Below are 121,896 nucleotides of genomic sequence, written 5' to 3'. Positions count from 1 at the left end.
CCTGGCCGTGGGTCTGCGCCCTGCCCTCCCCATTTCTTAGCGGGAACACTAACATTCATCAATTAAGTGTCTGGCTACAATTCTGAAATACAAATATACATTTATGTTCTAAAGCTGCACTACAGAAATGTTTTTACTGAGTTGCCCTTCCTAGCCACAGCCCCAGCTACTGCTTAATGTAGTCTGTTCACCAACTTTTAAAGGCAGTGGAGGGGGTGTGTGAGTAGACGGACCAATCACAAGCTCCAATCTCTTGATTTTGGGCAGGTGCACCTTAGTGTAATCATTTACTGAGTTTTTTTCTTTCATAGGGCACAAACTATACAATATAATGAATTTGGTACTTTTAGATGGAGTAGACAGGTATGAAAATTGGTGTTTGGCAACCTGTGCAGAAAAGATGCTGTTTCCATAGCAACCAAACAAACACAAGGGGAATATTTACTAAAGTGAAAGTTTTTCGAATTGGAGATGTTGCCCATATCAACCAATCAGATTCTACTTAACATTTAACTAGCACCTTCTAGAAGATAATAGCTAGAGTCTGATTGGTTGCTATGGGCAACATCTCCACTGTAAAAACTCTCAATTTAGTACATTTACCCCTAACTGTCAATGGGGGGAATTCAATTCAGTGCGATGTAGAATAGCTGAGGGAGGGACTCCCGCAGCTATTCAATACAACGCGCTGTTTGGACGGGCAAAGGATTTCTTCTCACACCCCCCTGGGGATGCGAGGAGAAATCCGACAAAAGTGCCGGCCGCGCAGTTGTTTGCCGCATTAGCACGGCGCTAACAGCCGCACGCCCGGCACCTTAGTCAGAGAATGCCGGTTACCGCGCCTTAACACCCAGGTTAAGTCGCGAGAACCGACATTCTCTGACTTGCCTGCTTCCCGACAAGGCACACAGCGTATTGAATTGAATAGCTGCGGGGCCTCCCTCTCACGGCTATTCACCATCGCGCTGAATTGAATTCCCCCCAGTGTGAACCAGTTTTCATAAACACACTCAGAATATTTGGAATTATAAGACAAAAAAGTTACCTGCTCTAGGCATACATATATCACACTAACCATTCAGAATGTTGTTTCATATATTCCAGAGAATGATTTTGACAAGTTTAGTGATGATAATTATTTGATAAAGTCATTACATTAGGGTTATCACCCGGTCGGTTATTTTCCTAAAAATATTGCTGAAAAAAGGGACTCTGCCTATGTAACTAATACAGTAGAAACATAACAGAAATTATTTCTTACAAAGAAGGTGGCAAATCTACTTTTCATGGCTTAATGGTATAGAGCTTAATATCAGCCTTGACTAATTCTACACATTAGCAGTAATGCATACTACACATTGCAGATATTTAGTACAGTTTATATAGCAGTACACATACTAAACAGTATACTACTTACAAGGAACAGGAATTCAAGAAAAAATTATGTGCAAGGTGTTCTGAATAATAAGCTACAGCTGACCAAATGTTTGGGGAAGAGTAAACAGTAGTCAATAAATTCCGTATACAGGACAAAGATGGCCACTTTAAGCCATCTGTATAGAACTGACATTCACAATTTCCAAGCGTAAAACAATCTTGAAACTGCACACATTTGCAGTGATGGGCAATTTCTACAGCTCACAGGCAAATTAAGTTATGCAATTGTGGAGAATTAACCCCTCACTAAAATACATTCTGATAAATGTTCACAGCTTGTCTGCTGTGGAAAGTAAACATTAAGTTCCTTTCCGACTACAGCAGTTATACAAAGATGCATAAGTTATGTTGTAGACCTGTACCATCTGCTGTGGTACAAAGATGCCTTCAAGCAGCATAAATTTACATATGCAAATAAATCCTGATCTGGATACATCTGGCGAGACTGCTAGCAGTACAACGACATCCGGCTCCTGCGCATAGCTTCACTAATTAAGTAGGCAGGGCTTAATTCAGGCTCCTCTGTCATTATCTCTATATTCTGCCATTCACCAGTCTGGTTAGATTTTTTAATTGTGTCCACTACACATAGAGCATATAAACAGTCATCAAAGGTGGCTGCCATTGTAAGTGGCCTGCCATCCCATGTTCTCCTGTCATCCTGGTCTTCAAATGCTTGTCGCACAGCCTGTACCATTTTGATGGTCCCTCTCAGATATGGGGAAGGAATGTCACTAAAGGCCTTTTCAGGCAATAGGGAGTTGCTAACAGGTGTAGAGTCTTTTAGAAGTAATTCTCTCTCAGAAGAGATGTTTCTTTGTCCATAGAGGTCTGTTCCCATTACAATCAGTCTACCAACTGATCCAACCACTATAACATCTTGCTTAAATTCCCCAGGGACATTAAAGTTGAGAGTAACTGTACAACACACTCCACCTTCAAGGACCATCTGAAATGTACAAAAATCATCGCTGGTTATCTGGCGTATTCCTTTTATGTGGTCTGTCTGCTTCACAAAGGTTTTCAGGAGACCATGGACCTTCACTGCTTTCTGGCTGGTCAGGAAAGTCAAAAGGTCAATGATATAGCTGCCTACAGAATGCAGTCCTCCTCCACCCATGAGGTCATCACAGCTCCAGTTGTACTTCTTTCCCAGTAGACTTCCGCTGTGGACCTGCACCTCGCACACTTGAAGTTCCCCCACATATCCTTCTTGAATCAGCTGTTTCATCTTCACAAAGGCAGGCAGAAAACGTAACACATTCCCCATGATGCTCATGAGCTTAGGGTAATAGTGAGCTGCTGACATCATTCGGAATGCATCAAGGGGCGTCGCTGTCCGGTCACAGATGACATTCTTACCAATCCCTGCAGGACATAATGGAGATAAGGGTGAGATGCTTCATATTACCACATAAGCAAGCAAAGTTTCTTATGCATGTACAGCCATTCATGTGAGCAGCTAAAGGGCTATGAACCCAACACATAGGGGGCAGAACATGACAACACAAATGCCACTTTATAGTTAACTTGAATGCTATATTTTCTCACTGGCTTTCCAAAAATATCCAAACAAGACATTTTATAAAGTAGCAAAGCGAGGCCAGATGGATAGCTGGAGATATTATTAGCAGCAAGAGAGGTGGTGATGTCACTATATATCTATTTCTGGAGGAAAGCTAATAGGATATATGGTCACCGGAATACACTTCGGGGCACACAAGATGGGCCACGTGATTCTTATCTGCCGTCAAATTCTAGGCAAAACAGTCTGATAAACCTCTGGTGTTAACATAGATAGGATTACTATGTTCTACTAGATAACATTCACTTTGGGCTTATGCTATGAGCGCTAGCGTGCTTTATAGCAAAGACATGCAGCGTTCATTCTTATTTGTTCTGTCTCATATTTATCAAAGGAATTTCAGGATTCCTGTAATATAATAACACATGCACTCTACAAACACTGACTCATTTGCTGAGAACGCACTGGTGCTTGAATCATTGTTCTGACAAGAGCCTTACACTCAATCGTACACAAATGAAAACTTTGATGCACCATTCGAAATAAGGGCGGACAGTACAGTAAACTTACTATGGTAACCCATCTCCCTCTAACTCTGGGAATCCAAGTGCATCACAAATTCAATTAATCAGGAGAATAAACACTGTTGGGGCCTATCCATTACACAACTTTTAGGTTGCATTGGTCACAAAGTCGTGTAATGGATAGCCGACAAGGGCCAGCGATGCGCGTGCACGCTGGGTCCTTGCCGACCCCGACTATCTACTGAGTATGCACGTCAACCTGACGACGCTCATCAGGTTCGGCATGTTCAGAGATAGGAGGTCTGACTCCTGCACTGAATGACGTTCAGTGAACGGCCGTGCAGTGCGGGCACCGCACCTCGGCGGCCTAAAGGTCTGAACGCTAGACGTTCAGTCTTTCAGGTCGCTTAATGGATAGGTACCTTTACTCAACATTTGCAGAATCTCAGCAGGCATAAGATTTAGCTGTAAGCTACTACAGAACTACCGACTTCCCAAATGTCCTGAATGACAGAGCCTGTGGGGAATAGTGGAAGCCATTTAAGTATTTATCAATTTTATACATGCGCAGTTGTATAAAAAAAACGCAATTGCGCATACATTAGCATTGTGTATGGATAGTGTGCAGCTCTAAATCAGGCTCATACTGCATGACAGGGGCTGAAAGGCAGAGCACTTCCACATGGTCTTATACCAATCCATAAAAGCAAAGTTACTGCAAGTGGTACATATCCTTTACACATTATTATTCTATACATTCTATTGTTGCAGGTCCCATCTGGCAGCTCAGGGAACACTGGACAAAGCGTTTTTACAAGTAGACATATTAACTTAAAATAGGTTACCTGTAACCCATTAAACTAATGATGAGATGTAATTACTGGATATGTGTCAATAGGCCTGTGGGCCATTAGGCTAATGATGTGACCTTAATTATATTTACACTGACATTAAACTCATTTGTCATTAACTTTAATATTTATTTTCCATACAGATCTTTCTCCAGCTCCCCTTGTACTGCATCCCAGCAAAGAGAACATATAAATCACTATTTGTATTCAGTCTTCTACTGAATTTAAAATGAATATGTCTGACATAAAAGGCAAATAACCAATAAGCATAATGCTTGCGAATAGTTAAGGTATCATTGTTATTCAACATAGGAAGCTGTTCTCTAACAAATTACTGCCTGTGCTACATCTCCAATAATATATAAAGGAAAATAAAGCCCATAAGGAATGTGATGTTTGCCTCCTTAGCAACAAGACATTATGGATGAGAAGGTGCAGTGAGACCTGAGACTGTATAAATCAGCGTTACTGTGAGTCAGTGAAGAGACTGCACAATAAAAAGCCACTCTCCAAGGAGCTACAACTGCACCGAAGTGTAATATAGTAATTAGAGATGCTTCATGTTTTGTTAGTCCTCTGTGAGCATGTTATTGCAAATGCTGCAATAAATAATCATCTACTTACTGAACATGTACAGTGACATACAGGTACTCTCATCTAATCTGATAGTATAAATGTACAATAGATTTGCATATCCGTTCTGTCTGTTCCAGTCATCACCCCTGCCATCAGATAGGATACGTTATGTCATCAATGCGTTATCTCAGGTAAGATTACTACAAATATGTGATCACATCTTATGTAGCAGACACAACGTGCCATCGACAAGCTGTGACTTTTCATACATACAGATAACTGACCATAGAGGCATTGACAAGATATACATGACTATCAGGGACGTAACAAGATATTGGGTAGGACGGCACTCGCCAGGGTTGCTGGCCGATGGGGAGGTGCCATCTTTGCCATAGGCAAAACTACAACAGTCCTCCTGGCCTCACAATCAATACGGCTCGTCTCAGAGGAATCACAATGCCAGGTCAGCCGTGCCAAAATGATAAATGATGCAGGTGATGCTCCAATCTCTTGACCCTTCTCCTTTGCTGGCCGGCATGGAGACAACGATACGTCACTTGGAAAAAGTGACAGGACAGGAGTCAGGACTAGGCCTACTGCAGCATTCACAGAAACTAAAATCAGCACCGTAGTAAACAATAATATGGGGAGGGCAGTGTGGCATATAATTTGAATTAGGGACACTGTGTGTTATAATGGGATTTGGAGGAATACACAGTGTGTAATTGGGGCATGCACATTGTGGCATATAACGTGAAATGGCGGCATACATAGTGTGCATATAACGTGAAATGGCGGCATACATAGTGTGCATATAAAGTGACCGTCATCTCAGGTGGAGACAGGAGTGTTAAAAAAACAATCTAAAATTTATTTCACAATATCAAAATCACTAATTGTTTAGGTGGCCTTCGTGTCCCACAGGCGGCCCCCAGCCATTTATTTTGAATTTCCATCCCACTTTGACAATCATATATATGAGGCCGATTCAATTAGCCATGAGCTGGGCGAAAATTGCTTAATGCAGCTAAAAAAACTACGGCTGTGACTTTTGCTATTCAAATAGAGAGTCCGTGTTAAGTTATCATGTGTCTCAGTGGGAGTTTACACAGAATCGTTTGCAGCCCCTGAGTATGTGAACAGTAAGGAAAAACATTTTAAGGTAAAAATGTTGTGACCTCTGGTATATTACTCCCAATGAATAATCATGCAATTGGAGCATTTAATTAGCAAACTTTGGCCCTGATTCAGAGCCGGATGCTCTGACAGAGCGCTCGCTCTGAATCAGGGCCGTCCCTCCTAATTTTTGGAGCGGCCTCCTGGCCGCTCGCATAGACCATCGCGACCATCGGGCTTGCGACGAGACCCTTGTAGTAGGGTCCCGCTGCCGCAAGCCCTGGGGTGCTTTTGGCTCTATCAGAGCCAAAAGCACTACCACTGACATCACTAGTGATGTCAGTGGGGCCATGGGAACACCTCCGTCTGGGCAGGCACGCCCACCAATCAATCACCATCGACAGCACGCCCCCTTTGGTGCGAGACCCATAACGACGGCTTGGCCGTCATTATTCGGGTCTCGCGCATGCGCACGACGGAGCCGCCTCTGTCGTTCGCATGCGCACTTGGGCAACATCGACCCGCTCGCGAGCGGGTCTAAATCAGGCCCTTTGTCCAATAAAGACATATAATTTTTCATGCGATTTTATGTAAAAAGCTCAAAAATTTGTTTAATTATGCAGGACATGTTGTATTTTGGGCATGGTTGCCAACTTTTGAAAAAGCATTTCAGGGAGATTGTGAAAGCAACACCTGAGGGCGGTATAGTGGACGTGTACTGCTACATCTGAGAGGGGTACCATAAAATTGCCTTACATCCAAATATAAATGAGCTCCAAAGCAGTTAGTAAGATCTACTTCAGTGTTCTCCCCAGGCTGTTTTTTGCGGGTGCACCACCTGGCAAGAAACAGCCTACAACCCGCCACTTTGGGAGCCTGTAAGTGGGGACAGTATCTGGGAGCTGTATGAAAAGGAACAGATCCTACAGACTTTGCAGCTTTTTCATAATCAGACGACTGGGCCTCTAATAAGAGTAGGATAATTAATATATAAAATGTTATTTCAAGTTTAAATCATTATAAGGTCAGGTTTTAAAATATTTTATTACTGCGAAGGACCCCACCTGGCTACTTCTTGATGCCACCCGGCTGGAAACATTTTCTGGGGAGAACACTGTACTTGTTGATGAAATCACACAGATACTTTTCAAAAAATGCATGTAGCCATAGGGATCATTGTGCCTTATAATAACCAATGCAGGGAAATGATGCTAATAATCCAATTTGGATGTACAGTCAGGTGCATAAATATTGGGACATTGACAGAATTTTCATATTTTGTCCTCTATTCACCACCACAATGGCTTTGAAATGAAACATTCAAGATGTGCTTTAACTGCAGACTTTCAGATTTAATTTGAGGGTAATTACATCCAAATCAGGTGAACGGTGTAGGAATTACAATGGTTTCTATATGTGCCTCCCACTTTTTAAGGGGCCAAAAGTAATGGGACAAACTAAACAATCCTAAATCTAACTTTCACTTTTTAATACCTTGTTGCAAATCCTTTGCAGGCAATTACAGCCTGAAGTCTGGAACGCATAGACATCACCAGACGCGCCAGGCCTCTACTGCAAATGTCTTCAGTTCCTGCTTGTTCTTGGGGCATTTTCCCTTCAGTTTTGTCTTCATCAAGTGAAATGCATGCTCAATCAGATTCAGGTCAGGGGATTGACTTGGCCATTGCATAACATTCCACTTCTTAGCCTTAAAAAACTCTTTGGTTGCTTTTGCAGTATGCTTCGGGTCATTGTCCATCTGCACTGTGAAGCGCCGTCCAATGAGTTCTGAAGCATTTGACTGAATAGGAGCATATAATATTGCCCGAAACACTTCAGAATTCATTCTGCTGCTTTTGTCAGCAGTCACATCATCAATAAATACAAGGGAACCAGTTCCATTGGCAGCTATACATGCCCACGCCATGACACTACCACTACCATGCTTCACTGATGAGGTGGTATGTTTTGGATCATGAGCAGTTCCTTTCCTTCTCCATACTCTTCTCTTCCCATCACTCTGGTAAGAGTTGATCTTTGTCTCATCTATCCATAGGATGTTGTTCCAGAACTGTAATGGCTTTTTTAGATGTTGTTTGGCAAACTCTAACCTGGTCTTCCTGTTTTTGTGGCTCACCAATGGTTTACATCTTGTGGTGAACCCTCTATATTCACTGTTGTGAAGTCTTCTCTTGATTGTTGACTTTGACACATATACACCTACCTCCTGGAGAGTGTTCTTGATTTGGCCAACTGTTGTGAAGGGGTTTTTCTTCACCAGGGAAATAATTCTTCTGTCATCCACCACAGTTGTTTTCCGTGGTCTTCCGGGTCTTTTGGTGTTGCTGAGCTCTCCGGTGCGTTCTTTCTTTTTAAGAATGTTCCAAACAGTTGATTTGGCCACACCTAATGTTTTTGCTATCTCTCTGATGGGTTTGTTTTGATTTTTCAGCCTAATGATGGCTTGCTTCACTGATAGTGACAGCTCTTTGGATCTCATATTGAGAGTCGACAGCAACTGATTCCAAATGCAAATGTCACACCTAGAATCAACTCCAGACCTTTTACCTGTTTAATTGATAATGAAATAATGAGTGAATAGCCCACACCTGTCCATGAAATAGCTTTTGAGTTGATAGTCCCATTACTTTTGGCCCCTTAAAAAGTGGGAGGCACATATAGAAACCGTTGTAATTCCTACACCGTTCACCTGATTTGGATGTAATTACCCTCAAATTAAATCTGAAAGTCTGCAGTTAAAGCACATCTTGTTTGTTTCATTTCAAAGCCATTGTGGTGGTGAATAGAGGCCAAAATATGAAAATTCTGTCAATGTCCCAATATTTACGCACCTGACTGTATATATGTTGTTTTTTTATAAAACAGCTACATAATTGGGGTAAGGTGTAATCATGGAGATTGGTAGGCTCTTCAGGGAGTCTGGGAGATTGCTACTATTTCAGGGAGTCTCCCTGACATTCAGGGAGAGTTGGTAAGTATGATTTTGTGGTGTTGTATAGAAGGGAAATAAGTTTTTCAACTTGCAAATGGGAGCTACAAGTGTTTCATGAATATGGATTTGGAGAACATAATCAGAGACTTTGCCTCAATTAAAGTTGGAAATTTATTTTTTCTATTTTTTTGGGCTAGTGGCAAGTCATTTACTCTGCCAGGGGCACCCATGCTTCTAGTTACAGCACTGATGAGTACATCTTTCCAGGCACACTAAAGAATTGTTAGTAGAATTTAATATGAAAAGAAATTGTGAATTTGGACAATTTTGTAGCCGTGGAATAAACAAAGCACGTTTTTGTAGTGCGACACCAATAAGGTTTTATGTTGGGAGGGTCCAATTTAACCGTCTTCATATATGGATGCTATCAGCTGTACAGGCATTTCATGTTTTTGTATTAGTAACAGGCAGTCTCAGTTTGGATTGTGTCTCATATTCATATCAAACAGTTCTATTTTTACACTGATTAGTACAGATAATCCCAGTCACCAACTTCCTGCAAACATCTGCAGGAAACTAAGTGCAAGTACAGCTGCGTTGATGCCCAGTTCATAGGAGCGTTTTATGCACTGCTCAGTTACATGCAGGCAGCAAGAAACAGGCAGCACATTGCTCTCTGTCAGGAGGGTGTATAGTATGAGCTGCAATGCAAATTACCTTGTGGGTATTAACTTCACTCTTAACTTTGTACATTTCCTGCCTTCCTTATTCACTTTATTGAACACACATCTAGTGGTGGAATTACTCTGGTCAAATGGACACAGTTTTTTATTACATGATTAATAAATTGAAAGAACAAACCAAGGCCCTGATTCAGAGCCGGACGCTCTGACCAGAGCGCTCGCTCTGAATCAGGGCCCACCTCCATTAATATGGAGCGTCCTCCTGGACGCTCGTATAGCTGTGGGTCACCACCCACAGCATATACGAGCGTGCAGAATGATGGTCGCGATGGTCTTGACCATCGCGACCATCGAAACTGCGAGCAAAAGCCTGCGGTTGAGTTTTTCAACCGCAAGGCCAGGAGTGATTTTGGCTCTAACAGAGCCAAAATCACTCCCACTGACATCACTAGTGATGTCAGTGGGGCCGGCTTTAGACGGTAGGCGTTCCTTTGGGAACGCCTCTGTCTGGCAGGCACGCCCCCGGCACGCCCACCAAAGGGGGCGTGCTGTCAGTCAACATCGACAGCACGCCCCCTTTGATGAGACACTCCGAGCGAAGGAAAGTCCTTCGCTTGTCGCGTCTCGCGCATGCGCACGACGGAGCTCCCTCCGTCGTGCGCATGCGCAGTGCAGACCATCGACCCACTTGCGAGTGGACAGCCGCTCGCGAGTGGGTCTGAATGAGGGCCCAAATTCGGTGTTATGCCTGGGAATCTCTAAGGATTTGTGTATATCCCTTGGGTGATGCCATATGCAATACCTATTCCAACAATTGTGTTCTATCATTTATTTAATATCATTCAGTGGGAAGCAGAACTCCGGAGTAGTGACAGAATACAGATCCCTCGCAGAGCCACATAGTGACAGTCAGGGACGTTACCAAGTGACCTTTGTAAGAAAGTATCCAGAGGTGCAGCTCTCACTGTATATATATATATATATATATATATATATATATATATATATATATGTATATATAGGGCTATCTCCAGGGTGTGTTGTACATAAAATACTTACACTACACAAAAATGGAAAAAACGGCAAATGGTCACTTTAAGAGTCTTTCTGGTGCAGATTCATAAACTGATATGAAATGGTGCTTACCTGGAGGTTAACACTTAACGTTCTACATGGGATGTAGTTATGAGACCGATGGCCATACCGGCAACCTGATCCTAATAAGGGCACACCCCCCCCGGAGGGTTTAGGTTGCGGTAAGGGGGGGTTAGGGTTAGGCACCCCCGGGGGGAGGTTAGGGATAAGCACTACTAAGGGAGGGTTATGGGGGGGGGGATAGGCTACTTACCATTCATCCTTGGGTGCAAGTACCAGATCTTTATACACTTGTTGGGGTGCATGTACAAAAGATACCTTTATGTGTATGTTCCATACACCACTCCAAGTGAGTATGGTATGCGGCTTTTCTAGACACACCTCGTCATCTTAATCCACAAAATTAGGAGACTTTACTGTAATAGAACGATTGTATTAGAATCACTACAAATTGTTCCTTTTATTTGTGTTTCATTTCATGTACACACGAGAATTCAAAGAAGAATACAAAACATCGGAACATTATAATATTTAATGTTGTTGTCTCTGGCTGACCTTCATCATTTTGTTAATTCTATATATATTCCATCTAAAATATTTCTTTGCTATTTACGTTGTATTTCTTTTATTGACTTTTGAACGGAGGAGGGAATGTAGCGTTACATGTGAGATTAATTAAAAGACTATACAAGCTTTTAGTACAGATCTGGAAGCTGCTCGCAGGAAAGCTGATCATGTGAATATAGTTTACTCTGTGCAAAAGGTCGCAAAGTTCTTTTCTATTGCAGGCATTAGCTGAAATCCCATGTATAAACCTTCCAGAGCTCACCATTATTTTATTTGTATATATATTATTATTATTATGCTTTATTTATATGGCGCCACAAGTGTTCTGCAGCACCTTACATAGTACATAAACAAATAATTTGACAAGTGACTTACAGTACAATATAGGACAAGGACATGTACAATATACATTAGTGACCATAACACCTAGATATGCAACAGAGCGTAAGCAACCAAGTGTTAGGTGCCCTGGTGGGGGGTAAGAAGTAGATTAAAGTAAAGAAAGGAGAAGCACAAGAGGGTAGAGGCCCTGCTAGTAAGAGCTTACATATACAGGTATATCCTATAGAAGAGAAGAGGCTGCAATCCATTGGCTTTGAGTCAGCATAAAACTGTATTAAAAGGTTACCAACATTTCAGGACCACTAGGGTATTTTCCTCAGGTGTATATATCATATACGCCCAGATGAAAGAAAAGACCATAATCTACTAAAACTTAATACAGATTTAATACAGTTTATGCTGATTCAAAGCCCGTGGAGTGCAGGATTTCCCTCTTTATAGAATACCTACATGCTGCTTAATAGTTAATAGGGCATCCCGGCACATGTTTCTGCTAACCAGAGTGCCAAATTCATGGGCACAGAGAGGGAAGGGGAGAGCGGGCTCTTTTTACCCAGGCCTGTTGGAGGGTCCTGCAGCCCGCCCCCATAACAGAATGCGGTACTTTGAGCAGGGAGCGAGAGAACTGACTGCTGCGCTGGGAAACAGTCAGTCCTCTCTCCCTGCTTCACGCAAAGGCTATCGCAGCTATTATCATGGTAACAACTGCGATAGCTGTAATATGGTAATGCAGCAGGAGGCGTCACATCTCCTGCATGCATTACTGAACCGAGCTGCAGCCTTAAGCTGGCCATACACCTGCACGACCAGCATACGTTCCGGTTCAGCATCCGACTCCCCGGAGCTCCCTGGCAGTCCCGGCAGCATGTTTGTTGTTTTTCTTAGCCCAGGATCTGTCATATGATCGATCCTGTGTCTCACAGGCTCATAAGGGAAACAGTCATTGAAATGACTTGAATTGCTGCACCAAAATAAACGGCATGAACAAAATAAACGGCACGATCTGCACACGACAGCATGGAACATATGGGCTACACATCTGATCATAAGATCCGATTTTAAGAGCTGCGGGAGCGTGCATCGGACCGTATCTTGCTAAAAAAATACAAGATTTTCACAAAATCCATCATATGACTCATTGAAAATCGGGTAATCGGCCCGAAATTGTGCAGGTGTATGGCCAGCATTAGATGCATCGGATAATCTGCGCTACCATTGTCCGGCTGGGCGCGAGGCCAGAAAATAACCGTCAGTTGACAGAGATCCTGGCCACTTCCACTTCCCCCCCAATGGCGATGCCACGCCTCCGTTTTGAGAAATGGAGGCTGTCGCCACCTCCTCCCTGCCCAGAAACATCAGTAGAGTGTCAATCACTAACAGTCTGCTGCTGGACTGTGTGTGTGATCGCAGAGTTGATCTCAGGGGCGTATCTATAGGTGAGCAGTGCACATGGGCCCCTGGATCCAGGGGGGCCCACACCACGCACCTATTTATTCTATACTTACCTCTCCAGAGTTCCACGTCGGCTGTACAAATAGTCTGAATAGTGGCCGCCACAGGCCACGCAGTAGGAAGGGTACCCCCCACTTCTATTGATACGCCCCTTCCCTTTCTGCACATCTGGAAACTGAAATCACCAGTGCACTAGCGTGCACTGCTGAATCAGGCCCTTAGGGCCTGATTCAGAGATGCTCGCTAGCAAGCGGCCACTCATTGCAGATGATGTTTGCTAATGTGCGCATGCATGTAGTTCGCAGTGCGCGTGCGCAAACTAGTACGAGCAATCGGAATGTGCTCGCTCGCTCTGCCAAGACAACCCAGTGGAATGAGTAACAGGAGAGGCAGTTTGTGGGTGGTAACGGGCAGGGCAGTAGTAACGGGGGAGTGGAGTTGCGGACACAGGCATGCCCGAGTGTTTCAACACTGTTTCAGAGGCGTGCTTAATTAACATGCAGTGTCATAGTACACCTGGTTAATTTTTACACTGAACTGCTCGCAGTGCTTGCGGTAGGGTAAAGTCAACCGCAAGCGCTGCGGTCAGATCCAATGGTTCCCGATGTTCCGATGCTTGTATATACTTCCTGGAGTAGGTGGGCAGCTAAAGACAGGCTGGTGGGCGTCTATAAACACAAAGTGATCGCTCACCAAGACATAGTGGGCGTGCTTATGTCTTGCTGAGCGAGCGGCCGCATCTAGCGAGCGGGTCTGAATCAGGTCACTTAGTACACTGTAATCTTCAGTATCGCAGAAGATTGTGGACTAAGCTAGTACAGTACAAATTATTCTCTGCTGTGTAGTGTGACATGGAAATTCTGATTGCTGCGGTCATAACACACTTCACATAACACATTCTGATTAATGCAACAAACATTCCTTACATTTGTACAGAGCCCAGGAGACACTTGTGGTAAAATAATAACTAGCAAGCCAATACAAATGCTATGTCAGACATATACTATATACTATGTAAGAAATACTATGTTCCATTTATTGCGGGACCTGCAAATGATTTAAGAGAGCTGAAAAAACTGTTGCAAACTCCAAAACTGCAGTACAGCCAAATATAGTCATATAGTCACTATGTTTATGATTGTGTGGTTTATGTAACAAATCTTTTTATGTCCTATACTGGCATGCTGCCAGTAACCCATACTAAGTAGATATCCATCCTCTTGCATATTATCCATTGACAACCTTTATCTTAGTGAGGTTATCAGTGAATCAGAAACACAGAAAGTAATAATATAAGGGGGAAACTGACAACAGTGACTGGCTAATGATTAAGGGCCTGACTCAAAGGTGGACGAAGTATAGATTGGGTCGCAAATGGCCGATGTTTTGTGGTCTCTGCATGCGTCAGAGCCGCAGCGCGCATGTACCATTATGACACTGGCTGCAGTGTATTGTTAGCCACAGTTTGATTGACTGACTGCAGCCATTTGGTGGTGGTGACCATTTTTTGGGGGGGGCGGCAAAGCCAACATCTGTGCCTTCGGTCTTCGGATTCACTGACCCCAGCAGCTTAGTTGTGGTAGACATTCGGAGCAATCTCAGGGTTGCTCAGATGACTGATGGTCTGTGTCTCTGGACGCATGCAGCGGTCTCAGAAGCCGCCAATTGGCGTCTCATTACAAAAGATGGCACCTGCAGCATTTGCATAACTTCTCAGATCTGCTGAGACTGAAGACACAGCACCGACCCGACTTGCGTCCACCTCTGATTCAGACAATGAATCGCCATGTATGTGTGACCAACAGCTGTATTATGATTTACATATACAGTATATGTCGGATGTGTGTAAAAATGTAACTCTTTACAGTATAAGAAGTGCCCTAAAGCCATAAAATATCAATCTGGTGTAGCTATGGGGTTATATAACATAGCAGTTGTAGCCTTATCTTGACTCCAGCCTGTTTTACATGCAGAGAGCTGTACAATTGGATAATACATGGTCCACGATACAGAATGGAAAAATGTTAAGCAGATGCAAATATGACAAAAGTGTGCAACCTCCACAGAAGTACTGCACTGTTTTACAGGTCTAGGAGGATCTCTCTATAGAGACATTGTTAGCATGGCTCTAACAAGTGATTTATGCATTAGGCTAAAAGTATTCTCTTAAAATAGCTGTTTTGCAAATAGAGCGCCTTCCTTATTCACACTTACATTTATGAGAGGTCTGTTTTACATATGCTTTAGTCTGTCTATTGTAAGCTTTGAAAGGTTTGTATTCATTATAACATCTCATTATTTTAAGATATTTTTAAGGTGGTTAAATAAAAACAAATATAAATATATAATATACACTGTGTACTGTATGACCACCATGCGATTTTATGCTAAGTAGCTATTTCACCGATAATACTGACATAGGATGTATGAATCTGTATAAGAACGCACAGGTGAAGGTATGCACAGACTAATGAAGTCTATCACTCATAAAATAATGGGTAAACGACATGATCTCACTACTTTAAGCGTGAATGGTTGTTAGTGCTCTCAGCAGCAGTGCGAGCATTAGCAAAGTGGCTGCACTGGTGAAATGTTTTAGGGCGGCAGTTGTTAAAGTGTACACAGAGTGGACAAGCAGACAAAAAAACTGTATCTGAGTGCAAGGCCTGTGGTTATAAACTGCTACTGGATGATTGAGTGGAACGGAGAGTGGGCAGAATCAGTCAGATGGCTCAGGAACACAGGAACTGGTCAGTAGATTGGAAATGGGATGCTAGGGTGAGGGCAGCACAGATGGTGTAGTGCCTCACAGCATTACTGCCTCACAGCACTGAGGTTGTGAGTTTGATTCCCTGTGCACAATTTGTATATTTTCACTGTGCTTGCTTGGGTTTCCCCCCACACTCCAAAAATATACTGGTAGGTAATAAGCTTCCATCAAAATTAACCCTAGTGTGTATGTGTATGTTTGTGTTAATGTGGTAGGGAATATAGATTGTAAGCTCCACTGGGGCAGGGACTGATGTTTATGGTCAAATATTCTCTGTAAAGCGCTGTGGAATATGTGTGCGCTATATAAATAAATAGTAATAAATAAATATATAAATAAATATGGAGAAAGCACAAAAAAATTGATCCTTTTTGCATTGTCACTCTTCAAGCTGGGCAACGTTATGGTATAGGGCCCTGGGCCCTTTGATTTCATTTGTGTGGACAGTAGAGTCCATGCCTATGAGAATTAAATGCCGCTGGTCTATATCCCACCAAGTGAAGCCCGATGGGGGACTTCAGATAGGCCTCAAAATACCAACGCCTATCTAAATCTCGACGTTGGAACGCCGGAGGACGACAGCCCGAATTAGGTTAAGTCAGGGGCATCCTTAGCGTTAGCTGCAGGGGGGGGGAGGGTTAGATTTAGGGAGTGTAGCGGGGTTAGGTTTTGAGGGGGAAGGTTACGGTTAGGTGCCCAAAGGGGGGAGGGTTACGGTTAGGCACGCCCGGGGGTAGGTTAGGGTTAGGCACCCCCCAAAGAGGGTAAGGTTTAGGGTGCAGGAAGGGGGGGTTAGGTTTAGGCGCCCCCGGGGGCGATTTATGGTAAGGCACCACCCTGGTAGTTTTAGGCAGCCCTAAGGGAGGGTTTAGGTAAGGGGGGGAGAATGGAGGGTTAGGGTACTTACCAGCTGGCGTCGGGATCTCCTGCTGTCGGGCGTCTAGTGTCGGGATTTAAACAGCCGCCGGTATTACATACTGATTCCGTATTAAGAGCAAACGGTGGCCTAACAAGGTCTTAACCTGGTAGTCGCAAATAATTTGGCCACTCAGTGCATGTTATTGTGAAAACAATGTTTTATAATAAATGTGGAAAATGATTTACTAATATGTGTGAAGTTGCTAAGGTGACTTTGAGGTCCTGGCTGACAAACATGAATTACCATTATCAGTTGGTCCTAGATTATAGTCAGCTCTCTGTTACACTATATACTGCTTCAGCAACACAGGTTAGACCGCATTTGTATTCAAAACCCATATTCTCCAGGGACAGTACCATGTATTGATAGACTGCCAAGGGGAATATCAGCCACTCCTGTATAATCCAGTGACAATTTATTTCACAAGTTATCCCTAGAAGTTTCGCAAAGCTTTTGGTATTTTACAGTGACAATTTTACAGTACTACCTGATTTGGTTGGAATTTACAGTAACAATTATTATCCAGCAAAGAAATACAATGACATATTCAGTGACAGCCAAGCTTTTGGAAACTATTTTCCAATGTTGCCATTTATACAGATTTTTAAAACCAGTGATGAGCAATTTAATCTTTCATATTGTATCACTGCCTAAATCACCACAGCAGGGAGAAAATATAGAAAATACATACTGTATGTACAACTGGGCACACAATGGAGCATGTGTACAGTAACATGTTTACATGCATAGTTTAGAAGAGGACACATCTCTGCTGATACTGAGCTGTATAAGTGGGTGCCAGGAAAAAAAATGCTGCTTAGGAACCTACAGGAACAGCAAAAGCATCCAGCAACAGCAGTAAATTCTTCTGCATTCAATTAGTATCATCGTTTAGCAAAATTTGATGAATGGGATTCTGTGTATCTTTGTGTTCCAAGAGAAATGCAGTATCATAATCCCTCCAAACTGCCTATTGACACTACTGCATTTTTAATATGATGACTTCTATTTCCATCCTGTCTCTCAATTCATCTGAGTATTTATGGAGACAAGCATTCACAATAATGGCCGTGTGTATTTTTGGCTGAATGCACTCGCTTTACTGGATAATGTACACAGGTAGCCAAGATCAATATAAAGTGATTGCTGCAGCCCATGGATATGTACTAAGATAGTAACTCCCACTTTACTGGTACAGCTACTTAGTCCACCTCAATCAATCACTTGCTGATTCATCGTGTACCTTTACTTATTTTGGTGAAAAAAGGTATATCAATGTATGCTATACAAATAGTGGAGAAAATGTTAGATTTTCAGAATAATGTATTGAATTATGTTTTAGTAAAAGAAAACATCCCTCAGCCACTAAAAATAAATAAAAATAAAGCTGGCTCCTATCTCATACAGGCTGAGTCTCCCATATCCAAATATTCCGAAATACGGAATATTTTTAGCATGACTGAAATAGTGAAACCTTTGATTTTTGATGGTTCAATGTACACAAACTTTGTTTAAGGCGCAACATTATTAAAAATAAAGTATAAAATGACCTATAGGCTGTGTGTATAAGGTGTATATGACATATAAATGAATTTCATGTATCTACACAAACTTTCTTTGAGCCACAAAATTATTGAAAATATTGTATAAAATAACCTTCAGGCTGTGTCTATAAGGTGGATATGAATCATAAATGCATTCTGTGTTTAGATTTGGGCCATATCCCTAAGACATTTCATTATGGTATGCAATTATTCCAAAATACGGAATATTCCGATATCCAAATTACCCTTGGTCCCAAGCATTTTGGATATGGGAGACTCAACCTGTATATAAAATTCATTGTTTTTTTTTGTTTTTTTGGATAACCCCTCCGATTCGAGCGCTATGCTATATTTTTGTCCTCCTAGTATAAGATCGAATGAAGCAACCTTCCAGGAAAGAATGGTGCACCTAGAGGAGGATTGACCAAAATGTTTTGATCATTGTTCTAAGTATGACATGCTCAATCTCAGGTAGATGGGAAACATGTTTCTATGCTGCCTGTTGTTTCGGGCTGGGTACGGGATGCCGGCACTCGGGACCCCAGCGGTCAGAATCCCGACGCCGGCATCCAAACAGGGTTAGAATACCGCCACCTGTCGGTATTTATCCTAACCTCACCCTCCCTCCCTGCTGCCTAAACCTAACCCTCCCACCCTAGTGCCTAACCTTAACTCTTCCCTCCTAGTGCCTAACCCTAACCCCTAACCCTCTCCTTAACCCCACTATTTACCGTCGGGATGCCGGCAGCGGCATTCTGACTGTTGTTGGGAATCGGGATTCTGGCGCTGGTATGCTGAGCGCCGGCATCCAGACAGCTGGGATTATAACTAGATCCCGTTGTTTCTACTTTAGCTGTACTCTGATATAAAAGTGGAGGACTGCAGATCTCTCTCTATATGTAGAACCAGGAAAGACATGTACGTGCAAACATTTTTAAAAGTTATCAATTTTTTGACAACTTCTCCCCCTTAAATGTACCGCTCTCTCGCACGCAGCAGTTTTTCCCGTTATATATAGACATCAGCAAGCTGCCTACCTGTCTATGAGAGGGCACTTTCAGCATAGAGAGCTCAATCATTCCAGCATAATTTAATACACTGTTCTATTTTCCCCTATAAAATTGGAATAACAAAGGCAGTCTTCCTATACTGGGAGTCGCAGCAACATCCTCAGATTTACAGCAGTAAGGCTCTTGGCTGCCAGTTTTGTGGGTGGGATTTGCCAATCCATAAAGATAGGTAGTATTCATTCTAGCACCCTGTACCTGTTATAACATGTGCAGTTCCTCTTTCCTGTCTGGGATGTCACTCTCTGCTCTGGTGCTTCTAGCACACTCAGGTAATGTAACAAACTGCATAAATACAGATCAGAGTGTGCTAGAAGTACCAGAGCAGAGCGCAACACCCCAGGCAAGAAAGAGGAACTACACATGGTGTAACAGGTACAGGGTGCTAGAATGTACACTAGATGGGGGATAACTAAAAGAGCTAAACAACAAATTCTGTCATAACTGTGGACATTTTTCAATACGTTTTTAAATGTTAGAAAATGCCCCTCATAAAGTAAACACCGGTGTTTATATATCATTCTCCTTTCATGTCTTACAGTGACTAGTAGGATGTAGTACATGCATGTCCATTCCTTAAGATAAAAATACTGTTCTGGGCATGACACTCTGAAAGTATAGATAGTAGGCATCAAAGCTTTAGGATAAAATGTAGAATGAGCGGTGGAAGGGTGAGCAGTATGAGAACAATAACTGAGAGATATGTTAAGGTTATCAGTGTTTATGAAACCATAGTGATTTTCCTAATTGAGAAAAGAACCCTCTCATAAACAGTACTGAATAAAATCTAAAACTGTCATATTAGCTGCTGCCAATATGCTCCACATATTTTCCCAGATTAGCCTAGTATGCCACATACCACTGACGAACATAACTGCATCGCAATACCACTTCACTGCAGCTCTCCTGTGCTCCAAAGCCAGCCACTTAAGCATCAAAATTAGAATAACATTGCACATGCACAAAACTAAAAGACCTTCCACATCAAATGGTCTGCGGACTGGTTAGGGCACATCACAAAATCTGCTCCGGACAATGGGCTAGATTCAGAGTTTACGCTATGCCATAGTTGCCTACCCTCCCGAATCCTGCAAGAGACTCCCGCTTCACTGCAGAGTCTCCCGCTACCCCGGAAAGTTTAACAAAACCCCGGATTCCCCACTGACTCGTAAGGAATCAGGTTTGAATATTAGCTTCCCCACCTCCTGAGAGAAGTCCTCTTAGATCTAAGAGGACTTCTCTCCGCTCCTGTCTCCGGACCTCCCACTGGCACCGAGGGGTATGCAGTGAAGGCTTATCCGCCCCCACACCCGCCTCCAGACTGCCTGCTTCCAGCTTGTGTTGAAGGAATGGGCGGCGCTGGTCTCCCCTGGTCCGTCCTGGCTTCTCCTTCACGGGCGGCTGCCTGTCATTTAAACACCGGAGGACCCTCACACTGCAAAGCTGCAGCGCTGCTGCCTGAGCCTGCCTCCAAAAACACAGCGCTGATGGCAGCGCAGCTACTTTGTGTATAATTCGGGATGTACTATATAGTACTGTCATGTGCCACTTGGCATCTGCAGTAATCATGTGGGAAGCCATATGATCTGCATAGTCATCCGTCCAATTTTATTTAATTGTTTTATTTAATGTAAAGGTACAAATACCACCATAAACAGCTTCATAATGCCATCACATAGTGTATTTAAGCCCTCTTAATGACACCACATAGTCCTTTCATGGGAATCGGTATGAATAGGCGGCTGCCACATGGCCGGGAGTTCGAATCCGGGCAGCGGCAGCCCGACAAAACAGCAGAGCCCGGCAGCGGAAGCCTCACAGCGCTGGAAATCCCAATCGTGGTAAGGTGAGTATCAACTAATCTAACTTAACCCCCCTAACCCTCCTTAGGGGTGCCTGACCCTAACCTCCCCCCTGTGCCTAACCCTAATCCCCCCTCTAAGTGCCTAACCCTAACCCCCTCTTCCCCGCAGCCTAAACCTAAGTCCTCTGGGGGGTGTTTAACCCTAACCTCCCCCGCGGGGGTGCCTAACCCTAACCCTCCCTCCCCCTAGCCTAACCCTCCCGGGAGGGTGCCTAACCCTAAGTCCCCCCCGGGTGCCCTAAACATAACCCTCCTCCCCCCGCGGCTGTCCGCTCGCGGCGCCCGGCATCCCTTCGATCGGGATGCCGGGCGCCGGTCTCCCGGCGTCGGGGAAATGACAGGCGTCTAGATATAGACGCCGGTCATTTATGCCATGTCGGGATAAAGCAGTCGGGAATCCGGCTGTCGGGAATCCGGCAGCCGGCTTCCCGATTGTATACCCTTTCATGCCCAGCATACTCACATGACACAGTGGACCACTATTGGTGAGCTAAGCCTAAAGTTACATTACCTAATAAACTCCATCTGACATAAGTGTCATCCGTGTATCTTAGTCAGAAACCCAAGGCAAATGGAGAGGATGAATGCCAGCACTGTTACTCTGCAACCAATTGCAGTGGAGCTACTTTCCTACCGCGGTGGTAAATGTTAATATGTATTTTACATTCCCAGTGAGATAGTTAAATGGATGATGACCTCCGCTCATTAAATGCCAATAAAGTGAGCTCCCAATGACCAACCACAAGAGTACTAATCTAAACAAGGTCATATGGGAACAAGAAAGGGTCTGGCTTCTTTTCATATCAGCATATATTCCCACAGCATTGAATGTAACATTGTTATATTGTCCATAAAATGTAATTCATTATAAATTATAGCTATTATATAGACCATCTGCTTTGCAAGAGTTAAGGTTTTTATTACTCCACACTTGATTGAATCATAATAATTGCAATGAGAAACGGTGTGGATAAGTCTGGGTTCTGCCTAGCCGGTATTCTTTAGAAACAAAGCAAAAATGCACATTCTTCCGGCCTTGATTACTTGCAGGATGTTGCTTTGTTCAGCACCAAACAAACCATTTCCACTTTGTGCGAGTTACTTTCCATCAGTTTGTTCTCCTGTCATGTATAATGTACTGCTGATCAGTCTATACCGCATTCTAGATTAATTCAGTTAACACCTGTCAGGATAACAAAACTGTCATTGATTCCAGTAAATAATGTAATTCTCCAGTGCTTCCTACCACTGCCCTGCTTCTGCTACATAGGTCACTGGTCAAAATGAGAGGCAAGTACTCAAAATTCCCAAGGCAGGAAGAAACAGCATAATTAAACAGTAGAAAATGGCAGTAGCTCATTAAAAAAGAAATATACATGAATGCACTCTACAAAACAGTTACTTACTATTTACACCATAAACACAAAACAAGTGCATGCATTTAAAGGACAATACGGTAATCTGTAGTTGAATGTCTAACTGCAGAATACATCCACTTTATTGTCATGCATTTAATAGTACCCAAAATAATTTTATATATTGATCCTTAAAGGCCCCTACACAGTACACAATATTTTTAACGATTTGTCTGATTTTGACACATCAGAACGACAAATCACTAAAAATGTGTATTGTGTATGCACTACATTGTGTAGTGCACGCTCCTGTGGGATTGTCAGCCTCATCGCCTGATCTTCTGTACATGCAGTAAGTTCCAGCGATGCGGCTGACGATCCCATGCAGCGCTATTCGAGGGGGCCGGCATATTGGGCACTGGATCGCCCAGTGTGTGCCCGATATGTTGGCCTGTCGGAGCTGGGATCGTGAGCGACATCGCTGGGTACACAATCATTTACTGCAGGAGTGGGGAACCTTTTTTCTGCCGAGGGACATTTTGATACATATAACATTATTTGTGGGCCCGGTGCATGCCACGCCCACTCCATGTGATATCACACGGGGGTGGAGCCTCAATCAGCGTGATTACAGCAATGGATGCTCCGGGGAGCTGTAAAGGCAGCGGTGTGACCGTCTGAAGCATCCTAAGACCGAATGATTCTGAGGGCCTTATATGGCCCCCGGGCCTGATGTAGATACACTGTCTTGGGTATCATCTATTATCTATAAGGTAAAAACTGCTTCTCTTCAGAGATTAGAACATATGCGATATGCATACATCAGTTTGAATTTTATAGATCAGAGATCTATTTCGTTTTGTATGGGCAGTTTTTTGTAGGCTCCAAGCTAATGGCAGGATCTGCTATTGTTTGTCCTTGGTTATCAGTGTAAAACAAGTACCAGTTTGAACACAGCTCCGTGAACCTCACCTACATCATACCATTATGTCATGTGTCATATTATAGATATTCCCAGCAATACTGAAGATGGCATGCTGCTGATTCAAGCATGTCATTGGAAAAATCCAACAATAGTATGGGCTGATTAAATGTCTAAATGCAGTGTACAGTTACATACCATTCTTAAGGAAAATCAGCGCAGAACTGTCCCCTGTCTTCCAGTGTAATACTGTACATGCCTCAGGCATTATTTCAGAGTAGCTGTTGGTGTTGGCAGACGTTCCTGTGAATTAATCTCGTGAAAATTCAGGGCCAATGTACTCCATACCAGCAGTTTATCAGCAGCACAGTGAGTTGGTTCCTGGCAGTTAATAAACAAGAGCATTTACTGCTGCCTGAAATATAGCTAATTAACTCCTGATGTGTATATGAAAGGAGAATACAAAGGAAATCTTAAAACTTTAAAATAAAGTGAAATAAAATATAACACATTTAGTTAAACATTATCTGTTAAAATAGCTGTTTAATCTGCTGTTGCATGCAGGCGCCAGCTACTCAATTAAGTGCAACGTTCTGATGCGATGTGCAGCTGCGCACATTGCGGGGAATTAAAGATAGGAGAACCTTGCTCGTTTTTGCTCACTTCCCAAACACATTCGACCAGGTCATCTTGCTTTGCTATTACAGTTAAAATGTATTTATGTGTGTGTATTTTATATATATATATATATATATATATATATATATATATATATATATATATATTTATATATATACACACACACACACAAGGAAAAAGACAGTGGCACTCCAAGTCCTCTTTTACCCAGAGTGCACCCAGGCAGTGTTACTTTGTTATAGTGCACCTCATTGAACACCATCATACCTGCTTTATAAGTAGCAATTCCTTTTTGAAGTTAAAATAAAATCATATTGTAATGTAGTACCAAAATAAATCCAGGTGAACTTGGTAAAAAGTCTACAAAAGGAACACCTTTAAAATAGTAATAATAGTAGTAATAATAATAAAAGAGATATACTATAATCTCTTACAAATATTGAAAACTAAATAGAATTTGCTTTTTAAAATATAAATGGGAATGTAGTCAGGATGCCGGCGGTCGAAATGCCAATCGCCAGAACACCGACACTGAAAGCTCGGCATGGGACTAAAGATAGGCGCCTAAATACCAACGCCTATCTGTAGCCCCATGCCGAAATCACGACACCTGGCATACCGAACGCCAGGGGCCTCGCGAGTTGTTAGACACGGGGTGGAGGGTTAGGTTTAGGCACTCCCGGGGGGACTTAGTGTTAGGCACCCCCTTGGGAGGCTTAGGTTCAGGCTAGAGGAAGGGGGGGTTAGGGTTAGGCACCACCCCGGGTGGGTTAGGTTTAGGGTGCGGGGAGGGGGGTTAGGCACCCCCAAAGGAGGGTTAGGATTAGGGGGGGTGGAGAGGGGAGGGTTAAATATACTTACGAGGCGGTGCTGCATGATATGTGCAGCTGCGCACATTGCAGGGAATTAAAGATAGGAGAACCTTGCTCGTTTTTGCTCACTTCCCAAACAAATTCGACCAGGTCATCTTGCTTCGCTATTACAGTTAAAATGTATTTATGTGTGTGTGTTTTACTGTGTATATATATATATATATATATATATATGTATATATATGTATATATATATATATATATATATACATACAGTCAGGGCCATAAATATTGCAAATGTCACACCTAGAATCAACTCCAGACCTTTTACCTGCTTAATTGATAATGAAATAACGAGGGAATAGCCCACACCTGTCCATGAAATAGCTTTTGAGTTGATAGTCCCATTACTTTTGGCCCCTTAAAAAGTTGGAGGCACATATAGAAACCGTTGTAATTCCTACACCGTTCACCTGATTTCGATGTAATTACCCTCAAATTAAATCTGAAAGTCTGCAGTTAAATCACATCTTATTTGTTTCATTTAAAGCCATTGTGGTGGTGAATAGAGGACAAAATATGAAAATTCTGTCAATGTCCCAATATTTATGGACCTGACTGTATATATAGACACACAAGGAAAAAGACAGTGGCACTCCAACTCCTCTTTTACCCAGAGTGCACCCAGGCACCCCCCCTTGTGGGTTAGGTTTAGGGTGCGGGGAGGGGGGGTTAGGCACCACGGGGGGGGGGACTTAGGGTTAGGCACCCCCAAGGGAGGGTTAGGATTAGGGGGGGTGGAGAGGAGAGGGTTAAATATACTTACGAGTCGGCATCAGGATTTTGATGTGTCAGGCTTCCAGTGTCGGGATTTGAACCGGCCCAACCCTATAAATGTACATCCTGTGAAAGTGAGGTAATGCAGAGACAGACAGAATGGGCTGCTTGATGAAAGTTACTGAGCCAATTCCAGCTAGAAAATTACAGACCGTGACCATGCGGCTACTGACACTTGCCACGGACATTGCTACCATAGATTGTACTACATCTACATTACAGGTTGTTTTATCATTCTGACACACCACTATGTTATATTGTTCCATAAATAGTAAATAATCTTAATAATGTATGACTACAGCCTAACCCTCGTTCAGATTCACTCATGTGGCTTAAATATTTTCATATGATAAATAGCAAGCTTTGGTAAAATGGAACATTTTAAACACAAGAAAAATGTTAATTTGCAAAGAATGCTTTTAGGGGTGTATGCAAGTGACACTAGAGATGCAAATGATACTGACAAAAAGCTGGTGTGCAGGACGGGTCTGGCTTTTCCAGATATTCCTGTTGTTGAATGCTGTGGGGTTTTCACACCCTGATGAGTTAGAATTGTGAAACATATAATGGTAAGACTATATATCTCTATATGAGCAGATCAATTGCTTGTTTAATATGCTAAATGTGCACTTAAAAAAAAAGGAAATATTCCTTGATACAGCTGTTTGTACAATTAGCACAGGGCTTGACAAATTTTTCTAAAACCTAGGAGCCAGGATGAAAGTGTAGGAGCCAGAACCCCCTTCCCCCAGGGCAGCATTACTGAGCACCTACGCCCCTGACAACCAACCCCCATGGCCACACCACTAACGGGGTACCCTAGGTAAACCACCCTACCACAGCCACATTACTGAGCAGCAAATCCCGCTTTCCAGGCAACCAACCCCCAGAAAGACCACCCCTCCGCAGCCAAAAAACCCGGGTAAGCAAAGCCACCGCCGGCAGTGGCCGAACCAGAGAGTGGTGGGCCCAAATGCAAGAATATGCTTTGGGCACCCCTATGCAGTGCCCCCAGTATTGGTCCCCCTATGTAATGCCCCCAGTAGTAGTCCTCCCTATGCAGTGCCCCCAGTAGGAATTCCCCCTCTGCAGCGCCCCCAGTAGTAATTCCCCTATGCAGTGCCCCCAGTAGTAGTCCCCCTTATGCATTGCCCCCAGTGGTAGTCCCCCTATGCAGTGCCCCCAGTAGTAGTCCCCCCTATGCAGTGCCCCCAGTAGTAATCCCCCCTCTGCAGTGCCCCCAGTAGTAGTCCCCCTATGCAGTGCCCCAGTAGTAATCCCCCCTCTGCAGTGCCCCCAGTAGTAGTCCCCCTATGCAGTGCCCCCATCCCCTATGCAGTGTCCCCAGTAGTAGTCCCCACTATGCATTGCTCTTAGTTGCGTCCCCCTATACAGTGCCCTAGTAACGGCCAGTAGTGGTCCCCCTATGTAGTGCCCCTTTAATCAGTGCCCCTAGAAGTGGTCCCCCCTATGCAGTGACCCCAGTAGTAGTCCCCACTATGCATTTCCCCTAGTTGCGGCCCCACCCTGTACAGTGCCCCAGTAGTGGCCCCCCATACAGTGTCCCCAGTAGTGGCCACCCCCACCTATGCAGTGCCCCCAGTGTCCCAAGTAATGGCCATCCCCCCCATTGCAGTGCCCCTTGAAAGAAAAAAAAAGAACGCAACTTACCTGATCCACGCTCCTGCCGCTGTCCGCTCCTCCAGGCTCGCTATGCACTATCGGAGAGACGTCATGACGTCTCTCCCATCACCTGCTGCGGGGTGAGCCGGCTCACTCTGTGAACGACGCAGCAGCCACTGAGAGTCTGTCGGACTCTCATCGGCTGCTATAACAAACATACAGCCAGCGGTGGCGGCTGTGTGTTTGCTACTCTGTAGTGTGGACCGCGCTCGTGGTCTGCACTACAGGGCCCGGGGGTTGCTGAAAATCTGGTCGCCAGGCAGCCAAATCTGGTCGCCATGGCGACCTGGCCCCCGGGTTTTGTCGAGCCCTGAATTAGCACTATAAATGGTCCACTCTTATGTTATAGACAGGCTGATATAGAGAACTATGGACCTCATTCAGACCCGCTCGCTAGATGCGTTCGCTCGCTCAATGCATATGTAAATTCGCGAAGGCAGACGATACACGGCAAGGCATTAGCACGCCCACTATGTCTTGGTGTGCGTTCGCTTTGTGTATGCAGACGTCCACCAGCCAGTCTAAAGACGCCCACTTGCGCATGTCATCTCCAGGAAGTGTATGCAACCATCGGTAGCGAACGCAGCGCTTGTGGTTGACCATAGCCTACTGCAAGCACTTCAATGTGAAATACAACCAAGTGATGTGTACTATGACGCTGCCTGTTAATTATGCATGCTGATGAAACAGCGTTAATATGCTCAGGCACGCCTGCGTTCACACCTCCGCTAACCCGTTTCTAGTGGCCTGCCCCTGCCACCACCCACTCATTCAGCCGGGCTGTCTATGCGCAGCAAGCGTACGCTTTCCGATCGCTCACACTGGTTCGTGCACGCGCATTGCAATGCGTATGCATGCGCAGAATGCAAACATCGGCTGCCTGTTTGCAAACGCTTCCTAGCGACCGGGTCTGAATCAGGTCCAATGCGCGTACCTTTTTCAATGCAAATATTGGACCTGTTGGTTACTTTAGCCCAATAATTACATTCTTTTTAGGATAATAAACCTTTAATGTAACAGAACAAACAATGCCATGTGGTACAGAATATTCAGATATACTAACAACACTTCCTACTATTAACGCATCCGTTATAGATACACGCTGTGAAGGGCTTCACTGAAGCTGGGTACACATCAGTCGATGTGTACCCAGCCTGACGCCGTGGACGATGGGACCCAGCATGCGACAAGTGCATACACACTTGCCGATGCCAGGTCCGACAGGGGAAGGGATGCATCATGCTGCATTCTGCAGCATGGCATTGTCAGAGACATCTCCCGTCGGCCCTGCAGTAGGGCCGACGGGGGATGTTGCTAATGACCCGATATGTCGCTCCGATCTGCGGGTAGTGTGTACCCAGCTTTAGGATCTGTTTCTCCACAAACAGGCTGCTATTATTATCTTTGGTTTTACAGCCATGCATATGCAACATATAGCTTGGAAGATGGATTTGTAGTTCACATTGTGAAGCATGTAACCTTGGTTTGCATAGCTAGCAACTGAAGTTAAAGCAGCCTGTTTGTGGGAAGACTGTGGAGCTGATTCAGACCTGCTCGCTGGGATGCGTTCACTCGTAGCTGGCCGATATTTGCAATCTGTGCATGCGTATGCATCGCAATGCGTGTTCGCGAACCACAGTGTAGGATCGGAAAGCGTTCGCTTGCCCAGCATAGACAGCCTAGCTGAATGAGTGACAGGAGAGCCGTTTGTGGGTTGTATAAGGGGCAGGCCACTATATATGGGGGAGTGGAGGTGGGAACGCAGGCGTGCCTGATCGTCTCAATGCCGATTCAGAGGCGTGCATAATTAACAGGCAGCGTCATTGTACACGTCACCTAGTTGAATTTCACACTGAAGTGATCGCAGTGCTTACAGCAGTGTATGGTCAACCTCAAGTGCTGCGATTGCATCCGATGGTCCTCGATGTACCGATGATTTCAAGCACATCCAGGAGATGACATGCGCAAGTGGGCATCTTATGAATGGCTGGTGGGCATCTGCATACACAAAGTGATCGCATGTCAAGACATAATGGACGTGCTAATGCCTTGCCGTGCGACTGTCTGCCTTGCTGGGCGTGCGCAGGATTTGCATACGCTGGGTGCGAGCAAACGCATCTAGCGAGCAGGTCTGAATGAGCTCCTGTGTTTCTCCAGCAGGCTTTTAAATTAAGCCCTACAATAATTATCTAGTGAGCTTACAATGTAAGTAGTGTAAGGAACACTTCATAGACAATGTAGTGGAATAAATCATTGCTATATTGACTGACACTTCTTTGTTGTACTGGCTGTGCCAAGGAGACATATAGTTACTCATGTATATATTCTGGCAATGGTTCACATAATAATTAAAATTATACAAATCAATATGGCTTCTCCAAATATTGTCCTTTGATAACCCAAATATGTACATTGTATTTCTATGTACCAGCAAAATAATGCACGTCAATCTCATATGAACGCCACCAAAAGCTAAAATCAATACTTTGTAACTAAGGCCCTCATTCAGAGCCGCTCGCTATTTGCGGTCGTTCGTTCTAAAACAAGGGGTGGCTATTCAAATGAACCGTTCGCTAATTGCGGTCTGTTCACGCCTCTAAGTCTGAACGAGCGAGCAAAACTTGCGGTTGTAATTTTGAAAAATACGCCCCCTGGCCGCTCGCACCATACGTCATGTCCGCTATTTATTAGATTAATCGAGTACATCGAACAGCGTATGAACTGCTCGCTATTCTTGTGGCTGGTTTTTTCAACCGCTATTTTGCAAGCAGTTCTGAGTAAAGAAAAACCAAGTGACGTGGTCAATGACGCTGCTGTATTAATTATGCACTCCCTTAAAACGCCCGTTTTGACCTTTAAACACGCCTGCGTTCGAATTCCACACCCCCGTTTTCAAGCACCTTCCCCTGTTACCACCCACATACGCCTCCTTCTGTCACTCAAAATAGCAGGCATTCGCTATATAGCGAACAAACGATTTTCAGCCGCACTGACTGGTTTGCGCATGCGTATTAAAATCCGTACGCATGCGCAGATGTGCGAACATCGGTCAGAACGAACGAGCGGCCGCTTACGAGCGGCTCTGAATCAGGGCCTAAGTGCAAGCTACTGCTGTATGTTATCAGCTCTTTTCTGCAGAAGTAGAAAAAAAAAGGTCAACTTCAATGACATTATAGGAAGGAAACCTGCTGTGATCAGATAATCTGACAGTTTTACATATTTATTTGTGAACGTTATCATTAGGTATTTTATATGTGCTGGCTTTTATTTTAAGTTTAGTGGTTCCTTACTGAAAAGCTGACAAATACCTAGAATCCAAGAATTTAGTCAAAATCTGGAAACAGATTAAAGTATTTAACAACTGTCTTTACAAATGTCATCTATTAGACTTGTCTTTTTCTTAGGACAATGGAGCTTATTCAGACCCGGTCGTTAGCTCTACAAGCTCGCAACCGGGTCGATGTTGCTCCGTCGATGTTGAGTGACAGCTCGCTCCGTTTGCTGGGCGGGCCGGGGGCATGCCCGGCCAAACGGAGGCGTTCCTGTCGGAACGCTTGCCGTTTGGGGGCGGCCCCACTGACATCATCAGTGATGTCAGTGGGGAGCTTCCTGCTCAAACAGAGCAGGAAGCTCCCTGGGGCTTAAGGTTGACGAGACCCTACCTTAGGGTCTCGTCGTAAGCCCCGATGGTCGCGATGGTCTTGACCATCGCGACCATCACCCCTAGCGGTCGTTAGAGCTGTGGGTGTTAACCCACAGCCTAACGACCGACATGGAGGCGGCCGTTCAGGATGCAAGCCTGTTTCAGAACGACCGCTTGCATCCTACGACCGCCTCTGAATGAGGCCCAATGTGCTTCGAAATAGCAGACTTCCTCTATATTCCCTTAATCATCTGTTCACTCCATCTTTCTCTTATGATTGTGTTTCGGTTTGCAGTTCTTATAACAGGATGCAGTCACCATGTCAACATTCAAAATGTTGACAATCATGTCAACACCACAATGTCGACAGTTATGTTAGCATTGTTGAAATGTCAAACTGGAACATGTTGACATATGCAAAATGTCGACATGTTCACAATGTCGACATTATGCAGAGAGTGGAGGGTTAGGGTTAGGCTGCAGGAGCGGTGGGTTAGGGTAAGGCTGCTGGAGTGGAGGGTCAGGGTTAGGCTGCAGGTGCGAAGGGTTAGAGTTAAGGGGCAGGAGTGGAGGGTTAGGGTTAGGCTGCAGGAGCGGAGGATTAGGGCTAGGCTGCAGGAGCGCAGGGTTAGGGTTAGGTTGCAGGAGCAGAGGGTTAAGATGCAGGAGTGGAGGGTTAGGATTAGGCTACAGGAGCAGAGTCTTAGGGTTAGGCTGCAGTAGCGGAGGGTTAGTGATAGGCTGAGGGAGCAGCCTAAGCCTAACCGTCTACTCCCTCAGCCTATCACTAACCCTCCGCTACTGCAGCCTAACCCTAAGACTCTGCTCCTGCAGCCTAATCCTAACCCTCCACTCCTGCATTTTAACCCTCTGCTCCTGCAACCTAACCCTAACCCTGCGCTCCTGCAGCCTAGCCCTAATCCCCCGCTCCTGCAGCCTAACCCTAACCCTCCACTCCTGCCCCTTAACTCTAACCCTTCGGACCTGCAGCAGAGGGATGGACTGCAGGAGCACATAGTTAGGGATAGGCTGCAGAAGAGGAGGGTTAGGATGCAGGAGCGGAGGGTTAGGGTGACGCTGCAGGAGCAGAGGGTTAGGGTTAGGCTGCAGGAATAGAGGGTTATGATGCAGGAGAGGAGGATTAGTGATAGGCTGAGGGAGCACAGGGTTAGGATTAGGCTGCAAGGGTAGAGGGTTAGGCTGCAGCAGCAGAGGGATAGACTGCAGGAGCAAAGGGTTAAGGATAGGCTGCAGGAGTGGAGGGTTAGGGATAGGCTACAGGAGGGTTAGGGTTAGGCTGCAGGTGCAGAGGGTTAGGCTGCAGCAGCAGAGGGACAGACTGCAGGAGCAAAGGGCTAGGGATAGGCTACAGGAGTGGAGGGTTAGAGATAGGCAGCAGGAGTGGAGGGTTAGAGACAGGCTGCAGGAGTGAAGGGCTAGGGATAGGCTGCAGGAGTTGAGGGTTAGGTATAGGCTGCAGGAGTGAAGGGTTATGGTTAGACTGTAAAAGTGGAGGTTAGGGTAAGGCTGCAGTAGAGGAGGGTTAGGGTTAGGCTGCAGGAGCAGAGGGATAGGGTCAGACACTATGGGGAGGGATATGGTTAGGCTGCGAGAGGAGAGGGTTAGACATTGGGGGGAGGGTTAGGGTTTAGGGTGTTTCTCCCTGCCGAAACCACTGCAGGATGAGCCCAGAAGTCATAATGACATCACCACTGGACCTGGATGACACTGCTAGAGCCGCCGGACCCGCCAAACAAGTCACAGCTGGACCACCTGGAACTGTTTTGTCAACATACTAATCCTGTGGCCATGTCATCACATTCAACATAATGCATATCTACATGGTAAATGTCGACATTACAACCACGTCGACATTATGAATGTCGACAAAATATACCACAACCCTTATAGTTTAGTGTACAACAAAGTACTGTTACTAGTAAAATGAGAAACAGTTCATATTAACGCTTTGTACTATAAAGTAGTACTAGAGTATAACATTGTAATGTAATCTTGTAATAACAAGTGATGACTTCCAAAGGACACATAATTAGAGAGCTATCAATTTAGGAATACTCTCAGGATAGTATTATGTGTCACAGAACCATTTAATCCACTTTCTATATTTACCTCGGCAAATGCCTGGCTGTTTCATGTGCCATTAACCTGACCCATGACGCTTTTAAAGGTTTGGGTCAAATCTCAGAGATATAAATAGAGGTAGATAAATGACAAATGGCAAGAAGGAAATGTATAATTGTGTTTATTAATCCTGGGTGTGCGTGGTACAGTTGTTGAAAGGATAAAGCTGAAACTTGTATCTATTAATCCCTCACTGTTTATGTGAGTGCCCATGTAGAATGAATATCATAGACATACTTTGTGTCACAGACATTAACAAACATTAAGACTTGTATCAGTTGTGTATTGTACATTTATCAAACCCCCTAAAGACGCCAAGTGGCGATGTTGTCCATAGTAATAAATCAGATCGTAACTATCATTTTATAGGATCTATGAGGTGAATGGTAGCTAAAATGTAATTGGTTGTCACCAATAGAAGGATTAAGAAATACCCCAACAACAAGCAGAATGGGATAATGGAAAGGCACAAATCCCGGTATAATGTGTCCCAGAGACCTTTATCTTTCTGCTAATTTGTACTGTTTCTTAAAGTAAGGATTTGATTGACCTTGGCTAGGATAGAGAGGACATTATTCTGATCACACAATTGGAGTACATTGATGGGTCTATGCTGTAAAACACTATATAAATTCCAAATATTAGCTCTGATAAACGATGGACATGTAATGTCTGAATGTATTACAAAAACGCAGAAAAAGACGATAGGACATTTAGTACTTGCTATTCCACCAACAAATCAGTGAGACCTAGCACAATGTTCTTTTGTGTTCTTCACACACTGGCTATCGATATTACATTTGCTTCAAACAAATACTTGGTAGCTAGTACCATGCAAACCGCACTCTTATTATATTACGTTACACAGTTAGATCGAACAAGTACCTGGGTCCTTCAAGTTCAACAGTTACTAAATTCTGGTCACTTATCTAGAGGAAGGCAGATCTAAACCTCCATTCCTTAATTCTTTATTTATAACAAACATGTAAATGAGAATGTGACATAACATGTTGGGCACACTCCCTCATAGTGAACACTAAAGTCAGGTGTACAGAAGGCACAATAGTATTGCCTACCCATGTCACCCAAATAAACTGCTCAGTGTTTACCCAGAGCTAATGATCAGAGTGTAATATCCAATCAATTACCCTTGTAAGGCAATTGCCAATATAACCTCAGCATGGAAAGCCAAATACCCAATAATGGCTATGTGATTAATTACCTGAGTCAATCACATTTGCTGTACAGTGTATAGTCATCTATTAATAATACCTACAGATATCATACAATAGATATAGATTGAAGTGAATTATTAGACTATGTAGTAACAATTAAAACTGCACTTACATATAGATGGTGTGTAAAGAACAAGGAAAGCATTGTCCATCATTCAATTATTATGTAACCACTATCTTACAGGCACAGAATTTCATGGCCTCCCTGTGATGGACCCTTTTTATGCTGATGGAGAAAACGCCTTTCCTCTAGATATAGAGGACATTCCCTTGTCATGTACATTTAAAGAGTCTTTGTACTGATCTTGAACAAGTTACATATGTTAATTAGGACATCTCTAACTTGTCTTTTTTTATTATTTTTTTTAAGCAAACAACCCTAATAGGGCTGACACAGAGTTGTTGGCAAAACAAATGTAAATGATTCTAAAAAATAGTAATATGCAAACCTGCACACCTCAAAATACATACGCCCGCTTCATCAAGGAATACGCACCAGATTTAGTACACGTCATTATCATCAGTGTGTATGTGCACCTGTCCTATAGTAGCTGCAAAACATACACATGCTAACAGGCACTTGCATAAACAACATGCCTTTACTGAACATCCCTTCCCTCCCTGTCTCAGCTCTCTAGGCACAGGCAGGCATATGTGGCAGAATAGTACAAGTTCTGCATACGTGTATCTATTAGTGATGAGCGGTTCGGATTCTGAGGAATCCGAACCGCTCCGAACAGGTGGAATCCGAGTCCACCCGAACGCAAGTTCGGGTGTTCCCGCCTGACTCGGATTCCACCTCGAGGCCGAACGTCCGGCCTCTATAAAAAGGCGCGGCGCCCGGCAGTCGGCGCCATTTCGCGTGTGACGCGTAGTTAGGTAGTGCGCTGTCTGTGCTAGTGTTAGATAGATTAGAGTAGGCAGTGTTCTTGCCGCTCTGTGACTTTGCTGGGCATAAGCCCTTTGTGTATGCTCCGTGACTGGGCATAATAAGCCCACTGTGTGTATGTGTACTCACTGTATTATACAAGCTCCGTGACTGACAACTGACAGGGCATAGCCCACTGAGTGTATTATACAAGCTCCGTGACTGGGCTTAGCCCACTGAGTGTATACAAGCTCCGTGACAGGGCATAGCCCACTGAGTGTATTATACAAGCTCCGTGACTGGGCTTAGCCCACTGAGTGTATACAAGCTCCGTGACAGGGCATAGCCCACTGAGTGTATTATACAAGCTCCGCGACAGGGCATAAGCCCACTGAGTGTATACAAGCTCCGTGACAGAGCATAAGCCCACTGTGTCTATTATACAAGCTCTGTGACAGGGCATAAGCCCACTGAGTATTATACAAGGTCCGTGACAGGGCATAGCCCACTGTGTCTATTATACAAGCTCCGTGACAGGGCATAGCCCACTGAGTGTATACAAGCTCCGTGACAGGGCATAGCCCACTGTGTCTATTATACAAGCTCCGTGACAGGGCATAAGCCCACTGAGTATTATACAAGCTCCATGACAGGGCATAGCCCACTGTGTCTATTATACAAGCTCCGTGACAGGGCATAAGTCCACTGAGTATTATACAAGCTCCGTGACAGGGCATAGCCCACTGTGTCTATTATACAAGCTCCGTGACAGGGCATAGCCCACTGTGTCTATTATACAAGCTCCGTGACAGGGCATAAGCCCACTGTGTCTATTATACAAGCTCCGTGACAGGGTATAAGCCCACTGTGTCTATTATACAAGCTCCGTGACAGGGCATAAGCCCACTGAGTGTATTATACAAGCTCCGTGACAGGGCATAAGCCCACTGTGTGTATTATACAAGCTCCGTGACAGGGCTTAGCCCACTGAGTGTATTATACAAGCTCCGTGACTGACAGGGCATAGCCCACTGAGTGTATTATACAAGCTCCGTGACAGGGCAAAGCCCACTGAGTCTATTATACAAGCTCCGTGACAGGGCATAAGCCCACTGAGTATTATACACGGTCCGTGACAGGGCATAAGCCCACTGTGTCTATTATACAAGCTCCGTGAAAGGGCATAGCCCACTGTGTGTATACAAGCTCCGTGACTCCAGTTCATAGTGATAAAGTAATATGGATCACGAGAATGTACCGAGAGGAGAGCAGAAACAACATGTAAATGCTAGCATTGCAGCGGCTGGAAGTCCGTCACTTTCATCTAAAGCTGATGCTCAAGGGCGTAGAGGCTTTAAAAACTTAGGGAACCTGAAATCAAAAAAATTTAGATTTCACAGGGGTAAAGACAAAAAAAACACCTCTAAAGACTACTACTATTGCAGAGAAACAGAAAATTGGCAACATACCATTCACCACACGTAGCGGCAAGGAAAGCCTCAGGCTTTGCCCTTTATTTCTGAGTGGTGGTTCTGCAACTGTCAGTGAGGCATCTTGTGCCCCTCGTGATGATAAAAGACCTTTTCAATCAGACTATAGAAGTGTGAAAAAATTTAAAACCAATAAGGCAGTAGAACAAACTGTGTTTTTTGAAACACAAATGTCAGAAATCCCTGAGGAGAGTCTAAGTGGGTCCACGAGTGGCATTTCTATGTGTAAGCCTGACCTTTCAGAGGAGCCGCCCTCCACAGTTTCTTTTCCATCTGTAGTTATGGGGATGAGCAGTATTGCAGAGGACATAGAAATTGAGGATGCCACTGTGGAATTGCAAGAGGATGAGAGGAATATATGTGCAGCTGACGCTGGCACTAATGAGGATGTTGAGGATGAGGATATCATTTGTATAAGTCAGGCACCAGTGGAAGCAGCTCTTGGCCAAGATAAGAAGGCCATTGCCATGCCTGGGCATAGAACCAACAAATCCACATCTTTTGTGTGGAATTACTTTTACCCAAACCCTGACAACGTTTGTCAAGCCATTTGTAGCCTCTGTGAGACCACAGTTAGTAGAGGTAGGGACGTTAAGCATCTAGGAACCTCTACGCTATTACGTCATCTGCAGCAAGCTCATGACAGGTGTTTGATAACAGAAACTACTGCAAAAAAAATAACAACAAGCAGTCCAGCATTAGCTAATGCCTTCTCTCTACTAAATCCCAGCACCTGCAATCTCCGCCGACAACACCTTCCTCCTCAATATCCTCAGGAATGATCAGTGGTAGTACAACATCCAATTTGTTAGTGCTAAGTCCCGGTGACTCCTCCAATTTCCAGGACACCTAAGAAGAAACTGAATCTTTGAGTGCTAGGCCTGCTGCTGCTGCTGCTGGTGGATTTTCATCCCAGAAGTGGACCAAGAAGACTACTAGTAGTATACCAAAAAAACAATTGACTGTTAAAGAATCTCTTGCAAGGGGAAGCAAGTATGACAGCTCTCACCCTGTCGCACAGCGGATCACTGACGCCATGACAGCTATGCTAATATTAGATCTGCGTCCAATATCCTCAATTAATGCAGTGGGATTTACACAGCTAATTGAGGTCATGTGTCCCCGGTACCAAATTCCATCTCGGTTTCATTTTACCCGAAAAGCCATTCCTCGGCTGTACCAGGACGTTAAACAGAACCTAATTATTGGTCTGCAAAATGCTATTGTACCCACTGTCCACTTAACCACAGATATGTGGACAAGCGGTAGTGGACAAACTAAAGATTACATGACTGTGACGGCCCACTGGGTGGGTGAATCACCTTCAGCAGCAGCAGTATCTAACAAACAACACCAGCTCATTCAGAGGCAGGCAACTCTGTGCATCACCGGATTCAATAAGAGGCATACCGCTGACAACCTCTTAGAAAAACTAAGAGATGTCATAGAAACATGGCTTACCCCACTTGGACTCTCCTCAGGATTTGTGATTTCTGACAATGCTACAAATATAGTGAAAGCATTACAGCTGGGTGAATTCCAACACATCCCCTGTTTTGCTCACACAATAAACTTAGTGGTGCAGGGTTTTTTAAAAAACGACAGGGGCGTGCAGGAGATGCTGTCTGTGGCCCGAAATTTTCGGGACATTTTCGGCATTCAGCAACAGCGTGCAGGAGATTGCAGCACCTGCAAGAGCAGTTTAATTTGCCCTGCCATCAACTGAAGCAAGAAGTGGTAACGAGGTGGAACTCAACCCTGTATATGCTTCAGCGGATGGAGGAGCAGCAAAAAGCCATCCATAGCTATACGACAAGCCATGACATTGGGAGAGGAGGGGGAATGTACCTTACCCCAGCACAGTGGAGAGTACTTTCTGCTCAAACCATTTGAAGTTGCCACTTGTGAAGTGAGTGCTGACACTGCTAGCTTGAGTAAGGTGATTTCCCTGATTTCGCTTTTGGAAAAGCAGCTGGAGAAATTGAAGGATGATATTAAACAAAGTGATTCCGCAAAGTATGCTGGACTGATAGATCAAGTCCTTTGTTCGCTTCGCCAGGATCCACGGGTGGCCAAGATCTTGAAATCTGATCATTATATTTTAGCAACCATTCTTGATCCTAGGTTCAAGTCATATGCTGTGTCTTTCTTTACAACTGACCCAGATCTTAAAAGAACCAAAGCGCTCCTGGTGAGCAATTTGGCAGCTGAAGTGACACATGGCACTACGATGACGTCTCCTCCTTCGGTTTCTCCAGCAGCAGCCAGAAAAAAATGCACCTTTTCCAAAAGACCCAGTGGTGATGCAGATAAGTCAAGTCAACATTTTGACATCTGGTCGGGTCTAAAAGATTTGCCCAACACCAGTGACACCTCTACCGCAACTCCATCTAATACGATTACCATCCAAAGAATGGTGGAGGATAATTTTCAGGACACCGTACACGTAGACATGTCACAGAGTCCCTTCGAATATTGGAAGAAAAAAAAGGCAATTTGGAGACCCTTGTATAAACTGGCTTTGCATTATTTAAGCTGCCCACCCTCCAGTGTGTACTCGGAGAGAGTTTTCAGTACAGCCGGGAACCTTGTGAGCGAACAACGACGGAGGCTACTTCCACAAAATGTAGAAAAAATGATGTTCATTAAAATGAACTGGAAATTTCACGAGGAAAACCTTTCCCACCAATCACGTCACAGTACAGATACTTCTGTAATGGTGGATTCCAGTGGGAATGAACTGATATTGTGTGAGGAATCGGATGATGTACACACTGATGAGGGTGAGGATGGCAATGATGGTGACATCATGCCACTGTAGACCTGTTGCCTTTAGTAGATTGGAAGATTTTTTTGTGGGGGCCCAAACAAACCAAGCACTTCAGCCACAAAGTGGCAGTACCTGTCGCTGAAATGCTTCGTTTGTTAAAGTGTGCATGTCCTTTTTAAGATCCAACATAAAGGGTGGGTGGGAGGGCCCAAGGACAATTCCATCTAGCACTACCTTTCATTTCTGCCACTGCTGTGTGGCATAGTTTCATAGATGTGCTTTAAACTGTGGTGTCTGTGCCACTGCGCCGCTGCTCTGACGCTTGGTCACCAGTCAGCTCACTGCAACCTTTGGCCAATAATGGTGAAAACAATAATTTAAGCTGTGAGGTGGTCTAAATTGACTGTAAATGACTGGAAATTAATGTTATTGAGGTAAATAACACTCTAGGAAGAAAAAAAAGCCCAATTTATGTAATTTTAGCTTTTTTTGCCAATTTTGGCAAAAAATCCAAATCCAAATCCAAAGCCAGTCACCGCAGTTTGGCAAATCCAAATCCAAAGCCGGACGACGAATTAGAACCAAATCCAAATCTGGCAAAAATGGTCCGGCGCACATCCCTAGTATCTATGTGCTTACAGAGTGTACACAGAAATGCAAGATTCACTAGGCAGACTAACATAGTAGTCACTCTGCATCAGCCCCAATATGTCTAGCTTAGCAGACAATGGGGTATCAAGCAGTGAGAAGAGTGGAGAAGTGGACCAGTTGCCCATCACAACCAATCAGCATTGACATAGCCTCTATCAAGTACATTCTACTTCTCCACAGGTCCACTTCTCCACTCTACATCAGCCCCATATCACTAAATACTGTAACTGATCTGTAAACAACTGTTAATCCAAATAAAAATATATCACCAATCGCTACAGTGCTCAACTTTGTATCAAGGAAAGATACAGCGCAATCACTCAATATCTGTATACATTTTAGTTCTGAGGCTGGCTACACACTCCTGACATCATAATACAACAAAACAGTTGTGGACTATCAGTCTAGGTGGAAGAGGTGCAGTGGTGTGGCACTGCCCCTTACATATGCAGCTGACCACTTCAGAGACGGGGCCTGACACTTCACGCTATTAGGCCCGGCCCCCGTCACGACTAAATGGCGCAAACAGGTCCATGGAGAAGGGGCGGGTTAAACAACGCGATTTGCATCATTTTAGCCCGACAACCATCCAAACAGACACGTGATTTGATATATATAACTTTCAAGGTTGCTTCGGGGGGGAGCCGTAAGGGCAGCGGTGTGACCGTCTGTAGCGTCCTATGGACACACCAGGTGGCACTGCTGCATAGATTCTGGCTGCAGGGCGCAATTCTAGGCATCCTTCTAGCCAGATGAGGCTATCAGAAAAAAGCTCAGAGGGCCAGACTAAACGATTCCGTGGGCCTTATACGGCCCCCGGGACTGAGGTTCCCCATCCCTGCTTTAAAACATGGAATGGCCAGTATAGTCTCCAGACCTCATGCAGCTGGTTTGTGATGAAATGGGCATAAGGGTGAAAGCAAAGCTACCTGCAAGTGCAATACATTGTGGTAACTTCTGCATCAGCATTGGGAAGAAATTCCTAAACAATATTTGATTTCCATTGCAGAAAGAATGCCACAAGTATGTTCAGCAGTTATATGTGCAAAAGATGGCTACTTTGAGTCAAAAATGTAGATAACATTTTGTTAAACAAAATTAGTCTATGATTTTATCTTCAATTGTTTATTTGCTCTATGCTTTAATTTTACATTGAGACATTAAACAGGCTTGCGAATGTTATATATATCAAAATGGCCCTCGGCAGAAAAAAGGTTCCCCACCACTGTTTTAAAGGCTACCATCTTGCAATTCTGGCATATAGGTGTGTTTTGGACCATGGTCTTGCTGTAGGCTAAACCTTTGTCAAACTAGTGTTTCAAAATACTGTGGTAGCCCTATTGGTTCATGGTGCCCCTCAGTTTGTGCAAGTTGCAGACTTTGGATCCAGCAAACAACCCCAGACCATCACACTTCCTCCTCCACGTCTGACAGTTGGTGTCACAAGGGTTAATTTACTATGCAGAAGAGTGTTAAAGTTATGTTTATATTTAAAAGGGCAATGCATTGGGTGTTTTCCCATTAAAAGCATTGCCATTTTACATTTTGGACTTAAACACGCTGGGGAGTGATGGCTGCTTAGTAAATAAACCCCATACACACTGAGGAACCATCTTTCGTCTACTCGACGACATACAAAAAGCCTGCGTGATAGACCAATGTCACATTTTTATTCATCTGCCCTTTAGACCTTCTTCTAGACTTCAGTAGCCCACTTCATGGCCCAGGCAAGTACCTTTTCTTCCTACAAAATAGCTGTAAGTTCTTAACCCCATTACTTGCTCCCTGAAAAATGGTTAACTCTTTTTTTAACCTGCAGCAGCTTACCTTATATTCAATGGACTTGAATTGCTTCAATTTCAACTAAAACTGGAAAAATATGGGTGTTTTAAAACTTTTGACCAGTAGTTTCTGTATATGCAGCCACTGCAATTACTTAGCAAGCATAATCTATCAGCCTCTATTTTAGATTCAGAAAGCAGGAGTGCATATGTGACAGCTTGCCATGAATATTCATATGAGACGGTGGCTTTGCTCTTCTACACAGTGTGAGGGCTGATGGCGCAAATACTGATGTGTGATTTGGATGGATTTTCCTTTCATTGGGGCATTTTGAAGCAGTTTTTAGCTGTTTTATTTGTAATCTGAACTGAAAAAACTGGGTCTATTAAGAAAATAACGTCCTGGTATGTTATCGGAGACAAAAGTATGATATGCGCAATGCGCAGACACCTCTGTGTTATCAACTTGGTGGTGAAATGCGTGAACATAAATGCCCATTTACTGGTAACATATAACTAATACGCTAAAAGCATTATTTAATCCAATTTAACATGCAAATCACTTGCTTAACATTGTTTTCATAGCAGTTTGATTCTGCACTGTACCAGAGTAATGACAAGATGATAATAGACGGAAGTAAGCAGGATAATACCTGACTTACTCGCCAAGCTGACCACAAATGTGTGAGAAATGTGAAACTAGGAAGTGTGGTAAGTAGTTCTGCTTATGATGTATCTGTTGATGAGCATTAAGAAAGGTTGTTGTAACCACAGTCCCTCATTGTGTAAAATAAACATAATCTAGAAACATTACTAACTTTACACACCCTTTAACAATAAAATAAATGTTTTTTATATATAAAACTGGGCACTACATACATTCCTGTTTCGGAAAGATGATTTTTAGAGATGATTGTCTGTTGTCACGTTAAAACGAGTCACTAGAGGAACTGATACTCAATGCGTGATATAAGAACAGACCCTCCAACATGACCCCTTTTACTAGGTACAAACTGCTTTGCTCCTGGACTTCCTACTTAATTTATGATTGTAGAAACCTGTGTTGAAACACCTTTCCCCGCGCCTGCATACACTACGGTACGCAACGGCGCGCACTGCGATCGCACCATGCATTCCTATAGAGGCGCATACGCAGTTCGCATATCCGCTCTCGGGAGCGCATCTCGCACTATGCGTGGCGCGATTTCCAGTGCCAGCGGCAAGGATATAGCTGAGCATATCGGTAGTTCAGCACTGGTCACACATGGTCGTGCATAGTGGTCGCAGGTACCATGATTGCACGACAAATTTTATAGGGTGTACCCAGCTTTAGAGCCTGGTTCAGAGTTATTCTGGGAACACACTTGTTGATATATTGTTTGCTCATTCGGCGAACGATATATTGCGAGAGCATCGTCGGGTGTGTACACCCGATATGTCTGTGAACGATGTCGTTCACAGACATATCAGGGCGGCCCTGCAGCACAGACTATGCCAATATTTCTGTGTGTGCAGACCACCCGTACACTTGCTGCAGGGACTGCCGACACTTACATCTCAACTGGGCGGACAAATTTAAATGCCCGCCCAGTTGTGATATCAGCTCAAACATATCGAGCGGCCGATTGGTAAGTGTGTATAGCTTACCGATTGGCAGCTCTGACAGCGAATCAGTCTACTGACTGATCCGTTGTCTCAGTGTGTACCCAGCATTAGGAGCAAACAATTTGATCCTGGAAAAAATTATGTTGCAAATGGAAGGGGTGCAAATGCATTTATTTTTTGTATGCAGGGAAAAAACGAATAAATATGAGCAGCTAAGGTTTTATACTGAAGTTTAGAATAAATCTAGGACATGTCCTTCCCAAGTCTAAATCTCTGCACAGTTTAAATATCTGCCCCACTTGCAGTGCAATATGAAAGGGTTTCCCAAACTCCACCATTACAGCCCAGGTCTTAAGGATATATATATGCTTGTATCCAGATGGGTAAGTCAAATTGACTGAGGTACTAATTAAGTCACCTGTGTTCAAGCATGTATAGCCTTAAAACCTGGACTGTAATAGCGGATTTTGGGGACCTCTGCAATATGGTTTGGCCAAGTGGCACAGTGTTCCTTTTTTATGTGCTCCTAACTCTGAATAAGGCCCTAAATGTATATTGTGTTTGTGAATCAGTCCAATATATATATATACATATATATATATATTTTTTTTTAACATTTCTTTTATTCATCAGATCAATAACACATTACTCATCATATGAATCATTATGAAACAAAATAAATAATAAATAGAACAAAGACCCATTAAGGGTATCAATATATAAATAATATAATATAGTAACAGAAAAATATTTTCATCAAAAAGCAAAAAAATAAAAAATGGCACATAATATCCAAAGCAGTCTAAACATGGCAAGCACACCCCCCCCTAAAAATATACCAATGAAATAAAACAGGGGAAAGGAGACCCAAAAAGAAACAGATCCCAAAGAAATGGGCGGATCAGTAAAATCCGGGTTGCATACCAAGAAGTACTACGGAAGCACAAATATATTTGGCGTCTTAAGGCCAATGTAAACATTCCAATATAATTACACTTTGAACTGTGTTTGGCGGAACTGTAAAATTTAATCTTTGATGTAGCTTTTATGATGCTCCTTTTCGTAAGTACATTGTATATAAATTACTATAACAGTGTAAAGACTATAGTGTCACTTCTGTTATTGCCAGAGATATGCTCCTGGATTAGCTTCGTATATTGCTGTAACTGACTTGCAAGTCATGTTGAAATAGGGAGGAAGCGCTTAAACCTTACATTTAAAGAAGTATAGGGTCAGCTTCCTTTCATTATTTGTTACAGGAGACTTTTTAGCATGTAGATTCTTGCCATAAATGAAGAAATGCATGACACACCCTTCTGAGGTTCTGTGGTTATGATGCTATCACAAAAATGAAAGAGACCAGATGACATCTAAAATGTGTGTACATTATACTAATATAGAAGAATGTTATTTTGAGCTACAATATACACTGGAGGACGTGTAAACGAATATGTCATCCCTCCTTCCTGTCTGACATATATAGTAAGGCTTGCAGGCTTATAATGAAGATAAAATCAGTAAAAATCCCTAGTTATCATAACTTAACCTTTAGTAAAATAGAAATATGACAAATATGTGCTGCTAAAATCCTGTGATTATTTAGTGACCAAGGACTATTTTTTATTACATTCCTGCTATTCTCTAAATATCTGCTGTCACTAGATTGCAATAGTTTTCCAATTATAATATTCCCAGCAGCCAGTTACTGTGCTATGTGTTGTAGGATGATGTATTTAAAATAAGTAGGAAGCATATTTATCTTGCAGGCATCGTTTGCTGGCCGAGGAATATAAGCTCTTAAGGGATCCAGTCACATGATCGACAGTTACCATATCGACATTAATGACGCTGACATCACAATGTCGACGTTAGAATGTCAACATGGTTCAGCGTGTCGACAGACAATGTCAACGTTCTTAGAATGCCGACAAGTTCACAATGTCGATATCTGAAATGTCACGATTTAAAATTCTCAGAATGTCGACGATTAGGTATAGGCGTCGTCGGGAAAGTTAGGGTTAGTCTGCGGGGGGAGATTAGGGTTAGGCAGTGAAGGGGGGGGGATGATAGAGTTAAGCACTAGGGGGAGGTGTAGGGATTAGGGTTAAATTACCCAAGCCATCGCTCCCTCAGAGGTCTGCACCAGAAGTGAGTGTGCAGTGGCCGGGACCACTACAGCCTATAACGCTACTCTAGGCAACCTAATACATATAAGGGACGGCATGTCCCCCAAATATGGCCCTAAATATGCTTAATCTCATTAATAAATTAATACTACATTTAGTCTGGTTGTCAGGATGTTTGAATAGTTATAAAGGTTAGGTGTAAGGGTGCAACACACAACACAATTCTGCCTATTGCACTTCTTGTTTTTTATGTACCCCATGATAGAAAATGTCTATTCATGTGCATGCACACTTCTGCATAACAGGGCCCGTCTAATCTTAAGCAGCAATCACAAGTCTCTTTCCCATGGAGGAAGGAAGGTTCCCATGTGCTCTGGAAGCAGACAATCCTTTAGGACAGGGATGGGGAGCCTCAGGCCGTATATATGGCCCTCGGAATCATTTGGTCTGGCCCTTGGAGCTTTTTTCTGCTAGCCCCATCTGCATAGAATGGCACCCTGCAGCCAGAATCTATGCAGCAGTGCCACCTAGGAAGCTTCAGATGGTCACACCGCTGCCCTTACAGCTCCCAGAGCATCCTCAGGATGCTCCAGGCATTGCTATAAATTACCATGATTGTGACCCCCGTCCCAGTGTGACATCACGTGGAGGGGCGTGGCCTGCACCGGGCCCGCGAATAATGTTTTCATATATATATATATATATATATATATATATATATCTCAAAATGGCCCTCGGCAGAAAAAACTTTCCCCACCCCTGCTTTAGGAGAAGGGGATATTTAAGGAAGAGTTGTAGGTATTAATGTCCATTAAAGTACAAAGATAAATTTCACAGTGTAAAACACGTAAAGTCATAAAAATGAAGGTATGCATCTGAGAGCGTCTCCTTTTATGGTAAAGCTTAGTTACATTTTTCTTAAGACATAGAAATGAAGTTATATGTATGCAAATGTATGGTACTAAAAGTATGAGCATTAAACATGTAGATAAAGATACAAGGGTCAGCAACACTTTGCAATCAGTGTGCAGGCTAAAATCTAGCTAAACTGAGTATGCCAGTTCCACATTATATTATTTATTATTATTATTATTAATAATAATAATAATAATAATAATAATAATAATGATAATAGGACCAACACATAAACGTAACGCATATTTTAAATTAAAGAAAATATGTAATACATTTTAAACAAAACAAATAAAAAATGGGGAAAGTAGTAAGAGCAGTTGGTGACAGTTGGCATGACCAATACACCAAACAAGCTTATAGGTAAATCGGTGGGTTTAGGCTTATTGGTGAGCGGCGTTGTGTTGCGTTGCAATGACACAGAAACACAAGACATGACACATCAACTATTCCCCTTCACACCGAAGGGACTGCAAACAAAAATTTACAAGGTCACCCCATTGGCTTAAAAAACATTTGTACAGGGAATTGCTGGGACACGTTAGCCATTTACACAAAGAAATTCATGTTTTAAATAGTGTAAATATTTAATCCGACATGAAGTTAATACAAAAATTACATGTAGTGTACTGCACATGGAACATGGCAAAAGTAATCTATGTAGTAGTATCATTTTTATTTGCATGTTATAACAGTAAAAATGTATATAATAATGAAATATATACCTTACTTTGCAAGGCTTTGTGAAATAACATACTGGATGCAGCAAATAAGGGAATACTTTACATGCAGAGTAAGGTACATATGATATGCTGTGAAAATGTAAATAATGTGCAGTATGAAAAAGTAACATCATTTACATCAACACACAACATCAACAGAAGAAATACCACACTCAGTTTTAGCCATATTGTACATGGTACCAGCTGATTGGCAATATTAATGCAATATAGGTATGTATACAAAACAGAAAGACTTTTGCTACCAGTGCTAACAATAATATACTACAAATCTGGGTGTACAGCGGCTTGCAAAAGTATTCACACCCATTTGCATTTTTCATGTTTTGTTGCCTCACAACCTGGAATTAAAATGGATTGTTTGAAGGTGTGCATCATTTCATTCACAGAACATGCGTACAACTGTGAAGTTGTGTTTTTTTTTATATTGTGAATCAAACAACATTTAGGACAACATAACAGAAAACCTCAGCGTGCATAACTATTCACCCCCCTAAAGTCAGTACTTTGTCGAGCCACCTTTTGCGGCAATTACAGCTGCAAATCGCTTTGGATAAGTCTCTATGAGCTTGCCACATCTTGCCCCTGGGATTTTTGCCCATTCCTCAAGGCAGAACTGCTCCAGCTCCTTCATGTTGGATGGTGTCTGCTTGTGAACAGCAATCTTAAAGTCTGACCACAGATTCTCATTTCGATTGAGATCTGGGCTTTGACTAGGCCATTCCAACACATTTAAATGTTTCCCCTTAAACCACTCGAGTGTTGCTTTAGCAGTATGCTTCGGGTCATTGTCCTGCTGGAAGGTGAACCTCCGTCCCACTCTCAAATCACAGGCAGACTGAAACAGGTTTTGATCAAGAATATCCCTGTATTTAGCACTCAAATCGTGTCTTCTTATTTTTATCACTAAGTAATGGCTTTTTTCTGGCCACTGTTCCATAAAGCCCAGCTCTATGGAGTGTACGGCTTATTGTGGTCACATGCACGGATACACCAGTCTCTGCTGTGGAACTCTGCAGCTCCTTCAGGGTTACCTTTGGTCTCTGTGCTGCCTCTCTAATTAATGCCCTCCTTGCCCGGTCTGTGAGTTTTGGTGGACGGCCCTCTCTTGGCAGGTTTGTTGTGGTACCATGTTCTTTCCATTTGATGATGATGGATTTGATGGTGCCCTGGGGGATCAGCAAAGATTTGGATATTTTTTTATAACCCAACCCAGAATTGTACTTCTCAACAACTTTGTCCCTGACTTGTTTGGATAGCTCCTTGGTCTTCATGGTGTGATGCCTCTTGCTTATACCCCTTTTACACCAAACAAATAACCCGGGTTATTGCCAGGACGATCCGGGTTGAGGCTCTGTGTGAATGTCTCCCAAAAAAATAACCCGGGTCGATTCACCAGGCAATCTTACTCGGGTTGAGAGCAGGGTTGAAAACGGGTTGTTCCTGGGTCATGAGGCAGTGTAAACGGGTGCTACCCTGCTTATTTGACCCGGCTAGCTCTGAATGATGCTGATTGGAGCTTCTGGGGCACTGGCAGATGATGTAATTTGTCAGTGCCCTGCAGAGAGATGCACATGAAGCCATCGCTTGCCTGCCTAACCTCCTGCACCACAGCAGCCTGACCAGCAGCCACAAAAGCAGGCAGCCACACAGCCTGCCATAGCCAGAACTGCAGCCTGCACCACAGCCTGACCAGCAGCCACAAATGCAGGCTGATACACAGCCTGCCACAGCCAGAACTGCAGCCTGCACCACAGCCTGACCAGCAGCCACAAAAGCAGGCAGCCACACAGCCTGCCATAGCCAGAACTGCAGCCTGCACCACAGCCTGACCAGCAGCCACAAATGCAGGCTGATACACAGCCTGCCACAGCCAGAACTGCAGCCTGCACCACAGCCTGACCAGCAGCCACAAACGCAGGCTGATACACAGCCTGCCACAGCCAGAACTGCAGCCTGCACCACACCCTGAACAGCAGCCACAAACGCAGGCTGATACACAGCCTGCCACAGCCAGAACAGCAGCCTGTAGCAATGCTGGAAACAGTCCCCACCCCTCTCTTTTGCTGCCTTTTGTGACCATCTTTGTCAGACCTTTATGGAGCGTACACACGGTCAGACTTGTCAGATTTGTCAGATGAACGATTGAACGATTAAACGATCTGAACGATTTGGACGATTTGACCAAAGTTTTGAACGATTTGAACGATTTGAACGATTGAACGATTTTTGACTGCATTAAAATGAATGGAATCGTCCAAGTCTGACTGCAAACCCATCAGATGTCAGATATCGTTATCTGACAAACGGGAACGCGCATCGTTGATCGTCCATCGTTCAGGCATGCCAGATATGAACGATTTTCCTTCAGATATGAACGACTGAACGATTTTTAAATCGTTATCGTCCATATCTGAAGAAAAAATCTGATCGTGTGTATGCACCATAAAGCAGACCATTTTTAATGACTTCTATAGAGAAAAGCAGGGTTAACCAGGGTTCAGTGTAAACGGGGCAAACCCGGGAATAACCCGGGTCGAGTTGCAGTGTAAACGGGGTCTGAAGCAGAGTTCAACCCGGGATTGACCAGTGTTCAAATTCCAGGGTCGGACCCGAGATTTTGGTTTAAAAGGGGTATTAGTGGTGTTGCAGCCTATGGGGCCTTTCAGAAAAGGTGTGTTTATACTGACAGATCATATGACACTTCATTTCACTAATTATGTGACTTCTGAAGGTAATTGGTTGCACCAGAACTTTTGAGAGGCTTCATAGCAAAGGGGGTGATTACATAGGCACATGCCAATTTTCAGAATTTTATTTATAAAGATTCTTTTTTATATATATTTTTCTCATTTCACTTCACCAAATTAGACTATTTTGTGCAGATCCATCACATAAAATTCAAATTAAAAAAATAAATAATTTACAGGTTGTAATGTAACAAAATAGGTAAAAAGCCAAATACTTTTGCAAGACACTGTATATCGCAAATAACAACATGCCTTGTACTTACCTACTCTCCTGGAAAGCCCACTAGAGTTACTGATTTTGCTTACACTTCTTGTGAAGGAAGAAGAGCCTTCATGATAAATTTTAAGTCATCAGACACGCCAGGCAGGATCTTTTGATATAAATCGGTTAATTATAGCACCATTCCCCACTATGTGGTGGTGCAAATCGCAGCAGTAGCCAGGGCCGCGCTGACGCAAACTACGTTTTCATGCCCCACTTAATGAGTCCCAATGTACTGTACATAATATGCAGTATTACTGGGTGAATATATCCTTTAATAATTAGGCAAATGTACGTTAAGTTTAATAGCATAATGGACAGATTATTTACCAAATACCATCATTCAAGTTTATTTTATATATAGACTAGAATGCTTCATATCTATTATAACATTGATGTCAAACAATGAAAGACCAGAGAAGTCAGGAAAAAACAGAAGACTCACATCCTGAACACCTGGATCAGGAGAACCATACTGAAATCACTGTGGAATATGCTTGGAATATGCTTATGACCCTAAACAATATATGCTAGTTAGAGCCATCACAATCAGGTTTATTAACCAATTATTTCTACATTTTCTCTAGGAAATTCAGTTACCCATAAAACTGATTTATGGTATTTTGTAATTTTAAAAACAAAATACTGCCCCCCATGCTAAAATATAAATATTGTAAATACTGAACTTCAGTTGCTTTGTAATGCTGGGTACACACTGGCCGATATATATCGGCCATTCAATTGGATGGGGGATATATTATGGGTGCGATCAGTGTGTACAGACAATATGTCTGTGAACTACACCGTTCACAGACATATCGCCTCGGCTGTGCTGCACAGACAATGGCAGATATATCTGCACAGGGAGGGGGGCGCGACGCGTCCCCCGGCCAGCGTGATCTGCAGCCAGATAGAAGATGATGGTTGTTCAGTGTGTACGATCTGCAGATATATATTTTAGGTGTGTATCCACCTTAAGGCTTATTTACTAACATTGTTACCAATGAGAAACAAGATTTGTCCTTTGCCCTTAGACGGTAGGTTTTACTTATGCATTGCATAACACTAAGGGGTCTATTTACTAAGCAGTGTTAGGAGACAGACTGAAAAGTGATAAGGTTCCAGCCAATCAGCTCCCAATTGTCATTTTTCAAACACAGTCTGTGAGATGGCAGTTAGGAGCTGATTGGCTGGCACCTTATCACTTTTCACTATGTCTCCTAGCACTGCTTAGTAAATAGACCCCTAAATGTCTTGGTTTAGCACTGGAGCGCCTAGTTCACTTCAAAATCCTACTCCTCACTCTCCAGAGACGCCTTCGCAAACTAGAAACACTTCAGTCTGCAGGGAGGTGGGAAACTGGGGAGAAATTGGGCGGCAACAATGTGATCACATGTAACCACCCTGACTTGTGGGAGTATCATGGGAGTGTTGTGGGCGTGTATCAAAAGCTCTGTACAATTCTCTTGCACCTGGCATGGGGCCGGTGAAAGCGATGATACTAATGATGACGGTTGCCGAGGTTAGTGTAAAAACAATGGGCGTCGCGGCTTCCCTCTTGCAGGCGTATGAGCCTCCGCGTTAGTTTTATGGAATATCGCACTACCATAAGGTAGTAAATCTTGCTTCCATGTCTGCTCACAACTACAGCCACATTATGTGTGACTTCATCCCCAGAGGGTGCAAAATGCCACCGATAAAAGTACAGAAGAAAACAGATCAGATCAGAGGTGGTGAAATAGTCAAGTGATTTTGTACAGTAATAATGGCTCTGAGACCTTCTGAAATACAAGAAACTCCCATAAAAATGCCCCTTTCTAAAATGACATGGAATCTACCATACAAAATTAGGTGTGCTGAATGGTAGTAGGAAAGAGTTTGTTCAGCTTTAAATTACTGTAGGTAACATGAAAAGAGTGCTGAGAGCTTAAAATAATGTTGAGCTCTCTACTACATGTCTGCTGTTACCAAGGCAAGTGGTCTAAGGGCAGATAAGGTACACAATAGTCAGCTCAAGAGGGTTATGCTGGGTACACACTGGCTGATATATTGGCCGATCGGCCACTGTGTACAGACGATGTGTCTGTGAATGACGTCGTTCACAGACATATCGCGTCGGCTGTGCTGCACATCCGAAGGACAGATACAGATATACCTGTCCATCGGCAAGTGTGTACGGGCGATCAGCCAATCTCCTGTACACATGCAGCGGCAGCCGCGGGGATGGGGGAGGATCCCGCCCCCCGGCCAGCGGGACCACAGCTGCCGGACAGATGATGGTCGTTCAGTGTGTATCACTCAATCTGCAGATATATCTGTTAGGTGTGTACCCATCTTTTGAAGTTTGGTTTGCAGGTTCATGAGTCAATTATTTTGACTTGAGATTAGAACTGTGTGAGTATATTGTTTCAATTGTGCATTTGCCTACAAACATAAGTATGAATCTAAACAACAAACATATCCAAAAGCTTCCCTATTTTTTGCAAGATAAAAAGAAAAAGAAAATGAATTGCATGCAGGAAAACATGGGTCTGGCACAGCCAGTGATATGGGTCAGGAAACCACATAAGCCAAACATAATGGACATGTCAGGAAGCAGCATACAAAGGGTAGAAATAAATGCTACATAATATAAATGTAACATGTTAAGGATTATCACCAGTGAAATTGTAAATATGTGGAGTAGATGGTGATGTACAAGGGTGGTTTAACAAGTAATATAATAAGACCTCTCATGTGTGTTATATTCTCTATTTCATTCTAATTTCCTGCCAGGCCAGATCAGGTAGACCACTGCTTCCCCTCATCTGCAATTTTATTTCGCATTAACCCTTTATATCCTTTTTTCTGTTCCCAACGCAATCTCAGTAAACTGTATATCCTGAAAATTACTATTCTTTTCTCCCACATCTGTATATTTAATACATATATCTGTAAACTTGCCCTTTCCCAATCTGTGTTCACTACATATCTAGTGTTCATTCTAGCACCCTGCACCTGTCACAACCGTGCAGTTCCTATCTCCTGCCTGGTGGTTCTAGCACACTTTGGTCTGTATCTCAGCGGTTTGTTGCATCAGCTGTGTGTGCTAGAAACACCAAAGCAGAGAGCGACACCCCAGGCAGGAGAGAGGAACTGCACGGGTTGTGACAGGTGCAGGGTGCTAGAATGAAGACTAATAACTTGCGCTTGCATTTTACATATCCCAATATTTTTGAGCCCATTAACTTGCTTACTTTTTTTTGTCTCCACTAAACAACATTACTGCTTGATCTCTGCATATCACTGTTACTCAATGTACTTTTTGCCTGCATGTGTGTATTATTGTTTTGCTTAACTCTCCTCTTTTACTTCCAAACTATCCTTATTACTCCCCTTGAGCCCAACCTAAACAAAAGAAATAAGAACACAGTAAACAATTCTATTTATTCAAGACTATTGGGTGTGGTATGAACGATCGACAGTAAAAAGGTCAACATTTAGGGTTAAATGGTCGATACTTTTAAAAGGTTGACATTTAACATGTCAACACTAAACTGTCAATACTTTTTTTTTTGTTATTTTAACCTAACCCTATCACTAAAAATCATGGGAAAAAACATGCGTCGACATATGTCGACATGTTAAATGGCAACCTTTTGAATGTGTCGACCATTTAATCATGTTAATCTAAATACATGTCTAAATGATGGTCAACCTAATGATCATGTTGACCTTCAGAATGTGTTGACCTTCTAGAACAGACATTCTGAGTGTTGACATTTTTAGTGTCGACCAATCAGCCAGATACCAGACTATCGTTGTCAAACATTTACCATTATACCTACGAAAACTCCAACAAAAGGTAGGAACAGTATCCCTAATATTCCTATTATATTCCCCCTTGACAGGAACCCTACACTTGCGTGTGTCCCGGTATAACAACAAGTTACTTTACCGGTGCCACAAGAAAAATAATATATTGTATTATACTTTTAATGTAATAAATATAATGCTGAAATTTTTTTAACTTTTTATTTTTAAATCGGTGATGCTGCACTAAAGTTCACAAATGCTGCAGAATGCTAATTGAAGAGATCTGTATTAGCAATAATTTTCAGAATAGCAATACGTCAATTCTTTCACAAAATGTCTCTAATACAATGAGATCAAATTTATCCTGTTTGGTGACCAAATCCCCAAACCATGGAGACTACAATGCTGGCGGTAGTACTTAGAATAGAGCACCCCTATTCCTAAGTACACCCCCCAATGACTATATTGTGGTGACAAGTAGCCATTACACACCAGCTGGACTGTAAAATAAACAGAGCCTTATAATTAAGCTATACAGGGTTACATGGAGAAGTTAGTTTTGTCAATCCCCCAAGCAGCACAGTCAAAATACATCTTTAAGAGGACAACGCCCACAATGTAGATGGAGCAGACAATGACAAATGATGTTACAATGATCTTCCAAACACACAAACCTTACACATGAGCACAAACATCAATATGATACTGGAGTGTAACATGCTACATTATATGCACACATACTAATAACAGAATAATATGGTATTTACTGTAGATCACTAGCTATTCTCACAACTAATAGCATTTTAATTGAAACATTTATGATACCTAAGTTATAAATAATATCATATGTATGGATTATGAGTATAATTGTCAAAACAAACCAATGACTGCATTGCTACTTACTGCAACATAGGCACTGTCATAGCCTGTTAAACAACTGGTGAAGAAATAGATGGCGGACTGAGGGGGACACAGTCTTAATTCCTCCATATTGTCCCCAAAGACTTATTTGCAAAGCAATAAAAATGTGGATCCACAGCATAAATGCCAAAGACTTCATTGGCCTATATTTTTTGCAAATGCACCTATCTATAGGTGCGGGCATGAGGGTGCCAAGATGGCGTTCTGTATATCAGGTCGACAATGGCCTTGTCGACATTCATAATGTTGACATAGTAACGTCAACATAGTTAACCCGTCAACATGTCGAAAAAAAACAGTTGTAGCAAAGATGATAAAATGTGCATAATTGACACATAACAAATATACACCAGATGCACAACCCCTCCCCACCGTCATTACTTATTTAAAACTAGTGATGCCTTACTGGGCAATATTGTAGTGCAAATGATTACATTGTATTAGTCTAAGGTGGTGGTCCTAAAAACGACAGCAGTATAAGCAGGACTTTGAAGAAGCAATTTCACTTATCCACCATTCACATTGCATTCCTGACCCATGATCTCGCAGAGAGATTGCCCAGGGACATTTTCCAATCCGGTATTCTCTAGGTGCAAAAATAGGAGTACTTGCAAATACCTAAGAGCTTGATTCAGCAGAGGACAGAGTTGCTATCGCAGCAGCTAACATGTTAGCAGCGACGAAAGCACTAATATGGTAATGCAACAGGTGTCACGTCTCTTGCATGCATTACTGATCTGAGCTGCTTCCAAGGACGCAGCATCGGATCTCTCTGTGTGTCCACTGGCCGGCTAAGTGACCCATGGGGTCACGCAAGCCAGCTGCTACAGATGCATAAAAGAGGCCAGGAGATTCTGCACTTTTCCCTCCCTCCCAATGGCGGCGACACGCCTCTGTTTTAGGAAACGAAGGTCGTTGCTGCCCCCTGCCCGTCCAGAAACGGCAGCTCACTGTCAATCACTGACAGTCTTCTGCTGGACCGCATGCGGGATTGCAGACCCGTTCTGCACATTCGCTGTACTGGTCATGCGCATTGTGCAGACTGCTGATTACCAGTGCACGCTGAATTAGGCCCTAAATGTGCCGTGTGCTCTCCTACACTTGGTTCTTAAATGAGCTTTTGTATCTTTAATAAGATTTAGCAATTTGCCCAGTAGACAATATACTGTACAAGTAAATGGAGGTATGATTGCGTTAATGTAGATTTTCAGGTCAGCTTTTAACTTCTTTGTCTACCCATAGCGAAACAGCATTATTGACTGTACATCTAAATGGGTTCTGATTGATCACACAATATTGAGAGTGGCACTGAGCAGTAAAGGGCCACTTACTGAAAACCTCCTCCTTATGCAATATCCTGGCTCATGTCATTTAGAGTGATGTAAAACAAGACTTTTGTGCAGACAGATGCGGCTACAATTAGATTTTCATTGCAGCAGCATACACATATTAATGGAACAAATGCTAGTATTGACAGCAAAGCAAGAAGGTATAAAAACTCCTTAGTATTTGACAGCTATCCTGAGAAACAAAAATTACTAGTATAATTATATAATATTGTAAATCTAAAACTCAAAATATATGTCATTTATATAGTAGTGTATTATATTCTAGTTGAACTTAAAAATAGGAAACTAGGATGTGATTTTTCAGATCAATAGTATAAGTGACCCTATGAGCTCCAGCAAAGTATAGGTTTATATGTAAGGTGGAGAAAAGTGATGAGAGCCAGTCACAGGCCAGAAAACATGCAGCCACTTCACCCAGCAATTTGCAGGATTACAGCCCAAGAGAAAATGCACATACCGGCAAATGTAATAACGTCACTGTCCTGCCTGTTCCTCCTTACCATCCACTTACTGCATCTCACCTTTTCCACTAAAACACTGCTCCTTAGAGCACTGAGATTTCGCACCCATGAATTCCATTCCTGCATACCATACGCATTTAGATGTTCATCTGAAAGTATTGTGTGACACCCTTCTCTATCACTGTAATGTGTTAAAGTCTATAAAGGTTTTGTATCAACTTGTAATCCGCGAATATGCTGAATCTATACCCTTTGAAGCCCATTTAAATATCTTCTCCTGCAAGATAAAATGTCGTCATTGCACCTAGTCTGTATATAGCCCAGAAGACACAACTCCTCCAATTACAGGAACACACAATATATGTTTCCACTGACTCTTAATTCATGTGCCTCCCCATATGACTGATCACATGATACCAAAACTGGGAAGAAGCGCCACTTGGCTGCATTATGCAGTTTTACAGATATCCCTCAAGGTGTTTTTATTAATATGAATGTATGGAGCACAACCAGCAGGGTTTCTGGTTAGTAACACAAAATGATCTAGTTCTAGTAGGATCCATTACATAATAACAATTTACACTTGGCACAGAGACCTGCACTGCAGTAAAGCATTTCATTATTATATAAAGGTCAATACAGAGTTAAATATTTAAAACTGCTTATGAAATATCACTACCTGAAGGCTTGTTTCACTCAGCTATAAAGGTTCAACAGTTGTAAGAAGGCCGTCGATAAATCCATTTTTGGCATTGTCCTTTCTACCATAGACTGCGTTGTAGATGGGGAAGGAGAATGAGCAGGAGGAAAATGTGCAGCTGCAGAACTAGGGCAAGCACACAGCATTCTGTACAGTCTGGCACACATTATTTGGACTTCTGCCCATTTTAGGTGACACAGCAATGTTTGCAATTCATTGTACAGTTAATTGAGACGGGATCCCATGGCTGTTCTCTTGTTTTATGGCATTGCTACACAGAAAATATATACAGAACACAAGTATTCCTATGTATGCAGAGAACTAAAGACGTCCAGTCACACATAAACCATTATTTGGAGAACGTACTGTCTAAACTGAGTATCAGGACACAATGGTGATAATAAGTCACTTAAATGTGAGCACGGTCTAGAGGTGAGCTTCATAGCACATATATATATTACACTAAACTTTATTCCTTTAATTTAATAGATGCACAGCGTTAAATACGCTCAGAATTCCTATAGCCTGAGATGCGCCTTCCACTGTCAGATCCTAGATCAGGTGACTCTCCAGGCATAATAGTTTGGAGAATGTTTAGTACATACAGTAGGGGTGCATCTATGAAATTGTGAAGAGCCCTGCTATTGCTTGCAGTAGCCCCTGCTGATGGTAATATTTGACAGCTTTCATTGCCTATAGCTTCCCAAAGCCTATTTAACAACTATCACAAGACTGTTATTGCCATCTCAGGATGAAATCATTATACAAATGTTTTATTCTTTGAATAAAGCATTCTCTTTCAATATTAATATGAATCGCTCCCTATGGCTATCATATGACAAACACAGTCACAGGATACATGATGTAGTGAACAGTGATGCTTTGGAAAGTACCTTTCATTGTGACATGTTCATCCTCCTTCTCCCTCTCTGCCCTCACATGACACCCTGAGAGCTCTGAGCCTCTTTCTATGTAGAAAATTGACTTTGGGCCTGACTCAGAGAAGGACACTAATGCGACTGCAGCTGCGATTTTGTACGCAACGCAGCTGTGAAAATATGTTAATGGTTGCAAAGATCACCTGAGTATAGGAACTCCCACTGCTGTCTTTTCATCTGCGTACACATCGAGCAGCCATCTTGCCCATGCAGCAGGTCTGACCAGCCGCAAACACTGCAGCTCTCCACACACGCTGAGAGCTCTCATGCTGCGAATGCAATCGCAATGGCTAATTTATGTATGCCCATGAAATTGCGTTCAAACAGTCAGACCCGCCTGCGTTTTTCTGACCCTGTTACCACCCCCAAACGCTGACTACCTGTCACTCACTTTGCGAGTGGATCCTATGTGTAAACGTAATCGCAAAGCAATTGCGGCACATGCACATTGCGACTTATACGCATGTGCACTGGCAAACAATTGCTCGATCTGCATAAATATCGCCATTGCAGCTGTCTGAATTAAGCCCTTTGTTCACAGTAGCTATGTATGGTTGCCTTTCAGAGAGGTATTGAAAAAGAAATAATGATTTGTAGAAAGACAACTAAATAAACTACAGATGCGTGATTGTAGACTACTTAACTTGCCATTTAAAGATAAAAAATGTGGGATTGCTGCTTTAAAGAAAGATGTATTTAATACAGAACTCTTTTTGTATTCAACCTCAATTACACCTATGTATAACTCTGCTTTAAAATATTTAATTCAGATTTTTATTGTCTTTCACACAAATTTTAGGTCCATTTACCTTTGTACTGATTTTGATTGCTAAAACAATTGTGCCTATACAAGCGTTCTACACTTTCATGTCCCCTGCCTTTCATTGATAAGTTATCAGCGATATCCAGCCACAAAGATAGGATAACTGATCCCTGTATCTCATGACTCTGCTGGCTCAGATGTAAGACAGAGTAAGAGAGTATGACTGATAGGTTTACTTCAGTATTTGCATGCATATTATTCACCACATGGTCTTCCATATAAAGTAATATGAGATTGGGGCTTGACTTGGATGTGCAGTATAGCGATAATAAGTCTGATTTGGCAAATAGAGAAATGTTTATTAATATTAAAAATAAAAGAACTGGCTCTCCAACTTGATGATTTTTAATTTGTGCATTAAATACGGTGCTGTGTGCACCCCTGTCCATGGGAAGCAGCTGTTGATCACGGCCTGAGCTTTTAGTGTGGTAACATAGAAAAAATTGTATTCAGTTTCTGGCTCCCTGGTCATTTTATACAGAATTAAGACTGTATTCAGGTGATACAGATGTGCTTGGCACTATTAATTCAGATAAGGAAATCGTTCAATGGCTTGAATAGGTTATTATGTATATATATATATATATATATATATATGTATATATATACACTTGTTCCCAGGACCGGCACTCAGAACAAATATTGCAGGTTTACCGGGTGTCTCCACAGCATTATGTAGCGTAGATAAAGTTCAAAGAGGTGCGGCACTCGTGGACAATGATTCCAAACACTGCTAGTGTAGGTCGATCATAACGCTTCAGTTTTATCCAACTGTCTTCAGAATACAGTTGGATAAAACTGAAACGTTATGATCGCCCTTCACTAGCAGTGTTTGGAATCATTGTCCGTGAGTGCCGCACCTCTTTGAACTTATATATATACAGCGGCGTAACTAGGGTAGTGCGACCTGTGCCACCGCACAGAGCACTGCAGGGCAACGGGGCGCTGTTCGAGCCTTTCAATTTTCTGTTTATAATCATTCTCACTGGTAGCTTCCTCTTATTTTATCCCCAGCAGCCCCATCTTTTCCTTGGCCCTTCCCCATGAGGCCATGCCCCTTTTCGGGTTCGATTTGTCCCCATTTGAAAAATAGGGGGGCGCCAATGCTCTTTCTGGCACAGGGTACCAAAAAGTCTAGTTACGGCTCTGTATATATATATATATATATATATATATATAACCAAAAGTAACTCCACGGGATGCGGAGATTAATGCACTCTCCAGACTTGTTTATTCACAATGATACATAAGCTTTATTAGCATGCGTAGAAATAGTTGCCAACATTTCGGTCCACATTAGAACCTTTATCAAGGCATAGTACAATAAGAGATACATATACAGTGCATCCGGAAAATATTCACAGCGCTTCACTTTTTCCACATTTTATTATGTTACAGCCTTATTCCAAAATGTAATAAATTAATTTTTGTCCTCAAAATTCTACACACAATATCCCATAATGACAATGTTTAAAAGTTTTTTTGAAATTTTTGCAAATTTAATTAAAAAAAAACTAAGAAATCACATGTACATAAGTATTCACAACCTTTGCTCAATACTTTGTTGATGCACCTTTGGCAGCAATTACAGCCTCAAGTCTTTTTGAATATGATGCCACAAGATTACCGGGGCCCGGGCTTACTGAGTGGCCCGGATCTGGCGCCGCTCCCCCTCCCTCACAGCAGCCCAGCACACAGCATGTGCTGAGCTGCAGTGGAGACTGCTCGTGGCTGCTGAGCAGCAGCCATAGCAGTCTCCTATGCCTGTGGGGGGAAGCGATCACACTGATCGCGCCGCCCCTGGCTTTGAGTAGGGCTGAGGGGGCCCAGAGCGCCCCCCTCCCCAGCGCGCAGCTGCGTTTTTTTCCCCGGGAATGGGGCGTGGCCATGCCTCCCGCGATTAGGCCACGCCCCCATTACCCGGGCCCACCGCGACTCTCAGCGGGCCTGGCCACAAGCTTGGCACACCTATCTTTGGGCAGTTTCGCCCATTCCTCTTTGCAGCACTTCTCAAGCTCCATCAGGTTGTATGGGAAGCGTCGGTGCACAGCCATTTTCAGATCCCTCCAGAGCTGTTCAATCGGATTCAAGTCTGGGCTCTGGCTGGGCCCACCCGCGCACGCAGGGGGGGTTTCTGAGTACCTAGAAACCCCCCCTGGCCGCCGCTCTATTGATGGGCAGCTGACCAACAGCAGCCGACTTTGTACACTGGCTGGGACTGGGCTGGGCTGGCTGATTGACGGGGGAGCTGCAGCTGTGCAGTGCGCAGCTCCTCCCAGGCTGTTCCGAGGATGGAGCTTCGTGAGAGGCTGCCGCCCAGTGACTCGCTGATTGTATCCATGGCGCTTTTCCCCGTAGCCCCACAGGTGTGTGAATTATATGTGGGGATGCGCGACAAAGGTAAGGAGGTGCTGGCGGGGATGTGTATGTGGTGTCTTGCCAGCGCAGGGTGGTTGCCGGGTGAGGGGACGGGGGTTGTTGGCGGGGGAGGTGGGAATCTTTAATAAATGATGCTGTATTTGCCTACATTCACATTCACTTTTTAAGTGAAAGAGGTGTGTTAGTCTTTGTCAGTTTGTGTGTCAGAATGTGTGTGTGACAGTGTGTAGTCTTTGTCAGTTTGTGTGTGTCTATGTAGTCTGTCAGTGTGTGACATTGTGTAGTCTGTCAGTTTGCGTGTGTCAGTATATGTGTGTATGACATTGTGTAGTCTGTCAGTTTGTGTGTGTCAGTATGTAGTCTTTGTCAGTGTGTGTGTCAATGTAGTCTTTGTCAGTGTGTGTGTGTCAGTATGTAGTGTGTCAGTGTGTGTGTGTGTCTGCAATGCTGAACAGTCTATAAAAATATATATATATATCTGTGTGTGTATGTGTGTGTGTATATATATATATATATATATATATATATAATGATACTTGTGTACTTTACGGACTTATTGCCTTATTATAGAGAACTTTCGGTGAAAGTTGTCCCCTCGCGGGCTCGCCACACGGTTATATTCCCTCTCTGTGCCCACTTGGATGGTAGAGAATGACGCTGGACACTTAATAAGGTAATAAGTCTGTAAAGTACAGAAGTACTATAGCGATATACAGTATGTATGTATATATATATATCTATATCTAAATCAGTTTGGAAACCCCCCTTTCAAAATCCTGCGTTTGCCACTGGGGCCACTCAAGGATATTCACAGAGTTGTCCTGAAGCCGCTCCTTTGATATCTTGACTGTGTGCTTAGGGTCGTTGTCCTGCTGAAAGATGAACCGTCGCCCCAGTCTGAGGTCAAGAGCGCTCTGGAGCAGGTTTTCATCCAGGATGTCTCAGTACTCATCTTTCCCTCTATCCTGACTAGTCTCCCAGTTCCTGCCACTGAAAAACATCCCCACAGCATGATGCTGCCACCACTATGGTGACAGCACATATAAAAATGTGGAAAAAGTGAAGCGCTGTGAATACTTTCCAGATGCACTGTAGCTGTAATATAAAAAGAACCAAAATCAGAACTCAGAAGAAAAACAGGGTTACAGAAAATACAGATATGCCTCCCAGGCCCTTAATCTGGTTGCTAATACTAAAAATCATCTCTATTGTAGACATCACATAGGCAGGTATGTGTTAAAAAAACAGCCTCATATGGAGCTCAATAAAATTAAAATTATGTTACAATATACTATATTTTGACACGTGATCATTAGATGTAAAAGCAGCTGAGCTAACACTTATGGTGATCTATTTTAATCATATCATATATACAATAATAAATTTCATCATGTTATGCAATATATGTAACATAAAAAACAGTAGTAATATCAATATATGTAAGGGCTTTAAAACACCCAAGTCACAATCAGATAAATGGATATAATTCCTTATAGTACAACTTATAAACATGCAGCCTGCGTGTCATAATATAGTATAGAGTGTATTATCAGCTAAATAGGCTGCCGTTATCATAAATGATTATGTGTCAGAATATATCAGCCCATCATTTATGATAACGGCAGCCTATTTAGCTGATAATATACTTAGCTCTATACTATATTATGACATGCAGGTTGCATTTTTATTAGTCATACTATAAGGAATTATATTGGTTCCATTTGTCCGATTGTGACTTGGGTGTTTTACAGCCCTTACATATATAGATATTACTACTGGTTTTTTGTTCCATATATTACATAACGTGATGAAATGTATTATTGTATATATGATATGATTAAAATAGATCACCATAGGTGTTAGCTCAGCTACTTTTACATCTAATGATAACGTGTCGAAATATATTGTATTGGAACATAATTTTATTGATCTCCATATGAGGCTGTTTTTTTTAACACATTCCTGCCTATGTGATGTCTACAGTAGAGATGATTTTTAGTATTAGCAACCAGATTAAGGGCCTGGGAGGTATATCTGTATTTTCTGTAACCCTGTTTTTCTGTGCGGAAAATAGTAATGAATGACACCACAAGGTCATTACTCTGAGCCCGAGCTGGTCCATTGCTTCTGTCCATGCCTTCCGAGTCCCTGCCACTGCGCTCACCCGGGAGACGAGCGCGAATGGAAGCAAGCGCAAGCAGCAAGCTGCAGCACTGCCCGTTTCGCACAGCAAAAGCAGCAGCACCACCGCACTCCCCACCCATGAAGCAGCTGCAGCAATTAAGAAGTGGAAGAGACAACTGTGAGTGACACTGCCTGCATCATCAGTGACAGTCAGTTATGTGTGGTAAGTGACAGTGTATTTTTACTTTATTTGCATTCTAATGAAATATCTCTCTCTCTCTCTCTATTTATATATAGCAGGTACATACAGAGAGGCACTCACCCGTCTTCCAAAAGCAGTAGAAATATATTTAATCCATTGTGAGGCTGCAACTAATCACTTCACTGTGGCATGATTAAGATCCCAAAGGTGATCGAAACGTTGCTCAGTCTGTACTGATTTTGCATGCTGTATTTATCTAACCATGGATTAAATATATTTCTACTGCTTCTGTATATTATCTGTGCTGATACCTAATACATATGATGAGTGCCCTGTTGCTGGCCACATGACCATGGGTGCAAGAATTTTTATGTATTTTCATGTATATAAATTTGGTGATAAATGTATTGGGGGCCAAGATAGTGTTGTGTGTCTGTGTGTGTTGGGGGTGGTGGTTTGAGGGGGCCCCCAGAGATATCACTGTACCGGGCCCCAAAATGTCTGTTGCTGGCCCTGGTGTCTATCGCTATATTACTGGACAACCTATAGTGGTCATAAAGGCAATGGTAATGGCTTCAACCATTGTAGCACTCTATTTGTACGCAGGAGAATCATTTTACCAAAAATCTGTACCTTTTCTGTGGTGACACTCAAGGCTTCACAGGTTTTTTATCTAATATTTAATTCTTACAACTAGCTCCAGAAACTGGAATAATCAGTGAATAAAATACCCAGAGTGTGGAAGGTACTATTAATCTTGTACTAACTTGTAACTTTAGGTGAGTTCTGACACTGCCAAAAATGTTCGTGTCCTTTAATCAATGTCATTAATAGCAAGAGCTTAAGGACCTAATCATTGCATCACCATCATTTCACTGTAAGGAATCAATACATTTGTCCAAAATAACTGTTCCCATATTTTTTGACAGGGCAAACACAGGAACCAAAGGCCCACAAAGATAACGAAAGTTCATTGTTTAATATCATTAGTTTATTTAAATGCAAATATGAGCGTCAGACTCAGGAATGTGTTCTATGGAGGTATACACAATATGATGGAATGCAGACCAGCGAGTGCCCATTCCAGCACACAGAAGAGGACAGTGTTACGCTGCCCCAGTAACCATCAATTAGTCACTAAATAAAGATTATGCCAAGTATCTTGACCAGGGGTCTTCAGATATTGTAAATAAACTATAGGAAGCTATTTACAGTTTTCATATCTGAAGTTCGCCCTATACTAGAAGTTATAATAATGGAGTTATTACAATGTCACAATGTTGGTATAAAAGGAAACACTTTATTTCACAAACATGCAAATATGCTTTATTGTTGCATTCATCACGGGTGTATGCATTGGCCACATATAATATTTGGAACTGCACAAGTCAAACCTATGGTAACATTTGCATGAGTGCTGAATGGTAATACATATGGCAAAGAGTTATTATTATTTATTTTGTTCTGATGCTCTTTGCAATTGGGAACAGTAATACAACACTGACAATGACAGACATACATAGAGGTAAGAGACCCTGCTCACAATCTTACAATTTAATGAGTCCTGAATCATGTCACCTTTTCCAATTTTCTATTAAAATACTGCTCAGTTTGTGGGGGAGATGTATCAAGTCTTCAAAAGTGTGTAGAAGTTTCCCATAGCAACCAAGTTGTTGAAGTTGCCCATAGCAACCAATCAGCTTCTACCTATCATTTTATAGAATGTACTTGAGAAGTGGCATCTACAAGCTGACTGGTAGCTGTGGGCAACTTCTCTAATTCTCTGCTCTTTAGAAGACTTTTCATGTCTTAAGTCAGGGGTGGCCAGACTTTTGGACTTGGTGATCTGCTTTTAAAACTAAAAACCTTTCGTGATCTACCAAGCCCGAAGGCGTGGTATGAAAAAAAGGGGGCGTGACCTCACAGCAAGGGACATCTGTCCTGCTGAAATCAAACATAGTACCCCCAATTCAAATTACTCCACACAGCGGCACATTCTTATTCACATTACACCACATAGTAGTGCCCCTTATACACAATGCCCACAGTAGTGCCCCTTATACAAAGACCACTGTAGTAGTGCCCCTTAGGCAAAGCCCACCGTAGTATTGCCCATTATTCAATGCCCCCAGTAGTAATGCCCTTTATTCAATGGCTCCAGTAATAGTGCCCATTATGCAATGCCCTTTGTAGCTGTGCCAGTTATGCAGTTCCCCCTGTAGTTGTGCCCATTATGCAATGCCCCCTTTATTAGAGCCCATTATAAAATGACCCCTGTATTAGAGCCCCTTATGCAGTGCCCCTGTAGTGGTGCGCATTATGCATTTCCCCCTGTAGTTGTGACCATTATGCAATGCCCCATGTATTAGAGCTCTTTATGCAGTACCCCCAATAGTGCCCCTTATGCAATGCCCTTTATGCAGTACCCCCAGTAGTGCCCCTTATACAGTGCCCTTTATACAGTACAATGCCCCCAATAATGCCCTTAATGCTGTGCCCCCTGTAATGCCCCTAATGCTGTTCCCCCAGTAATGCCCCTTATCCTGTGCCCCAGTAATACCTTTAATGCTGTACCTCCAGTAATGCCCCTAGTAGTGCCCCTAGTACTGGTGCCCCCTCCCCTGAGCAGTACTTACCTCTCTTCATGCTACTCAGCGCTCCCGCGTAGACACTGCCTAACGCTGACTTTATCTAAGTAAATCCAGGCGCGCAGGTTCTTCTCATCGTTGGAGACGTGGGTGACATCATTACATCACCCGCGCACTGCATCACTGGGAACTCTGGCCTCTGAAGTGATCAGAGGCTTCTATAGTCTCTGATCACTTCAGAGAGCAGCGTCCCCAGTTCCTGCAGCAAGTTGGTCGCGATCTACCGGCAGGAGCTCCGCGAGCTACCGGTAGATCGCGATCGACGTATTGGCTGGGCCTGTCTTAAATGAATCATGAGCAGAGCTGAGTACAGTATAGATCAGGATGTGGGGAAAGCTGACAGCACTTTTTCAATAGCGTGATTTAACAAACAGTTAATTGGGTGTTTGGAAAAAGTAAGTAAATAATTAATCAGTACTGTCCATGCCCTCCCCATAGAGATCTACTCATCACTATTTTTAGGTTCATTTGACTGAAAGTGAATGAAGTGCTGGACAAAGTATCACATTGGGGCGAGGTGGGAAGTTCCACTGCCGTTGGTTCTACGCTGTTGCTGATACTCTAGGGCAGGGGAACTCAATATCCAGCTGCTGTGGGTCTACACACCCCAGCATGCACTGCCACAGTTTTAGCATGCACTAATAGCAAAACTGTGGCAGGACATGCTGGGGTGTGTAGTTCCACAGCAGCTGTAGGGTCACATGTTTAATTCCCCTGCTCTAGGGCACCGATTCAAGAAAGTTTGGGAACCACAGAACTAAGATTTCACAAATAGTTATAGTTCCATTCAAATATTTTTGTTTGTTTTTTTCACTGTAGAATTTCTACTTCAGGTTATAGCAGCCAAAGTAGAAAGACAGAAACTTTGATTGGGGTTCCTAAGTAATACATTTTAGATAATAATTTGATGGACGTGAGCTCTAACCTTAGTTTAGAAAGAAAAGCTCCCTCTATTGCTGTATATAAATACAACAGCGACCCACCCTGGCTTCGCACGAGAGCAATTTTGAATTTACGGTAATATTCTTTTTTTTACCGACATCTTATGGGATTGCATTGTAGATGACATTAGTCGTTTTTCCTCCTTACGTCAACATGAAAAGATTTTGTTTTGACGAGACACTCAAAAGGCCCACATAAAGTTGTCCATGAGAAAAACAGTATCCAGGTAGGTGAACTCCAGCCACGTTAAGTGTCTGTCCCTGTGCTTTACTTATTGTCATGCCAAAGCAGAGTCTTACTGAGAATTGGATTCGTTTGGAATGAAAGAATCATTTTTCACATAAATTAACTAGGAACGGTAAAAAAGGGAAAAAAAAATATTTTGTATCAGTAAACAGGGCTTACATCACTTTTTCTGGAGAAACTGGATAATACATATCAATCTCTACATGTTATAAAATAAGGTCCATCGTTGTGATATATCTTTAACGGTTTAGGCAGCGTGAGCAAAGAAAGCTCTTGGATGTCTGTCTTTTCATTGATTTGCTTTACTAAAATCGTCACTGCTCAGCTCCCTTTTGTCATGCATTAAAGTTTCATACACATAAGCCTTCCCTGACAAATGTTCTATAGAATAGTGAAAACTGCATCAAAATCTGACCAGTGGATCTCGAGATTAGCTTAAACAAACAGACAGACGTCTATCAGGGACTTATAAATAATATGTATAGATAATATATTGATAAAATGTCCATTAAAGGATATAACCAACGGTTCCCAAACTTTCTTGAATCATGGCGTCCAGAGTATCAGCATTTTTTTCACAGTAACCCGGCCTAGACCAATAGCTTATTATTGAAAAAATTCAGCAAAAATTATTATTATAATTGACGTGGTGGTGAAGGACAGGGCTGCACTTCTGTTTGTCCACATATTTTATGCTTTTCAGCCACCAAGACTGGTTTTGCCTATCACATTGACCATAAGTAATTTAATTTGGTCCTGGACCACCAAACCGTGGCACCCCTACATGTGTCCCGCAGCACCCCAGGGTGCCACGGCACCCAATTTGGGAACCACTGACATAATAAAAAAGCAGAGTACTACTAAATTATGGGATACAATCTACAACTATCTCAGGCTCTACAGTATATGAGAGGGGTATAACACCCACTAAATAATCTGACAGGCTGAATCAGTTATGAGCAATGTGGGCAATATGCTTTTGGATTTCACATAACAGCGGCACATTGCTCATTCCACATCTCCCAACCACCCTGATTTTAGTGGGACAGTTACGATTTGAGGGGTTTGTCACAATCGGGACTGAACTGTCCTGATTGCCGGGCAGTTTGGGAAATATATCAACGACCCGATAATTGGGCAGGCGGGGAGGTATATCCCTCTATTGCTTCTCTGCATAGAAGAGCAGGAGTGAGCGAGTGCCGCACGCACCCAGTGGTGCAAGTGGCAGTTAAAGAGTTACAGGCAGGGCACAAGGAGCAGCAATGTCCCCCTCCATGGTGCAGACATGAACACTGTCCTAAGATGAGCAACTTTTAATGTTGATGTTCTATCTCACAACTCAATTGGGGTACACACTGAAATAAGCGATGTTGCTCTACTGTAATTCCAAGTGATGTACACAGTCGCACATTGCTCAGAACTGAACTGGCCCCTATAAGTGAATGTTTTGGGAGGAGATTCAACTAAGCACAAGGCTCCATGATGTGTGGCTGCGCAAATTGTGGGTAATTACGGAAGGTAAACGTTGCTTTCTTTTCCTCCCCACTATGGGGTGCAAGCTAGAACAAGCAAGATTTCCTTCCAGATAACCCACGTTGTATTACATTTACAGCACACAGTACTGATGGACACCAACTCTTCTTTGGCTTGTATCAAAAGTGCTTCTGAAAATCTGAAATGTTTCTGGGTTTTTTTAGCTTATAAATTTAAGAAAATAGTTTCTGCAACAGACTATTCAGCTCAAAACTCCATTGAATCAGTCTGATTAGCCCACAGGTTTATATTCACCACTATACATTATGTGGAAAAGTTACTAACATGGGTACTTACAGGATGTAGTTAAAATACAGATGACAGAATCCCGACCGCTGGCAAAATGCAGACGCCGCTATCCCGAATGGGATCAGGATACCGGCGTCGGCATACCGGGATGGAGGGGTTAGGATTAGGCACCCCCAGGGGATTTAGGGTTAGGTACCCCTCAGGGAGGATTAGGCTGTAGGGAGGGGGGTTAGGGTTAGGCCCCACTTGGGGGAGATTAGGGTAAGACACCCTCACAGGAGACTTAGGTTTAGGGTGCGGGCAGGGGGGATTGACATGCTGCGTTTGTGGGGCTGAGCTGGGGCGTGGCTGGTCACTGTTCCCGGAAACAGGGGTGTGTTGATCCCGTTTTCCAGTAGGGACGAGGCCAGATTCTGCGTCAGCGGACGCAGATTCCTGGCCTCATTCGTGACCAGCACTAGGTCAGGCTGCGGGAAGCTTCAGCTCCCGCAGCCTGACCAAAGGAGCAACCATCTCGACAGATGGTTGCAATGGTGATCCCAGCCTGCAATGCCGATCGCAGTGCTGGGATTGCAAATGCAGCAAGGAGGTATCTGACACCTCCTTCTGCATTTGCATCAGAGATGAACAGGTTTGCACAGCTGCTTGTGTGCGGATCTGCGAATCCGTCCATCTCTAAATCAGGCCCTCTATTCCCAATTCTAAATCAGGTCCTCAGTTATTTCCTCATGAGCTCTACTCTCATCTTCTCTTCCCAAAGAAAAAAAATTTCAACATAATCTAGTTTGGGACGTTAACAACCGATATTTATTTTGAATATTGCATTAACTTTTGAAATCCCACAATGGGAAAGTAAAGGTGCCATGGAAGGTTGTATTAATATCTTGTTTTCTTCAGTCATCCAGTAGAGTGAAATGGTCTGTTAGGTTACTGTACCTCCTCCCATTGTAGAGAATGTGATTTGTCATTACTGTTATTTTATCAAATTAATCCTTATGATGATAACCAGATCCTCTTCATCCTGCTTTATTTTACGATCCTCTGTCAATCTGTTCAGCAGCCTGTGACTATTAAGTACAGAAGTTGAATATCGATTGAAAATATCACTCTTTTTGTATTTTTTACTTTGAAAATACTCAGCTTTTTCTTAAAGAATTGTGGCATAGGCAAACAATCTAATTGGAGAATATCTTTAAAAACTTGATCTCAGACTCTCAGCCTAGGAGGAGAATGATTGGCTAAAGAAAACTTTGGCTTGGACAAAGAGGTCAAATGCAAAGGTAAACAGTTCTTTCACCTACAGAATAACTGAGCTAAGTTGCAACAAGTCACAGTCACCTTGAAGCAATGTGGAAAAGCTGGAATTTCTGGTGGCTGTTACTTACTGAACTTTAAAGACTTCTCCCAGCACACAGCCAGGGTACCTGCTATTTACATAGACACAAGCCCAGGCTATTTCCTTACTTATTCATTTCTATGGCGATAATTTGTATGTACTAGTGCTGTAAAAGTGGGAGTACTCACAATGTGAGGTGTACAAATGGCAAGCACACCTTCCCTCCAGAACATTTACATTACTGACACAAGTAATTGACAATATAAACTTCATATGTAACACTGGTAGTGAGTATCTACAGTATGTTCATGTTGCTGCACTGAGTGTTATGGAGGAGGGAAACTGGGCAATCCTCTATAGAGTTTCCCTTATGAAATAGGGGCATATTTAATAACGAGTGATATTCTTGTTATTATAACTCGTTTCTAATCTTAAATAGTGCTCCAACTAATCATCTCCTAACTATCATGTGTATGAAAAATGACAGTTAGGAGCTGATTAGTTGGAGCACCATTTAAGATTAGTAACAAATGATAACAAGAATATCACTATTTATTAAATATGCCTCATAGTTCTACAAACATTTAACACTACTACCAACCCTATGCTAAATATTCAATGGTAGGAATAGTGGCTCACATACTGTATTGTGGATTGTTCTGTAAATACACTAATTTCAGCAGTTGCTCTCTTATATTTGTTAAATATAAATTATTTATATTAAACCTTCAAATTAATGAGAAAACTTCACATTTTTGCAGTAAGATAAGGGAAATATTCTTTAGTAATGTGTTTTTACTGATTCCCATTCTACAAGACTATCCCCAACCATTCTGCCTGGGGCACTGTGGGGGGATTTATCAAAGGTGAGAGAGAGATAAAATTGTGAGAGATAAAGTACTAACCAACTTCCACTTTACGTTTTGCCAGCTGTGTTTATAAAATGTTAGTTCGGAGCTGATTGGTTTTAAATTAATTTTTTTACAATTTTACCTCTCTCCAAGCTTTGATAAATAACCCCGTGTTACATATATCTTTGTAAAATACTTTGACTTCTTTATACACAAAATTGTTCAAAATAAAAGAAGCATTTCTGACTAAAGGTTCCTATCCATTAGGCGACCTGAAAGTCTGAATGTCTAGCGTTCAGACCTTCAGGTCGCCGAGGTACGGGCACCGCACTGAACGGCGTTCACCGAACGTCATTCAGTGAAGGAGCCCGACCTCCTATCCCTCAACATGCCGAACCTGACGAGCGGGCATGTTTAGGAGACAGTCGAGGATGGCAAGGACCCAGCGTGCACGCGCGTCGCTGATCCTAGCCGGCTATCCATTACCCAACTTTGTGAACAATGCGACCAAAACGAGGAGGTTTTGGTCGAATTTTCGCAGGTTTGAAATAAACGGGGATAACTTTTCACCACTGAAATAGGTGGTGAAAAAAAGTGCAGAATTGGGGTTTGGAGGTGCAGGCTTAAAAAAATAGCCTGCACCCCTGGGAATGTCATTTAAAAATGAACTGTGTTAAAAAAATAAAAATAATCGGGACACCCCCAAAAAAATGTACTTTAATTTTGGGGGTAAAAAATAAATAAATAGGGAAAACACTTCTAAAATAGCCAAATTAAATTCAGAGGGGTTCCCAAGTATGCAGCAGGTATTTTCCTCATTGCGGGAGTAGCGGCAGGTGCATTTTTGCAGAATTTTAAAAATCATTTTAGGGACTTAAAAAAATGCTTACCCCCATTTTCATGTACCCCAAATTTGATAGCAAAAAAAAATCTAAGTGCTGTTCTTCACCCCTTCTTAATAAACGCAAATATATAAAATGTACTAAACTCCAAAAAGTTAAGCTTTTCGGAGTTTATCTTCGGTATTGTTTACACCATCTTTAGATATTGTGAACTACTGTAAGTCTATGGGAGCTCCAGATGCAGGAGTGAGATCTTTTGATCTCTCCCCTGCAGCCCCCGGCCACTTCTGGAAGCTGGCGTTGTGCGCATGCGCAATATCAGATTACCCCGGGGAAGTCTTTCACTTCTGTGAAAAACTTCTCCTAAATACCAGGGTTATAGCTAGTGCGGTTACTGCTACCGCTGTCCCTGTGAGTTCCCTGTAGTACATTTTTATCAAAATGAAAATATCCCCGGTGAGTTAATAATCGCGGCAGTACATGAATACATAGATCCCTTAGTGATGAAAAAAACTCAAATGGATAATGGGCCTGATTCAGCAAGGTTTGCAAGTCTGCAATGGCACGCACCCGCTCACTGCGAAAATATGCAAATTAATACGATCGCAGTGCAAAAGTAGCACTATATCAAGACACCCACCATTGTATAAAGCCGCCCACTTCCCATTACATACATCTGCAAGCCAGCAAAAACATTGGTAACATCGAGTAACATCGGATCCATACACACAGTTGTGGTTGAGCTTGACATGACTCACAACCTGCGCAACTTCCTGTCGCCATCTAGGACTCTGGCTGCGTATGCCATCGCAGGGGCTTAATTAAGCACACCCTTGTAACAGTGTTCAAACACACAGGCACACCTGCGTTCTTTCGGCCACCCCCCTCTCCAGCCCCAAATGGTGCTTCCTGTCAATCATTTATTTGTGCCACTGCGTGTCCGCTGCGTTCGCATAAAAGATCACAGTGGCCGGCTTGCACGCACGCACTGCGATGCATATGCATGCTCAGAACGCGAACATCGACCGGTTGCAGGCATCTGCAGCCTTGCGATCCAACGTAAATCAGGCCCAATGATCTCTACATTAAATAATTCTTCTGTTCACATGAGATTTATATAGGATTTATATAAAACGAAAGACTATTTTTGAGGAAGTTACATGCCCAAAATAATCCAAATTTAACCCATATTCTATGTGTAATAATTTGCTCGATGCACTCTCCAGCGGAGTGTATCAAGCCCTTACCTTTCCTGTGGCTTACCCATTTTTAGAGATATATAGTCAGTCCCATCATCTGCGCAGGGGCGTTTTCATAGAGGAGGGGGCCTGTGTGCAGCCTCCGTTCAGGCCCCCTCCTCTCTGTCAGCGCACTGAGGGCCTGATTCTGACCCGCTTGCGAGCACTGAGCGCTCGCAAGCGGGTCGATGGTGCCCAAGTGCGCATGTGCATGACGGAGGCGCCTCCATCGTGCGCATGCGCAACACCCGAATGACAACGGCCAAACCGTCGTTAAGGGTCTCGCACCAAAGGGGGCGTGCTGTCGATGGTGATTGACAGCACGCCCCCTTTGGTGGGCGTGCCGGGGGCGTGGCTGCCCAGACGGAGGCGTTCCCATGGGAACGCCTACCGTCTGGGTCCGGCCCCACTGACATCACTAGTGATGGCAGTGGGAGTGCTTTTGGCTCTGATAGTGCCAAAAGCACTCCTGGGCTTGCGGCAGCGAGACCCTACCGCAGGGTCTCGTCGCAAGCCCGATGGTCGCAATGGTCTTGACCATCGCGACTATCATTTTGGCCGCTCGCTATAGCTGTGGGTGGTCACCCACAGCTATGCGAGCGGCCAGGAGGCCGCTCCAAAAAGGAGCAGGGACGGCCCTAATTCAGAGCGAGCTTAATGCCAGAATCTACTGCGCATGCCCGGGCCTCCGGAAAAATGGTACCTTCGCCTTTTCCCGGAGACATTTTTTCTGCGCATACGCAGGTCACCGGGAAGATGTCTGCCACCATTTTCCCAGTGATTTTTTGATGCTCTGTAGCGCCGGTTCGGCTCTGTGGAGCAGCACACTGGAATCAGCAGAAAGGTGAGTATTATTAACTATGGGTGCGGTGTGTGCGGTGTGGGCCGCCCCAGGGGCCAGTGTGCACAGCATACCTTGCACCCATTATAAAGATGCCTATGCATGTGCGCCATCTTGTCAAAGTCAGCAGGTTTAATCTGATTAGTGCAAATAGCTGTGTGCGATACTCAGGTTTAAAGCCAAAAGTTTCTGATGGGCTGGAGTAGTGTCGGGAGGGTACACATAGAACAGATTTGCCAGAGAGGGTATCTAACAATGGTTACACATTAATTTGCTCTTTTTGTACTTTTAAGGAAAATAATTATAGATGAGCGGGTTCGGATTTACTTGGTTCTTATCTCCTGTTTACCGCAAGTTCGGATTAGTTCGGATTTATTTTATTGGCTATCCAAAACACGTGATAGCCGATAGCCAATAGAATGCCGCTTTGAGATCCGAGCAAATCCGAACCCGCTCATCTCTAAAAAGAATGTTTTTATGACTAGAATGCAGTCTCTCCAATGAATTACACTTTACTGCATACATTAAGTACAAAATGACTCAAACTAATCCATGAAAATGTTGCACTTTTTAAAAATAAAATAGCAGCATGACTATAAATGTGCATATTATGTACACATTTCCTGTCTCTGCAGTTCCTGTTAAATCATACAGTGTAGCATGTGAACAGTTTCTTAACAATGAACTTACCCCCAATTCTAACTCATTCATTTACTCAAATCACTGCATAGTAAAAATGGGCATAAACATTACTACAGTGTGTCAGGCATAAAATGTGTGAGGCATAAAATGGAAAATACGAAAGGAGTATATGCCTAAGAACAACAATGACTAAAATGTATGTTATTTTGCTGAGAAGCACAGAGCAATGCTTTTGATACACAATTTTTCAGTTTTCCATTACAATACAACAATGGTCATTTACAATTTGTTGCACCAGTGTATTTTCCATGGGTGTAACTACCATAGGAACAAGGGGTGCAGCTACTCTGGGGCTCAGAGCTGAAGGGGGCACATCTTCCTTGTCAAAGTTACATGTGTTATATAAATTTTTTCACCACTGGCTGGTACATAGGGGTCCTTACTAACTTTTGCTATGGGGCCTTCAAATACCTATTCACACCCCTGGTATTATGTTCTATTAAACCAAGTGTATTAGACTTTGTGCGCACATAAAATATGTATAATACTGTTTATGTTCTGGTTTTTCGGTAACACAGATAAACATCCATATGCATGAAAATTTTCCTATGAGTTCCGAGGGACAAACCGCTCTGTTCTGACTGCTCAATCCTGCTCTGAACGACCAAACTGCAACATTGCAATCCAATCCTGTAGGTCTGGGTCACACGGTGACCCCTCATGCCCTATCCAATTCAAAGATTTTGACTGTGTACATAGGGCCTAATTCAGATATATAGGCAAACCCAATGGTTTATATACATCTCTGATGTTTTAAGATCTGTACATGTGCAGAAGCCAGTGACGTGCGGTGAGGTAAATGGCTGGGGAGACACTGGCTAGTATCAGAGCCAGATTTACACATACATATATGAACCTGAGGGCATTATACAAAGGTGCAGCAGTACATAGTGCTGGAAATATAGTTTGTTTTGATCAGGGATCTGTTGAAAATGTAGACAGGGGAGGCAGTGCCTCACCTGCCAAACACTTTTTACTCCTTAGTTTTGACTATAAAAATGATTACAATAATACAAAGATATTTATAATATAATATTTTTGTTACATTTTTCTTATAATTTTTATAGTCAAAACTCTGGAGTATACCTAATGCTGGCCATACACGCTGCAATTATCGGGACGATCCGCCCGATATCGGCGGATCGCCGCGATAATTGTAGCGTGGGGGGGGGCGACCGAGGGTTAAATATTGCTCGGTCGGGCATGCTGGATTGTCCAGCATGCCCGTCCGATGCGATATTTACCCGGTAACTGTCGGCCGCATCGGGCAGTGTATGCCCAGCACGGCCGACAGACAGACATTTCCTGTGTTCCTTCCTACGGAAGGAACAGGGAAATGTCTCCTCCCTCGGGGGCGGAGCGCAGATGTCGGGCTATACACTGTGAGATTTCTCTCACAGTGTATGCCGCGGACATCTGCGGCTGGCAACCGGCCAGATAAAATGTCTGTCGGTCTGACAGACATTTTATCTTGCCGTGTATGCCCAGCATAAGTATGACAGGAAAGGCTCTGCCTCACTGTAACATCACTGGCAGGAGCAGCACTGCACATGTGCAGACCCAGGTCTGCGATGTCGCTCAGTGTCCCAAACGCTGAAGCAAGATTGACATGCTGCTAGCGTTCACCATAGACAGTGTCCCAGAAAACGGTGGCGTTTTCAGGGCGTGCCGAAGCCAGCTTCACTTTTTCAATTTCAATTCAATTTCCTAGCCATCCTGAGTAATATGAGGGTTACTCAGATCACCGATGTTCACACTAATAATTAGATGCTATTTACTCAGATGCAGCAGCGACTCAGAGAAGCCGGCAGGAGGCATCTATTTAGCATATTACTGCACAGCCACTGTGTTCATCTATGAATCAGCTCATATACATAACAATAATTGGTCAATAGTGGGCTTTATTGACCAACCAAAACTACACTTTTGTGGCCACAATAAGTAATCTCTACCTGCTGCTGTGTTTATCATTTCTTTATATTTAATTTGTTTTACACTCATTTTCTTATTAAGCAAATCAGGAAAGGAAAGGCAGAAAGTCATTACTTGCGCTACTTTTCACCACAAGGAATTGTGAGAAATGTTCGCTGCATACACAAAAAGACTTCCACTACAATTTTGGCTTTACAAAACATTTGTTCCCAGTCACATCCAGTTAAATATATTTCAATGCCAGTTATTGTTCTAGACATGGACATTGCAAATGACCCTCAATGTGTCATAGAAATATGCAAGTGAAGAAGTCCAGTAAGCACAGTAGCACATCATACATATGCCCAATAAGATCCCAGCCAAACCTGAGAACCAGGCGCCTTGTCACGTCACATACAACACAAGAGATGTGCTGTTTCAGCATGCACTAATAATAGAATATTACCTTGGATGCACCTTTTGCACATATGAGCTGTAAGAATTTATTAAATGCATAAAAACTAATGCACCATGTGCTTTTCATGTGATTCACTTCTACCAATACAATCTATTATAATTGTAGCTACTTCAAGTTAACATGAGAAATAAGACATAATGTAGGTTATTCAAATCATGGTTTATCTTGAGGGCAAAAAAAGCTGGTGATTGACAGTTCTACTTATTAAGCTGCGTACACACGGCACGATTAAAATGGACGATATCGATCATATCGTTATCATTCATATCGTGCATTTTTCGGTGGGCAACGACCTGCGATGCGCGGGCATGCATGGACGATATCGATATCATCCATCGCCCGTGCATGCAGGCCAACCTGGTCGATATCGACCAGGTTACTATAGGGACCCGCGATCGTTGGTGGGTACATGGTGTGCTGGATGATCGATATCGATCGTCCAGCACACCCGGGAGATCGAACAACGATATCGTTATCGATCGTCCCATCTGTACATACCATTACTCTAATGGCTTTGCATCAACCAAATCATATTGGCTTGTAAGTGGGAGAGCAGCAATAACATAATAACTGAATCACATATATTATGAAAACCAAGAACCAAAATCTGCCTCAGGTGAGCACAAATCATTGCAATAGAAAGAATGCATGTCAAATCAGACAGATGTCAATGGTATTGTGTACATCCCCTTTATGGAAAAGTGAAAAACCAAATAAAAAAAGTAATAAAAAAATATATGGAAGTGTGTGTACAGTATATTAAATGAAAGCAGACTTAGCAGCATGCCAACGTCCAGTATAAGCCACACAAGCACACAGCAGGCTACCCAGCCTGTACATACCCATGAGATTCCTGAGCTGCTACCACCCCATGCTCTGTGCATCCAGCGCCTCCTGGGGCCCGGGTATATAATGCACCCTCCTGCTCCTGTATATAATGCAAGCTTGTAGGGACAGGACATGGGCTCTGGGATTAGGGCTCCGGGGAGACTTGTTGCTGGTGTCTGCAAAATGTACTTACCTAAGGTTTTGACTGCGATCTGCTTGGTGAGCGGAGGTGGCAGGTTGATGCACACTAGGTCCACATCTTGGTGCAATAAGACGTCGTCGATGCGGTTGGTGTAGAAGGGGACGCTCATTTCCTTGGCCAGCTCCTCAGCCTCTTCCTGCGTCCGACCCCATAAGGCTTTAACCGAAAAACCCTCGTCCTTCAGCAGAGGGATGATGACCCTGGATGTCAGGCTGGTGCCAAACACCCCCACTCCGGGCAGCATGGTGGATCCGGGTACAATACAATGGCAAGGTGCTGCTGCAGGGAGCTTGGTGTCCTCACTCTCACACAGATCACTCAGTCCTGTAGCTGGAGGTCTCCCCCGTGCTGCATAAACGGTGGCTACTGTGCCTTCTGCATGCCCGCTCACCTCCCAGCCTGGAGGGGCCAAGCTCTTCCCTCCATGTCCAGCTCATGCCAGGATCCTCCAGACACCCTGCCTCATTCTCATCAGAGCACAATGCAATCCCAAGGGAGGACGCAGCACGGAGGAAAGGTGAATACTCTGCGGGCAATGCCAGGCTCCCAGCTGCGGAGCCTTACTATAGAGAGGCCCCTGTGCTAGAGCCAGTGTGCAGATCTGCCAGGAGCTGCTGGTCTTCTTCTGCCATGTTCAGAGGTTTCCTTCTCATTGCTGCTGTGATATAGGGAGTGGGTGGAGGCAGCTGCTGTCACCTAGTGTGTGTCTCTTTTCCTGCAACGCCCTCTATGGAGCTTCACCCGCCATTGGCTGCCGCCTCCTTACCCTGGCTGCCCATCAGAGGGACGTGTGCTGCTGCCAGGCCCTGCTTGCCGCTGCTGCTGCAGGATTTCTGAATTGGTCCAAGATGCTGCTGGCTACAGGTGCTGTGCAGTGAAGTCACTATGCTGGGTATACAAAAGACTGGGATAGATCTCTGTGGTGTCAATGTCTAAGCCTCCAACAAAATTGGAATCCCAATGTGCATTACAAATAAACCTGTACACAAAGGGTCACCGCACATAGAACAGACCAGGGCGTGTCTGTAAATAGTGACATAAAGAGAGTAAACACAAGTCTCCCCCCCTACAACTCCTATTTGTTGTAGTGGGGGAAACTGCAGTTTTGTCACACCTAAAATTAGAAAGATCTATGGATATATAAATTCATTGATAGCTGCTAAACAGCGTTTTAAAAACATATTTACATTTGGAGATTATATGGATCTGTTATATTGGAGTTCACAATTATGTTGTTTAATTGCATTTGAGAATGGCTAAAAATATAAAGGACCTATGTATCGAGTAATTCTTCCCTTTAAAATTTATTGAAACTACTGTTTCCACATGTTTAAGGGCAAAATGAAGTATCTCTAAGTTACATGTGACAAGATGTAATGCAGGAGTAATCGGAAATACCTCCTACTTTCTGCCCACCATCCCTCACAGGGGCAGTCCACATAGCTTTCTATGGGGACAGCATGTAACAAGGGAGCAGATGTACTATAGCGGCACCTTTCGTGCTGCTCTACAAACTCCCCCCTTGCAAACGTCCTCCCACCCATATTCTATAAAGGGACAGCGCGCTCCGAAGAGGTGTATTCTCACAAGTAAGGGACTTGACAATACGTGACATAGTATCCCCAATTCAAATTACCCACACAGTAGCTCAATCTCAATTCACATTACACCACATAGTACTGCCCCTTATTCACGTTATTCTACACAGTAGTGCCCCTTATACTCATAATGCCACAGTAGTACTGATAGGAAACCAGACCCCCAGCTGCATCCAAATAATTGTCGAGGGCTCAGATGTCAATGGGGCATCATCCTAGGGCAAAGTTTAAGCAAATCATGTGACATGCACTTTCAGTCATGTGATCTTGTTCTTCCACTGAATCGCAGCCTTTCCTACCATTTACATGTTTGGTGCCCATGGTGTCTAGATGACCAAATAAAAATACTTAGAATAAATGTGTCAAAGCAATACAGGAGGACAAAGGTAATATCGGTAATAAAAATGTGGGAACAGGGTGGTGGTCAGTCTAGCAGAGTTTTGCTGGGGCTCATAGAGCTCCACTTACACCCCTAAGAAGCTTCTTCCATTATCAGTAAATACAGTCAGGTGCATAAATATTGGGACATTGACAGAATTTTCATATTTTGGCCTCTATTCACCACCACAATGGCTTTGAAATGAAACAAACAAGATGTGCTTTAACTGCAGACTTTCAGATTTAATTTGAGGATAATTACATCCAAATCAGGTGAACGGTGTAGGAATTACAACGGTTTCTATATGTGCCTCACACTTTTTAAGGGGCCAAAAGTAATGGGACAAACTAAACAATCCTAAATCTAACTTTCACTTTTTAATACTTTGTTGCAAATCCTTTGCAGGCAATTACAGCCTGAAGTCTGGAACGCATAGAGATCACCAGACGCGGGGTTTCATCCCTGGTGATGCACTGCCAGGCCTCTACTGCAAATGTCTTCAGTTCCTGCTTGTTCTTGGGGAATTTTCCCTTCACTTTTGTCTTCATCAAGTGAAATGCATGCTCAATCGGATTCAGGTTAGGGGATTGACTTGGCCATTGCACAACATTCCACTTTTTAGCCTTAAAAAACTCTTTGTTGCTTTTGCAGTATGCTTCGGGTCATTATCCATCTGCACTGTGAAGCGCCGTCCAATGAGTTCTGAAGCATTTGACTGAATATGAGCATATAATATTGCCCGAAACACTTCAGAATTCATTCTGCTGCTTTTGTCAGCAGTCACATCATCAATAAATACAAGGGAACCAGTTCCATTGGCAGCCATACATGCCCACGCCATGACACTACCACCATCATGCTTCACTGATGAGGTAGTATGTTTTGGATCATGAGCAGTTCCTTTCCTTCTCTATACTCTTCTCTTCCCATCACTCTGGTACAAGTTGATCTTTGTCTCATCTGTCCATAGGTTGTTGTTCCAGAACTGTAATGGCTTTTTTAGATGTTGTTTGGCAAACTCTAATCTGGTCTTCCTGTTTTTGTGGCTCACCAATGGTTTACATCTTGTGGTGAATCCTCTATATTCACTCTTGTGAAGTCTTCTCTTGATTGTTGACTTTGACACATATATACCTACCTCCTGGAGAGTATTCTTGATTTGGCCAACTGTTGTGAAGGGGTTTTTCTTCACCAGTGAAATAATTCCTCTGTCATCCACCACAGTTGTTTTCCGTGGTCTTCCGGGTCTTTTGGTGTTGCTGAGCTCTCCGGTGCGTTCTTTCTTTTTAAGAATGTTCCAAACAGTTGATTTGGCCACATCTAATGTTTTTGCTATCTCTCTGATGGGTTTGTTTTGATTTTTCAGCCTAATGATGGCTTGCTTCACTGATAGTGACAGCTCTTTGGATCTCATATTGAGAGTCGACAGCAACTGATTCCAAATGCAAATGTCACACCTAGAATCAACTCCAGACCTTTTACCTGCTTAATTGATAATGAAATAACGAGGGAATAGCCCACACCTGTCCATGAAATAGCTTTTAAGTTGATAGTCCCATTACTTTTGGCCCCTTAAAAAGTGGGAGGCACATATAGAAACCGTTGTAATTCCTACACCGTTCACCTGATTTGGATGTAATTACCCTCAAATTAAATCTGAAAGTCTGCAGTTAAAGCACATCTTGTTTGTTTCATTTCAAAGCCATTGTGGTGGTGAATAGAGGCCAAAATATGAAAATTCTGTCAATGTCCCAATATTTATGCACCTGACTGTAGGTTACAAATCAGCAATGGGGGGATAGTCTCCATTTTGATCTTCTATAAGAACATGACATCCACCCAGAGCCGTAACTAGACTTTTTGGTACCCTATGCCAGAGAGAGCACTGGCGCCCCCCGCCCCTCCCCTTCATATTTTAAATAGGGACATAAGATACCACACCTGAAAAAGGGCCATGGCCTCATGAGGAAGGGCCAGGGAAGAGATAGGGGAGGCCAGGATATGCTGGGGATAAAAGAAGAGGAAGCTACAAGTAAGAATGATAATAAACAGGAAAAGTGACAGGCCCAAACAGTGCCCCCTGCCCTGCGGTGCCCTGTGCCATGGCACTGGTCGCACCACCCTAGTTACGGCCCTGCCTCCACCTACTCTGCGCCTGGTGGGATGGCTGCTACCTACAGTAACACAAACTACCAGGAACATTTGTATCAGTAACACATACAAAATATAACATAATGACAGCTGCATTATTATTCGATCTACCAACATGGCAGTAACCATTTACCATTTTCCAGCAAATAAAGTAGCATTGTTAATTAAGTGAACATCACATAATACAGGGAACATCCCAGTGACCAACATATAATGCAGGGAACATCCCAGTGACCACCATATAATGCAGGGAACATCCCAGTGACCACCATATAAAGCAGGAAACATTGCAGTGACTGCCAGATAACGCAGGAAACATTGCAGTGACTGCCAGATAATGAAGGAAACATTGCAGTGACTGCCAGATAATGCAGGAAACATTGCAGTGACTGCCAGATAATGCAGGGAACATTGCAGTGACTGCCAGATAAAGCAGGAAACATTGCAGTGACTGCCAGATAATGCAGGAAACATTGCAGTGACTGCCAGATAATGCAGGGAACATTGCAGTGACTGCCAGATAAAGCAGGAAACATTGCAGTGACTGCCAGATAATGCAGGAAACATTGCAGTGACAGCCAGATAATGCAGGAAACATTACAGTGACTGCCAGATAATGCAGGAAACATTACAGTGACTGCCAGATAATGCAGGGAACATTGCAGTGAACGCCAGATAAAATAGAGAGTCTAGCAGTGACCACCAGATAATGCATAGAGTAACAGTGACCGCCAAATAATGCATCGAGCTGTGGTTCCCAAACTTTTTAGAATCACGGCGCCCTAGAGTATCAGCATTTTTTCTTATTGAGAAATTCAGCAAAACTTACATGAAGTAAATTGTACTTATAAGTCACCCTTAGGTTCAGTCACATTGATTGACAGGGCTTCACTTTTATTTTTGTCCACATATTTTTTGATTGGCAGCAGCCAGCATTGGTTTTGCCTATCACACTGACTAAAAATAATTTTATTTGGACTGGACCTCCAACCCAAGGCACCCCTGCAAGTGCCCTGAGGCATCCCAGGGTGCCATAGCAGCCAGTTTGGGAACCACTGGCATAGAGCGTAACAGAGACAGCCAGATAATGCATAGAGCGTAACAGTGACCACCAGATAATGCATACGGCTTAACAGTGACCGTCAGATAATGCATACGGCGTAACAGTGACCGCCAGATAATGCATAGAGCGTAACAGTGACCGCCAGATAAAGCATACAGCGAAACAGTGACTGCCAGATAATGCATACAGCTTTACAGTGACCGCTAGTTAATGCATAACGCCTAACAGTGACCGACAGATAATGCATAGAGCCTAACAGTGACTGCCAGATAATGCATACAGCGTAACAGTGACCGTCAGATAATGCATAGAGTGTAACAGTGACGTCCAGATAATGCATAGAGCGTAACAGTGACCGACAGATAATGCATACAGCGTAACAGTGACTGCCAGATCATGCATAAAGCCTAACAATGACCGCCAGATAATGCATAGAGCGTAACAGTGTCTGCAATATAGGGGTGTGCACCGGCCACTTTTCGTGTTTTGTGTTTTGGTTTTGGATCTGGATCTTTCTTCGTGTTTTGGATCTGGATTGGTTTTGCCAAAACCACCCTTCCGTGTTTTGGGTTCTGGGTTTTGTGTTTTGGATCTGTATTTTTTTTTTAAAAAGCATAAAAACAGCTAAAATCACAGAATTTGTTGGTTTCTCTGCTCCTATGCTATTATTAACCTCAATAACCTTAATTTCCACTCATTTCCAGTCTATTCTGAACACCTCACACCTCACAATAGTGTTTTCATGTCCAAAAGGTTGCACCGAGGTAGCTGGATGACTATGCTAAGCGACACGAGTGGGCGGCACAAACACGTGACCCATCTAGGAGTGACACTGCAGTGGCAGACAGGATGGCAGTTAGAAAAACTAGGCCCCAAACTGTACATAATGCAAAGAAAAAAAAGAAGTGCAAGATGGAATTGTCCTTGGGCCCTCCCACCCACCCTTATGTTGTATAAACAGGACATGCACACTTTAACAAATCAATCATTTCAGCGCCAGGGTCTGCCACACAACTGTGGCTGAAATGATTGGTTCGTTTGGGCCCCCACAAAACAAGCTGGCAATTAATGTGTCCCTGCACAAACTGGCTCTACGGAGGCAAGATGTCATCCTCATCCTCCTCATCCACCGATTCCTCACCCTCTTCAGTGTGTGCATCCTCATCCTCACAAAGTATTAACTCGTCCCCACTTGAATCCACCACCACAGGTCCCTCTGTACCTTCTGGAGGCTGGTCTCCCTGGAAGAGCTGATAATTAATTTTGATGAACATCATCTTCTCCACATTCTGTGGAAGCAACCTCCTACGCCTTTCGCTGACAAGGTTCCCGGCTGCACTAAACACTCTTTCGGAGTACACACTGGAGGGGGGGCAACTCAGGTAAAATAGAGCCAGCTTGTACAGGGGCCTCCAAATTGCCTCTTTTTCCTGCCAGTACAGGTATGGACTGTCTGACATGCCTACTTGGATGCTGTCACCGATGTAATCCTCCACCATTCTGTCAATGGTGACAGTATCATATGCAGTGACAGTAGACATGTCAGAAATTGTTGCCAGGTCCTTCAGTCCGGACCAGATGTCCAAACTTGGTCCTGCCTGCCCTGCATCACCGCCAGCGGGTTGCTTAGGATACCTAAGTTTTTTCCTGGCAGCCCCAGTTGCGGGAGAAAATGAAGAAGGAGCCGTTGACATGTCACGTTCCGCTTCAGCTGACAGTGTGTTCACCAGCAGGTCTTTGCACCTCTGCAGGCTTGTGTCGGCCGGAAAGAGAGACACCACATAGGCTTTAAACCTAGGATCAAGCACGGTGGCCAAAATGTAGTGGTCTGATTTCAACAGATTGACCACCCTGGAATCCTGGCAAAGCGAATGAAGGGCTTCATCCACAAGTCCCACATGCCGAGCGGAATCGCTCCGTCTTAGCTCCTCCTTCACTTTCTCCAGCTGCTTCTGCAAAAGCCTGATGAGGGGAATGACCTGACTCAAGCTGGCTGTGTCTGAACTGACTTCACGTGTGGCAAGTTCGAAGGGCTGGAGAACCTTGCACAACACGGAAATCATTCTCCACTGCGCTTGAGTCAGGTGCATACCCCCTCCTTTGCCTATGTCATAGGTGGATGTATAGGCTTGTATGGCCTTTTGCTGCTCCTCCATCCTCTGAAGCATATAGAGGGTTGAGTTCCACCGCGTCACAACCTCTTGCTTCAGGTGATGGCGGGGCAGGTTCAAGAGTGTTTGCTGGCGCTCCAGTCTTCGGCACGCAGTCGCTGAATGGCGAAAGTGGCCAGAAATTTTTCGGGCCACCCAAAGCGTCTCCTGCACGCCCCTGTCGCTTTTCAGAAAATTCTGCACCACCAAGTTTATTGTGTGAGCAAAACATGGGACGTGCTGGAATTTGTCCAGATGTAATGCCCGCACAATATTGGTGGCGTTGTCAGATATCACAAATCCCCAGGAGAGTCTAAGTGGGGTAAGCCACTGGGCGATGATTTCCCTCAGTTTCTCTAAGAGGTTGTCGGCGGTGTGCCTCTTACTGAAACCGGTGATACACAGCGTAGCCTGCCTTGTAACGAGCTGGCGTTTCTGAGATGCTGCTACTGGTGACGCTGCTGCTGTTGCTGCGTAAGGTGATACATCTACCCAGTGGGCTGTCACAGTCATATAGTCCTTAGTCTGCCCTGTTCCACTTGTCCACATGTCCGTGGTTAAGTGGACATTGTGTACAACGGCATTTTTCAGGACACTGAGGACACTTTTTCTGACGTTTCTGTACAGTCTCGGTATCGCCTGCCTAGTGAAGTGGAATCTAGACGGGATTTGGAACCGGGGACACACTACCTCCATCAATTGTCTAAATCCCACTGCACTAATGGCGGATACCGGACGCACGTCTAACACCAACATAGCAGTCAAGGCCTCAGTTATACGTTTTGCTTCAGGATGACTGCTGTCGTACTTCATCCTCCTCGCTAAGGACTGTTGGAGGGTCAATTGTTTAGTAAAAGTAGTGGTGTTCCTACTTCCTCTCTGGGATGATGAACGACTCCCAGCAGCAGCAACAGCAGCAGCGGCAGCAGTAGGCGTAGCAATGCAGGATCCTCCAGAGGAATCCCGGATAGGAGAGTCAGTCATGCCAGTGACATGGCCTGCAGGACTACTTCCGATCCTGACTAAGGAGGAAATTGACGAGAAGGGAGTTGACGGTGTGGTTTGCAGGCGCTTGGATACAACAGGACAACGGGATTTAGGTGTCCCTGGACTGCTTACGGTCTTAGCCAAAGTTTCTGAACTTGACAGTAACTTTTTATGAACGCGCTGCAGGTGCCGTATAAGGGAGGATGTTCCTAGGTGGTTGACGTCCTTACCCCTACTTATTTCACCTTTACATATGGTACATATGGCAAGACAGTTGTTGTCCGGATTTGGATAGAAATATTGCCAGACCAAAGAGGTGGAATGTTTGGTCTTCTGCCCAGGCATGACCGTGATGGGCTTTTTCATCCCACGGACAACAACTGTCTCCCCCGGAGCCTGATTTAAACAAACCACATCACCATCAGAATCCTCCTCGCCAACTTCCTCCTCAGCGCCAGCTACACCAGTATCCTCATCCTGTTGTACTTCAACAGTGACATCTTCAATTTGCATATCAGCAAGTGGACTGTGGGTGCTCCTTTCAGCACTTGCAGGGGGCGTGCAAATGGTGGAAAGAGCCACCTCTTCCCGTCCAGTGCTGGGAAGGTCAGGCATCGCAACCACCACCACACTTGGACTCTCCTTGGGGATTTGTGATATCTTCTTAGAAAGCACAGTTCTTCGCTGTGCTTTTGCCAGCTTAACTCTTTTGATTTTTTTAGTGGGAGGAGGGCTTCCATCGTCATGTGAAGCTGAACCACTAGTCATGAACATACTAGGGATCGACCTTAGCCGTTCCTTGCCACTCCGTGTCGTAAATGGCATATTGGCAAGTTTACGTTTCTCTTCAGCTGATTTAAATGTCTTTTTCAAGGTCATTTTCCTGAACTTTGCCATTTGGGATTGTATGTGCCCTCTACTATGACATTGGGCATCGGCCTTGGCAGACGACGTTGATGGCATGTTATCGTCTATGTCATGACTAGTGGCAGCAGCTTCAGCACTAGGAGGAAGTGGTTCTTGATCTTTCTCTATTTTATTTTTATCGGAGAAAGTTTGGTCCTCCATTTATGTTATATCGATTTGATATATACGTGCGGCTAAACACAGAAAATAATTTTTTTTTTGGTTTGGATTGGAGTGTACTTTGGGGGTTACAGCACCCTTTAACGGTCAAGCCAGCCGGCCCTTATGACACAGGCGCACTCTTGGCACTACTTTGTTGATGCACGTGCGGCTACTGCGCACACAATTCACAAACACAGAAAATAATTTTTTTTTTGGTTTGGACTGGAGTGTACTTTGGGGGTTACAGCACCCTTTAATTGTCAAGCCAGCCGGCCCTTTACTTATGACACAGGCGCACGCTTGGCACTACTTTGTTGATGCACGTGCGGCTACTGCGCACACAATTCACGAACACAGAAAATAATTTTTTTTTTGGTTTGGACTGGAGTGTACTTTCGGGTGTTACAGCACCCTTAACGGTCAAGCCAGCCGGCCCTTTACTTATGACACAGGCGCACGCTTGGCACTACTTTGTTGATGCACGTGCGGCTACTGCGCACACAATTCACAAACACAGAAAATAATTTTTTTTTTGGTTTGGACTGGAGTGTACTTTGGGGGTTACAGCACCCTTTAATTGTCAAGCCAGCCTGCCCTTTACTTATGACACAGGCGCACGCTTGGCACTACTTTGTTGATGCACGTGCGGCTACTGCGCACACAATTCACAAACACAGAAAATAATTTTTTTTTTGGTTTGGACTGGAGTGTACTTTCGGGGGTTACAGCACCCTTAACGGTCAAGCCAGCCGGCCCTTTACTTATGACACAGGCGCACGCTTGGCACTACTTTGTTGATGCACGTGCGGCTACTGCGCACACAATTCACAAACACAGAAAATAATTTTTTTTTTGGTTTGGACTGGAGTGTACTTTCGGGGGTTACAGCACCCTTAACGGTCAAGCCAGCCGGCCCTTTACTTATGACACAGGCGCACGCTTGGCACTACTTTGTTGATGCACGTGCGGCTACTGCGCACACAATTCACAAACACAGAAAATAATTTTTTTTTGGTTTGGACTGGAGTGTACTTTCGGGGGTTACAGCACCCTTTAACGGTCAAGCCAGCCGGCCCTTTACTTATGACACAGGCGCACGCTTGGCACTACTTTGTTGATGCACGTGCGGCTACTGCGCACACAATTCACAAACACAGAAAATATATTATTTTTTTAGCACTTGGGGGGAGCACCCCTGATGGACAGAGCACCCCCTGGACAACACTACAGCACTCCTTTAGGACTGGGACACTGCACAGGACTTTGGAGTGGACACAGCCCCTATGGAGAACTGACTGCACAACACAGTCCAGCCAGCCCCTATGGACTTTGAAGTAGTGGACACAGCCCCTATTAACAACAGCAGCACAGCACAACACAGCCAGCCCCTATGGACTTTGAAGTAGTGGACAACAGCAGCACTACACTACACTACACTACACTACACAGCCCTAACTCCCACCCTCCCTCTTCACTGTCCACAGCCGAGTGAGAAAATGGCGCCGACGCGGGTACCTTATATAGGATCCAAAACCCGCGAGACTCGGAAGGCGGGATGATGACGTTTTGCCTCGATTTCAGATCCGAGTCAGGCGGGAAAAGTCGAGCCTGACTCGGATCGGACTCGGATCGGGGGGGCTCGGGGGGGTTCGGATTTCAGAAATCCGAACCCGCTCACCCCTACTGCAATATAATGCATACAACGTAACAGTGAGCGGCAGATAAAGTAGAGAGCGTAGCAGTGACGGCCAGATAGAGACCATCATTGACCACCATATAACAGATAATATGAATACACCCCTCACACACACAGAAATACAATAATTATACCCACGCACACACATTAATACAACAGCCATAGCACAGTCAGTATTAACCCCCCAAGTAAAAAACAAATACACCCCTCCCTATTGAATAAGCATACCATCCCCCTAGATAACATTTAAACACGTTCACACCTCCACTAGTACATACCAGAAGGAGGAAGTGTCTGGTCTTGCAGAGCTCCAGCCCAGGAAACAGGAAAATAATTCAGACTGAGACAGGATAGATTAGGAAAGGGCTGGAGACTCAGAGCAAGGGGGTGGGGCAGTGGCGTAACTAGGGTATTTGGAGCCCATGGCAAGTTAAAAAATGGAGCCCTCCCTCCAAGTATGTACGCGGCGCTGAAGGTGCACATAAAAAGTGGGTGTGGTCACGTGCCACAAGGGTCACTGGAAAATGGGGGCGTGTCAACATGACACACCTCCGTTTCTCATCACTCTGGGAACATTCCTTTCCATTCCATATAAACCTTAGTGCCCCTCTTGCAGTGCCCACTGTAGCAGTGCCCCCAGTAGTACTGCCTTATACAGTGCCTCCAGTAATGCATCCTTATGCAGTGCCCCCAGTAGTGCCACTTATACATTACCCCCAGTAGTGTCTCTTATACAATGGCCCCAGTTGTGCCCCTTATAGTGCCCCCAGTAGTACCACTTATACAGTGCCCCCAGTAATGCCCCTTATACAGTGTAACTAGTAGTGGTCCCCCTATGCAGTGCCCCCAGTAGTGGTCCCCCCTATGCAGAGCTCCCAGTAGTGTCCCTTATAGAGTGCCCCCAGTAGTGGTCCCCCCTATGCAGTGCCCCTTATACAGTCCCCCAGTTGTGACCCCCCCAATGCAGTGCTCCCAGTAGTGCCCCTTATACAGTGCCCCCATTAGTGGTCCCCCCTATGCAGTGCCTCTTATACAGTGCCCCCAGTAGTAGTCCCCCCTATGCAGTGCCCGCAGTAGTGGTCCCACCTATGCAGTGCCTCTTATATAGTGCCCCCAGTACTAGTCACCTCTATGCAGTGCCCCCAGTAGTACCCCTTATATGGTACCCCAGTAGTAGTCCCGCTATGCAGTACTCCCGCTAGTGCCCCTTATATTGTGCCCCCAGTTGTAGTCCCCCCTATGCAGTGCCCTCAGTAGTGGTTCCCCCTATGCAGTACCCCCAGTAGTAGTCTCCCATATGCAGTGCCCCCAGTAGTAGTCCCCAGTAGTGGTCCCCCCTATGCAGTGCCCCTTATATAGTGCCCCCAGTAGTAGTCCACACTATGCAGTGCCCCAGTAGTAGTTCCCTCTATGCAGTGTCCCCAGTAGTAGTCCCCCCTATGCAGTGCCTCTCATATACTGCCCCCAGTAGAAGTACTCCCTATGCAGTCCCCCCAGTAGTGGTCCCCTCATGCAATGCACCCAGTAGTTCCCCTTTACAGTGCTCCCAGTAGGGGTCCCCCCTATGCAGTGCCCCTTATATAAAACCCCCAATAGTAGTCCCCCTATGCAGTGCCCCCAATAGTAGTCCCCCCTATGCAGTGCCCCTTATACAGAGCCCCCAGTAATGGCCCCCCCTATGCAGTGCCCCTTATACAGTGCCCCCAGTAGTAGTCCTACCTATGCAGTGCCCCCAGTAGTGGTCCCCAGTAGTGCCCCCTATATAGTGCTCCCAGTAGTAGTCCCCTTTTGCAGTGCCCCCAGTAGTTCCCCTTATATTGTGCCCCCAGTAGTGTCCCTTATATAGTGCCCCCATTAGTAGTCCCCCATATGCAGTGGCCCCCAGTAGTAGTCCCCCCTATGCAGTGACCCGGAACGAATGTAGAGGTTTCTGTTGCAGAATTTATCTCAGCATTGTGGTTATAAGGTAAGTATTGCTATATGTTTCTCTCAAGGGAATAGCATAAGGTAAATTGAAGATGGACAGCTCACTAAACAACAATGTTTTCACTAGTATATTATTTGTTGTATCTTACTTATTTTGACAGGCTGGATGCAGTAGGCCTATAGCCAGTTCAATATGTCATGGTTAATTCTAACCTGCAACACTTATGATATTGACTTTGTTAAAATGATGCCAGACAATGTGTCAACATTCTCAGAATGTTGATATGTGCACGGGGGAGGGGAAGGCATAGGCACTTAGAGGGAGGGCTGGGCCAAGGATTAGGGTTAGGAATAGCAGAAGAATACTTACTGGAATGCTGAGGATCACAGGCCTTTCCCAGAAGTGACGGCCACATGATCACTGGACCTCATAATCCGCGCTGGAGCCACTGCAGCCGTCAGAAGCAGGTATGTAACCGCTGGGCCACCAGGGACGATATGTCGACATTCTAATGTGTCAACATGTCATCACTTTTTACATGATGACTGTCGACATATCATACCACACTTGCTTTGTTCATTTTAAATCTGCATTATTGACTTTTTAGTTGTTATGGCATAAGAAAATTATTTATTTGTATCGGCAATATGTATGATTTTTGCATGTTTTAAGCATGGGACATACTGTATGTATTAAAGTGGTTATGCTGGAGATATCAGAAATATCTCTTGTGTTACTTATGTTCCATGAGATTGTTATAATAAAATCACTGTTGTACTGGCCTCTGTGGAAATCGAGATTTTCAAAAATGTTTCAACCACCAATTTTTTTTTCAGTGTTTGAAGTGAAAAAGTGTTTATCAGTGATCTTTCTGCAGACTGCGCTGGGGAGTTTTTCTACAGCTCCTCCTGTCTCCTGTTTCCCCTCTCCTGGTGCACCAGAACAGAGATATTGCAGCAAGCAAAAGGCCACTAGACCTACAAAAGTATGTTTAATCATTCATAATATCTAATAATTTATAGTGTCTGTGACAAACTGTTATTTCTATTTATACAGAAATAACACTGCAGTGCTACCAACTGCTTGTTCAAATGGTTTACCTTCTGATTGTAAAATGTCTATTCATCTTTTATTCATTTTGTTTTCTAATGTCCCAAATATACCACCAGTCACTCAGCTTTTTGTTGGAAAAAAATCATACAGAAAGTTGGAGACTTGCAGCTTGTGACCTGAGGGCCTGATTCAGACCTGCTCGCGAGCGCTATGCGCTCGCAAGCAGGTCGATGGTGGCCCAGTGCGCATCCACACGACGGAGCCGGCTCCATCGTGCGCATGCGCGAGCCCCGTATAGCGACGGGCAAACCGTCGTTCCAGGTCTCGTACCAAAGGGGGCGTGCTGTCGATGTTGAGTGACAGCATGCCCCCTTTGGTGGGCGGGCTGGGGGAGTGACTGCCCAAACAGAGGCATTCCCATGTGGGCAGGGCCGGATTAAGCCCTTGGGGGGCCCGGGGCATTTAATACAGAGGGGCCCTCCCCCTCTTCTCAGCACAGCCCCCTGGCTTTGCCTGCTGTGTGCCTCCTCCCCCAAACATTTTCATGAGGCAGCAACGCAGGTGCTACCTGCACTGGGGGCAGACTTGGAAACCTCCTCCAGGCTCCATCACCAGCAGCGTGCCATTTTGTTGTGTTGCTGCTGGGAGAGCTGCTGCTGGCAAACACAGGAAGGGGAGGGTTTATATATATATATATATATATATATATACATACACACACACACATACATACACACTGTACATGAAAAGTCATGCACACTGATTGCAGCTGAATACATTATCTTTTACCTTGTAGCCAATCAGGTCGGTTTCTATGATATTGGAGGTTCAGTAGCATATAACTCATTTAGAGACAGGAGAAGACTTATGGAACATATTGTAGGTAGTGCATAATGCTACAGCCATTACCCTGGAGGGAAATCCGCCTCCCAGACAGACAGTGGAGCATGGTGCCCACACTACTCACCTCCTGAAGTCAAATGGCAATGGCAATGTGTAGTGTACTGTCTCCTACCGACACTAACTGCTGACTTGCAGGGGCTCCTGCGTGCGAGTCACAGTCTCTGCAGGGTAGACACAGAGGAACTGGCATCCGCAGTGGGTTGATAGTAGAATCTATCCGACCTAACCATCAGTGGTGCTCAGGAGCTCGCTGTGATTGTGAGCTGAGCGGAAGGCAGAAAAGAAACATCCGGCCTTGGTTACATGATAAATTCAAGTCAGAGAGCTCTGCTCTGAGGAGCTGCCAGCTGCCACGCATGCGCAGCAGTGCCAATCAAGCACCGCAGGCAGCGCAGTGACAGTCCACAACCAGTGTGAGAAGGAGTGTGTCCAGATCGGACAGCAGTGCAAGTACGCAGTCAAGGTGTCTCTGAGTATGGCTGGGAAGGGGGCCCCTTAAGAAAGGGGGGCCCGGGGGTACTAGCCTCCTATGCCCCCCCCTTAATCCGGCTCTGCATGTGGGGGCGGCCCCACTGACATCACGAGTGATGTCAGTGGGAGAGATTTCGGCTCTGTTTAAGCCGAAATCTCTCTTGGGCTTGCGGCAATGAGACCCTACCACAACGGTCTCGTCGCAAGCCCGATGGTCGCGATGGTCTTGACCATCGCGCCCATCTTCCTGGCCGCTTGCTATAGCTGTGGGTGGTCACCCACAGCTATGCGAGCGGCCAGGAGGCCACTCTAAAAAACAAGAAGGCCGGCCCTGATTCAGAGCGAGCGCTCTGTCAGAGCGTCCGGCTCGGAATCAGGGCCTCTGTGTATGCACATGTCCCAATTGTATTTATAGGGAACTGTGAGTACACTGTTATATTCTTCTGAGCTGCGGTAACTGTGTGCAATAGAACTAAAATAGGACAGTTACTTGCCAAATTTCTGACTATGGGCCTGATTCAGAGATGGTGGCAGATCACACAGCCACTGCATCTTTGTACGCAGCTGCTGTGCGACGATATGCTATGCTAATACCGAAGGAGGTGTCTTGTGTAAAGAGACGCCTACTGCCGGCTTCTCTGATCTGCTGCTGCTTCCGAGGACATAGAATCGGATCATCTGGACACGCTGCAAGGCCAGTGATACTGCGTCCATGGACATAGCCACTAGCTTCAGAACGTCCAGAATATGGGGCAGACACCCCTCCATTTCTGTAACGCTGCATGTCACTGCCCCCAAACACCAGCAGCATGTCAATCATGCTGCGGCGTTTGGGGCACTGCGAGCGACATCGCAGATCTGAATCTTCACATGCACAGTGAGCAGCGGCAGCTCCTTACTGTTCAGCCGGGTAGTCAGCATCATTATCTCCTCTTCCCTGCTCCCTGCCCTCCCGATATTTGACAGCTCTGCCCCCTTTTTCCAGCATCCTTTGCAGCAGGTCTGATATGACCTGCTGCTCTCAGACGCTGGGGCATGCGCAATGAGAAGCAGACATATCGAGCACACGATATGTCTGTCTGCTCACTGCGTACAGGGATCACAGATGGCCCGGACAGTGCCCGAAGACGCTGGAGAGGTAAGTATACATGAATGGCTACTAAACATCACTATATATTGCATCAATGTGATGTGTTATATAGTGATATTTATCGTGAGCCACTTCATGATCTTTATGAATCAACCCCTGTCTGCTATTGCAATCCGCACTGGCAGTCCCAGGGGAGAAAACACCTCCCCCTGGGACTGCCTGTCTGGCTATTAATAGCAGGGGTTGCTTCCAATGGGACATTGCCACTGCTAGGTAGTCTCTATGGGTGGTGGATTTTAGTGGGGGGCTTGAGTCCTGCAGCCCCTATGTAAAATCCACCACTAGTAGTGAGATTTCCTCACATGCGTGGATCTGAAAATCCTGGAGATGTACACCTGAATCAGGCCCTGTGTCATCCCGATGAGGTTTTTGTTTAACTTGATTTTATTTTTATGGATCTTAATTTGTGTGCCCCTAGATTGCAGGTATGGAATCATTTATTCGCAAATCCACACTCTAGAGAAAAGCAGAAGGAAAACAAAGTAATAATTGTTGCTATTGTCTTAATGATATATGCATAAACATGATCACTAAAGGGTCATACAAACTAGACGATTTTTATGAACAATAATGTTATCATTCATATCGTCCAGTGTGTATGCACTGAACAAACAGCGCTCCCACGGGTCGTTAACGATATCCCCAGTCAGCTGAACATGCAGCTCAATCTGGGATATCGTTAACGATGCCATGCTGCCGAATGCAGCATGGCCCAGCCCACCCCCCGCTGTCGTTTGTCGTGGCGGACATTCGTAAGTGTATTTCCGATGTTGGCACCCCTGCCGGGTCCCGCCCCAGACAATATTGCCGCATACATACATTGTCTAGTGTGTATGTGGCATAAAAGGCCAATTTATTAATAAGCACATTTTTCCCCCATTAAGTATCATTATATATTGCCACTAATTGCAGAGTTTACAAGTGATTTCTCTTGGCCAAATTAATCTAGATTGTTTAGCCGGGAGAGCATGCTTTATAAATGGCTGTCCCAACAAACACATCCGAAGTCCCATTCACTTTCACAGCTGGCTTCCTTCTTTCCTGAAGCCCTGTCAGGTCTGGGATTTGCTTCCCCTGATCCCCCGGCGGGTCAGACGTCAGGGGCAGCTGCTAGTAATGTGCTGAGGATTACTCCTAGGTTCTTGGGTTGCGCTGTGACTTGGTTCCTGCGGTTGCTGTCATGGACGCAGCCATGACAGTCTGTATCACCTGACTACCTTTGTCCTGTGGTAGCGTCGTTAGCTGCCAGCTGACGTGGTCCTCCAATGGATTGCTACCGTTGGATATTTAGCCAGGCTCCGTGTAACAGGAAGTTGCCTGTACAACTTCGCTACTTCAGTGTTGCTTCGTTGTGGTTTCGTTCCAGGCTCCACGTTGGTCTGTGCTGAGTTTATTTGCAGTATCCTCCAGTGCGTCTTCCAGTGTTACCCACGTCCCAAGTCCCAAGTGTGTCATATCTCCTCTCGAGTGAATATTTTCTTTTGTTCAAGTCTCTCTCTGCTTGTGGCTACTCTATACACCACCCTGTACCGGAGACCAGCGCTTTGGATTAGAACTCTATCTGCGTCTGGATCCCTAGAACATTTACGAACGAGTCCGGGTCCCCAGAGCTGTTTTTTCATGCATCTGCGTCTGGATCCCCAGTGCACCAATAACTGATTTCTGCGTCTGGATCCCCTGTGCATCTATTACTGATATCTGCGTCTGGAACCCCAGTGCACCTTTAACTGATATCTGCACCTGGATCCCCAGTGCACCTATAACTGATATCTGCATCTGGATCCCCAGTGCACCTATAACTGATATCTGCATCTGGATCCCCAGTGCACCTTTAACTGATATCTGCGTCTGGATCCCCAGTGCCCCTATAACTGATACCTGCTTCTGGATCCTAGTACACCTGTTTACTATCTGTGACTGTGACGCTCCCTGAGGTACTATACTCGCCGAGTCCCAGTACACCTCCTGTATCTTCCTGTGTTTTTGTTTCTTTCCACTAATACCGGATACCTGACCAAATGGCCGCGACATGCTTGCCGGGTGCAGCTAAACCCAAATCCCAATTGGAGGGGTCACTGGCGAACACCTCCCGGTAAATTAGACTCCGCACCTTTGGTCAGGTCTCGTCAACATCTGGTGCTAGTGGGTGAGGAAGACATATATACAAGCTCCCCATCTCCTGCTATCTCCTTTCACCAGGGCCCAGGCAACAAGCCCTCTGGCTGAGGATCCCAAGAACGTAAGCGTGACAAGTCCTCTGTGCATATGCTGATTAAAGTTCAGGCATACACAGTAAGCTGTATTGCAGTGTCTCCTAGTTCTGCTTCTCTAATAGGGTGGTCTTCCTGTGCAGTGTGTCTCTCCATGACATGGCTGGTATCTTGCTTTACAGGCATATATCAAGTATGAGGTTCCCAGGTAGGAGTCTTGGTTGCTCTGCAGCATATACCTTTTGACCTACAGATGTGTACACCTATCATCTATGTGCCATACCGCGCAACTGAGACGCTCAGAGATGAGTAGCATACCGTATTTTTTTTCAATTTTGTGTCTTATACGCATTACAATATCAGTAAAAAGCTATTGGCTTACACAGACTGGCCAAGGACCTTGTCGCAATGGCTATGCGATTCTCCATCTGCAGACGCAGCACTTGGAACGCTGATGTATGAAGGAGACGTCTATTTCCTACAGAGACGCTTCCTGCTGCATTTGCATCTTAGTTGTACAGTATTGCACATCATAATCAGGCCCAAATGCTGGGAATACGCTGGGTAATATATCGGCCGTCCAATTGAACAGCCAATATATTGTGTTCGGCCATTGTGTACAGATGATATGTCTGTGAACGAAGGTGTCCACAGACATATTGAGTCAGCTGTACAGCACAACCGATGCCCATTATATCTGCAGATATTTTGGTGCATCGTGCTGTGTGTACGGGCTGCCCGCCCATACACTTGCTGCAGAGGCCGCCGGTGACTGACAGCTCAATGCCCACGCAGTTATGACGTCAGTTACGACACATTGGCCCGATAATTGGTAAGTGTGTATACACTCACCAATCGTCAGATAGGACGGCGGATCAGTCCTGGTGTGTACCCAGCTTAAGTCTCTGAAATTGATAGTGAGGGGCGCTGTTTGGTTTGGGCAGATACTACAAACACATTTATTGTCCTCCTAGCATACCAAAGAGCAGGACAAATTCTAGAACTAGGTAGATAGTCTGCCCATTTAGTTACAGATGTACTGACTCAGGGTCTGATTCAGCAAAGAACGCACGGATGCAAACGCATGCAATCGTGCAGGTCTCCCCTCTATGGTTCCACCAGCCCTGGCAGGTCAAACCTAGTGCAGGTTAGTGAAACCCCTCGTCTTTTTTTTAAAGCCAGTTGTATGTTTACCGATGCATAGCTTCACAGACTTATCATATTGCATACCATTCTGCCATAGTATTCATGTATACAACTGTGAGCTTCCGTTTACTATGCCATCCTATACCTTGAAAGATTTATTATGTTTCTGTGATTCAGTTTATATAACCGATACCCTGTGCTCTATTACTGTGCTAATTATCCAGGATTATTATCAGCTTGATGCTGATTTACTACTGTGCATGGTCACCTGATTTATTGCTACAAACCAAGGGCCTGATTCAGACCCACTCGCGAGCGGCTGTCCGCTCGCAAGTGGGTCGATGTTATGGACTGAGCATGCGCACGACGGAGGGAGCTCCGTCGTGCGCATGCGCCAGACGCGACGAGCGAAGGAAAGTCCTTCGCTCGTTGTGTCCGATCAAAGGGGGCGTGCTGTCAATGTTGATTGACAGCACGCCCCCTTTGGTGGGCGTGCCGGGGGCGTGCCTCCCTGACGGGGGCGTTCCCATGGGAACGCCTCCCGTCAGAAGCCGGCCCACTGACATCACTAGTGATGTCAGTGGGAGTGATTTTGGCTCTGATAGAGCCAAAATCACTCCGGAGCTTGCGGTTGAAAACCTCAACCGCAGGCTCCGGCTCGCAATTTCGATGGTCGCGATGGTCTCGACCATCGCGGCCATCACAAAGCACGCTCGTATAGCCTGTGGGTGGTGACCCACAGCTATACGAGCGTCCAGGAGGACGCTCCATGAAAATGGAGCCCGGCCCTCATTCAGAGCGTGCGCTCTGCTCAGAGCGTACGGCTCTGAATGAGGGCCCAAGTTTCTGTTACTATGTTGCTTGGAATTCCATTACCATTCCTGTTAGTGTGTTGCTATGTAATAAATTGTCATTAGTCTATCCTCTGGCTCCTGTTGTTAAATAGTTATACAGCACCATAACACTATTACTGTAATGCCCATTTTCAAATATGTTCAACTTGACAGTTGTAAATGCGCACATGCAGTATCGATTAATCATCACCACTAAAGATGCATTATGAACCATAAATACATGGGGGTGTAACCAATTAGCTGCATTAAGCCAATCTGCGAGTTAACGCAGCCGAGCGCAATGTTTTAGTATTTAACTAGCCGCTGTAATTTTCAATAGGATTAACACAGCCTTTTTCTTGAAGCCCCAGAGCAGATGCAATGTCAGGGAAAATCCCTAGTTTAATGAAAAATGTTGGGACTTGGGGCTCGATTCAGACCCACTCGCTAGGATGCGTTCGCTCGTAGCTGGCTGATTTTTGCATTCTGCGCATGCGTCAGTGCGTGTGCGCAAACCAGTGCGAGAGATAAGGAAGCGTTCGCTCGCTGCGCATAGACTGCTCAGCAGAGTGAGTGACAGGAGAAGCCGTTTGTGGGTGGTGACAGGGGCTGGCCAGTAATAACAGGGGAGTGGAGATGCGAATGCAGGCATGCCTGAGCGTCTCAACGCTGTTTCAGAGGCGTGCATAATTAAGAGGCAGCGTCATTGTACACATCACCTGGCTGATTTTTACACTCAAGTGATCGCAGTGCTTGCTGTAGGGTATAGTCAACCTCAAGCACTGCATTCACTTCCGATGGTACCCGATGTACCGATGGTTGCATACACTTCCTGGAGATGACGTGCGCAAGTGGGTGTCTTAAGATAGGCTGGTGGGCGTCTAAATACACAAAGCGATCGCACGCCAAGACATAGTGGGCGTGCTTATGCCTTGCAATGCAATCGCCTGCCTTGCTGGGTGTGTACCAGATTTGCATACTCTGGGTGCGAGCGTACGCATCTAGCGAGTGGGTCTGAATCGAGCCCTTGGTTCATAACCCCTGGGATACCAACCCATAATGATTAATTATGACATGTAATTTTTGGGGTGATATTCTGCAAAGTGCGGAATAATGGGTTTAAAGATGTGGAACAGGTATATGGGGGTTGTTGTATAGATGGGACAGAGGGCCTGATTCACTAGCAAGTGACCGCTCGTTGCAGACGATTTTCGCTAATGTGCGCATGCGCGTAGTTCGCAGTGCACGTGCGCAAACTAGTACAAGCGATCGGAATGCGCTCGCTCGCCCTGCCAAGACAGCCCAGTGGAATGAGTGACAGGAGAGGCAGTTTGTGGGTGGTAACAGGGGCAGGGCAATAGTAACGGGGGAGTGGAGTTGCGGATGCAGGCGTGCCAGAGTGTTTCAATGCCGTTTCTGGGGTGTGCATAATTAACAGGCAGCGTCATAGTACACGTCACCTGGTTGATTTTTACACTGAATTGCTCGCAGTGCTTACGGTAGGGTACAGTCAACCGCAAGCACTGCGGTCAGATCTGATGGTTCCCGATGTTCCGATTCTTGTATATACTTTCTGGAGATGACGTACGCAAATGGGCGGCTAAAGACAGGCTGGTGGGCATCTATAAACAGAAAAGTGATTGCTCGCCAAAACATAGTGGGCGTGCTTATGTCTTGCTGTGCGAACGCCTGCCTTGACGTCACTTAGCTGAATTTCCATACACTGGGAGTGAGCGGCCGCATCTAGCGAGCGGGTCCGAATCAGGTCCAGAGTTTTTACCATTGCAAATGGGAATTACAGGTACAGTATTTTTTATACATTTTTTAAAGTGGCTTGAAATTACTCAAAAATCACACTGCAGGCATTTATATGCAGCCCTAATTTAACTAGAGCATTTATTCGTAAAAAACTTGCTTTCTATCATTTTTTCACTGTTGTTACAAAATGGAAAAATCAGCCATTTGAAACCTTTTAAGAACGCCAAATATTTTGCTTTTGGCCAGTAATAGAAATCAATGTTATCCAATATTCATTTGCAATTTTTTAGGGTATGGGCCGATTTCCCCAGTTTTTTACGTAATTAACACTGCTATTAACAGCCAAAATTACAGCATAAGTTTTTTTTTAATTTTATGCTGTGTGAAACGGGAGCGCACATAGCCGCATTAATCGAAAAATGGGTTTAATAGGCACGTTAATGTCATCTGCAAAAATCTTGTGGCCAATTGGATATGCTCCATAGACTTTTTTTGCTAAATAAATAAATAAATAAATAAAAGCAGCCAACATTATAGCTAATGGAAAATTACATTAAACATAACATACAACAATTTAGTGTACTAATTCAAGTTTAGTCTAGTGGAGTCTAGCTTAGTCTAGTTTAGTATTTTTTAGCCTAGTTTATTAAATTCAAGTTTACCTCCCTCATGCCTGGATTTTATCTCAGACCCCATGCTGGACCTTACCCATGGAACACATGCCTTACCTTCTTACACCAACAATACTCTAAAATCTGCACTCCATATGCACCTGGAGGGCTGGCTATAATTTTGGCTTGCAAACAGGTCAGAATGGATATGTCTGCAAACTAAAGCACACAAGAACCTGGTGGAAGGAGAGAAATGTAAAATGTTGTTGAGGGGCCATCATGTAACGACCCATGATATCTTACAAGATTTCATTACTTATGGTTTGGAACACCGTGTGGGCATTGCAATACACAAAGGGCATAACCAGTTAGTCATAATGCTTATCAATGGAGTAGCACCTTGCTGTAATGGATTTTGTATGGTAAAGTAGAGGGAGTCATAACTAATGGAGGTGATATGAATAAGGATGGCGAGACACATGGGGGCTGATTCTGAGTCACACGCAAAGTGACTGTAGTTGCGGGCAGCCAGGTTCACTACCTTATGCTAATGCTGCTGCCACCCATGCCTCCCTCTCTCTCCGGACGCGGGACTCCAGGCCCGGTGGTCCCACACTGATGGTGGCTAAATGGGATACTATCGCTTTCATGACCCATGTAAAGGTATAGGGGGCGAAAGACAGGCCAAACACAATAACTATCCATTGAAATAAGGTGTCTCTCCAAAAAAATCTGAGGAGACGCCTGTGATTCGGATGAACTGATATGGAATGGAAAGCTTCTTTCAGGTCTATCTTTATACAGAATCAGTCGTTTGTAAGGAGGTAAGGAATGTCTGAGATACCTTCAATTCAAAACTTTTTTATCGGTTCAAAGCTTTAACGTTTAATACTGGTCTTATAGAGCCATCTTGCTTTGTTATGGGGAATAGGTGGCTGATCCAGCCTTTTGTGGTCAGGTCTGCCAAGACTATTTTTCCCTGTCGAAGAGCTGTAGTCTTCAATTGTTAAAACCCACAATTAACAAATTAGACTGATTACATTTAATAAAATAAACTATATACAGTTATCTAAATTGGTATGATGAATTAAAATAATTAAAACAAAAAAATGGGAATACGTATATGATATTAAAATAATTGTGCAGACAAATGAAAATAGAATGGAGAAATAATATGGAGAAATAAAACTCCTCTAACTACACTGTATCACCAGTCCCAGTCATAGAATAGAGTTGAGTTCTAAGGCTTCATTGAGACCTTCCGGATAGAGGGAACCCAATTTAAACATCCACAGTGATAGGCACATGCATCACGGCCTGTCACCATAATAAATCCAGAGGTGTCGCAATTTTGTTCAAATATGATTTACCATATAATATCTTGAACCAAATTATAGATAAACAAGGGAGGTTTATAATATTAGACATTGAGATTAGACACTCTAAGTTTACTTTGGTAAATATATATGCACCAAACTCAGGCTCCCAATCTTTTTTTAACCACTTAACCAAATTATTACAACAAAGAGATAACTATCCATTTATTCTGGGTGGAGACTATAACATAATACTGGACCCACACATGGAAAAGGCCCCCCCACCCCCTAGACAAAATACAGCTATATGGAAAATACTCCCATCTCTACTAAATACACTAAATTTGATAGATCCTTGGCGGCTGCTAAACCCTACAGATCATTCATATACTCATTTATCAGCAGCACATGGCTCCTTGTCTCGAATAGATTATATCCTACTGTCGGACGTTTTGATGGCTAGACTAGAAAAAGCAAATCTGGACAACATAGTAATTTCAGACCACGCCTTAATATCAATAAATCTAACCTTTCCCTGTGATATATATCGAGATAATATTTGGCGTTTTTCAGTAAATATGACTTCATCAGAGGAATTTAAAGTATATTTAAAGTCAAAGTGGTCTAATTTTGTAGATGACAACATTGAGCACTGGGACAACCTAGCCTAATGTGGGAGACATCAAAAGTTGTATTACAAGGACATATCATTAGCTATAGCCAAACGTAAAAGAGACATGTCAGCGAATAGACACTCCCTGACCACAACAATGCATCAAGCATTTAATGACTATACCATAGACCCCTCTCCAGATAAATTAAGCCAATATAAACAAGCCAGACAATTTCTGGAAGATTTTCTCCTCACCCAGGCTAAACAGAACATAGAGATCTCTAAACACAAATATTATAGGTGGGGGAATAAAGCAGGCCGTTTTCTAGCTAATATGGCTAAATCAAGAAAACCTAGAAATCACATCAAAGCAATTCTTAACCCCACAACTAAATCCCTTGTCACTGATTCACAGAATATCCTTACATTATTTAATGAATACTATTCCACCCTTTACTCCTCGCAAACCATTGATACTGAACAGCAAAAATTGTTGTTAGATGAGGCACGCCTTCCTGTGCTTCAACATGATCAAAGAGAGGCTTTGGACGCCGATATTACTGAACAAGAGCTCAGAGATACTATAAAAGCATTGCCAGCAAAAAAAGCTCCCGGACCGGATGGCTACTCCGGGGAGTATTATAAAATTCTCCAGGAAGATGTCTCCCCATTATTATTGGATCTCTACAGACATATCCACCATAATTACCCTTCTCTTCCGTTCTTTAATAACTCACATACCATTCTTTTACCCAAACCAGAGAAATATCCTCTTTTATTAGGTTCATACCGTCCCATCTCTTTATTGAATGTAGATTTAAAAATCCTAACAAAAATAATGGCCACACGTTTACAAAATATTTTACCGTCACTGCTAACCGAACATCAACTAGGATTCCTATCCGGCAGACATTCAGTGAAGGGTATTCGTGCTGCTTTAGCCGCTATTATTGCATCTAGCAAACTACCTAACGCTCAAAACATGCTTCTCAGCCTTGACACTCATAAGGCGTTCGATACGGTCCTTTGGCCACACTTATTTGAAATTTTTTCTCGAAGACAATTTACCCCTGATTTTATCAGACTGATCCAGTTTTTGTATAATTCACCCACTACCGCATTGCTAATAAATGGAATATGTGGTCCACCGATAAAACTGGGTAGCGTTCCTGCTAGGCTGTTTTAGCGGGGCGCGGCGCCCTGCCCTCCTTCTGGAGGGCAAAAAGCACCCTGCCCTCCAGGAGGAGGGCAAAAAGCGCCCTGCCCTCACAGCCTGCGGGAGCCGTTCTCACCCGCGGGACGCAGTGTCCCGCGGGTGGAGAAACATGCGGTGACCCGGTCACTGCCGGAGAATAGACGCCGGGCGCATGCGCCCGGCATCTATTCTCCATGTCTGCAGGGCTTGGGGGCTGCCCGGCGTGTCCGTAAGTGCCGGGCACGCCCCCAAGAGTGACGAAAAGGGGACGCGTCTTATAGACATGCCCCCTTTTCCGATGACCACGCCCCCTTCTCGGTCGCGCGCGAGCATGCCCTCTCTAGCTCCGGCGCCCTGCCTCCCGCCAGAGCTAGAAGGAACACTAACTGGGTCGAGGTACGCTTCAAGGCTGCCCACTTTCACCCCTACTATTCAATCTTGCAATAGACCCTCTTCTCCGTATCCTTCAGCAGTGGCCAGAATTTCGTGGGATTAAGATAGGCACACATAATATCAAACTCACAGTTTACGCAGATGATATTCTGTTATACATTGCTGATTCCCAGTTTACCTTGACGAACATTATACACAAGATCGAACAGTTTGGTGATATTTCGGGGCTTAAAATTAATGAAAACAAATCCACTGCGATGTTATTACATCCTACCCTACGCATCCCGTTGTGGGGTTCCTCATTTTAATTTTCCTGGGCCTCTTCACATTTGGATTATATAGGTATTCAAATACCAAAAAATCCCACTCTTTTATATGAAAAAAATGTCACTCGTACTATTCGAAATATTACAGAAGAGCTTCGGAGTTGGCAACACTTAACACTCTCATACTTGGGGAGAGCGACTTTAATAAAAATGATGACATTCCCTCGCCTTCTATATGTACTACAGGCACTACCTATTTTACTCACATCAAAAGACATTCAACTTATTAATAAACTAATTAGGTCTTTTATATGGCAGAATGGTAGGGCCCGGATAAGTTTAAGGAAGTTATGTCAACCTAAGGCAAACGGAGGAATAAACTTCCCAAATATTCTTGATTACAATTACTCATCACTGTTGAGGATATTGATAGATTGGCTGCATGATAGGGAGGTTTACGCTAATACATCAATAGAGTCACAATTCCTTCCCTCTATGGATTTAAAATATTTTTTACACATACATGATCAAGAAATACCAATAGAAATCCAAGATAATCCTCTGCTCAATGCAAGTAGACGTTTGTGGCATATATTATGTCACAAACAACGACTCAATGCATACAAATCAATATATCTCCCATTACTGCGTAATTTGGATTTTCAAGAAGGAAAGGCAATATATCCCTTTACAATTTGGAGGGCCGCAGGGGTGCATAATATAGGTAATTTGTTGGAATTTAATGAGAAAAGACCCCTGACGTTCCTAGAGGCAACAGAAAAATTTGAGACTTTAAGGGCATATGCCCTGGCATATTTCCAGGCAAAACATTATATCACATCAATAATGCGGGTATTCTCACCTTCTGATTGGAATAATCCATTAGACAGATTAATAGGTAGACAGAATCCCAACAAGAAGGCCATGTCCATATATTACAAATTTCTTGGCGAAGAATTGGATCATACATTGGTTAGCCAAGGTGTGCGACAATGGTTGGCTCAATTCCCAACCCTCACAATGAAAGACCTGGTGCGAGGGCTATCAAGATCGCGTGCACTGCTGAGTGCTAGTACATACAATGAGCTGTTTTTAAACATTTACAATAGAACTTATCTGTCTCCCCATGGAAGATACAGAATGGGTCTGTCAGACACTCATACATGTCCTAGATGTGATACAATAGAGGCAGACTTATATTATTGCATATGGCAATGTCCAGTAGTCCAGGGCTTTTGGAGAAAAGTCAAACAAGACGCTGAACAACACTTAGTAAACTAACGTATATACTAAAGTATAAGCCGACCCGAATATAAGCCGAGGTACCTACTTTTACCCCAAAAAACTTGGAAAACTTATTGACTCGAGTATAAGCCTAGTGTGGGAAATGGCAGCAGCTGGTAGTGCCCCCAGTAGTAATTCCCCCTGGTTGTGACCCCAGTAGTAATCCCTCCTGGTAGTGCCCCCAGTGGTAATCCCCCCTTTCAGTGCCTCCAGTAGTAATCCCCCCCTGGTAGTACCCCCTTTTAGTGCCCCCTGTAGTAATCCCCCACTGGTAGTGCCCCCTGTAGTAATCCTCCCCTGGTAGTACCCCCAGTGGTAATCTCCCCCTTTTAGTGCCCCCTGTAGTAATCCCCCCCTGGTAGTGCCCCCTGTAGTAATCCCCCACTGGTAGTTCCCCCAGTGGTAATCCCCCCTTTTAGTGCCCCCTGTAGTAATCCCCCCCTGTAGTAAACCCCCCTGGTAGTGCCCCCTGTAGTAATCCCCCCCTGGTAGTTGCCCCAGTGGTAATCCCCCCTTTTAGTGCCCCCTGTAGTAATTGCCCTCTGATAATGCCCCCTGTAGTAATCGCCCCCTGGTAGTGCCCCCTGTAGTAATCGGCCCCTGGAAGTGCCCCCTGTAGTCCCCCCCCCCAGTAGAGAGAGACGTGATAAGAATAAAAAAAAAAAATCACTTACCTGAAACTCCCGCTCCTGGTCCCGCCGCTGTCCGCTCCTCCGGCCGCTTTGCATGGGAGAGACGACGTCATGACGACGTGTCTCCCATCACCCACTGCGGGAGCCGGAAGATGGCTTCCGCAGTGGGAGCAGCAGCAGCCGCTGAGAGTCTGACAGACTCTCAGCGGCTGCTGATTACACCAAACACGCATCTGCCGGCTCCGGCGGCTGTGTGTTTGGCAGTGTGTAGCGCTGACCGAACTCCGTCCGGTCAGCGCTACACTTGACTCGAGTATAAGCCGAGGGGGTACTTTTTCAGCACATTTTTTGTGCTGAAAAACTCGGCTTATACTCGAGTATATACGGTACGTACCCTTCACACCAGAATGGGCGGTACTGGGTATTTTCCCAAGGGGGCAGAGACTTACCCAAGGCAGCAGAAAACTGTTGATAGCAATAAGTGCTGCAGCTAAAAAAACTATCTTACTGGAATGGATCCACTCCACTCCCATAACCTTCACATTGTATAAAGAAAAACTGCGATTTATTTTCAGAATGGATTGGGTGGAGACCATGTTTAATAGAGAAAGGAAGGCATCTTCTTTTTTTGAAACTTGGGAGAGTTATATCCCCACCTTGTCAAACACAATGCAAACGCAAATTTATAACTGTATGCAAAAAACACAATGGTATGAGTCACAGCTATTGATAGGAGACTCATTAATTTAACTGGCGTTAAGGTAGATTGTGCACTCAAATAGAGAGTATGGACGTGATCAGTGGGCGAACACCAGACGGAGATTTACTATGTTATATGTTTTCATATTTTCTATTGAGAATTATTTAAATACAAATGTATGTTGAATATATGATAGAAATGATTGATAAAATATTTCTAAACGTTTAGTAAGAAAAGAAAAGAGAAAATTCACAAGAATTAATTTGTGACAGCATGTAATACTGAGATTAAGATTAATGGAAAAAATCTAAACAGCGATGGATTTCAAGTATATAACTGAACTCTGTATTATATGTATATTCTTTTCTTTACGTGTATACAATGTATATGTCAATGATTTCCTTGCTTCGGTTTAAAATGAAAAAAATATTAAAAAAAACAAAACATCCACAGTACCTCTTGCTTGCAGAGTTTTTGAAATCTTGGACCGCCTCTGGCATTATGGGGTATAGTTTCCAGACCAATCAGTTTCAAACAATCAGGTTTGGCCCCATGCATTTCATTAAAATGTCGAGAAATGCTATGTTTTAAATATTTGTTAACTATGTTTCGATGGTGCTCCATAAAACGAAGCTTAAGAGACCTAGGCCCTCATTCAGAGCCGCTCGTAAGCAGCAGTACGCTCGTAGCGTTCCGATGTTGTGAAACCACGCATGCGCCGGTGTTACACTGCGCATGTGCGTACGGCTGATTGCAAGCTTTTTTTAAGTCGTTCGTCGAATAGCGAACAGGAAGTGACATGTCAAATGTGATTGACAGAACAGGCCGTTTTTGGGCGGTGACGGGGGTGGAGATGGGAAAACACAGGCGTGGCGAGGCATTTTGTGGGCGTCCCTAAATTATCTCATGCGAACGGCAAATGTGATCAGAACAAGTCATACGTCACTGTCTGATCCACTTTCCGTTGAAACTGCTCGCACAGCTTGTGGTCTGGTATACTCTACCACAATGTCGATGGTCTCGTCCTCCTTCCCGTGCCTCTTCGATGTTTCTTCGATTTATCATTTCTGGCCAGAAAAGCAATCAACTTAGAATTGAAAACAAGCTTGTAATGTGTTTAGCAACTAGTTTTTTTTTAGTAGCACAAAACCGTACGCAGGTGAAGTACTCAGCTGCTAATTTCTGGCTTAGACAATCAATTAGCGTACCAATTTTTCTATTTTTTTTTGTTTTTTTTGTTTTGTGTTATTGCAACATTATTGTCATCATGTTTGTGTTTTAGCAACATTTTTAATGGTCCCGGAAATTTCTTATCCATTTTGTTTGGGCAAAGTGTTCCTTTAAACTCCTAAATGGTTTTTAACCCTTTGTAATCTGTTATTTTTTTTGTTTGTTTTTTTGGGGCCGGGATTACCTAAAAACCATTTTGAAAATAATGTCACATTACAATGGAGCAGATTTTGAATTGTTTTTATTTTTTACACACATTTTTATATTTTCATGTGCATTTGCCAGTTTGCAGTTCTGGCTTACGTCAAAAATTGTGCCAAAAATTAAAAAAAAAACAATAGTGGCATTTTGCATAAATAAAATAACACACATTAAAAACAATTCACAAGAAAGGAGAGGGAAGTTTTGGCCCTTAAAGAATATGGGGCAAGCACAGAAGGATTGTGGGAAAATTAGCCAGTGCTGTCATCACTTTTTGCCCCGTTTGGCTGGGGTAGGGTGGGAGCCTGGCCGGGTCCGGGATGTCCTTTGGCTGGCCTCTCCAGAGGCAGATGTTGGGGCCTCTGGAGTAGGCAGAGGGCTAGGCACATTTGGAGGGATGGCTGTTGTTGTGCCAGAGGTGGAGGATCCTGATGTTCCGTCAGGAAGGGAGGGTGGCTCCACCATGTGCTGGCAAACGAGCTGCTCCAGGGCATTGGCAATTCGGATGTTGGCCCTGGTATTTTCCGTCAGGGCCTGACCAATGGTCACGTTGGTCGCAGCATTTTGCTCCATGGCCTCCACCACCCGTAGCAGACTGGCGTCCATCCTCAGCAGAATCTCTGTGTGGTGATCCGATTTAAAATTGAGATCCGTGAGGAGGGCCACTGCCTGCGAGGGGGATTGCCCTGGACTGGCTTCTGCAGGGTCCCCAGCCGGATCTACTGCTTCCTCCCCTGCAGAGCCAGCAGAAATTCTGCGGCCAAGGCTCCCCTCTGGAGCAGACTCATCCGCCTGTGTCTCTGTGAGAAAAATGAGAAAAGAGGAACATTAGAATCTACATATTGTCACAAACACATTTCAGAGTTGGTAACATAACATTTACCTGGGACAATATGAGGAGCCGCAAAGTCTGGCATGTCCGTATCCATGTTGGACACGCCAAACACCTCCTCATACTGCACACACCCCTGTGCCAGCTCTTCCAAGTCATTAAGCTCCAATGACACAGGGGTGGGACCCCCACCTGTCCCCCTTGCATGCCTAGCCCTCTCTGCCAGTTTTTGTTTCAGCCGATATTTATAATCGGTCCATCTGTGGGTGAAAAAGTTGGCATTATTCCTGTAGTATTTGGCCCTGTAACCACTTTTTAAAAAAATTTAGTTTTGACGTACTGGCGTTTGACATCCCGGGGTAGATGTTCAAACTCACCCACCCTATTGACAGCACTGGCTATCTCCTCCCACATTTTCCACTTCTGGCTTGCACCCATATTCCGATCTGCCTGTGGCAGGATGTCAACACACATTTGTACCAAAACCTCCATCTCCTTTCTTGTTAATTGTGGCTGCCTTTTTTGGGGGGATTCTTTTGTTGGCCTACTCGGCCCAGCAGCCTCTTCCATGGCATCCTCAACACCTTTTTTCAAAAACATTGTTTAAATTTAGATGTTCAACTTTCTCTAAATTCGGGTTCTAAATAATCATTTAAGCCAAAAGAGTCAAATACTTACCGGACGCCTCTTGGCCATTGTTTTGCTGCTCTGTAGCCATTTTGAGCACAGCAACTTGAACTACAGCAGACCGTTTTGGATTTTCCGTGACGTATTTATACATGTGTCCGTATTATTCGCCCGCATCATTGATTGTGCGCTCCTATGATCCGTCCTTAATTTGAGCGGGAAAATAAAGACTATTTATGGCTTTTGGCGACTCGAGTCGAGGTGGCGGGTGATGATTGTTGGAGGTTTCGTGTGTAGTAGTGGATTGTAGGCGGGATTAGTGGATTGAGGCGGGTTTTTGGAGTAGGAGTTGGTTCTTGTTTTTTTTCCCTGATTTTCCGCTCGCTTTTTTTATTGCGGTTATTTTCTTTGTTGGTTATTTTTTCAGTAAGTATTTTTTACAACTCCTTTAAAAAATAAGGAATCTACAAACCAAATGTTCTTATTTGTTTTTTTGTTTATTTAAATTTTTTTACAGTTATTTTGGCTGGGCCCCATTGAAGTTTTTGGACTGTGACTTATTAGTCGAATTTCTGTAAGTTTATCTTTTTTCCTGATTTTCAAAATTTGATGTGTTGGTCTTCGCATATATTTTGTACATTACTGTTTTATTTCTAAGTTTAACAATCATGTATTAACACTAAATATAGCGTAATGTTTAGCCAAATATATTTCCTTTGTTTATCCCTTAAAAATGCGAACTATTTAGCGCACTAATGTTTCCTTATTCCCCATGTAAAAATGCAAACTATTTAGCGCACTAATGTTTCCTTATTCCCCATGTAAAAATGCGAACTATTTAACGCACTAATGTTTCCTTATTCCCCATGTAAAAATGCGAACTATTTAGCGCACTAATGTTTCCTTATTCCCCATGTAAAAATGCAAACTATTTAGCGCACTAATGTTTCCTTATTTCCCATGTAAAAATGCGAACTATTTAGCACACTAATGTTTCCTTATTCCCCATGTAAAAATGCAAACTATTTAGCGCAAGAATGATTTTTATATTATTATAAGTTTGGGCATTCTTGTTTGTCCACTCAATGTAGGGTGCATTTTCAAAATAATGTGTGCTCCCCCCTATCTTTGAATGCATTTTGCAAAATTTAAAAAATTCAAATCTGTCCCCCCAAAATTCTAAACCGAATTTCTAATTTTGAAATGTAGGTTGTTGCACTCATGACAATACCCCGGCATGTAAGCATCTTTGGTTGCGGCAAAGATAAGTATTTTTTTGAAAGATCATTTTCCACAAACATTAACTACCTGGCTTACCATTTCAGGTTGATGTTGGTCGTCTTATTTTGGCCATGCTTCCGGACCCCGACCAACCTCAACCTCGTCCCAGGCGTAGGCATCGTAGGCATGCAAGGCCCAAGATATATAGAACACGTGTCACCCTTTTTGGAATGCCCGATGATGAGGTTTTAAGACGATACCGTCTTCCTCCACAAATCATCATAGACACTCTCTCATTAATAGAGAGTGATCTGGAGCGGCAAATTGACAGTCCTACAGCAATACCACCACTTACGCAATTAATGGCAGTGTTACATTTCTGTGCCTCAGGATCCTTTCAAACCACGGTGGGAATAGTGGCCGGAATCTCACAATCCTCCTTTTCAAGGATCCTGAGGGCAGTGATGGAGGCTCTTTTCAAGCACCTCCATCATTTTATTAACATGCCATTGGATATGGGTTCCCTTAGTGTGGCAAAGGCCAATTTTTACCAAATAGCTGGCTGCCCACACATCATAGGGGTTGTGGATGGTACTCACATACCACTTCAGCCTCCAGCACGGCTGGAGGCAATTTTTAGGAACCGCAAGCACTATCACTCCCTAAATGTAATGGTGGTATGTGATGCCTCCCTCCAGATCCTGTCCCTGAATGCAAAATTACCCGGGAGTGCACATGACTCATTCGTCATCCAGCAATCAGGGATTTGGCATAAATTAGACAACCTACAAGCTGGTGATGCGTGGCTTCTGGGTAAGTGGAGCCCTTTAGTTGAAACCAATGCAAAGCTTGATACACAGTGATCCTGATTGTTGTATTTGTTTTTTCACAGGAGACAGTGGCTACCCTTGCACGCCCTGGCTGCTCACTCCTTATTTGGCTCCCACACCAGGGCCACAAAGTGAGTATAATTCCGCACTTACAGCCACCAGGCAGGTGGTGGAGCGCCTTTTAAAAGGCCGATTCAGATGCCTCCACTGCTCTGGTGATGAACTCATGTATTTGCCGGCTATGGTTTCTAAAATTGTGGTCCTGTGTGGGATCTTTCACAACATCGCCATAAGGAGTGGTGTTCCAATGCAGCCAGAGGATGCCTTGCCTGAGGATGGCCCCCCCGAGGTTGGTCGGAGGACAGTATGTGGGGGGGCCATACGCGATGATGTGGTGGCCCGATTTTTCAGGTAATTATTGTCAAACATTTACTTAATTGACACAATGTCGACATGTACCATTGTAATGTTCCTTTTTGAAATTATTTTTTTAATTTTAACTTTTCTTGTCTTCCTTTACACACCTCGACAAAACGATGCCTACTACCTGCTCCACTAAATTGTGTACATGTGGCCACATTGGATCTTACTTTGGAATCAATTATTTATTCGCCTCATTTGTGGCTTTATGTTGTCCTGCTACTTATTTCATCAGTTCTTGATTGTTTCTTTTTTTGTTTGCTTTTGGTGTTGGGTTTTTTGGGGATTGTCTTTTCACTGTGTGAATTGCTTGACACAATTCACTTTCTGTATGTGTTTGGTGTGTATTAAATTTTTGTTTGACGTTAAAAAGACTGTTTTTTACTAAATTCTAGTCACGTGTAACCTGGCACAAAAAAGGCCAACTTTCGTAATGCCTAATCCTGTAATGTGTGAAATGTTTACGTGTTTGAACATGCTTTTTGGCTTAACAGAAACATCAAAGGTATTATGTTGAATCAGTAGGTTTCAAAAACTAGGCCTAAGCTGTTTTTAAAAAAAAATTACATTACCCACCCAAAGAAAAACTAGAAAATGTTTGATTTGGTATTAACCTATTGGTATGTTGAGGTGTTTAATGTGGCAGCGTACATACTTGCTAGTGCTTTGTACAATATAATTTACCTTACTTTAAAGAACATGATCAAATAGTGGACTTATGGAAGATTAAACAATGTAATCGTTTCAGACAATGAACGAGACTCGTTAAAATACAATGAAATTTTAATTTCAAAACAATAATTTGCCCCCAAAAAACAAGGAAAACAAAAAATTATCGCCGATGGGCCGCCACCATGTAGTCAAGGACCACTAACATGGCAATCATGTGGCCACGCAAGGCGGCCAAACCTTCCTGGATACAATGCATCCGCCTCTGGTCCTCTGTTGGAAAAAACAAAAAGAAAAAAACAAAATCCTTACATTGGAAGTTTAAAAAACCAATTCCTCCCAAAAAAAAAGTGTAAACAAATATCCAATTGTGATGAAAAAAACAAAGTACTGGCAAATGCAAAGATGGCAGAAATACTAAATTACAAATGAACACACAAAAAGGCAACCACAAACAATAAGAAGTACCCTTGTTAGGGTAAACAATAACTACCCAAGTATGAGTGTTTGGACATGTGTGATATGTATCATTGGTAAAAAACCAATACATTGTCTATCAAAATAAAAAGGTCAACAAGACAAAATTTCAAATTTATAACATGGAAACCTACCGGTCATCGGGAACTGGGGGTTTGTAGGCCCTACATCCTCCTCTTCCTCGGAGGTGGGACAGTGATGTAGGCTCCACGGAGGGGAGGTCTGGGAGCAGCTTGATGGCGATGAAAAGCGCCGGGGGGGAGGGTGAAGAAAAGAGAAGGGGGGGAGTGGAGTCGGGAATTTGTGGGGGGCTACAAATTCCAGAGGGAGGGGCCTCAGGAAGTGGCGGGTCAGGGGTGGAGGGGGAATTGGGGGAAAGTTGGGGAGTGGCTGCTGTGCTTGTCGTTGGACTGAGGGGCCTAGCCCGGTGTCGATGCCTACGGCGATGGCGGATTCTGCGTTCAGCCCCTAAATGAGTAGAGAAAAATGTTTTTAATATTTTTTGGGGTGGTAGAACATTTTAAAATTTGAAAACATGCACACGCAGGCCTGTCCAAAAAATAGCAACAGGGCTAGACTGAAAACATGCACACGCAGGCCTGTCCAAAAAATAACAACAGAGCTAGACTGAAAACATGCACACGCAGGCCTGTCCAAAAAATAACAACAGGGCTAGACTGAAAACATGCACACGCAGGCCTGTCCAAAAAATAACAACAGGGCTAGACTGAAAATATGCACACGCAGGCCTGTCCAAAAAATAATAACAGGGCTAGACTGAAAACATGCACACGCAGGCCTGTCCAAAAAATAACAACAGGGCTAGACTGAAAACATGCACACGCAGATAGGGCCGCAAAAAAAGAAAGGAAAAAAACCAAACAAATACTTTCAGCTATCCGCTGTCTAAAACAGGCCAGCAAGCGTGGCGTGCGGCGGCGCAGATCCGACCACCTGCGCTCGAGCTGCCCAATCTGTCGGCGTGAGCCGAAGGAGCGCAGGCGGCGGCGAACCACTGCATAGGTGGATCGCTTCTGGCGGTTGCTGATGGGGGGAGGCTGGCTGGTGATCCGACGGTCCATCACCTCCGTTATGACCAAAAGCTCCCGCCTGGTAAACGCGGAGGCTCTCATGATGGCAATGGTTTTTTTTTTTAAAAAAACAGTTTTAATAAAGGCCAGAGAAAAAATTTGATTGGCTAATGTAGTTGGTAAATTAACAGGAACCATTCTATTGGTTATTGTATGAGTCATGTGTCCTCCAGCCTAAAAAATATTGAGTGAGTTATGATAGGCTTGATGTAGTGACATTCGTAAGGTAATTTAAATAAAGAAATGAAAAAACTAAAATATGCCTATCACAAACACAGGAAAACAATAGGATCATTGGTTCAAAGTCAAACATGTATTTTTTATAAAGTTAAACATTGTTGAAACCGTACGTATTCTGCGGGAAAAATGACATACGGACAAGATTAAAGTTTATTGAAAATGAAAAAAAAAACGGATTGCAAACATGTGAAGAGCAATTAAGCTAATTAATATATTGATTGGCATGAAACGATTAAAGTATGTATGCAGAATGAACGAGCAGGTAATCGAAATCTGACAGGCCCACTTCCGGTTTGGACTTGTGCGAGTGTTCTCTGCAACCAAATTGGGAGATGGACAGTTGCAATTTTGCTCGCTCGTTAGCTAGAGGAGGGGTTGGGAGACTTTGGGGCAGAAGATTAGCTACGATCGAACTTTCGAGCGAGCGCTGGAATTTACATTTTCTCGCTCGTTCCTCGAACGAGCGTACTGCCGCTTACGAGCGGCTCTGAATCAGGCCCCTAGTCGCTCGGCCGACATATATCAAATTGCAATCACATTTCAACATATAAATTGTGAATTTTGAATCACAATTGATATGTCTCTATTTCATGCATCCTATCCTTACCAATGCAATATACAGATTTAGTGTTATTGGAAACATAGCTACAGGTGGTACATCTAGATTTCCCACATTTAAAGAAACCCTTAGGTCTATTTTGTAACCAATTTTTTGTGGTTGGATCGTAATCTCCCAAGGGTTTAAAAAAAATGGGTGCCAGTAATGTTTATTTTAAAGACTTAGGGCCTGATTCAGACCCGCTCGCTGCCAGAGGCAGCTCGCAGGTCTGATGGGCGTTTGTTTTTTTTCCTTCAGGCCGCTCGCTAAGCTGTGGGTGACCACCCACAGCTTTTGCGAGCGGCCTGGAGCCTGTCTCGTTTATCGTGACCATTGGGCTTGCGAGGAGACCCTGTGGTAGAGTCTCAGCTCTCGCAAGCCGGAGGGAGCGCATGCGCAGTGGGGGACCATCGACCCGCTTGCGAGCGCTGTGGGTTAAGATAATTAGAATTGAGGGAATTGACAAAAGAAAGAGCAGTGTCCAAATCCCCAAATAATAAGAAGGTCGTCAATTAAGCAGCCATAGAATACCAGGTTCGCGCCATACGCCCCCCCATACGTGGCCCTCCTCAAGGTGCCCATATAGAGGTTGGCATAACTGGGCGCGAACCTGGTCTCCATAGTCGTCCCAATTGACTGTAAATAATAAGTCTTAGAGAAAAGAAAATAGTTGTGGATTAGAAAAAAACGAATAGAAGAAAGAATGAAATCCCTATTGGTCAGAAAGGTCACCAGACTTGTCCAAACAGTAAGAAATGGCCGAAAGGCCCAAATCATGTGGAATGCTGGTATATAAAGAGGAGACATCCAGTGTAAGAAAGACATAAGACTCCCTCCATTGGATGCTGTGTAATCAGTCTAATTTCATAATTGTTGTTTTTAACAATTGAAGATTTACCTGAATATACAAATGGGCTTAATGATCACAGCTGCCACAAATTTGCTTGACTAGCAGCCCTATTTAAAATCTGTCTGGAGTAAGCGGCATATGCCTCTAACAAAGCCATGGGAGAAGCCACGGGGAAACGCGTCAGCACTGCCGCTATTACCCACTTGCAGGAGGATTACCACCACCAGTGCTCAGGGCTGCTATCATCGGCTACCTATTGCCGGCAGCCAGGTTCATTATTGTCCCTCAGGAATAGATTGGGACTTCCACTGCTGCACTTATTGACCAGCTCATCTTGACAGGCTGTGACTCGCTTCCGTGCATCGGCCGGTTAGCTGGAGAAACACGCGGCTTGACACACTGCCGCACCTGGACTACACAGGCTAGGCTGCTGGATACTGAATCATTCTGCATCTAGGTGAGCGCCTCTTTACATCCATCTAGCTCTCACCTTTACTGATTTCCAGCCTAAAAATATCAGTGTGCCTAGTCCATTTGCACTCCATTGGGACAATTGCCGTGTTTAGGATAAGCAATGTAGGAGATCTCCTGAGGAGGGCAGAAAGTCTTAACACTCCAGCTTACACGGATTATACCCATTGGAAAATGTATATATTGATTTATGCATGCTAGTTCAACTAGCTATTTCTGCACTGGCATTGGTTTAATTTTGTATGCTCCTGCTTTTATCTGCAATGCATTGAATTTATAAAGTGTATTAATGTTATACTTTATGCTAATTATTAAAATCATCTTTTATTAATTGATTTGAGGGTACTGAGTTTCTGCGCTGTGATTACATATTTCTTCCAGTTCCTTGTGAATTCCATTGGGAGTCCTGACACAACTCCCCACAGCTGCATGACCAGTACTTTATTAATTTACCTAATTATTCATTAGCACCTATACAAAGGGGTCTTTCTTGATAAAGGGAGGTTTAACCCTGATTGGATTGTTTTCTATACGTAGAATTGATTTGAGAGTTTTGAGGGGAGAAGAGTATGTTGATAAGCATACCATAGCTGCGGCCTCTTTTGGCACTGTTCCAAGTGTTTGATGATGATCCTCTTGGGGCGTCATTGGATCTGTGCAGGAAGCCTCCTCTCTGAGCTCTTCTTGTGCCTTGGAAGTCTCCGGTCGGACCAGTGGCTCATGAAGTCCGACCCCCTTGAAGAAAGGGTCTCTTGAAAGGCTTGTTTATGTTTTTGAGATCTGAAAAGGACTTCCTTGCCTAATGTCCCATTTTAACCTTCTCTATGAACTGAGGGCCGAAGAGCTCGGCGTCAGTAAGGTTAGGGAATTCTAAGCATTTGGGCGCTTAGATCTGCAAGTCCTGCGCCAGTAAGCCATCTGGACCTGCGGGTGTTGGTAATATAGTTGAAGGTCTGGCCTATTATAAGTGTTGCTCTGCTAATGGCCGTAAGGAGAGCAAGCTTGGACGCCACCAGAGAGTTCAGAGAGACGCTGGACTCCCCTTGCCTCTCTGCTTTATCTAGCACGAACAGCAGAGTGCCAGCTGCGTCTGCTATTTTATATTGAAACTTCCTCAGAGTACGGTCTGTGTAATCATTGTGCCTCTCCCACTATGGAGGCTAGGGCTGGGTCAGGTTGGGACCGAATAGTGCGGGTACGTCTGGTAACTCCGTGTAGGAACATAACACTAACTCGTCTTCCTTGACGAGGGTTGCTCTAAATGCCAACTGGGCAAATTTTTGGACCTCAGAGTTATGTTTTAAGGCCCAGTGTGTGGCATATAATTTAGTTTGTTTTTTTTACCCAGCTAAAGCCACTCTGGCCATCTGAATCTCACTATATTCCCCACTTTGGGATGAGGTGGAGGTTATGGTAATTTCATCTGATTCCCAGTCACAAAGGAAGAGTGGCCATGGTCCCTATGGGAACTGTGTGGCTGTTTGTCCCCACATACTGAGAGCGGGTACCTTTTGTGCTGCTGGCTACAGGCAGTTTCTTGCCAGCTACGGGCAGAAGTGTTGTGCTTGCTCTGAGCACTATCATGTTGTCTGCTACGGACAATCGCAGGGATTGGCGGAATGACACCTTATCAGGTCTTCCTGGGGCTAAACTTACTTTTATTTTTCTTTGTACCTGTTTTCTTATAGGTTAGTGAGTTTCCTGAACAGGGAGGTGACTTATCACAGTGCTGAGGAGATCTTTCTACCTCAGAGTTAGGAGAATCAGAAGTGTCAAAACTTCTGACAGGAAAATTTTTTCTTTTTAATATGAATATCCTCTGAAGAGGATGAAGTAGATGGGGAAGAGGTTCTTGCCCTTTTATGGGCTCTTTTCCCCTGAAAACTGCCAGCCATGGAAAACATTCCTAGTGAGTCTGTCACAGAGACAGGTATTGTGTCCTACATGCCAGTGCTGACAGTAAAATCTGACTCAGCAGCTCATGAGCGCCCGTGACCCATGGGGTGCACCCGCGAGCCACGCTGTTATAGGCAGAGAAGGTGAAAATAATTTCACTCTCCTCTGTCTCAGCGTTCTTCAGGAGGCTTGCTGCCTAACCCACCTTCTGTTGCTAGGTGGCAAGCCTCCGGAAGAACAAATATCTAGCTCCAGCACTTATTTGTAGTGTATGGCAATTTTCTGGTTGTTATTCTGACCTTCCACCTGAGCTTATGATCCTAACCTTCAGCTTGCTTCTGAACCATTGCCTGTGCCCCTGACCTTTTGCTATGTTTTTTTTTAAACATTTTATTTTGATATGACTAATGCAAACAGAAAAGAAGTGTTCACCAGAATAGCATCGCATACGCGCACGCAGGGGGGTTTCCGAGTACCTAGAAACCCCCCCTGGCCGCCGCTCCATCGCTGCCCGGCTGAATCATTTTTTTTTTCTAAAGCGAAGGAGCAGCCGGGCCCGGAGTTCAGCCTACAACTGGCTGGGCTTGGCTGCTGGCTGAACATAGGGGGAGCTGCAGCGGCAGCGCGCAGCTCCTCCCAGGTAGTTCCGATGGGCACTGTGAGAGGCAGCGGAGAAGCTGAGCTGCCGCCGGGTGCTTACTATTCCCGGCACTTTCTCCTGAAGCCGAAGGTGAAGGGGGGAGTGGGTGCCAGGGGGTGGGGGTTGCCGGCGGGAGGGGGGGGATTTCGATATTAAATGATGCAGTTGTTGTTTGCCTGCTTCAGTGTGTGTGTTTGTGTAGTCTGTGTCAGTGTGTGTGTAGTCTTTGTGAGTGCCCTATCAGTGTGTCTGTATCAGTGTGTGTGCAAGTCTATCTGTGTGTGTGTGTGCAGTCTTTGCGAGTGCCCTATCAGTGTGTCTGTATCAGTATGTGTGTGTAGTGTTTGTGTGTCTGTCAGTGTGTGTGTGTAGTCTTTGTGTGTCTGTCAGTGTGTGTGTGTAGTCTTTGTGCAAGTCTATCTGTGTGTGTGCGTGTGCAGTCTTTGCGAGTGCCCTATCAGTGTGTCTGTATCAGTATGTGTGTGTAGTCTGTATCAGTATGTGTGTGTATCGTAGATCTTACTGCAAAACCATAAGATTACGGTCTATTGTGTACAATGTGATACACATGTATGCATCTTATCGTATGATCGGAACGATCAATCGTGCACCATTTGACCACATCGTATGGATAATTTCAAGGGAAGAATTTCAAAGGCAACAAATTATACAACACATCTTACCAACATAAAATCGCACCGTGTATGGCCGGCATAAGAGTTTCTTTATATTTTTGGACTGGTGTGGATGCATTCGGTATGATTTATCAAATGCCGGCAGCGGCAGCCCAACAGAGGAGGAAATCCTGATTGTCCTAAAGGAAAGTATAAATGAACCTAATTCTACCCCCTATCCCTAACCCTCCTTTAGGGTGCCTAACCCTAACCTCCCCCCCTGTGCCTAACCCTAATCCCCCCTCTAAGTGCCTAAACCTAACCCCCCCTTCCCCGCCGCCTAATCCTAAGTCCCCCCGGGGGGGTGCCTAACCTCCCTCCGGGCATGC

General features: G+C 44.0%; 1 protein-coding gene across 1 annotated transcript; it reads right to left on the bottom strand.

Annotated features, from left to right (window-relative positions):
• Positions 1 to 1,363: 1,363 nt before the first annotated feature.
• GFOD1 (Gfo/Idh/MocA-like oxidoreductase domain containing 1) lies at positions 1,364 to 79,381 on the bottom strand. The gene is made up of 2 exons (XM_088471641.1): positions 79,039 to 79,381; positions 1,364 to 2,805 (listed from the first exon to the last, which is right to left on the bottom strand). Exons 1-2 carry the CDS (start codon positions 79,289 to 79,291, stop codon positions 1,886 to 1,888), a joined length of 1,173 nt encoding a protein of 390 aa, XP_088327767.1. The 5' UTR covers positions 79,292 to 79,381; the 3' UTR covers positions 1,364 to 1,885.
• Positions 79,382 to 121,896: the final 42,515 nt, after the last annotated feature.

The sequence above is a fragment of the Taudactylus pleione genome, unplaced genomic scaffold (genome assembly GCF_031769625.1).
Source record: "Taudactylus pleione unplaced genomic scaffold, aTauple2 ptg000116l, whole genome shotgun sequence".
Lineage (NCBI taxonomy): Eukaryota > Metazoa > Chordata > Amphibia > Anura > Myobatrachidae > Taudactylus > Taudactylus pleione.
The sequence above is the reverse complement of the archived record's forward strand: the minus strand, read 5'-3'. Positions and strand labels throughout refer to the sequence as shown.

Bases quoted from the DNA above. Each gene is read 5' to 3' on its own strand.
- GFOD1 (XM_088471641.1), bottom strand. From the start codon at position 79,291: ATGCTGCCCGGAGTGGGGGTGTTTGGCACCAGCCTGACATCCAGGGTC. The intron at 2,806-79,038 runs GTAAGTACATTT...TATGTCCTGCAG, and splicing joins GATCGCAGTCAAAACCTTAG to GGATTGGTAAGAATGTCATC.